Below are 144179 nucleotides of genomic sequence, written 5' to 3' on the forward strand. Positions count from 1 at the left end.
AAGTCAACTCATAGAACCTGGCCTGATTCCATGTTGAATTTTTGGAAAAGAAAAACTTCACTAACTTGTTGTAATCTGAGTACATAAGTGCCTATTTATAATAGAGGAAAGTAGTAGAATCTAATTACAACTAAACTACTATTGCCCCAATTACACCTAAAGTCTAACACTTAAAGATAAGTCCTACCATAATTACACAACTCAACATAAATAGAAGACTACCATAATAAAACACCTTTTAACTAAAACTCTTCTGTGAGACCTTCCTTAATAATTTTGGATTTGTAAGATTTCTTATTGTGAGAGTCATGTTCCATGTATGCTCTTCAAAAAGCCAAGTGTATGCTCAAATGTACGAAACAATTTCCCCAAGAGATTGACCATATTCTACCTCTAGCTAGGCACTCTCTATCTAGATTCAATCGGATTCTTGATGAATCTATCTCAAAACAAAAATTGAAAAGAAAGGCAAAATGTACGCCCTTATCAATTGGAGGGTAACCTTCTCCTTTAAGAGATCCAAGCCTCCAGCCTTTATAGCACAATGAAAGATGTTGGAGATTATCTAATGTGTATGCAATTGAGATGGTATGAGAAAAGAGAAGATTTTCAAGAGTTTGGTTCACTCTTTCTCAAAAATGTACTTTAAGAAGATTTGCAAGGGATAAGAGTAAATGTTTGACGCTATACCAATAAAGGTTCATTAACTTCTCAATAGGAGCTTTGGTGGGGTACTTATAACTTCTCCAAGCCAAACTAGCAACTTTTGCCTATTTGTTAAAGGTTAAGTTTACATTGATCGATTAGTGTAAAGTGGATGATCGATTAATCGAGTCTAATGAATATTTTTCTATTAGTATATGACTTATTGGTCGATGGTATGATCGATCCATATCCTCCCATTGGGTTTAACATTTTAAGTGATCGATCATGATCGATCAATGTACATGGTATGATCGATCAATCAAAATTTTCCCTGGTAGTGCATTGAAAGTATGATCAATCAATGATCTACCTATGATCAATAATGTTTAATCCCTGACTGAAAAATGTTTTGTATGATCGATTAGTTAGCAAGAATTTGTTTTGCCTGGACAGTATTCATCGCTCAGTCCAAACAGGTTGATCGGTCATGCTTTATATTTTTGGCCTATGCACTTCTGGTTGATCAATCACTGACAGATGTTGATCAATTATTTTAGTGTCAGTTCATCTAATAGAATTTTAAAGCATGAGAATAAATAATCCTAAGTGATTTTAATATGTATGAAATGTGTATATGTATTTGTGAAAACATGTTTGAATGCAAAATATGTCATAAAACTTCAAGTTTGTATTGTACCACAAGTTTGGAAGGAGTGGACAATTCTCCTTACATAAACTGAGTTTTTGACATTTCTAAATGATTCCTAAAATTATAGGCTTCAATTTTTCTTCGTCTTCTAATAATGCTTCTTCAAGAGGTCTTGGTTTTTCATGAGGCTTGAGGTCTTTGATAAGCTTGTATCGATTCAATGCTTTAGACATTGTGATTGATGTCTCATGAAGGAAAAATATCTGAAATACTAAATTTACAATTGTCAACTCTATTAGGTTTTGTTATCATCAAAATCAAGAAGGGAATCCACACAACACTGTAGTATTTCACAAAATGTTTGATCATTACAAGTACCAGAGTTGAGCTCAAGGAGTGAACTACACCTTTGGCCAACTAGTGAGAGGGTTATGTTTTGGTAACATCATCACTATGCTTGAGCAACTTTGTTACCTTTGAGTCTTTTCTGAAGAGAAGACAATGTTTTTTTTGTTATCTTTTCTCTTGAAAAAAGGTTAGTTGGTAGAAAGATTCTTTGTCATCACATGAATGCCTAGAGCAACATGAACCATGGAAGAAGCACTCACGGATGCCCCACTCAAGAGAAAGAAGCACTCAAACGCGTGGTGACTAACGTGAAGACATGTGAGTAGGAGACCAAGGGATCGTAGGGCCTCATGTTTGGGCATCATTTTCCATCATATCATACAAGATATAAAATTTAAAAGTTTATTTGGTTAATAAAATTTAAAAAGTATGAATCCAAATAAATTATGAATATGTATTTGATATAAATCATTAAATTAGTATATAACTTCAAATTTAAATTATTACATAATAATACCTCCGTAATAAGTTTGAATAATAATAAATTATTTATTATTTAAATATTTAAATAGGTGAAAGATATTTCAACATATAATGAAAAATATTACTTTTGTATTATCTAATAGATATATAAATTATTTAATAGATCCAATTTTAAGTTTTAACTCAAAAATTCTAATAATAAAACTAACTATAGAATCTTATATTTACTCTAGAATTCCATGAACCAACAACATGGTTTTAGTAAATAACTTTGGAAAATTTACGAATTAGAGATTAAATGATGCTAATTCTACAATTTATAGAACAAAAGATGATGTATTCACAATTTAGTTTTTGGGATGAAAATGCCTCTGTATCCAACCCACCATTTTCGTAACATAGGATAATACCTCCAAATAACATAATCCTTGTTTCGAGCCCATTGTAAGACATCTTTCTTTTAAGGAACAACTTAAAAAATTACCTGTTTATAACAAATTCTAAACACACTAGCATTTCAACCAATATGAAAGCAGTTACCACATTCAACCTACATTTGAGCTCCTAAGGGCATAGAGTATCTCTTTTAGGCTTATTTATATCATTATCTGAGTTCAAAAGAATGAGAACAGAAGTAATATGTACATGATGCATCTCCTTCTCAGGCTGTTAAGGATAGACTCAAAGAGACTCTAATTTGTATACGTTGATATGATACAGAAGAACAGATAAAATGCGTACACAAGAGAACAATGGTATTTAGGCTCAGTGGATCCTTACATCTGTTTGGACTTGCTCTCAGAGTTTAGTTGTCTCCCTAGTAAAATGAGCCCTACAGTCGCAAATGCAGACAAGACGGTGGATGAATAGCATATAGCCAGCAGAGCTCCTCTTAGAGACTGCATCAGCAAGTAGCACATACCAGGTGTCAAACTATTAACTAAAATCACAAATTTGGGACAAACTTGCAACTGAAGCTAAATGCTTCATTACAGTAATCCATATATACCTTGGATACTAGCAATGCATTATCATTTGCATGCTGCAGTGAGCTCTCTGGTAAATTTTCGATGCCTTGACTGAGTTGCCAAGAAAGAATTCTGCGCTCCAAATTCCACAAACAATCAACACATGACCGGCCTTAGTAATCTGAAATACATAGCCGGCATCCATAACTTTAGAAGATATATTACCCAAAAACGATACCAATTGCAGCTCCAATATTTGCTTTTGCAGGTGTCAGTTCAACCTGTAGTTCACCAAACTGCAGTGCCCACCAATGTTAATAAGTCACCAGTGGCTTCTATCATCAAAATGAATGTGTAATATAGAGAGAGAAGTTGTTACCTTCAGAGTTCTTGCTTCCATTTTGGGTTTTTCAGTAGTAGTGATAGCAGGTATTGCAGATAGTACCTTCCCTGTCTTAACCATATTCTTTGCAATCTGTAAGATCATGTAAGCATGTCAATAGGTTTTTCCTTTTTAATATTTCCAGAGATAAAGGAGGTATATAGTGGCTAAAAAAAAAAAAAATTGTTAAACTATGTAAAGCTAGCAGAAGTCAAATAAAGCAGATCAACAGACAGGCCAAATGTTCATGGATTCGGCAGATTATGTCATTTGGTTGAGGATGGTTCTTTATCACACCACTAACTGATATGGAAAGTTACATACGTCCCTGGATCTCCATTCAGCAGGATGTTTGTTGTCAGATAGTGTTAGACCACTAGTTTAGTGTAAAATGATAATTGTGGTGTAAGAAGGATAAGGAAGGTAATTTCTTAATGAAAAGTGTAGTTTTATTATTACAAATTGCTAGAGTTCAAATAAGATGGGGTGTCCCCCATATAGATGGGAAGCTTCCTCCCAAAGGAAGTTCCCTAGTAGGTTGTGTTAGAGTTTGGTTTTCCGATCCCTAACAGGTCGGCCTTTTCGGGAGTATTGGCTAGACTCTTGACATGGTATCAGAGTTGTCCCGCGTTCGAATCCCGGAGTGTAGCGGTCACGGACGTGGGAGCGGGGGAACGGTGGGTGTTAGAGTTTGGCTTTCCGCTCCCTAACAGGTCGGCCTTTTCGGGAGTATTGGCTAGACTCTTGACAAGTTGAAGGATCCTAAAGTAGCAAGGTCAAGTTTGGGAGCTTACTAGTGATCTTCCTCTGCCAATAGGTAGTAGAGCAGTAGAGTTTTGATATAAGGACTGTAATTCCCTAAATAAAGCTTTAATGAAGAGCATAGGGCAACAAGAACCCTCACGTTATTTTTATCTTAGTATTTTGTGCCTACCATTGTTCCTCCAAGAGCTTCCATGCTGCTGAATCTACACTTCTTCTCCTACTTCCTTATCACTCCTCTTCTTAACATGAAGACCCTTCTCCCTTTGGAAGGTGGAGTTATACCATTGGTATTAGAGTCTTAAGATTTGGAAAGAAGATAGTGAGAACAACACATCAACAAACATTGAATGATTCAAAGGTGTTATTTACTTATTTATTTAAAAATCTCCTGTGTTTTGAAGTAAAAAGGGAATTTTTCTTCTTCTTCTTCTACTTCTTCTTCAGTAAAACAGGTCCCATTTGATGAAACTTAACATAGCCATCACAGGAAAAAGAAGACCTTGAGTTTTGTGAAGTTGAGTCCAAGGCCCATCCCAAGATGACTAGCTAACTTAGGAAACCTCTTTCCCAACTAATAAACTCAAGATCTTTGCACTCACTAATCCATGTGGGACTATTCTTTAACACTTCCCCTCACGTGTAGGCCTTCTTTTGTGGCTTTACAAGTGGATAATTTAGGTGTAGGCCTCTTTTATGGCTCTACAAGTAGATAATTTTAGGTGTAGGCCCCTTTTGTGGCTCTACAAGTGGATAGTTTAGGTGTAGGAGTAGGCCCTTTTTTGGCTATACAAGTGGATAGTTTAGGTGTAGGCCTTCTTTTGTGGCTCTACAAGTGGATAGTTTAGGTGTAGGCCCACATATACTCACCTACTTTGATACCATGTAAAGTTGGGTTCAAGGCCCATCCCAAAATAACTAGCCGACTTAGGAAACCTCTTTCCCAGCTAATAAAATCAAGATTTTTATACTTATTGATCCATGTGGGACTATTCATTAACACTCCCCCTCACGTGTAGGCCCTCTTTGTGAGTCTACAAGTGGATAATTTAGGTGTAGGCCATTTTTTGTGGATCTACAAGTGGATAATTTTAGGTGTAGGCCATTTTTTGTGGCTCTACAAGTGGATAATTTTAGGTGTAGGCCCTTTTTATGGCTCTATAAGTAGATAGTTTAGGTGTAAGCCCTCTTTTGTGGCTCTACAAGTGGATAGTTTGGGTATAGGCTCACATATGAGTACCTGCTCTAATACCATGTGAAGTTGGGTCTAAGGCCCATCCCAAAATGACTAGCCAATTTAGGAAACCTCTTTTCCAGCTAATAAACTCAAAATCTTTGTACTCACTGATCCATGTGGGACTATTCGTTAACATAATCTATCAATCTTGAGTCATCTTAAGCTCATGACAATTGGTTAGCTAGAAAACTTGAGTTGATTCAAGCCCATTTGAGCCAGCCACTCTAGTGTTCGTTTAAGCATTCATTTATGGCTTTCCAAATCCGCAAAGAAGCTCACTTCACATGGTTGGATGCTGCCATATCCTGCATGGATGGCTCACAGCTCTTAACTAACAGCATCGAACCAGAACTCGCGAGCTCTGAAACTTTGCTCTCCAACTGTGAGCTGGTCATCTGCAATAGAGACCTAAAAGCCAAACAAGACATGGCCCAATTGTTAGAAAACTTCAATTCCCAACAGTGAAACTCCATCCTTGGAAAAGATCACCTGCCAAAACCCTAACCTCAATGCCCCAACCTCATTAATAGACCAGCCCACCAGTCTCCGGCTTTGCCTAACTTGCCTAATCTTCTCGAAGCACAAAACCGAAGATGATCCAGTTGAATGACCAGTAAAGCTGGGAACTTCTTCAAGTTCCATGGCACCACCACAAATGACGAAAGGGTTCTCTTGTGCAAGCTTTGTGTGTCTGGTTCAGGCCTTCCAAATACATGGACTTTGACGTTGTCTTGCACAAATTTGCACCAAATGGGAAGAAATACAGCTTACCAGTTGAAAATTAGAACAATTTTCTAATAGAATCGATTGGTTGGAGAAGTCCCAATTTGGGGGAATATAGGTGGTCTCAAATTGGAATTCACTGTCAATGTATGCATTTCCGTCCAGTGCCTTAACTGAAGCCATTGCTCTGGCACACATGCAGGAAGGAAACAACAAGCTATATGAGCCAAAGAACCAGCTACAGCCACCAAGGAACCTACCCAACAGACTCCGACCAACTCCAGCGGCTGCATCTTGAAGTGCTTTAACTTGAAGGAGATAAAAGAATGGCGCTCTGAGGGCCTTTGTTCCAACTGTAACAAAAAGTTCACCGCAGGGTACCAGTTTCAATGATTCCACCTTTATCTTTACGATGGTGGGGACCAGAATTTTGATGGGAATGACCCCAACTTAGGATAACGATTTTGAACCTTGAGAACAAGGTTCATCTGTAGAAGGGAAGAATTTTAGAGCATTTATTTAGGCTAAAACAGTAATTATGGGTGTAAGAAGGATAAGGGAGGAAATTTCTTAATGTGGGGATGGTTTTTTCATCAGAAATTGCTTGGGTTCAATAGGAGGGGGCATCCCCCATATAGAGAAACAGTTGGGAAGCTTCCTCCTAAAAGAACTTCCCTAGTAGTTTGAAGGATCCTAAAGTGCACAAGTCAAGTAGGTATGGGAGTCCTCTAGTAGTTTTCTAGTAAATTGAAGGATCCTAAAGTGGGCAAGTTAAGTAGATTTGGGAGTTCCCTAGTAGTGTTTCATTGAAAATAGAAAAGTATAGTCGAGTTTTAATACAAGGAGAATGGTAATCCTAGAACAAAAGCCTCAATGAAGAGAATAAGGCATCAAGAACCCTCACGTTGTTTTTTATGTGTTTTGTGTCTGTCATTGTTTCTCCAAAGCTTCCTTACTTCTGCATCCCACTCCCTGCCAGTGTGAAGACTCTATCCCCTATGAAAGGTGGAGTTGTAACAGATAAATAGTACACAACACATCCAACTTCATGTCTTTCCTTCTTAACAATCATCACCCAAAGAAATTTGACTGTATGTGCTTAACAGTAACCTACTTTATCAAGTCAATTACTGGAGTTCATCCAATGTACAGCTATCATAACTGCAGTTGAAAAGCCAATTATGGTTTTCACAGAGAAACTGACTTTGGAAATGAGTTTCTCTAGCTTACTTTGAGATTTTTAGGAGTTGAACAAAGTGAAAGTTTATGAGCATCATACAGATTGTGCCTTAAATTTATCATAATTTATGAATAGTCACAATAATTCGCATAGTGATTTTTAACAGGAAGCATTTTTAAAAAACTTAAGACAGCAAACTACTCATTTATAGCATGTGCTGCCAAATATATTAGAAGGACTTAGGTCCTTCAGTTCATCAATTATAATTATATATGGAGATCCAAAGACTAAGTAAAGAACAGTGATCTTGAGAATGACTAAAGTAGGTTATGATTTCCAGTTCTCCAGTTTTGATAAACAACTTTACATACCTTGTTGGAAGTTAGAACCAGCAAAGGCAGAACTTTCTTTTTTATTTTTCATACAGTGCATAGAAGTCCCAGAAGGGCAATCTACTGTCTTAGATAAGCACATCAAATCAAGAATTACTAAAGCATTTCTATATATGTACAACAGTACTTTCAGAATTCCAGGAGAAAACTGTTCAACATAAAGCACCACTGGTTGATACCCTTTGCAGCTCCCCTTGGCCATACTGCCCCATTGCCTCAAATCTTCGTCCAGCAGATAGTAAACGTTTTCCAAAAGCTACATCACAATTAGACAGTCAAAACTTCACAAAATTGTAACAAGCATATGCATATATATATATATATATATATATATATATATATATATGTGTGTGTGTGTGTGTGTGTGTGTGTGTGTGTGTAAATTTCTTGCCTGATTTGGCATTGTCAGACAAAGAGCCCTGCAATGAGGGGAGCTTGCTGACTATACTAGTTGAAGTTGAGGTGTCTGCTTGCTCCCATGCTTGAGATAGATTCAAGAGCATCTCACCCAATTCTTGACCACACTGAAGATAAAAATTCAGATAGACGATGATCAATTAATTATGTTCTCATCAATTCACCCTAGTATTGAGACATTTGCAGAAGTTCACAACGAATCTAAGCCAAATATTATGAATGTTAATTTCTTCTCAAAACGAAATAAACCAAATAATATAGTCAATGAGTTCCTTTTCAGTTGTGAGATGTTCGAGTCCTAGGCGGCCTACATTATCTCTCACCAAAAAAACAAAAAAAATCTGTGTTGAGTTTAAAAGAAAAAGCAATGGACAAGATAGACAAGAGAGGAAAATGTCAAAAGAGATGAGAAAGGAGAGGAACCAAAAAAGAGAGCACGTGCATGATGAATGAGAATAATATAAGAGAAGACTATGTCTTTGCTCTCTTACATAATCTTTTTATAGTAGGTTACAAAAATAAACTTTCCTAAAGCTCCCATACACCCATTAATATCTCACTAAATCTACAAATCAATATGCCATAATAAGGCAACTAATCCTAGAGAATAAGGAGAGAATTCTCCTATTCTTGTACACATGCATGATGTGAAGTCCACTTGTCCTCTTCTTCTCTAACTTTGCTTCAACTGTGAGACCTCGTTTGCATGAGACTAACCTTAGATTCCATGAAACTTGTGAGATATAATTTGCATGAGACTCATCTTAGACTCTTTGATGTAACTTCTTCAACACTCCCCCTCAAGATGGAGTTTATAACTTCAGCTTGACACAATTTTATTGTGAAACTTGTCAACTTGAAAAAGAATTTTTGATCTTGTGTGGCATGAAAAAGAAATTTTAATTGACTTGCCTTGATTCATCTTATTCTTGTTCACATTTTACTTGTTATTTTCATCTTCTCATGTTCTTCCCCTTACTTGGGTATTGGTCTCATAAAATTTAATTACCACAACTAGTGAAATCCTTCATGTTGAATTTCTGGAAAAACTTTACCAACTTGATGTAATTTGAGTACATAAGCCTATATTTATAATAGAGGAAACAAGTAGATCCAATTATAATTAAAATACCCTTATCTCAGTTACACCCAAAGTTAAATACTAAAAGATAAGTCCTAAAACAATTGACAAATTGAACATAAATAGAAGACTAACATAACTAAAACACCTTTAACTGAGACACTTCTGTGAGATCACTTTCCATGAGACTCTTCTTAGACTGCACCATATTAATTCTAGCCCTATGAAACTTCTTACTGTGAAAGTCATATAAGAATCTTTCGTACCTGCTATTCAACACTCCCCCTCAAACTAGAATTTATAACTTCAGTTTGCAATGAAAACGATTTTTGGTCTTCAATCTTCATTGTCTAAAATTTTTTCATAGATGTTGAATCTTCATCATCCGTTCTTCCCCTTTCTTGAATATTTTAGTCTTAGTGTCACGCGGTTAGATTTTGGCTACATCCGTCTAGCCAAGCGGAATATCTACCCCGTGTGGCCTAGCTCTTCCCAAGAACTAGTCAGCCTCCTTGTGCCTCGGACCTTCTTCCCAACCTCCCACACTCGATGTTGCAAGACAAAGGGACAATGGAAAGACCAAAGAGATGGAAGAGAAAAGCTCAACTCTATTGAAGGCTAAAACTCTCTATACACTTGGAGAGCAATGAATGCAAAGAATGCTCAAGAATGCTTTACAATGGGAGAGGCCCCTCCTATTTATAAGCCTCCTCCCTGGCCTTGGAAGGCTCTAGAAACTCATAAAATCGTGCCAGCTGTCCCTGGCCTTTAGAAATTTCTAGAGAGGCCCAGAAAACCCTTCAGAACTGGAAATTTCCGCTTCTGGTGCCTTCTGGAGTCTTCCGGACTCTTCTGGCGCCAGGCCGCGCGCGCCCCGCCCGCCCCACCTGGGTCTTGCGCGCGGGCACCTCGCCTTGGGCTCCTGCGCGCGGGCACCAGGCGCCATGCCTCTGTGCGCGGGCGCCCCGCCTGGAGTCTTGCGTGCAGGCGCCTCGCCTGGAGTCTTGTGGGCGCCTCGCCTGGAGTCTTGCGTGAGGGCGCCCTGCCAGGAGTCTGGGGCGTGCGTAACCCCGCTTTGCCTGCCTGGCTTGCGTGCGACTTGCCCAGCCTTGTGTGCGCTGCACCAAGGCATGTGCTAGGCTTGCCGGCGTTACATCCCAAACTTGGATGGCTGCCATACGCGCTTCCTCTGCCGTATGCGCATTGCCTTTCCTTGTGCTGGAGCAGTGTGGTGGGCATGTGGGTATGCCGTCTGAACTCGGCTGGTTGCCCCTTGTCTCACTTAGTCACATAAATATTACCACAACATGTGGAACAAAATACCTCTTTCTTGTATTTTTTCATCTATTTCTCCCCCTCAAACTGGGGATAAAAAGGACATAGAGACCCAACTTGGATAAAACACAATGTGGGAGAAGAAAATCACTTCTAGTCGTACGATAAAAGTCCATATACCAGTCAAAAAGATAATAATCTAAAACACATTCTGCTCAATTTTAAAGGTGGAAAAACTGCCCAACTTTAGGGCTTAACAAAGAGACTACTTGCTTTTTAAGAATAGCTCAAACACACATCACCTCTTCAGTGAAGAATAAAAGATTTGACTAGAGTTGGATGTTGGGCACACTCCTATACTTTTTAGGTAGTGGGTCTAGGCATTGCTCAGAAGTGATGAAAACACAAGAAGATAAATTGAAGAAATACTAGAGAAAAACAACTTAAACAGAAAGGATGTGATTATGCAACACTCATACTTCTAAAGTGATCTTTTTTTTTTTTGAAAACTAGGAGAAACTATAACGGTAGAACTTAATAAATTTGACCAAGTATAACTTTTTTGAGGTGACTACAATTTTTCAGAGTTAACTATGTGGAAGATACACAACCAAGTAAGAAAAACGCAAAACTTGAAAACAACATCGAAGTAGGACATTTTTACACATCATGGAGTGATTAATTTTGACCAAAATCTCTTATTAGATGAGAAATTTAGCCAAAAAATTCAGATTTAGGAGAAAAGTCATGACAATATATGGAGATAATAGGAGAGAAAATAGGGAAAAATGAGAGATTTTTGGCAGAACTTACCTTTGGTACTTCTGATATCAATATCTCCCAAAATATAGCTCAGAATCACAAACGATTTGTTGCTCAAGAAACTAGACTCAAAGATATTTCAATTGATACCTAATTTGGCATAAAAACCTTCGATCTTGAATTTTTTATGACCTCTTGATTTTCTTTGTTCTATAGCTTGACCCTTATCGAGTTCATTGCAAATATTTCCTTAAATATAGGCCAGATTAATATGAAATTTTTTCCTTGTAAAACTAGACTTTGATATTTTTCATTCAAGTATAACATTTCTTTGTAAAATACACTTCTTTTGAGAGAAAAAATCATATAGATTTCAGACTTTGTAATCTAAATACTCTTTCTTCTTTGGCCAGCATGACCATTGATCCTTGCGAAATTGATATCTCTGTCTAAAAAACTCAAATTGAGAATTGGTTTGATAAGGTAAAAAATAGACTTACAAATCTTTCTTTTGAAATATAAATCTCCATTGAAATATAAATCTCCATATAAAGTCTCGTTCTCATTAGCTTAAAACAACTCAAAAAATGAAGTTTTTGTTGTTGCTCGAGTCTGTCTTGCAATCTGACTTTTGCTGCTTCAAATATCTATTTCTCTTTGTAGAAAACTCTAATTGTCAAACTTCTTTTTGTGTTGGAAAGTAGAATCAAAGATCTTTCCGTCAGTATATAATTTGCAATATGAAAAATTCAGTGGAGGTGAAAACGCCATGAACACAACAGGTACTGGGACAAGAAAGAGAAAAAAAAATACAATATGAACCTAAACTTCTAGAGATGATAGATCAGAAAAGGATCACATTATCTCTGTGAGTTGACCAAGTCAACTCACAGAACCCGCTCTAAAACCATGTTGAATTTTTGGGATAAAGAAAAGTTTGACTAACTTGATGTAATTTGAGTACATAACCTTCTATTTATAATAACGAAAACAAGAAGAATCCAATTACAATTAAATTACTCTTAATCTAGTTACACCCATTGTTAAACACCAAAAGATAAGTCCTAGAACAATTGAACAACTGAATATAAATAGAAGACTAACATAACTAAAACACCTTTAATTGAAACTCTTTTGTGAGATCACCTTCCATGAAACTCTTTTTAGAATCCACCATATTAATTCTGGCTCAGTGAAACTTCTTATTATGAGAGTCATATAAGACCCTTCCATACCTGTTCTTCAACACTTCATTATTTGTTACCTCATACTTGTACTTCTTCTACTTCTCCCCTCAAGTTGGGGATCTCTTTGTGCTTTGTCAAGATACCTAGCTTATTCGTTTTTTTAAAAGTATCTCATAATACCATTTAGATAAAAAGCATGAAAGAATTGATTTAAAGCTAGTTTGTTGGCTGCAGTCTTCTTCTTTGCAGGTAGTGGTCTATAGGCATTGGTCCAAAGTGATTTTAAAAAAACAAATTGGAGAAAGTACTTCGAGAAATTAAGGGCATGAATAAAAAGATAACAACTCTCATACTTCAAATGGAAAGAGGCACACAATGCAACTTTTCACACTTCTAAATAAGAATAAAGTGCGTTTAACCAATAGATGGATGCAAAATTACCAAATTTGACTCAAAAGGGAGATAAAATATTGTTTAAGGAATAGTCCCACATGGATTATTGAGCACAAAAATCTTGAGTTTATTAGTTGGGAAAGAGTTTTCCTAAGTTGGCTAGTCATTTTGGGATAAGGCCTTCGACCCAATTTAACATGGTATCAGAGCGGGTTCTCATATATGGGCCTGCACCTAAACTATCTACTTGTAGAACCACAAAAGAGGGCATACACCTAAACTATCCATTTGTACAACCACAAAAGAGGACCTACACCTAAACTGCCTACTCCTAAATTATCCACTTGTATATCCACAAAAGAGGGTATACACGTGAGGGGGAGTGTTAAGGAATAGTCTCACATAGATTAGTGAGTACAAAGATCTTGAGTTTATTAGTTGGGAAAGAGGTTTCCAAAGTTGAGTAGTCATTTTGGGATAGGGCTTTGGACCCAATTTAACATGGTATTGGGTCCAAGGCCCATCCCAAAATGACTAGCCAACTTAGGAAACCTCTTTACCAACTAATAAACTCAAGTTCTTTGTACTCAATAATCTATGTCGAACTATTCCTTAACACTCCCCCTCATGTGTAGACCCTCTTTTGTGGCTCTACAAGTAGATAATTTAGGAGTAGACAGTTTAGGTGTAGGCCCTCTTTTGTGGTTGTACAAGTGGATAGTTTAGGTGTAGACCCTCTTTTGTTGCTCTACAAGTAGATAGTTTAGGTACAGGCCCACATATGAGTACCCGTTCTGATACCATGTTAAATTGGGTCGAAGGCCCTATCCCAAAATGACTAGCCAACTTAGGAAACCTCTTTCCCAACTAATAAATTCAAGATTTTTGTACTCATTAATCCATGTGGGACTATTCCTTAACACTCCCCCTCACGTGTAGACCCTATTCTCGTGGCTCTACAGGTGGATAATTTAGAAGTAGGCAGTTTAGGTGTAGGCCCTCTTTTGTAGCTCTACAAGTGGATAGTTTCGGTGTAGGCCCTCTTTTTGTGGCTCTACAAGTAGATAGTTTAGGTGCAGGCCCACATATGAGTACCTGCTCTAATACCATGTTAAGTTGGGTCCAACGCCCATCCCAAAATGACTAGCCAACTTAGGAAGCCTCTTTACCAACTAATAAACTCAAGATCTTTGTACTCACTAATCTATGTGGGACTATTCCTTAACAAGCATAATTCCTCTATGAACATATATGATTGAGGAAACTCTATAAAAACTCAAATAAGGAATGTTTTGAGATGAAACATAACAATAGAAACTTCTAAAAACAGAATTTTCATGTAACATAATTGCTTTTTAACACAACTTGACCAATTTGGAAAGAAAATTTTCAAGAAAAAAAATCTGGAATAGGGGAGATTTAAGTCAAGTATATTTGGAATTTAGAATGAGGAAACAAGACTTTCTAATCTAGAAACTTCAAACCTTGTCAAAAAAGGAAACTAAACTCATGTAGGGAAAAACTTCTCTTAAGGAAACTCATATGATGTGAGATCAAAGTAAGGAAACTCTTAGGGAAGGAAAGATATTCAAGCTGGCAAAGACATACAGTAGAGTTTGAAAACAAATAAGAAACTTAGTAAAACTAAGATTAGCAACTTAAAAAAGTGAGAAGAAAAAAAATAGCTTAAAGTTCGGATTTTCGCAAGCAATCGACTACCAACATGACCTTTGATTCTTCCGATGTTGATATCTCCTTTAGATACATCAAATTGAGAAATGATGTTGGCTTGGAAAGTATGCTCGTAGAGCATTCTTTTAAGATATAATTCTCTATGTAAATTTTCTTTCTTTATGGCTCAAAATGAATGGGAAAAGGAAGCTTTATGCTGCTCCTTGAATCCTTCTTGCAGCCCAACTTTGCCGCTGCAGATGACGATTTCTCTTTGTAGAGAATACCGATTGATCATTCTGAGATCTTCCTAACAATTTATAATTTGAAATAAGAAAATTGAAGTATGATACTGCAAACTCCAAAGACAAAAAATGATTGTTGGGAAAGAAAAAAGACTATACAGAAAAGGATAAAGAAAAGTTCTCATTTTCTCTTTTTGTTCTTACTTTTTTGTTTTTCTTCTTCCCCTTCTTCTGCATCTTCTTTTGGTTCTCCTTTTCCACGTCAGGGTCGTGCATGTACCATGTTAAGTTCCAAAGACGAAGCATAGAATAAATAGAGAACAGAGGAAACAAGGAAAGAGATGAGAAAAGAGAAGGAGCAAAAAGAGTGAGCATGTGTATTGATGTATGAGGAAAATGAGAGAGTTATGTCATTGCTCTCTTACATGGTCTTTTTATAATAGGTTCTAATGAAATCATGCTAAAAATGAACTTTCCCAAAGTTCCCAATTAAATCCAATAATATCTCACTAAATAAACCATAAGAAGGAAAATAATCCTAGTCCTATTCTTGTACACGCGCATGAAGTGGAGTCCATTTGTCTTTTTCTTTGACTTTGCTTCAATTGTGAGACCTCCTTTGCATGAGACTCACCTTAGATTCCATGAAACTTGTGAGATATGTTTTGCATAGACTTATCTTAGACTCCTAGATATAACTTCTTCAACTGAAGCATAGAATTCTGAAATGAATCTAAAAGATGGTCAAGTAAATTATTCTTTTTGTTGTGGTAACTGTTAGGAATTAGACACCCTAATTCAATACTAACGAGAACAATAATGATCGCAGAAGAAGAAATAATCAAACACGAAAACACAATATTTATACAAGTTCGCCTCAAGGTGAGACTACGTCCTGTCTTCCGCCGCTGCAATAACTCACTATAATGATGAAGTAGTTTACAAGAGAAATAATTTTTCTCTCCTACAACACAGGATCCTCGATGATAACCCTAACAATGGCGCCCCCAAATATAAAGAGAAAACTAGGGCAACCGTAATACAAGTCTAGAATCCCCAAACTACCCTTAATGAAACAACAATCAATATATCGAGGACCTTTCCACGTACCAACTTTGCGTAAGGTGTTAATTAGGCTCCACAACTTAACAGTAACTCTGTCATGAAACCAGCTACATTATCCCTCATAACAAAAACTGAAGGTTGGCAATGTATTGAAGTTCTAATACAATTGAAATTTCTTTTTCTTTTTCACGATTTACAACAAATGTATAGATTGCACATCTAACCAAATCTATCATCAATTATGTCAAAAGTACGGAGAAAAATCCTATCTAAAATCATTGCACAATAGCAATGAGAGAGAGCATGGAAATACCCGATTCCTGAATCTTCTACAGAAGCAAAAAAAGTAAAAAGTAACCGAGATACTAGAGGAAAACTTACGCGGGACCTTCAGAAGTAACTTTAAATAGTTTTGGAAGGCATTCCTAAAGCAATAGATGTCCAGCGAATGTACTTACAGCAACCTAAGACCAGGGTGTTCTACCCGTGTCTTGAAAGTGGAAAACTACTAGTCCACAGGAGACAGAACCAGAGTCCAGAATGACAAATAGTCCAAAATTTAAGCCCTACCAAAGAATACAGAATGTCCTGACCTCTCCCTTTCTATATGGGCTAGGTAGATAGCAAAGATGCCTAAAACCAGCATGAATCTTTTAAATTATCATTACATTAATATTCCTCGATTCCTGTTATAAATGTATCCAATGTGTTAGTAGAATATTCAAAATCAGTTTTTGAAAGATGAATAATTTTACATTACTATTAGTTGTCTCACTCACGATTTCCTGTTTGGTTGATTATTTATCTGATTGTCTTTATTGGTCCATTCTAATTTTTATATTTTCCTACAACAAAGTTTACTTTTTGGTAGGTTCAAAGAAATTTGCTGCAAGCAATACAATACGTCAAATTAAAACATGAAATATTTTTTTTCTCAGCAGTCCACAAGCTGATATGAGTAACAAGTGAACAGAAGGCATGGTGACTTCATTCCGTAATCATGTTCAATAATCTCAACTAATGTACATAATAGATAAACGCTTTTGTAGCTCTGCAATAAATTGACAATGTTTAATCGTAAACCTCCAAGCTCAGACAAGATCAAATAATGCTAGATTAAATAAACAAAGCCAACAAACCTCATCAACCACCGGTCCATTAGCTAGGTCGAAAGCCGCATCGTTCAACTTCACAGCAGTTCAATCAAACACAACCAAAAAAACACCCAATCAGAACAAGAAAATGGTTCGACACAAATCAGGCACTAGAAAGGTAACTATTCTCATACATCGAGCCGAAGATCACGCGGGAGCTGCGTAAAGTAATCTGGAGGAAGACGAAAGCTATCCTGCAAAACACGTCTGCAAAAATGTTATCAAAGAAAATCAGAGACATTAATCAAAGTCTAGTTAATTGTTCGGAATACGTAGGACTTGATTTTTACCGCGAGCTCTTGGAACAGCGGCAATGTTTCGTCACCAACTGATTTGGGGGAATCGGATTCAACAAGCGCTGAAGAAACCATGAGAGATCTGTACCTCATAGACTTCCGAGCAGAGCATTTGAAATCGAGTAAAGAAGGGATGCGGCGGGGACCTTGGGAATAAACCAGAGCAGGGGAAGGAGAGATACAGAGATGAGAGCAGAGGAGAGAAGCCATTTAGCTCAGTCGTGCCGCCGATTGGGGTCGTTCCTTTGTGTTCAGTCACAGGTCCAGAGCCACTAGACTTTGTTAACTCCAACGCAGTTCTAAGAGATACTGGTGCATGAGCAACGTTGACTACGAATCCACCAAGTCGGACAAGATGATACTGGACCCGCCGAATACACCTGGCCGCGCTATGTGTCAATGCTCGCGGTATGTTATCCGAGTGGATAAGCACATTTTCCGTTGGCTAAACGGGCCTGCTTGATCCGATTAGCAGATGCCTGTGTCTCGGATGGAAAGTCGTTTGGAACGAGCGAAACATAAAGAGAAATCACAATAAGAGAGCAACCTCTTTCTCTCATCCGGGGTTTATTTGAACCCTATGGAAAAGAAAATAAAATAAAATTATTATTATTATTATTTTTAAAAATAATTACTAAAAATGAGATCAAATTATCTTTTCCACTAACTATTTTTTGTCTCATCAAAGGTTTATTTGGAACCCCATGGAAAAGAAAATAAAATAAAATTTTAACCATTATTATTCCTAAAAATAATTAGTAAAAGTGAGATAATGATTAAATTCTTTTTTTCACTAACTATTTTTAGGAATAATAATGGTCTTTTTTTTTTCTTTTCCATAGGGTTCCAAACATACCCCAAAGGAATTCAGATTAAAAAAGAAAAAAAAAAAGGCAGAAGACTTTTATACGGAACCTCCACCTCTCTTACGCCTCAACTACAGCTTCTCATCAACAAGGAAGAGAAAGCTCTCTTCCTCTCTAATTGTTGTCATCTCCGTCTCTTGTCCATTTTCACTCTCCCTAAGGATCTTTGATTTGCTATCATTCTGGTGTTTGGTAGCACAAACAAAAAAGAGAAAGACATGGGTTTGTTGAACGGATGCTCATTGAACATTTGTGTCTTTTTTATGGTTTCAAGGTACCACTCTCTCTCTCTCTCTCTCTCTCTCTCTCTCTCTCTCTTGTATTGTTCATTCTAGATCCATATTGAGATAATTTTGATAATAATAAATATTTAAATGATTAATGATAAGTATTTAAAATATTTTATAGTTCAAAAAACTTTCAAAGGAAATTTCTGGTAGCAAACTTAGTAAAGAGAGAAAATAAGAAATAGAAATAGAAAGAAAAAAAAAAGACCAAGTAAAGTCATCAAACTGCACATTCCCAATCCAATGGGATAGAAGAAAGCAAAGCCTACCAAAGGCAAAAAAAGGAAAAAAATAAAAAGAGAAAAGAGAAAAAAAGAGAAAAAAAGAGAAAAAAAGAAGGCATATGAAGAAAGTTTGGGTACCCAAGATGGAATCGATTGGACGACCCATGCAAACATGCTAGATCCCTATTGTTCTCCTCTCTCTCTCTCTCTTATATTGTTCATTTTTAGATCCCTATTGAGATAATTTTAATAATAAAAAATATTTAAATTATTAATGATAAGTATTTAAAATATTTTACAGTTCAAAAAACTTTCAAAGGAAATTTCTAGTAGCATACTTGTTTGACCAACCAACTATCGACTAGACGACTCATACAAAAAGGAAAGTAAGTAGTTTATGCTAGAAAACACATCGTTTAAACAACTTAGCAACATTGTTTCACCAAGTAAGAGAGCTTAGCACAACAAGCAAGAAAAAGTTAGTAAAGAGAGAAAATAAGAATAGAATAGAAAGAAAGAAGAAGAAAAAACACCAAGTAAAGTCATCAGACTGCACATTCCCAATCCAATCGGATAGAAGAAAGCAAAGCCTACCAAAGGCAGAAAAAAGAAAAAAAAAGAGAGAAAAGAAGAGAAGAAAAGAAGGCATATGAAGAAAGTTGTGTACCCAGGATGGAATCGATTGGACGACCCATGCAAACAGGCTAGAAAGAAAGAAGAAATGAGAAAGAAGCTTATCCATTTGAGTTTGACCTCTAGATGTTGCATAGAAAAATCCCAAGAGGAGATGATGAATGTTGATCAACAGACCACTGCTTGACCTAAAGACTGGAGACAAAAAAGTCTCTATTGGAAGTTGAATGCCAAGATGACTAGATGAGCAACACATATAAAGGCATGAAGAAAAGAAACACCGAAGAATGTCGACCAATCGATGCCAAGTTGACCAAACAAGAAGAGTAAAAAAAATTTCTACTTTGAGTCATTGCTCAGATGATCGGATGACCAAGCAAAACACCCAGAAGAGAAGAAAGAAGCATCTAACAAAGGCCATCTAGTTGACCTCAAGTTGTTTGAATTACATGTTCCAAAAAAGTTGCAGAATGATATTGAAGGGTTTGATTCCGTAAAAAAAATGTCTCCAAAATCTATAAGTGAACTAGCCATGTAGTTAACAATTCATAACAAAAATTCTAAGTACTTTCTCAAATTGCAATCGATATATGTTGAGATTTCAAAAAGGACAATATCCCTTTCCATGCTCAAAAGTTCAGAATTTTAACATTGAAAACTTGTATATTTGAGTCAATTTCACTCAAATGTTTTTAAGCTTTCAACTCCTAAGGCAAAAACAACCACTCCTAAGCACTTTGGTACTTTGAAACCAAATTTAGAAATTGGAACCGCAATTTGAAAAGCCACCTATTAAAGAGCTAAGTACTTGCTACTTTGAAATCTTATTTCCTTAGTTTGAATATTGCTTGATTTACTATGCCATTACTTTGAAATCATATTTGCATGATCTAGCAAATACAATTGCAGTGACATTTGTATTAATTTGAAGTTATTTGGGGTATTTAAAATGGTTTAACAAAAGTATTTATTATTAGGAGATTGTTATTGAGAATCCAAGCATTATTAAGCTTATACTTTAAAATTCTTTAAATGATATTGGACAAGAAAATCTAAACTCAAACACTTAGATTCCTAACTAGTGTACTTGTATTATAAAATCAATTTAAACTTGAGTTGCTTTGTGATTTCTCCAATTTTAGATATCAATCCAACTTATATTGAATGTATTTTGAAATCTGATTAATTAAGGACCCTTGAGTTACTATTACATTGTATATGTACTTAGGATTGGTGTGTAGATCTTGTTGTGCTTGAATTGTGAAATTTGCCTTTTGGAAAGGCAAATCTATTTGGGTTGAAAAACAAACAAGTAACCCTTAATGGTTGCACCTTGGCAAGGCAAGACTAGCCTCATCTCAATTTGATTAAGAGTGGCCTATGTGGCTGTAGAAAAGTTGCTATAAAATACTTTGTAGATCCAAGTTCTTGTTTAGTTGGCGTCTTTATTCTTGAGGAAGAGAAACTAAGAAGCTTTCTACTGCTCTTGTGACATAAGTCATTGTGTAGGTCGACAGTGTTGAAAATCCCATTTTTGGGTTTAGGTTTGGTGCACCTAATGAGTTGCAGTTGAAAATCCATGTGTGGGTCTTCACTTATGTAGCCTAGTTAGTGTAGAAAATCTCATTATTGGGTGTAGGTCTGGTGTACCTAGTGAGATGCTACCGAAAATCTCTCAAAAAGTTTAGGTTTGTATAACCTAGTGAGCTCCTGAAAATCTCATTCTTAGGTCTGGTGTGTCTATTGAGATGTTATTGAAAATCTTTGTGTTGTCCAGGCTTGTGTAGTCTAGTTTGCTACTGAAAATTTCATTGTGAGTCTAGGCCATATGTTTAGTATGTTGTTGTATTCCCAAGTGAAGGTTAGCTTTTGTAAGTTGACAAGTCCCTATGTGGGCTACACTGTAATTGACTTTAGAGACAATTTGTTGTAAGTGTCGTTTAAGAACCCAAGCTTAGTATTTTTTTACTCCAGGATAATAGTTCCTTCGAAGTGGATTAACAATATGAAATATGATTATAAACCACTATAAAAAAATTTGAGTGCTTGTGTATTCTTATTTTATTGTGAACTAACTTTGCACATTGCATTGAAATTTTGTGATAAACCCAGGCATAAGAGAAAAACTAAAAAAGAGTAAAAAATTAGGAGCAAGGTGAACAAAACTATTCCCCAGTTTGTACCTCACTAAACCAAAAACATTTGTGTGATCTCAATTTCGTATTCAATTTCATTTCTATAGATACCTATTTTGGTATCTATGCCTTATGAGCAATAGTCGATATTAACTAGGTGTAATTATTTAAAATTTTGAGGCAAAACAAAACTCTAAAGTGGAGGCTTTTGTGTTTACTTGATTATTTTGTGTGCTAATCTAGAGAATTTTGAGTTTTGGTACCCAATATCGACTTTGGTCTCAGAGATGTAATGGGTTGTAGTTCTTGTTGTGGGCATAATCAAAGAGTAAAAGCAATGAGATGGCAAAATTTCTAAATCTCATCTTGGGTATATGATCGTTGTGCACAAAAGCAACTCTCCAATTTGCAGCTTTATTAGTCTTTTTTTTGGCAACTTGAGATTCTGAAGAAAAAAAATTGAAAGAAGAACAACCACACCATGATAACCAAGAGGAGTCCAGTCCTAGTTTAGCAAGTGTGTTTGTTATGAAAAAAAAAAATTAGTAGAAGAAACTACCAACTTCTCTACCTTCTAAAGTCTAAAAGAAAAGTAGAATTCAATATAAACAATGGCTTACTTTCTTCAGTAAAAAAAAAAATTGCCAAAAGAAAAAGATGTGGGGTAGCTTATTGGCACATGCCTTGGCTCCCATACAACTCAAAGTAAAAAAATTGAAGCCCCTTTGTGAATCTTGACACAAATACCTTCCACGTTTGGTCCAACTAAGCTAGGACATGCTACATAATTCAATCAAATGGCCAGGAATGCAATGGCAGCTACACTAAAGAACAAAACTCATAGGTGGGTTTCATTTTACTTGTCCAAAGACACTACACTACTAAATTATGAAGACCTAGAGCAATTACTATAATTATAATGCTATAATCCTTATTAACATATAATTTTTACTTGGTATATTTCTTTAAGTTGTTTATGAGATTTCATGAGTGAAAATAAATATACTTGTCATTCAAGATTTTTATGTTCTAAAATAGAAACCCAACATGAAAATGATTGATGTTGAATAAAATGTGATTCCATATAACAAGTGCAGTACCAATTTAGTGAAGCTTACCTACCTCTAATAACAAATATTCTAGTTATGGTTCCATTGTTTTAGTAGTTTAACATTCTTAAGAAATGTGTTAAGAGCTACAATATTATAATTATGCCCCTTAAACTTAAACTAATTATATAAATGTCATCTTAATGAGACAACTCTTTATTTACTATCATGCCATCACTTTTGAGCCTTCTCCTTGGTATGTGGGCCTTAAGCCCATCTTCCACATCTTTTGGGTGTGCTAGCCTTGGTCTTATGGGTTTGCTCCCATCTTCTATCACACTTGGATGTGTAGGTCTTCTTTGGTTGTGTGAGCTTGGACCCACCTTCTAACAACAAAGAATGAAGACCTTCATGGTATCTATTCCTACATCTTCTACTATTGTTGTTGTCACCACTACATTAAGTAAATGGAGCCTTTACCACTTCCTCCTCTTCATTTTGGATCATTGACTCGGGAGCCTTCGAGCATCTTACAGGTAATAAGGGTTTTTTATATTCTATATCCCTACCAGACAAGTTGTTACCAAATGGAGCTCAAACCAAAGCTCTTGGGAAGGAATCCTCCTCTAATACACCCACACTTTCGCTTACTGGCATCTTATTTGTTCCATAGTTCCCATTAAATTTGTTGTGTGTTAGTCAGTTAACAAAAAGATTTAATTGTTCTATCACCTTCTCACCTTCTTTTTGTGTTTTATAGGATCTAACAAATAAGCAGGTGATTGGTGGAGGCCATGAACATGGGGGACTTCTATTACTTAGACTTGTCTCTAGTGACTATATTTTCCACTTCTTAGATAGAGGTAAATTTATGATACAACAGATTCGGGCATCTATTAGCACAATCACTGAAGCACTTATTTCCTTTTTTTTTTTATATCTTTGTTTGGTCTAAATTGTAGAGTTTGTTAGTTGAGAAAACACCAAAGGACTAAATATTCTCCTCGCGCTGAGCTTAAAGGTGTTGCTGCCTTTTCATTGATTCATTCGGATGTATGGAAACCCTTGAGTGTCTCGAATATTTATCAACTTAAGTATTTCGTGACATTTGTTGCTGATTTTACTCGAGTTACATGGTTGTATTCATTCAAAGATAGGTTTGAAATCTTTTCTATTTTTTTTTATCATTTCATGCCATGGTTTCCACTCATTTGGTAAAAAGATAAAAGTCTTTCATTATGATAATGCCAAAGAATACCTATCAGGGGAATTTCAATCCTTTTGTAAGGATAATGGCATTATCCCCTCAAAAAAAGGTTTAGCAGAAAGAAAAATCGACAACTCCTTGAGGTACCCCATGGCGTACTCTACTCCATGAATGTGCCCTATTTTTTCTGGCCTCATGTGATTTTTACTGCATGTTCCTTATTAATAGGCTACCATCTCCAGTAGTTGGTCATAAGTCCCCATATTCCGTGTTATTTCCAAATGAGGACCCCTTTTCCCTTCCTTTGAAGGTCTTTGGTTGCACATTTTGCATTCATGTCACATCCCGACAAAAGAGTATGTTGGACCTAGAGGCTATTAAGTGTACTTTTTTTGGATAACTCTCGTACCCAAAAAGGATATATTTGTTATAATCCTTCCTTTGGAAGTTAGTTGTATCTAGGGATGTCACATGTTTGGAGGATACATCCTTTTATACTTCCAAGGATGTTTCTTTGGGTCTTTCATCTATTCAGACGGCTCTGAATCCTATTATGCCACTTGATGCAGATCTTTTTATTTAGCATCGTCGATAACACACATGTGAAGTTTATGGATCCCTCCAAGGTAAGTCCATCTTTCCCTCTTGTATTTGATCCACAGTTTGATACTTGGCCCATAACTCTTAGAAAGAAACCCGAGACTTATACTAGGTCCTCTATCTCTCATTCTATATCCAATTTTTTTTCACACCATCGTTTGTCCTCTTCTTTCTGTCAATTTCTTGCAGCTATCTCTTCTATCTTTGTCCCACAGCCGTATCAGGAGGCTCTGAGATATCCAGGATGGAAGGTGGCAATGGAAGAAGAAATGAATACATTATATGAAAACCACACTTGGACCTTGGTTCGACTTCCTCTCAGTAAGAAGCTCATGGGCTATAAATGGGTTTTTACCACCCAACACAATCCAGTCTCAAAGCCTGTCTGATTGCAAAAGGTATACTTAGTAGATTATGAAGGAACTTTCTCCCCAATGGCAAAATTAAATTTGGTAAGAATCTTATTATCACTCGCTGTTAATTCCTCGCGGCCAATTTATTAGTTGGATGTGAAGAATGCTTTTTTGAAAGGTAATATTAAGGAAAAAAATTTATATACATCAACCACTTAGCTTTGTGGTTGAGGAGGAGTGCGTATGCAAATTAAGGAAGTCTTTATATGGCCTAAAATAGTCTCCTCGGGCTTGGTTTGACAAATTCAGTTAAACAATGTTGCGGTTTGGATTCAACTGGTACTTAGTAGATCATTTCGTCTTTGTCAAAAACACCTTCAAGGGAAGTGTATTATTGGCGATTTATGTAGATGATATTGTCTTAATTGGCAGTGTTGTAGACTATATAAAAGAAGTCAAAGACAAGATATGAAAAAAAATCCAAAATAAAAGATTTTGGACTTATAAAATATTTCTTGGGTATTGAGGTATATCAGTCAAAGTATGGGATCATATTATCTCAGATAAAGTATGTTCTTGATCTACTTGAGGACACATAGATTATGGGATGTCGACCAACAGATATACTCCTATGGATGCTAACACAAAGCTCTGTGCAAGCTTAGGTGAAGATGTTAATATAGGAAAATATTAGAGACTTTTGGGAAACTTATTTACCTCACAATGATAAAATTGGATATATCGTATGTAGTAAGTGTGGTTAGTCAGTATATGCATAAACCACAAGTTACCCATTGGCAAGCTCTGGAGTTGCTATTAAGGTATTTAAAAGGAGTTCCGAGGAAAAGACTTTTCTATAAAATTCATGGTCACTTCAACATTGAAGGTTTCGTGGATGCAGATTGGGTTGGATCACCCGATGACAAGAAATCCACTTCTCGGTATTGTACCTTAATTGGAGGTAACCTAATTATATGGAGAAGTAAAAAACAGAATGTTGTTGTGATATCCAGTGTAGAAGCAGAATACATAGCTATGACTCATGCAGACAGTGAGTTTATAAGGATCAAATCATTTCTTACTAAATTGGGGTTTTGTAAAGAAGCCTTTATGGAATTATATTGTAATAACTAGGCAACCATTCATATTGCTTCGAATCCGGTCTTTCACAAGAGAACAAAACATATTGAGGTAGATTGCCATTTTATACGAGAGAAATTTTAAGCCGGTATTTTATCTCTCAGACATGTTTCATCTCAAGGACAAGTGGAAGAAATACTTACAAAACCAGTAGTATCCCAGATTCAGACTACTATATGCGACAAGTTGGTTATCTATTATCATCGTCTTGTGAATAACAGGCATTACCCACTTATCACGTTGGAGAGTCGGTGCCTAGGTTGTGACACTGTGATGGATGAACTTATTACTACATATATGTTACCCCCTTAATTGGCATTTATTACTCCTACCACTTGAGAGTCATTGTCCTATGAAGGGACACAGTGATGGAGGAGTTTTACTACACTTCTGAGCACTACGTATAGACCCACTACCTGCGAATGATAGGAGTGTGCTCTACATCCAACATGGGTTATGACTGGAGTATGGAGCGATGTCATACGACTTGGAGTGATTTTACTCTCACTTATCTTATGTCATTTGGGCCTTATGGAAGAGACCATCAACGTGAAGGGGAGTGTTAGAAGATATGGAGGACTGCCATTTTATACGAGAAGATTTGATACATCATTTGTAGCAACTGGGAGTTCATGATGTTCTCTCACCCCCAGCTTGAGGGAGAGTGTTGGAAGATGGGTACAAGCCCATAAAATATGGATCCATCATGATCACACGAGCTGGTGAGACCCACCATGATCACATGAGGTGGCATCAAAAGTCTTCCACAATAAAAAGTTTAACAGAGCCACAATTATCATGGAAGCGAACCTCACAGAAGAGTTTTAGTTTAAAGGTATTTTAGTTATGTTAATCTTCTATTTATGTTGGGTTATTTAATTATGCTAGGACTTATCTTTAAGTGTTAGAGTTTGGGTGTAATTGGGATAAAGGTAGTTTAATTGTAATTGGACTCTACTACCTTCCTCTACTATAAACAGAGGTTCATGTACTCTAATTATAATAAGTCAATGAAGTATTTCTCTTTTCCATAAAATCAACATCCCTCTTTTTAACATCATAAAAAACTTTTAATGGGGATTATAAGGATGCTCACCCCATAGATATTTCTCCCCTGTCATAATGCAATGTCCCCCACCCCTTTTATGACGTGTACATTGTGGAAAGTATTTGTACTCATCCCATTTTTATTTATACTCCCCCATTTAATAGTGCATAGAAGCAGTCGTAAGCAAAACTTAAATGCATTTTCAGTCAATGTATAACCCTCAAATGAGGGATCATGAGACCGAACATTTATAGACATTTGATGCATCTTTTGGCTAAGAGGATTGCTTCTCAAAGGGTTACCTTTTGTCCTTCTCATTACCTACTATCTATCTCTGGGTGTCTCCTACTTCTCATAATTTATTGCATTTTTTCATTGTTACCAATTCTGATTTCCATTTAGTCACCTTTATTTTTTCTCCCGGACTTCTCGTCATTCATGTTTTGCTATTTTGACACTACAAGCATCATTTCCTACTTTCCTATTCTTTAGGTGGCTTCTCCATCTTTAACTATTTCAATATCATTTCTCCCATTCTCTAGCATAACTTTTCCCAATAATTCACTTTTCCCACCTATATTCTTATGCTCATTTTGAACTCTATTTTTTTTCCTCATGCATCCTTTAAGGTGAATTGATATTGCTCTCACTTATCACATGTATAATCATAGCATTCTTAAAAAACAACAACACATGTAAGGCATAACAACATTGTCATACTAAAATCATTCAAACAAGCAGATAGAGATATGGAATCTTAGATTTCAAAATGAGTTTGAAAACATCCGTTACATTAAATAAAATCTCATGTTAGATTGGTAATTGTTTAAGCATCAAAACAACAATAGTACATAAAATTAAAAAATACTATAAAAAAATATGTGAGGTTGTCACATAGATGCATCTTATAGCTATCAATCCTTCTTCTACACCTATTTTTTGTTGGCATTGCTTCTCCTCCACCTTGAGGAAGTGATTCATTATCTTCATGGGGATGTATGGTCTGTTGGATCCTACATAACCCCCAATCCCTAAGAGATCATATCTTGGTTCCAAGTTTACCTCATTATTCCCTCTATTGAGAAATTGAGTCGTATCTTCATGCATAAATTTGACTCTAATTTTGACCAAATCTGTAGTCTCTTCAAGTCCTTTAATTCTATCATCCATATACTTGTAGATGTCTTTCAGTATGGCTTGATTTTCCTTGGTGATCTTTGTTTCGGATTTCCTTCTTCTCTTGGGAGGTTAAATCATCACATAGCCTAGACCATTTCATTCTTCACATTCACCAAATATGTTTGAGATCAAGGACAAGGTGATAATCAATGCACTTTTTGTTTTGCCCCTTCACCCATTTCAACACCACTACTAATCTAAAAGTGTGTTAGAATCCACCCATAAACTAGATGATTGTCCTTACTAATCCAACATTGATAGATAACATCAATAACATATACTTCCAAATTCACTTGTTCTTTCTTTTTCAAGAAGGACATCAATACTTTATTGTCAAGGTAAGAGTGTCATTGTCTCTTCCATCAATGCTAAATATTTCAATCAAGCCAAGAAATTTAGATAGTGGGCTTAGTTTGCTGGCATCAAACAAAATATCACCACATGGTTCATGATTCACTCCCTTTTCAAACTCTCTTAACTCCTTGTTAAGAGCTAAGGTAGGTAGAAACCACTTTCACTCATTCCTCCTTCTCATATGGTTATTTAGAATTGAGGTATTGAGGCTTATCTGTGTACCAAAAATTGAGTAGATTGTTCTCAATGTTGGGTCTTCAACATTTTCTACCCACATATTTTCATAGAATGTTTTGATTGATTTCTCTTTTAATATTTTGGCGATGAAGGTAAGAATGCTCATTGTTGATGAAATTTTTCTCTCAAAGTTTTGGAACTAAGTTCATCAAGCCACTATAGGGAAACAAACCAGGTTGGACTATTCTCTTCTCAATTTCATTTTGATACATTGTGCAAAATACTCACGAACATGAAATAAGATATAAGTATTAAGTTGTGGAGCCTAATCAATGCCCTACGCTGAGTCGATACGTGGATCGACCTTCGCGGTAAGGTTGTCATGGGGGATGGCAGGGGAACAAGGAGCTTCCCTCTAGGGTGTGTGTGTGTGTGTGTGTGTGTGTGGGGGGGGGGGGGGGGGGGGGGGGGGGGGGGGGTGGGGGGGTGGAGCCCCTTCTCGGTCCATGATATATTAATTATGTTTTATTAAGGATAGTTTGAGAATTTTACTCTTGTATCGCGGTTGCCCTAGTTTCCTCTTTATATTTGGACTGTCACTATTAGGATTTTATCATCACTGAGAAAAATCTTGAGTTGCAGCTTGAGAGAGGTTAGAGAAAAAACACCTATAAGTGTGTGTGATTTCTTTTGTAAACTATTTCATCATCATAGTGGATTATTGCAGTGATAGAAGACAGGACGTAGTCTTACATTGAGGCGAACCTATATAAATCTTGTTGTTTTGTTTCGTACTTGTTTTTTCTTTCTTTTACGATTATTATTATTACTCTAGTTAATTTGGAATTAGGGCATCTAATTCCTATCAAGTGGTATTAGAGCTTTGATTCGTGATTGAGAGCAATGGCTAACGGAGAAGGATCGACACTTGGAATCAACAAGTTCAATGGTATGAATTTTGTGTTCTGGAGGATGCAGATAGAAAATTATCTGTACAGTAAAAAGTTGCATATACCACTTCTGGATATGAAACTAAAAGGTATGAAAGATAATGAGTGGAATCTTCTCGATATATACATGTTGGGAGTAGTCTGGTTAACATTGTCGAAGAATGTTGCTCACAATGCGGCGTATGAGAAAACCACAACAAGGATGATGAAGATTCTGTCTAACATGTATGAGAAGCCTTTCACAAATAATAAGGTGCATCTCATGGGAAAACTCTTTAATTTATAGATGATAGAAAATACATTAGTGGCATCGCATTTGAATATTGAGAAACGGAAGTTGTGTGCAACATCAATTGGACTTCTCTCTGAGGATTGACAAGTTGCTGCTACTGTAGAGGAGATATTGATGATGGATTAGTCTCTAAGTGGGAAATTGTTAAGTTGTGGAGCCTAATCAATGCCCTATGTTGAGTCGGTTCACAGATCGACCTTCGCGGTAAGGACATCATGGGGGTTGGAAGGGGGGCAGGGAGCCTTCCTCTCAGAGGTGTGGGGGCGGAGTTCTCGCCCGATCCATGATATATTAACTACTATTTCATTTAGGGTAGTTTGTAAATTTTACTCTTGGATCGCAGTTACCCTAGTTTCCTTTTTATATTTGGGGAGCTGCTATTAGGGTTTTATCATCACAGAGAAGGATCTTGAGTTGCGGTCTGTGAGAGATTAGAGAAAAAAACACTTATAAGTGTGTGCGATATCTCTTATAAACTATTTCATCTTCATAGTGGATTACTGTACCGGTGGAAGATAGGACGTAGTCTCACCTTGAGGTGAACCTGCATAAATCTTGTTGTTTTATTTTCATGCTTGTTTTTTCCTTCTTCTATGATTATTACTCTCATTAGTTTTCAATTAGCACATCTAATTCCTATCAATAAGAGCTTTTACATATTAGATGCTCTTAGTGAAGATTATACCTTGGAATTAAGTGAGGCGACATCAACCACCAGGTCAGAATTCTCATGACATTTTGACTTCTCTTTCTACAAGTTCTCTTTTCTCTTCTCATCTCTTTGTCTGATTAAGAGTTTCGAGTGCTTGTCCTCAAAGATTCTTTAATTTTCAGACTAAACTCTTCTTTTGGGATTATATGGGAAAGTGAATAGTCATTTCCTAACCTTTTGAATTCCAAATCCCTATATCCCGACATTGTCCGCTCACAAGAATGGTATCTACAAATAATTTTATTGTTTTTGCTCTCAAGAGAAGTCCATTCAATTCATCGTTCGAACAGACATGTCCAATGATCATTTCCAGAACTTACTATTTCTATTTGTTCTGCACATCATTCAATTTGCCATTCAACTAGATGATGCACAAGGCATGTGTATTTTACATGCACCATTCAGACAACCTATGGGTATCTGACTACTCATGCTAATGATATTCTTAACCTTTGAAAATATTTTTTCTATTAATCCTTTTTTCTTTTGGGTTCTCATTGTCATTCCAATGGAGAGTTTTTAACCTTGTTAAATCCAATGGAAGGGCTTTCGTTCCTCTCATTGTCATTGTCATTCCTCTCTAGGGCCTTTATTTATCGATTTGGGCAAAAAACCCTAATATATGATAAAGATCATAAGAACCAAAAAACTCTTAGTAAAATTAAAAATTGTACCACTCAACCACTTAATTACAAGATATGCCATTTGAGTTATCAACAAAGTTATGAGCAAATATGCCAATGATTTTAGTTTATGTTGATCTACAACAACTATAACTATATAACAAACTATTGACTGAGCAAATATGTTCCATGCACAAGCTTAAGACAAAAGCTCGGTGGGTAGGCAGAGTTGTACATAAAAGTGGCACAAGTTGGGTTTGGAGCATGTTTTTGAAAATCTAAACGAATTTTTCCTCTCGTCCTACCCCCAAGGCGACGAGTCAACTCGAGTTAGGGCCTGAGATAGGTTCGATTAGGGTCAACTCCAGTTAGGGCCTGGGGTAGTCGTACTTACAGTCGGTGACGTCTGTTGTTCTTTTATATTTATTTTGTAAACGAAGGGTCCGAAGCTTATGTTTCCAGGTTCCTTCTGGGACACCCATTTGGAAATACAGCAATTCCTCTGTCTCCCTGCTCTTGCTGGTGTTCGTCTGCTTTTCCCTTCCTGTTAATCTTAATTTATCTTTTTAGGGCTTCTGAATCAGAAAGCATTGTTTATCCTCCATCGTAAATAGAGGGAGTCGATGGAAGAAAAAGGAAGTCGTTCCTCGTCCTGATAACCTCTTTCCGTGTGGTACCTGGGCGCCTTGCTGTCGTCTAAGGCGCAGGAAATGTGGTCTGCTGTTGAAACCTGATAAAAACCAGTTCTTCAATATCGGATAACTTTGGTATCACGGACGTCTTGATTTTGGTTGTCGTCCACTGCGAGCTATTTGGAGTTGAGATTGTATTTTTTTTCTTTATTATAATCTCGGCGACCCTTGTGGAAGTTGCCGATCAAATACGGTGGAAGAGATTTTTATCTCTCTCTTTTTTCTTTCTCTTTCCCTCCCTCGACCTGCTTCCTCAGTTTTCTTACAACATCATATGCCCCGTTGCTGCTTTGCATCCAATTGACATGTGCTCACATTATTTAAAAATTGCCCAGAAGCTGTAACTGTTTATTCTGAAATAGCTATTAGAGGTTCCATGGCGTTGGACCCAGTAATTGTTGAGATTAGCTCTGATGAAGAAGGTGATTGGGATGAATACGATGACCAGCATATTGATTGGCTCTCTGAATATCTCGACGATGATACGGAAGTAGTTGATGTATCCGATGATGTAGTAATTTTAGATGAACTCTCAACATCAAAAAAGCAGGGCTCCTTGCCTGTGAAGCCGAAAGAAGCTGTTTCAAGCGGTAAACTAGGTGATGATGATTGTTTGATTTTAGATGGTGACCCTGATGAGATACTTCCCAAGATGAATGCTGCTGAGGATGGATCATTAGATGATTTGTTAATTGTTGGAGAAAAGGGAGAGGTATATGTTTATTCTCTTTTTTGTTTTTGTTTTCTTTTTTACCAGGCTTTTTTTTTTTTTTTTTTTTTTGGCTGATTTCAGAATGTTTGTCATTTTCTGCATCTAATAATCATCATGTTGAGCGTACTCAATTTCCTTTCTTGGAAGAGGTTTCATGCTTTTTAGTTTTCCGGTATATCTTTCTGTGCCTTCTGGAATGGCATCTTCCTGTAAATAAACCGCTTATTTAGAACCTCTTTTTTGCTTTTATCTTTTCAGACTCGTTCCATTAATCAGACTAGTTGACAGATTCTATGTTTGATGTTCCTTCCTGCTTTGATAATGTATTAATGAGCAATATCTCAAAACTCATGATTGTTGTTCTGCTCCTGGTACGGGTAGTTCTGATATTGTTTCTGCTTTTGGATGAGGTGTTCACATTTATGTTTATCTCCTAAAGTTGTTGGCCTATCTGTGCTAATGCTGACAGACAATACATTGTCTTCACTAGAATATTTTCTTAATAGAATATGGTTATTGAAAAAAAGAAAACAGCTCTGCGTGGTGCCTGGAGGATTTTCTACTATCATATAAAACCTTTTCTGCCTCATTATTTGAATCGTCTACCTTGAATTAGTGTTGTCTTAGTGTTCCTCAACTTGTTGCTAATCCCTGTGTCTTATCTGTGATTGCCACCTCCTCACAATGTGTCTCAGCATCTCATTCACTATCCATGTAATCATGGCAAGGTGAGTTTAGCTTTCTTAAGGAGGTGTAAGCCAAAGAAATAAATAGCTGCTTTTGCAATTGCTTCGATCCCAATAATTGATTTTCACTTATTGGGCATAGGGCCTTCTGTATATTGCAAGTTGGACTAGATTTTCTGTTGAGGGGATTCAGAAATTCTGCGTGGACCTTTTGGAAATTATTGACCAATATTGTGCTATGAATGATAATGATAGAAACTGATCTCAAAATTTTTCTTGATATACAGTGCATTTCCTAGGGTTTGATTGATCTTTTTTCATCTTCCATCATCTGTTTCCGTTTTACCAGTTAGATTTTTGGTCATTATTGGTAGTGCCAATATCAGCCGTATGTTAATTCCATCCTTCTAATAATCCAAAATCTAATGGAGCTCACAATATAGATTTTTTTTTCTTTTTCCTGTCTATAATTTTTGCTTTTCTAAATGCAGTAAGGGTAATCTGATTCAATCTTATATATTGGGAGAAAAATCCATTTGTTTTTTCTTAGGAACTAAGTAATTCTGTTTAGTTTAGAGTCATCTATTACTTAATTGAAATTTGACCTTTTGTTATTCGGAACATAAGCTTACCCCATCATAACTGTTTGCAAAAAAAATGACCTTTATCTTCATTTGACCTCCTTCAGTACTAATTAGATGATGGCAATCCTAGCTTGTTATGCGTGTATATGAGAAAGAAGTGTTTAACATGTTTTTTTATGGCTGCTTCAGCAAGAACTAAACAAAAAGAAGTCTCTTATTCCAACTCCTTAAAGCCATAAATATTTTGTTATTGTATCTTGCTGTTGTTATTCCTCTGTCAATAAAAGCTGAAAGCTTTTTTATTGTCTTTGACTGTTTTACAATGGGAGAAAAGGCTAGGTTATATTTATTGGTGTATCTTAAAAAAAAACTGAATAGACTGGGTGACTGATTTTCTCTCTCATTTTCTGACTCATCCTCAGCATCTGGCGAGTATTTATGCCTATTTCCATCAACATCTGTACTGGATGAAATTCAAAGTTAGGAGAAATAACAGTATATAGTAATATTTTGTGACTTCATCAAAGTTGGTTCTCATGCTTGCTAAGCATTGGAGTTGAAATGGGATTAATACAAACAAATTTACTTTTTTGATGGTCAGAAAATGGTATATGCCAGTGGATTGGGCATTTGGCCTAATGGCCGCATGGGAGGCTAAGACTCTACAAAGACGTTATTGGTAGGGTCCTTAGCAAGCCAAGTTTGAATCACTGGCTGATCCTTCTAGATACGAAATATGGTAGATGGGGGCACAACCTTTCAGGTTTGAAAACAAATAGATTCATGAATCTGACTTCAGCAAGATGGTTGAAAATTGGTGGAAGGGAATTGTTGTCTAGGGAGCTCCGAGGTGGAGATTTAGCTTGAAGCTAAACTCTCTGAACGATCATCTCAAGACCTTGTCTAAGAATCCTGCAATGTGACTCTGCTTGCAGGACATCCCTCCTCTCCCAGATCGTTGGCTTGGATGAAGTTGGAGGAAAGTAGAGTCCTCACCTCTTTTGAATTTGGTTTAGATTTTTCCTTCGTAATGAACTCCAAACTCTTCATCATGTTGATCGAGTCCACTGAAACAGAAGGCACGATAAAAATGACTTTTTGAAGGCGATGGCAAAGATAAATTTTTGCATGCCATCACCTCTGTTCACAAGCGTTCTAACCTTGTTACCCCAGTCACCAATAACGGGGAGATAACTGCAGACAGAACCGAGATCAGTAATAGCCTTATCAGTTTCTTTGTGGATCTCTTCACTGAGTACATGGTTGGAAAACCTGAAATCCCCAACTTGCAGTTCAGCAAGATTTCCGAAACTCTCACTGATCTACCAGGGCTTCCCTTTTTGATTATGGAAATTGAGGAGGCGGTCATGCAGATGCGAACGGACAAGGCCTCGGGCCCCTACGGTTACAATGGGGAATTTTATAGGATGAGCTAGGAATTCATCAAGGAAGATGTGGTGGAATTTGTTTGAAGCTTTCATTGCAATGGATTCACTAGCTAGGCTGTCAAAGCTTCCTTGATCTTTTTGGTCCTAAAAAATAGTCTAGTGGAATCTCCCAAAGACTTCAGGTCTATCAGTTCGGTTTCCAGCCGGCACTAGGTTGTCGTCTGATTGCTTGCTAGAAGGCTTAAGGTGCTCTTTCTATGTAATTCACTCCAATCAATGTGCTTTCTTGACTGGCAGAACCATACTTGAATTGGAACCTTCTTGATTCCAACTTGGATAAGTTGGGGTTTGGCTACAAATGGTGAGCTTGGATTAGGAGTTATGTTTCCTCCACTTTGTACTCTCTCCTACTCAAGAGCTCAGTTTGCTGTTATTTCAAGGGCACACGTGGTCTTAAACTAAGTGATCCCCTGTTGCCCCTACTATTCAATGTAATTGGTGAACTCATTGTGATGGTTACTACTGCTGGACGAGACAATTGGCTCCCTCTGATTTCTGTGGATGCAAGAATTGATATACGCATCATACAATAGGTGAATGGCACATTATAATCCTGTGATGGGACTCCAGACAAGGTCTCTCAGCTTATGGCCCTTCTCAGATTATACGAACTTGCTTTTGGCCAAAAAATCAACTGGCAAAAGTCTGAATTCCTTGGTTTCAATATGGAGGACAGGGAAAGACAGCACCTGGCGGATCTCCTTGGCTGCTCACTTGCCAATCTCCCAAAAGTTTTTGGGCCTTCCTCTTATTGCCTCAAGGCCGAACAAGCACCACTGGAGCCCAGTGATTGAGAGACTTGAGAAACATGTATCTATGTGGAAAAGCTAGTTGTTGTCAAAGGTCGAAAGATTAACACTCCAACTCATGCATTTCTGGAGTCCCCACTTTCTATCTCTCCTTCTTGCCCCTACCTAGACAATGTTGCCAGCCAACTTGATAGAATCAAGTGGTGTTTTCTGTGGTGTGGCGGATCCAATGGCTTCAAACACCGCCTAGTTAGTGCTGGGGGTCTAGGCATAAGATTTAAAGGAGACAAACAATGTATTGCTTCTTTAATGGTTCAGGAGATTCTATGACCGTAGAGATGCCTCTTGAAGGGGGATTGTTGTCTGTAAGCGCGGAATTCAATTGAGAGATTGGTGGGTTGACAGTGGAAGGAGATGCCTCTCACCTATCTGTCATGGCCTCTTCTCGTTGATTCAAAAATACAAAAAATAGAATAAGTTTTATGTTGGGAAAGGCATTATTATCAAACTCTGTGAAGGATTGGTGGCTCCGTAATGACCCATTCCAACTCACCGGTCCTAGCACATTCAATTTAACAAACAACCGTATTTGCTGATTGTCGAAGCTCGACCTCTGAGGATATTGGACATGTCTCTAATCTCAGGATGAGAAGGGGGTTGAGGGATGAGAAATCTGATGAGCTTGGGAACCTCCTTGGGCTTCTTGAGGAGTTTTGAATCAGTAGGAATAGGAATGACAGGATCATTTGGGCTTGTTCAGTGAGTGGGGACTTTACGGCCTCCTCTACCTATGCTACCTTGAAGGGATGGGATCGCAGCCGCACCTGCTCGGTGACCATGGGCTTGGAGGCTTTCAGTGCCGTAGAAGATTTAAGTTCTTCATGTGGATTGCCATGCAGAAGCGAATTCTCACCTTTGACAACCTGAATCGTAAGGGAACCACTCTGCCAAGCAGCACCTGCACCCTCTGTGGTTTGGAGCATGAGATAGTCGATCACCTACAGCTCCTTTGCTCCTTCTCTTGGAACCTCTGGATCCAGGCCTGTTTACGAAGCTCCCTCAAGGAAATGGTTGAATGGGGGCTGATATTTGTCTACCTAAATTGGTAAGCTCCTATTTGTCTGCTTCACCCACGTCCCATGGGCCATCTGGAAGGAAAGAAACAACTGCCATTTCAGCAGCAAATGTAGCAGGAGTGAATCCTGATGCCATCTTTGCCAGCATTGATTCTTGGATCAGCACAAGGAAATAATCCAGTCTGAGTTTAGGCACTATCAGAAACAATTGGGGGCTAGTTGCTCGGAGGTCTATCTGAAGACCTCCCCAATTGGTAGAATAGTGTCCCTCCTTCGGCCATCATCAAATTAAATTTTGATGGTAGTGCTATTGGGATCTCCAGACTATCTGGAATTGAAAGAATCTTTCAGAATCACAAAGGTATCTCCCTTGCTTCAAATGCTGGTCCTATTGGTATTTCAGATTCCAACACAGCGGAACTTCTCAGTCTTAGGCAGGTGTTGTCTTTTTAAAAGAGCAACATGGGAGGACTTCTTTGAATTGAAGGGAACTCGAATGTTGTATTCAGCTGGTGTTCCAAAGGCATTGAACTTCCTTGGAGAACCCCCTTGTAGGCCTTTCATGACATTATGGTAATTGTTTCTTCCTTTTCATGTACTTGGTGTAAAATTCTTTGATCAGCTAACCATGTTGCTGACTTGTTAGTTAAGAATGGAGTGCCCCTTCAATCACTCTTTATAATGGGACTTCCCTCTTAATGTTTTATTTCTGCATTTGGCTATGGAATGAAATATCACCTTTCTCAAAAAAAAAAAAAAAAAAAAAAAACTAAACAAAAGAAAAGGAAAGGCAGGGTTCCTCCAAGTAAAATCACATTATAATTAAATTACCTATGTCCCAGTTACACTCAAAGTCTTAACTCCTAAAGATAAGTTCGAGAATAATTTAACAACTGAATATAAATCGAAGACTTAAATAACCAAAACGCTTTTAACTGAAATACTCATGTGAGACTTCCTTCCCATGAGTCTCCTATAAGATTCCACAATATTAATTATTTTTTTGTGAGAGTCATGTAAGACTTCCATACCTACTCTTCAACAATTCCAACTACTCTGGTGACAATACCATTAACCCCGACACTTAATGTTGCAAATGAAGCACTATTTGGTTAAACAAACACCACAAAATGCACAAGACAAACCCAAAGAATAAATACAAAAACCACTCAGACATGACCTATTCCATAGAAGACTTTATTGAACAACTAGCATGATTAAATGGCCAATAGAATGTGTACCATTTAAAAAATAGGGTATTCAACATCCCTTATACTTTCAAGAATGTGCATTAAGCACGAAAGAACACTTTTTAGTTGTGGGTAAACTAAAAAACTTCTAATAAGATAAGGGATCAAGCGGATACTTAGTTAAAGTTATCTTGAAACCATTAATACTGTTGGCAAAGCAATTGACAAAGAGTCGGACATCTGAAAGGTGTTTTTGACATCCTCTTTTGTTTTGGAGATGTTTTGTTGGGGATTCTTGACCCTATGCTTTCTGTCTCTTCACTTCGTGGAAGCTAAGGAGGTTTTTGCACATGTTGAGTGGTAGGCAGATAACACTATAGCGATCCATTGAGGGTGACAAAAAACATTGCCACTCTTAGGAACTATAGAGGTAACTCAAGCTACCCCTCAAGGCAAGTTGAGCTCACATCTGGTATACACAAGCAGCTCTCGGGTAGTTAAGGCGACCTGAAACCACCCCCCCGTTGGCTATCACTATTCATTCTTAGATGTATAGAAAGGAAGCCAACCTAGATGGTGGTCTCATGTTGCACATGGATAGGTTTATTGCATGCACCAACCAGAATGAAGCCGATTTGGATGTCCAAGTGGCAACTCAGATGTTTTTTAGAGTCGATGACAAGATTTGAGATGGGCTGAATAGATTTGGAAGCCGAAAATTAACTATGATCTTGGTGTAATTGGACATATGTGTCAGGTCGAGCTGAAAATAGATGATGATGAAGGAAGATAGTGAGGCTGGAGGCCTTCCAGCCTATATAATTTAAGACCCAAAGCCTGAGCTAGCAAGGTTCGACTTCCTCGAATTCAAGACCAACGAGGACCCAACAATTTTGGCTTATGAGGCAGAGCAATTTTCAAATTTCACCAGATCGTGGAAAGACTAAAAGGTATTGTTGCCCTCTTTTCATTTGGAAAGGGAGGCACTACAATGATTTTAGTAGTACTTGTGTTCAAGGCTGAATTTTCAATTGGGAGGCTTTTGTGCATGGATTTTGTACACTTGGGGCCAACTGAAAGCAAGGATTTTGATGCCCCTTTGTCGAAGCTAAAGCAAATGGATACAATCAAGGTGTAAACGAGCAGAGCTCAAGCGCATACCCAATCATGTTGATAGGCTAGACAAGGTGCATGTGCAGTAGTTGAAACCAAATCTTGAGGACAAGGTGATTCTTATGGGGGAGTTATGGTGATGCAGGTGAGGTGATACAGGTGTAGACATCGTAGGTAGTTACAAGTTTCTAAGGGTACATCCACTTCTTGTGGACTCCTAAAAAAAAAACTGTATTAGCTCTCGACTACATTGACACTAGAGGGAAGCTCTATCATTGAAATTTCTAAGTTATTTATGTCTCTTCTTTGTTTGTTTGGCATCAAAATGTTGTTTTCCTTATGCCACACCACCATCAATCCAGCCAAACTTTAGTTTAAGATAGGGAAATGAAACAACTGACCTTTCATTATTTGGAAAAAAAACTTGGCCTTATCTTTCTTAGTTGCTCTATTATTCCTGTTATTACCCAGATTCAGAATTTGTTTACGGCATCCCCTTATGCTATCTTATCCATTGACAGACACATATGAGGGCCAAGACATTGCTCGCTCTTTTGGAGTCAAACTCTTTGATTAGTGAATTTTGTTTACTGTGGGGAAGTATATGAAAATAACTTTGACTAGCACTATAACTGATGATCATATTTGTTCGAAGGATTTTGTGTGATGAATTTCTCATTTTTATAACATTAGTATCAACTGGGTCAGCAAATTTTTGCTTGAGTTTTAAGCTCTGTCCTCTCCTGCAAGGTTTTAAAGGTATCAACATTTTTTGCTATTTTTACAGGTAGCCTGCAGAGACTTTGCACATCCACGTCATGACTGTGTAAAATTTCCATTCAGCTCCACATCCCATGCAAAGCATTGTGATCTCGTGAGATTCTATTCTTGGATATCTAAAAATGAATTAAAAGGCAAAAGCTGCCTATAGTTTTTTTTATAAATCTTGTGGATATCTAAAAATGAACTTACAAAAATCTTCTTTCAAATGATGCAGTGCCATTGTTACGTATGTGACATACGTGCTCCTTGTGTCTACTGGGGTACAGGTCAACTAAAGACTGACCACTGTCACTCTACTGACAAAGAGGAAAGATGGAAAGCTGACAGGAGGGCTTTAAAGCGTGGAAGAACCCCTGCACCACCTGTAGTGAAGAAACTGGAGGCTCCTCTCTCTATGACTTCATCTAGAGTTGGCACCATTGTGTCACAAGCTCCATCTTCGTCGTCTGGTTCAGTTCATCTTCAAAGTTTCCCAAAAACTAGTTGTGCAACCCAAACCATGTTAAATCACAGACATAGTAGTCCTTTGGGTTATGGCCATGGAGCTAGCCTATTACCTCAGTATCCAACCAGAAGCAGATCAGATCAGGTCCTTAAGAAATATAATATCTACAAAGAAGGTAGTAGAAATGGTGCTTTGGGTCCTCAAGTTGTTAATCAGGGTCAGAGATTTAAAAGAGTGGGAGCACATACTAATAATGCCTTTAAGACAATGGGCATGTATGGTTCATCTAATAATAATACGCCTTCAGTAGTAGGCAATGGCAACGTTAGTAAGTTGCAGGAGTTACTTGCAGGCTTGGATTCAGAAATGGCTACGTTCTCAAAAACACCTCAAACAAACAACAATTGGAATTCTGCCAATTTCTCTGCATATTCCATTTGTCCTCAGCAAGCTCACAGCCCGGATTTTCCTCAGTTGAATGTGAATACAAATGGCAGTGCTTTTGAGAATCTTCCCATTTGGACGAATACAAATTGTTCCAGCTCTGACTACAGGTGGCCTAATGCCACCTCTCAGAACAACATCCAGCATTTAACAGGGAACTCAGCAGTGGTAAATGCATTGGCATCAATGGCACAAGCTGGCTCACCAGTCAATAATCAGCCTCCGCCGAATGTTATGGTAGACTTTGATGCAGCTAGCTGGACATTCTCATTCTTAGATGTACCCTCTCAGGCCGAGTCTGCTACGGGTGTAACACCAACCGGAGATATTGCTGCACCACTGCAGCCGGCGACATTCCCGGACTATGAAGGCTCATGGGGCACTCTAGCATAACTTTAGATGCAGGCTATAAAAATATTATGTTATGTATATGTAATGGTTCTTCGTTTATCTCGTTTTTATGAGACAGGAACAAGCTTTGATGAGCTTATAGAATCCAAGTTAATTGAGGTCAGAGAAGAGGAGTTAGTAATTTTTGCTTTGAATAGAATCGAATACAGGGACGTTTGGTGATCCTCAGTTGTAAAATATTTAAAAAGTGTTTTTGTGGTACAACTCTTGGACCAGTGTTAAGGATTGAATTGATAGGGAAGATTGTGCCCACGATGGAGGAGGAGAAGGCCACGCTTATGAATTAAGCAGGAAAACACTTGGAGAGAATGCAAGAGATAAAGAGGCCAAATTGTGGACTGGGAAAAGAAATAAGAGAGAATTAAAAGTGGTTCCATCATGCAACGTATTGACGGGGAAGACACGACGTAGCCAAGATTGTATGAAGGCAGAGGAAAATGGAAACTTACATTTACACGACTTTCGGAAAAATCCTGGGGATGAAAAGATGAAATTTTCTTTCCGTTGTTTTGCATTTATCTGAATCTCTGTTGCAGAGAACATTAGTTCAAGAAACGACGTGTAGAAGATCATAGATGCCGAATCCAGTAAAACTAGGGTCATAAGAATAATGCATCTCGTAGTCCAGCAAGAAGCATCCAGAGTATCTGAAATGGGCACGTAAGACAGGCATTTCCACAGGGCTTAATGGAGGAAAGTAAGGAGAGATAGAGGTACTGTTTGGTGGGAATAACATACTTGGGTTAGGATCAGGAATAGATTTTGCAAAACCCGAACCTGATCCTAAACACCAACCCAGAAACCCAAATCCGAAAAAAACTTAAACGGGGTCGAAAATCCAATCGCGTTATTGCTCCATTCCCCTTCCTTCAACCCCATCCCTGCTTTGTCCCTGCCTTGCTTTTTACTCAATCAATCCCTGGCTAATCTCTGGCCCATCCCTGCCTTTGCCTCACCCTGTTCATTCGGTTCATAAGATTATATTACTGAATCATTAAAATATATTTCATTGATATACTGTTTAAAGGGACGAGTCAGGTTTAGGAAACCCATCCTTGACCAGAAATGCAATGGGGTTTTTTTTTCCCACTCCATCCCCAACTTGTAAAAGTCATCCCCGGATTTTTAGTTCAAGTAGGTTCAAGTTCCCTGTGAAAGCCCACCCGGTGCCCATCCCTAAACATACAACTTTGGGAACTAAAGAGGTAAGCAGCAATAAATTTAGGGAGAATATACATGCAATACTCGTATATGTACCAAAAACAAAAATTTAACAATCATGTTACTAAAGTCATTTATGATTGACTTTGGATCTAAAGTTTCTGCAATTTATTTCTCAATATATGTTACCAAATAGTTTGCAAGAAAAGGTGAAGCCATCCTCTCAGATTTTTATAGAAAATCTGATTCAAAAACAAATGGGGGAGAGGGGAGGTCAATCTTCCCTCTTATTTCCAGTGGGATTTCTTCTTGGAAAATGGATGGGGGAGATACCTCCACCATCCCTTCTCTGTGACCGCATCCTTCCCTGTATGTGATTGAAAATGAGGATGTGGGAAGGGTCTTCACCATCATCGTTTCCTTATGAGAAGCCAGCCCAATCTTTTTTGTAAGACCCTCTGCAGATGATCTCATTTTAGATTTCGGCTTACTGGGTAGGAGACCTTGTACCAATATACGAATCCTTATTTAGAATACTTTGGCAACTTGGTTTTGAAATAGGAAAAAAAGGAGTATGGCGTTAAATCCATCTAAGCTTAGGTGTATCCAAATTTTAATTTAATCCTCAATAAAGTGGTTTAAAAAGCAATTTTTATTCTATGCATTCATGACTGATCTGAAATTGAGATTTCTTTATATTTAACAATAAAATAAAGAGATGACATTATTTTAAACATTATAAGGCTATATATTCTTGTAAATAATGTGACTTGTTCTATAGAAGAAAATTGTGGGTGAAGTCAATGTTGACTGGACTCAAACTCTAGCCTCCTTTTCTTCTTTAAAATAAAAAATTGAACTTGATCTAATGAGTTTAGTGCAGTCCAATAAATTGAAAAAGACTAGGGAGATGATAATTATCAAAATATGCCAACCAATCTGTTCATAAAAAGGGAAAAACCCCGAAGACCAAAGTCTACCTATGCAACCACAAGTATGCCCCAAAAAGTTTGAAATTTTTTTGAAAAGCTAACAATTGTATCAAACTACCTGTTCTACTATTCAATGCATGGCATTGTGAACAAATAGAAATAGAAAAAGTTACCCTTGTAAAGATTCAGCTCATATTATAAATTTACTTATATTCTACTTATTAAATAAAATGGATGTAGATAAGTATCATTTCATAGACATTATTACACAGATACTAGTAACTGTATTTTCTTTGTTTTAATACCTCTAAATAAGTGTGGGAAAAGAACCCAATGATCATATACTTGATTTTAATTTTTTTTAGTTAATTACACTTATATGTTATTACTATGTTTGCATATTGTTATGATCCTGGGGTTAATTACTTGGCTTTCCGCTACCTAACAAGCCGGTCTTTTGGGTAGTATTGGCTAGGTGTTTAACATTTGGTATCAGAGCAGGCACCACGTTGTGGGTTCGAATCCCGAGGCCAGATTTAAATTATTGATAGTCTCAAAAAGTGAGTCGGGCCAATGTCGCTAGAGTGAGCCGTCGTGGACATCGGCTCATAACGGCGGGAGTATTGTTATGATCCTGGGGTTAAGTACTTGACTTTCCACTACCTAACAGGCCGGTTTTTTGGATAGTATTGGCTAGGTGTTTAAAACATGTTTAATAATTTTCATTATTTCACAACTTTTTAGTCTTACAAAAATTTGACACAAATCTTTTAAACTCTTAGTTAACCCATTTATTACATGTTTAACTGTTTACAAGTGGATAGCTAATAAATAAAGACGTAAAAACCACCTTTTTTCCCTTCAAAACTTAGTAACGAAATGAGAGTCAAGTAGTAGAATAGCCCTTACCTACTCCGAATTCTTACACTGTCATCTTCAACTTTGATTACTTGATAGAGAAACAATTGTCGACCTTCCTTGCTTTTACTCTCTATCTTCTCTGCTACACTAGAGTCTCTCCATTTGTTTAGTTATGGACTTCATACACAAATCAATAAAATTTAGATAATAGTGGATCGGTATCTCAATTGAATCTTAGAGTAGAGGATACCACTCTATGGAGAACACAATCCAATTAGAAGAAACCCGAACATATGAGCAACATATAACAAGGATAGGCATCTTTATGTCCATCCAAGCATGTCATTTAAATCCACCTGCGTATATGCAGCTGAAACAACCCTTCTCACCCCACACCCAAATTCCTGTGTACTGTTCCAAAGTCCATGCATCCATTTTCTAACACGAATACAAGTGACGACTTCCAATCCTCAGGTCAATCTAGAAGCTTAAGTCACTTCTTCAAAGGCTCTCCACATAGACAGCGACTCCAGAAAATCTTAAAGGAGACCTGATTCATAAAACTCCATATCAGTAATCAACAAACATAACATATTATATACTTCATTATTGTCAGCGTGAGAATCATCTCCAGCAAGGAAAACATGCACCCTGTTCATCAACTCAATCCAGCTACATCCAGGCTCTTTCTTCACTCCTCTCTCCTTCATCATTCCCCAAATCCTTTCTGCATCTGTCCTTCTCCCACCACTCAAATAAATCTCAGACAAAATCATATATGCACCAGCATTTTGAGGTTCCATTTCCAATACCCTTTCCCCTGCCACCTCCCCTATTTCGAAGTTCCTGCAATTTCGACAAGCTCCAAGTAGAGCTCCCCAAATACTGGACTTAGGCTCGATCCCATCTTTTCTCATTTGATCGATAAACTTTGCAGCTTCCTCTACCAAACTGTTCTTCCCTAACAAATCAACTATACACGTATAATGCTCATATGTTGGACTTACAAAATACTTATACTTCATGAGATCAAAATAATACAAGCCTTCATTGATCAAACCTGCATGGCTACAAGCTGACAGTACACCAACAAAGGTAACTTCATCTGGCTTAATGTCCGTGAACCTCATTTCTCTGAAAAGTTTGAGAGCTTCTCTACCCTTTCCGTGGTGGGAAAGTCCACATATAATAGAATTCCAAGAGACAATGTCAGGATTGCTTGTATAGGCAAATCCTGTTAATGCTAAATTAATGCTGCCACATCTTGCATACATGGTTATAGTTGCATTGCAAACTGCAATAAAACAATCAAATCCAGCCTTAATAATATGTCCATGAATTTGTTTTCCAAACTCTAAAGATAGTAAGACCGAACAAATATTCAAGAGAGTTGTAAAGGTGGCTTCATCAGGACACAAATATTCTTCAGCCTTCATCTTCATGAAAAGTGCCAGGCCCTCTTCACCATGATCGTTTTCTCCTAGTCCACAAATAGTAGCATTCCACAAAATTTCATCTTTTTCTGGAGTCATATTGAAAATTTTACAAGCAGTGGTAACATCACCTATTTCAAAGTAACCTATGACCATGTTTGTCCATGCAACAATATCTCTAAAAGGGTTTTTCTGAAAGAAGACATGAGCTTCTTTTACGAACCCATTTTTTATTAACCCTAACAACATTGAATTCCACACATGTCCATTCTTTTGAGGCATTTCAATAAAATATTTCCAAGCATCAGCTAATCGCCCATAATCCAACAGTCCATCAACCAACTCAATCCAAGACTCTATATCCTTCACAGGCATCTTTGCAAACAACCCTTCAGAAATTTCAATTCTTTGATTTTTTGTATAACCAGACAATATGGCATTCCATGCTCGTACATCTCTATATGGCATTTCATCAAATATTTTACGAGCTTCAATGATCCTACCCCTGCTCATTAGGCTAGAAATCATGGCCGTCCATGATGCAACATCCTGCACTGGCATATCGGTAAAAAATTTCTCTGCTAATTCATGAAAGCCATAGCTCAAAAGACCAGCCATTATAGTATTCCAAGAAATCACGTTTCTTTCAGGCATTTCATCGAACAACCGAAGGGCTTCTTCTATTAGCGAGTTGTGAGTATATCCCAAGATCATTGAGTTCCAGGAAATAATGTCCCTTACTGGCATTTGGTCAAAGATCCCTTCAGCACCTTTGACGTCTCCTTTTTGCATCAAACCAGCGATCATTGTGTTGTACGAGAAAAGATCGCGGTCGGGCATCCGCTCAAACAAAAGGACAGCTTGATTGAATTTGTTGTTCTGGAAGTATCCACGTATCATCGAATTCCATGAGACTATGTTCCGGTGAGCAGAACCTTCGAACAATTGGTGGGCATCTTCGACGCAGCCATCTCGCATATACTTGGTTATCTGGATGTTGAGAGCCTTGGGGTCCGACAAAGAAATTCCAGCAGGACAGTGCGATAAAAAACGTGGTTTTGAATGAAAGGAATCCCTCCTTCTCTGAAACAGCAAAACTGCCGCGCGTCTGGCGTGAAGAGGAGGATAGTTGGTGTGGGACATACTCCATTAGTGTTCGAGGCAGCTAACCAGGCTAGGATGCGAAACTGGTCATGCCAAGAAGTTCGCTATGTCTATAGCATTCCCTGCTGGTTGCGATGGCTCTGAAAGTGAGTTTTCCAAAATCTCTCCATGCCGCATTCAGAAAGACTCAAATATAGTTCTATTAATATATATTTTAAAATATTAAAAGTTTAGTACGGAGGTGAGATCGCGAAGACAACGATCGAGTAATGGGACACGAAAGGAAAAAATAAGGTAAAAATCTTACTAAGAGATGATAAATTAAAAAAAGGCATACATTATCTATACGGATTCAGTAGAGTCAAATCACAGAACCCGCATCGATATCATGTTGAATTTTTGAAAAAAAATATTTCTTTAACTTGTTTTAATTTGAATACAATTAACCTCTATTTATAATAGAGGAAATAAGAATAATTAGATTAAAAATAAACTATCTTTGTTCCAATTATACGTAAAACCTAACACTTGAAGATAATTCTTAGAATAATTAAATAACTAAATAAAAAATTGAAATAACTAAAATATTTTTTAACTAGAACACTTATGTGAGACATATTCCCTTGAGACTCCTATAAGCTTTTGCCATATTAATTACTACTTTGTAAGACTTTTATCTATGAGAGTCATGTAAGACCCTCCCAAACTTGCTCTTCAACACAAGAAAAAAGTGGTAAATTACGATTCAAAGATTCGTCTCTCCTATTTATAGCTTGAATAATATTCAAAATGATAATCATGTCCCTACAATTCCATAAACCCTCGATCTACTTTCAACAAGAAAAGGTTTTCTTATGAAATAAATAGAATTACATCATCTCTAAAATATAAGTTCTATCATTTGCTCACTAACTTATATCTTTTATTAACTATTTATCATAAAAATCAACAATTGCTTAATTTGGTGCTACTCTATGTGGGTGCTATCACTATAATAGGCTATTGGAACTCAGAGTAAGCTAGAGATACTGAGACTCATAGATTGGTGAGGGGTCATACAATTTTATTGGGAATAGCTTGATTTCATGAAAGACCAAAAAACAATTGATAATAGCAAAGTCAATAATTGAGGTAGAATATCATAGAGTTAGTACGGTTTTGCCAAACTTTTGTACTCCATTCTTGTTGTCAAGGCAAATCTATAATGCCGCAGTAATGACAGTCAATTTGGTATTACTTTATCGCTTAAAGTATATTGAACTCGATTATCATTTCATTTTAGAGAAGGTTGTTTTTAAAATCATTTAGACATTTATGCACATCTATTGAGGATTAGTAAATATTTAACATAGCCGCTTACTACACAGATGTCATCAATTTGTTTGTCTATAACAAAATTTCCACAGTTCAAACCATTTTTAGTTTGAAGGCAATAAGATCGAAGATGTGAGCCACAAATTCATCTTATCTAGCTATGGTTCAATTCGGACGTTACCATGCATGAACCTTAGTAACAAGAAATCTCTTCGTGGAGTTTTAGGGTCTGCTTGGAACATATAGAAAATAAAATAAAATTTTGATTATTATTATTTAAAAACTACTCAGTAACAATAAGATAATGATCATATTCACTTTTTCATTAACTATTAACTATTTTTAAGAATAATATTGATCAAATTCTTTTCCGACGGTTGAGATTTAGTAAGATGAGTGAGGGCAACTCTCCTACGGTAGTCGTGGATGAGAAGTACCAAATAATTTTCCGACGTGGAAAATCTAATCTTATCTTCGTTGATCTTTTCTGCTCTCATTGGATTACAGACAGCCACGTCACTCTGATAACATGGGCCAATCCTCGCCTGTACATATAGGAGTGATAAACCAACCACCAAAGCTTCGATTTCATCTGCCGTCCAAACTCCTGCCACAATGGCAGCAGCCACGGCCACCGGATCTTGTTTCTCGGCCACCACCAGCACCCGTTGCTTCCCGTCCAAGCTCGGACCTTGTGATACTGTTCTTCATCTTACATGTCTCCCGAAATTGCCACTGTCAACTACTATAGCTTATTCACTCCCTATAGACCTTCGATCGATCAGTGTCACTTCTCACAAGTGGCGCTTGCCGCGTATCGCCGCTGCTGTGGCGCAAGAGGAGGTGGAAGCCACCGAGACAGAATCTATTGAAGAAGAGAAAAAGGAAGTGAGTGAAGGAGAAGTGGAGGGTGCTCCTACCGTACATACGAAGCTTTATTTTGGTAATTTGCCGTACAATGTCGATAGTGCTCAACTAGCTGCAATTATTCAAGATTATGGTAGCCCAGAAATGGTGGAGGTAAAATCTATCTGTTTATTTCTTTTTGCCATTCCCGTTGATATAATTCTTTCTGAAGAAAATTTTATAAATTGGTTCTGGATGAGGAAAGGGTAGATAGTTTAATCGGATTACTGGGCTATCAATTTGCAGCAGCATCATAAACTAATGACCAGATTCGATTTCTGTCACAGAACGAGAAACCATTTTGTGAATATAGAATAATTCTTTCTTCTTTTGTGAATATCAATTTTTTTCCTACTAGATGTCTGGAATGTGTTGCTGTAGAAAGTGAAAAAAGTTGAATAAGAATTTTTGCAGAAGTCAAGTTCCACCGAGTTGAGAACTCCGATGACTGGATTTAGAGTCCACCATGGAAACAAGAATGGCAAAATAAGACTGTCGTTTATAATCAAAACTTACACTTAACTCAGGTACTCTACGACAGAGACACCGGGAAGAGCAGAGGATTTGCCTTCGTTACTATGAGCAGCATGGAAGACTGTAATGCAGTCATTGAGAATCTCAATGGAAGTGTAAGTACTTTCTCCATTACTGAAAAGTTACCAGTTTGGACTTTCGACTAGAATTCATTTTGTTACAGGAATGTGGGGGTCGAACCCTGAGGGTAAACTTTTCAGACAAACCTAAGCCCAAAGTACCTCTGTACCCTGAAACCGAGTTCAAGATATTCGTGGGCAATCTCTCCTGGTCTGTCACCTCGGACAGTCTCACCGAAGTCTTCCGAGAGTATGGAAATGTGGTCGGAGCTCGGGTTTTATATGATGGAGAGACCGGGAGATCTCGTGGGTATGGTTTTGTTTGCTACTCCATCCAAGAAGAAATGGATGCTGCTCTTCAATATCTCAATGGAGTGGTAAAACTCTATCCTCGTTTCTTGCAGAAACTCACAGATGCAGACATGATGTTTGTTATTTTGTTTCTAGGAACTAGAGGGACGGTCAATGCGAGTAAGCCCAGCACTTGGAAAAAAATCCTGAATCAAGAAGCTAATATGAAATCTTCTCCTTGACCGCATCAGCAACAGCAAATGGGTAGATCTGCTTGTTGGCTTCGATCGATGGGAAAGATGCTTGTGATTTCATTCTTCTTTCACGCGTCTGCCCAGATGTCTTTTGACATCCTCATTGCATGGCCCTGGGTGGTTTGAAAAGATGCTTTAGAAGAGGATTTTTAACTGAATCTTACTTTATTGTATCTATTATCTTGACTAGTAATGCAAATATGGAATTTCATATATCCTAGACAAACCCATTAAAGAGCAGTCTAAGAGGCAGGGAGGAGATGAACTTGGGACCTATTATGACTTATGTGCATTGTTGCTGTAATTTACAACTACAAGTCTAATATTTTAAGATCTACAACTCAGTCTTCAATTCTACAATTAATTCTATATTGGAATATCTCATCTCTATTCCCTGAATTTGGAACGATATTTACTTGTATCTCTTAATCTCCTTCTACTTCAAAGTCCTCTACCAGAGTGGATGTGCCAAACTTAAGAAAAATCTGTTTTTCGTTGTCACTAGGGACATGGTGCAATTAAATAAGGAAGCCATGATTTCCACTTTTATACAAATCGAAGGAGAAACCACATCTCCCACTTGTTGTACTCAAATTAAACTAACTATTTCAAATTAAAAGTGGATTTATTGTCATCAAGTGATCCTGCCCAATATGTATGTGAAAATCCTTCAATGTTGAAGTGACCATGATTTTTATAAATAAGTCATTTCCCTGGAGCTCCTTTTAAATACCTAAGGTTCCTCTCCAGAGCTTGCCAATGGGTAAGTTGTAGTTTATGCATATATTAATTAACCACACTTAGTGGATATGATATTTCTGGTTTGGCTAGTGTGAGGTAGATAAGTTTTTTCATAAGTTTATGATATTTACCTCTATCAATATTTTCACCAGAGTTAGCACATAACTTTGTGTTAGCATCCATTGGAGTATCTGTTGGTCGACATCCCATCATCCCTATGTCCTCAAGTAGATAATGAACATATCTCCTCTGAGATAAGATGATCTCATATTTTGATTGAAATACCTCAATACCCAATAAATATTTCAAAAGTCCAAGAGTTTTTTTTTTTGAATTTCGTGTATATCTTCTTTCTTACTTCTTTTATACTATTTGCATCATTACTAGTTGAGACAATATTGCCTACATAAATCACTAATAATACTCTTCCATTTAAGGTATCCTTGACAAAGATAGAACAATCTACTAAGCACTTGTTGAATCCAAACCGCAATATTGCTTGGATAACTTTGTCAAACCAAGCATGGGGAGAATTTTTAAAGCCATATAAAGATTTATTCAATTTGCATACCGACTGCCCTTCAACCATAAAGCTAGGTGGTTGATGTACAAGATTTCTTCCTTAATATCACCATTTAAAAAGACATTCTTCATATCTGATTGATATACCAACCAAGAGGAATTTTCAACGAATGATAATAAGATTCTTACTAAAATTAACTTGTATTGATTTTTAGGACTGCATGGATTAACTCATAGAGAAATGAAGAGAAAAAATGTTGGGGAGAAAACAAGATGAAGAATAAGGTTATGGACATGTGTCCTAAACCTCACCCTAAAGCTCTATTTATAGATGAATAACACTACTTTACAATTATGCCTTTGAAACTTAAACTAATTACATCAGTGTCATCTTTATGAGATGACTCTTTATTTACCATCATACCACCTCTCTTAGACATGTGGGTCTTCTTTGGTTGTGTGGGTTTGCGCCCAACTTGTTGCAAATGGTGGATAAGATATTCCCATATAAAATAGTAGTTCATTATATCTTCCAACACTTCCCCTCAAGCTGGTGATCTCTTTGTTCTTTACCAAGAGTCCCAATTGGCATAATATAAGAGTGGGAGAAGAAAAATCACTCCTAGTCGTATGACAAAGCTCGATACTCCAGTCAAATGGTCATAGTCTGAAATACTCTTCGCTCAATTTCAAAGGCTAAAAAGTAGCCCAATTGTGGGGCACAAAATCTATTCACGCTCTAAAGGTAGCTAAAAATCTCTTGGGTAAATAATAGACTTGACTCACATTGGATGTTGGGCACACTCTTATCCTTTATAGGTAGTGGTTCTATAGGCATTACTCAAAAGTGAATTTAACAAATAATAAGAGGGTAATGGGGAATCACTGAAAGATAATATGTTGGGGCCACAATGTGCTTTATTTTTTTCATCAAAATAACCCATGTTGACAGTAGTCAACAACCGAGAAGTCCTTCAATAATAGTGTCTCAGTTAGAGATACATAATAGTAACAACGAAAAATGGTCTTGGGGCCCAAATAACACGTACCAAATAATGAAAGTCCTTAATAAGGACATGAAATAATCCGCAAAGAGTTCATCAGAAAGTTGTACACTAAATAAGAAGTTGAACTAAGTAATAAGCTGCCAAAAAATCATGATAATACTCCAGCTAGAGATTAGGCACCGAGTCAAGCCGAGTTAGGTACAAGATCAATATAATCGAGTCGCGGGAGGAATCAGTAGAAAACTCGGGACCCATACCGTATATAGAGTCAAAGAGCAAGTGGATCGAGTCTGAGTTGGCTCGGTAGAACCATGGTAGATTAAACCATACCTGGCAATAACAGAACATCTCGTCTCTCCAGCGAGCATAAACAAAAACACAACAGAGTCGTCTTCTCTGGTGATGGTCATGACGAGCCAAAGAAGGAAAACGCCAACGAAGCGACCACTAGAGGAATTTCCAAAATACATCAATGAAGATTACGACACACCAAAGATTATGCAGTTAGGATAGACGGAAGACTCCTCTTTGCAGATATTTTATCTAGCTACTAGCAAAGGATCAACTATTCCAGTCTCAACACAAAAGATTAATCCCGAGAACTTTCTGATAATAAATCAATCGAATATAGAACATGTTGACTGGAAATCTTTTAGCTCTCAGGAGAACCAGTAGAGAGACAACAACTTTGGAAAAACTACAATGCAATGCAAAGCTAGCTAACAAGAACTTTTCGAAGATAGTAGAAAATCCCGAAGAAGCAGAAACAAAAACTTATCTTCCGAAAAATTACCATGAATAATTCTCAGAGAATCAGAAACAAAAACTTATCTTCCGAAAACTTACCATGAATAATTCTCAGAGAGGCAACAAAGGAATTTTTTTAAAATAGAGAGGCAGTGACTTTAGCTAACTCAATGGGAAACAGAGAGAGTCGACTAGTCTTTGTCTGGTGGTCAGTGCGACTTCCTCGTCGACGATTCAAAGATGCCAAAAATAAGTAGAGACAAAAATAAATAGCAAAGGAAAGGCCATTAACGTCAGACATTGAAACACCGAAGAAGTAATTGATTAATCAATGCATGGGACTCGACTACCACTAGCACAATCAAAGATAATTATGGCCTCTTGGCAAAGATCTCCGAACCTCTTCAACTCTTTAAGCAGCTTCAACGAGACATCGTCGTCTATACCCAAACCACCAAAGCAGCCATCATAACCGAGCATTCTTGCCCCATCGATGTTATGCCAACCCTTGGAGAAATCCATGTCCCTGAAGAACTCATTTGAGGTCTGAACCAGCAGGGTTGCTTGTGCGAAGCTTGACTCGTAGTTGGTGAGCGCTCGTTTCACAGTCTTGTTCACAACGATGTTTTGCAGCTGTGAAGATAGGTCTTTTTCTGTTGTTGGTGAAGGCGATTGCTTAGCTAAGAAGAATGCTAATGAGTTTGAAGACGTTGGCCTACATACTGCAAGGATCAGCTTTTAGGCATTCCATGCAAAAATCGAAATGTTTGGTTTCTCCAAGCCTTTTGAATTGCTGGCATAGTCGGAGGGGAGATCTTCGTCTCTGTAAACAATAAAATATGTATTGGACTAGGAAGAGAACAAAACTATAGCTATTAACAATAAGATGACTAAATGTCTCTGAAGAAGAAAAAAATGAGTTCATAGTAGAAGAGAGAGAAGGAAGAGAAGAAGCAAAAACTGGTTAAAAAAACTCCTAGCTATGAGTTCTGAAAATCAATGTTCCAATACCATGTTGATTTTCAGGACTCCTTGGATTAGTTTATAGAGAAAAGGTGAGAAGGCATGTTGGGGAGAAAACAAGAGGAAAAATGAGGTTATGGACTTATGTCCCTCCCCATGAAGCTCTATATATAGATGAATAAAATTATAATATTATAATGATGCCCCTAAAACTTAAACTAATTACATCAGACATATTTATGAGATGACTCTTTATTTACCATCATGCCACCTCTCTTGGATATGTGGGCCTTCTTTGGTCTTATGGGCTTAAGCCCATCTTCCACCTCTCTTGGACGTGTGGGCTTTCCTTTGTTGTGTGGGCTTGAGTCCATCTTCTAATTACTTGGCCACCGGGGAGAAAGTTTTCTTATAATCAACTCTATAATATTATAATCAACTCTATAATATTGAGTATACCCCTTTGCAACTAGACGGGCCTTGAGATGAGCCACAAAACAATTTAGATTGTGCTTAATAGTAAAAACCCATTTACAACCCATAGGTTTCTTTCCGGGAGGAAGTGGAACCAAGGCCTAAGTTTGATTTTCATATATGGCATTCCTTTCTTCTTCCATTTTCGCCTTACATTCTTGATATCTCAGAGCCTCTTGATATGACTATGAGACATATACAAAAGAGATAAATGCAAGAAATTGATAGAAATAAGAGGATAAATGATGGTGAGAAACAAAATTTGATATAAGATCAGCATAGAGGGCCTAGTCTAAATCCTAGGTTATTTCGAAGAGCTATAAGACGAGTATCAAATAGTGACCAAATACAAGAGGGGAAGATAAAATTACCTCAGAAAGATCCGTAAATTCCACAGGTGTGGTATCGGTCGATGCTTCAAGGGGCTGAAAGAGATCCGCATAAAGGAGCACAACAAGTTTTAGAGACACTAGAACATATGAAAGACCCAAAGGAACATCTTTTGAGGAATAAAAGGATGTATCTTAAAAAAATATTATGTCCTTGGAGATTGTTGAAAGACATCTTAAAGGGGATGAAGGTAAATACCTTTCCCACGTCAATGAGATGGCAAAGGGCAAAGAGATGAGTGCCCTCTACGAGAATCAAACTTGGCAACTTGTTCCACTTCCCTCTAATAAACAGCTGGTGGGCTGCAAGTGGATTTTTACTGTGAAGCATAACCCAGATGGTTCTTTGGCCGACCTTACAACCCAACTTGTGGCCAAAGGCTACAGCCAGTGTTACGATGTTGACAATGAGGAAACATTCTCACCTGTTGCCAAGCTTAACCCGATATGCCTTTTAATTTGTCTTATTGCTAACTCTAGGTGGTCTATTTTTCAACTAGATGTGAAAAACACCTTTCACCATGGTGATATTAAGGAGGAAATCTATATAAAGCAACCATCTGGATATGTGGTTGAGGGGGAATTGGTATGCCGCTTACAAAAAATCTTTATATGGCTTGAAGCAATCTCCACGAGCTTGGTTTGATAAGTTTAGTTAAGTTATGCTCTGATTTGGGTTCATGAGGTACTCTACGGATGACTATGTATTTGTCAAACACATTAATAAAGGTGTGGTGCTACTTATTGTGTATATAGATGATATTATTTTGACAGGTAGTGATACTGACAACATTAATCAAGTTAAACTCAAGATATGCAGTGAATTCAAGATGAAATACTTGAGACTCCTAAAATACTTCTTTGGTATTGAAGTCATTTAGTCCAGGTATGACATTATTCTATCACAAAGGAAATATGTACTTGACTTGCTCAGAGACACAAGAATGATAGGATGTCGTCCTGCGACACCCCCACGGACACAAATACAAAATTACGTGTTAGATATGGAGAAGATATTGATGTGGGCAAATATCAAAGATTACTTGGGAAGTTGATTTATCTTATTGTGACTAGACTAAGATATTTCTTTTGCGGATAGTGTGGTCAGTCAATACATGCATAGACCCCAAATTTCTCATTGGTAGTCATTGGAGAGGATTCTTAGATATTTGAAAAAGTCTCAAGATTAAAACCTTTGTTGACGCATATTGGGCTGGATCTCCAGTTGATACAAAAATCCACCTCAGGGTATTATACTTTAGTTGGAGGCAACTGGTGACATGGAAAAGTAAAAAACAAAATGCAGTTGCAAAGATCCAGTGTCGAAACAGAATATAGAGCTATGACAAATGCGGTAAGTGAGCTCCTATGGATTAAATCACTCCTAACAAAGTTGGGATTCAACAAAGGCAGCCCAATGGAACTCCACTATGATAATCAAGTTGCAATCCATATTGCCTCTAACTCGGTCTTTCATGAGAGAACTAAGAATATTGAAGTGGACTATCACTTTGTTAGAGAAAAGCTACAAGTAGGTATTATATGTCTCAAGCATGTTTCGTCTTTTAAACAACTTGCTAATATACTTACAAAGTCAGTCAACTCAAAAGTTCTTTCCATTGTATGCACCAAGTTGGGAATATATGATGCCTTTTCACCACCAACTTGAGGGGGAGTGTTAGAACATATGGTCAAGCTTCAGTGTCATTGATGTAATAACTATGATATTTGTCTCTTATTCACACCTATTAAGATGAAGGATATACTTATAATTATTGTATCATTAACAACTATATATAAAGCTTAAGGGGGAGTATTAAACATCCAAACACAACCCTAATCATTCCTTTTTCTTTCTCAACGTGAGCACTCTTTCTCCTCTAGCCGTCAGCCTTCTTCCTTCTCACTTTCTCTTCTCTCTTTCTTCTTCTTCTTTCTCCTCTCTTCCATTACCTTTAACTTGAAGGTCTTAATGGAGTCTTGAAAACAACATATTGAGGCTTGACGTTATTGTTAGCTTCCACTTGAAGTATTTTATAAGGCATCCTCAAATCACTTTATAGTTTTTTTTATCAAAAGAGATTTTATTATAAAATCAATTTGTTTGGGAATTTAATTGAGTTGTCATCATAAACTAAGGGTACATAGGAGGGTCGTGTCTTTATCTGTGTTGGTGATTTAAAATTAGCCTGTTTGCGAGGCATTATATGTGTACTAAATTTTGAGCTAAGAAACCTTTGCATGTGTTAGGTCAAGTATTGCGTGGGTTGGACTTTTCTTCAACTTGATTCATGAGAAAGTTGTTGAAGTTGTTGTTAAGGAGTTGGAAATTCCATAGAGAGTTTCAACTTCCAAGTTTAGTAGGCAACTAATGAGTCCAATATTGGGTTTAAGTTGATGTGACTAGTTAGTAGCTAATATGTCCTTTATGGGTTTAGATGGATCAATATAGTTGGTTGATGAGCACAAGAGCTCTAGGTTGTTGTGCTTAATTGATTGTTGTAATCCTGAGTTTGGTTTTAGACTTAAAATATTTATTTACTACTACAAAATCCCTATGTGGGACTAGGTTAACCTAGTGTGCTGTAAGTTCTTGTGTAAGCAAGTCATGCTGAAAAATCCCTTTGTGGGTCTAAACTTGTATAACATGGTTTGTAATTAAAAAAATCTCTGTGGGTCTAGGCATATAAAATCTAGATTACTTTTGAATATCGGGTCTAGTCTTATATATCCTAATTAGCTATTGAAAAATCTATTTGTGGGTCAAAGTTGGAGAGCCTAGTTAGTTGTTATAAATATATGTGATATTATGCATTTTAAATTGGTTGTTGTGGTCAATTGAGTGACATAAGTCCCTATGAGGATATTATTTGTAGTTAATACTTTTATCTTTTGTAGATATTATTAGACAATCCAAACATAATGGATTAACTTTGAGGTGCAAACAACTAAAAACCGAATTAGTAATTCCTAGTGAGAATTGTGAACCATTATAAATCTTCTTTGTGTTCCTTGAGCAATTTATTAATCGTACATAATCTTTGACTTTCAAATCAAAATTGCATAGTGAATTCTCTACAAAAAGGTGAACACACATATGATACACCACCTCATGATACATCCGATACATCACCCAACGCATCTGATACATATCCGATATATGGGTATTCGATAGTATCGTAGCCCAACACGCCCAGCCCAGCTTGGACCTATGGGATAAGTTTCAATTCGGCCCTCGTGGCACTGGTCCAGTTGCACGGGAGTAATCGACGGTTCGCATCAACAGAACATTTGTCTCCCTACAGGGGCCCCATTTGGACTTCTGCGTCTCACAAGTCACACCACCGTACTCACACCCGCGCCAGAAAGATAAACAAACCTAAAGGGGCCTAAAATGCTTCCCAGCACAAGTTTGGATGCCCTACTCGCTCTTCACTCTGCGTTTAGTCTCGTCTGAAGTACGCGAAGCTCCTTTGTGCTTCCCTTCGTTCTCCACAACGCCGCTTCGCAGAGTTTTGTAGCAGCGTGTAAGTTGGATTTTATTATTCTTTTGTTTCTAATTAATTTTCAAATCATTCTTACGCTGTTTATTCTTGGTTGCTCTCTTGCTCAATCTTAATCTAATAGTACATGAAAGTAGTTTACATCGCATTATTCTAGAGGTTGCGTTACAAATTTTGTTTTTATCGTATTCGAGCCACCTTTATATCATTGAGCCTTTCCTGTCTAACATAATTTTAGAGAGTGATTCTTAAGGTTTTTCTAGTTTTGGTTTCCTTTTTATGCATGGTTTATTAGATGAAAATACGTTTTCTTTCATTTACTTTCAATACGTTAACGTGTTATTTAGGAACAGGATTTTGCTGAAATGAATTAGGTTTTTTTGGGAGTAACATATCAAGGCTTTTAATGTACTTCACATCCGAATACTACGTCTGTCTAAGTGCACTAGAATTTTTACTGAATTAGTTGTAACAGGAACTAGATGAACTGATCATGAATCATGCAAACGCTAAGCTAGTTATATGACGTAATGGAACGACTACACTACACTGCAGGGAAACAAACAGGTTATAATTCATCCGCATAGCAGTATTTAGTAAAAATACCAATTTTCCCTCTAAATATTTAATGGGTTCAGCTGTCGGTCATTTTTATCATGTTAGAAATTGAAATATGTGTTACTAATATGGAAGTTTCTGAGAGGAAGAGAGAAGCAGGAAGTGGGCTTCTTTTGACAGTTTGTTCATAGAAAATGTTATTGATCAGATTATAGTCTCCTTGTCTCCTCAAGCTATAAAACTGTATGGCAATAATTGAAATAGAAGAAGTGGGGATTTGACTGAAATAAAAATTTCAGAATGGCCTTTTGCACTATGTTGAGAAAAATGTTATTTTTCATGATAAATGCAAGTGATTTAAGGGTAACTATCATGGATGTTATCCCATTCTCTCTCTCTCTCTCTCTGTCTCGCTCTCTTTGAAATTTTTTTTTGTGGGTAAATGCTTGCAATTTAAGGGTAACTATCACGGGTTTTATCTCATTCTATATCTCTTGCTCTCTCTCTCACACGCTTGCGACACACACACACACACACACACACTCACACTCACTCTTTGTTTCTCATCTTGGAAAAATCCACTGACTGTATACAACTGTAAGTACCATGTTCCTTCACACCCAAAACAGTTTGTTCTTTTTTCAGCATTTTTAAGTAACTTTATAAACTATTATTCTTGTTCAGTCAATATTCTGGTTGCTCAGTCATTTGGTTTCCCTTGTTGTTATACACTACTTCAAGAGTTATGACATCCTAAAGCAATTGTCTTTCTAAATTGCAGTTCTTCTGAAACCTATATTCTTTTCATTTTTACAATGGGAGATAGTGAGACTGCTGTAGCTCATACATCAACCACGTCTGAGTATCCATCAAGGGATTGTGCTTCTGCTGAATACCCTGTAGCTAATTCTGCTACTGTCCCGAGTGGTGTCCCAGATCCAACTTCTTCAGTTCATACAAACACTGGGGCTTATGCTTTTCCTGAGGGTTCCAGCTTAGGTGATGGACTTGCCTACAGCACAGATGCAAACATGCAAGAAGCTCAAGATGCTGCAAAGATAACCAGTGCTAGCAATGTTGCCATAAAGGAGAATTCAGTAGTTGAGTCCACTCGCACTGTTGGTTATGGTGCTGCTGCCAGTAATGGTGCAACTGAGAATGGAAGTATTTCAGCAGGAACCATTACAGAGCATCAGGCTGAAGATGGTACTGTACTTCTCTCTTTACAATATTTGACCCATTAAGAGCAGTAAAGTATTTAAATCTATCTTAATGTTTGCTATCAAATTAAAATTATTTCTAGTTCCCGGTGTATATATTTGTATACATATGTGACACGGCTGATCCAATACAAAAAGCCATTTGGTGTGAAACATGCAAAACGGCTGAGATAGCCATTGATCGGACGGCTGAGATAGCCGTTTTGCACCAGATGGCTTTTCGTATTGGATCGGCCCTCTCTCTCTCTCTCTCTCTCTCTCTCTATATATATATATATATATATATATATATATTAAGAATTGGAGTTAACTTCTTTTATGAAATTTTGAGTGTTTGTTGATTATGTTCTATGGGTGTAGGATTTGAATTGAAAACTGTGTAGATGTTAACTGATGTGAGCCTTGAATGGTAATTTTTAGCCTCTTCTACTGAAGAAGACAGACTGTGGAGCATTGTGAGAGCAAATTCTTTGGACTTTAATGCTTGGACTCTGCTTATCAGTGAGACAGAAAAGGTGGCAGAGGTACTTCTATCTATTAAAACATTCTGAGCTTTTGTAGTTTTTCTTGCATTTTGTATTTTTTTTCTTTAGAGCATCAAGCAATATAGGATACTGACTAGCTTCCTAGTTTCTGGGAATTTTTCCATGCTTCTTACCTGCATAAATCCATGGTGCATTGCCATGCATTGCTATCTATCTGAACATACATGTGTAATTATATAGTGCAGGATCACTTTTTCTTGGGTCTATTATATCATAGTGTCCTTTGGATGTTCTCTGGAATGCAGTCAATTAGTGATTAGCAGTACTTCCATCACAATTGTGTGCAGTGTTACTTCTGTATGTTGTTTGGCATAATTCACCGCTTTTCTTTAATGCTTTATCAGCTCCTTTGATACTTTTATTGTTCAACTCTCATGTCTGCTTTAAGTGGTGATTTTGAAAGATGTTGGATAAGACTGTTGAACTTGAATTACATTATGAGGTGTCTGATGTGTTTAGATAATTTTATCATCTCATATTTTAAAATATTCTCTCTCTAAGCATGGCACTCCAAGTTTTTGTAGCTGCTTGCGGTGTATCTGGAGCCAACCTTCTGTTTTTTTATTTGTTTCAGGACTTCATATTGAAAATACGTAAAGTGTATGATGCATTTCTAGCAGAGTTCCCCTTGTGTTATGGTTACTGGAAGAAGTATGCTGATCATGAGGCACGTCTGGGCTCTGTTGATAAAATCATGGAGGTCTATGAACGTGCAGTGCAAGCTGTGACCTATTCTGTGGACATTTGGCTGCATTACTGCGTGTTTGCAATATCAACATATGAAGACCCAGAGACCATACGAAGGTAGTGTAGAATGTTGATGGTGTTGTTGTTTGGTGTGATTGTGTTTATTGTTTGTTAAAATTGTGCAATATTATATGATGACAAATAAGCTCATGTATCTTTTGTGCTTTCTAACCTTATTTTGGTATGCGTGCAACAGTGGTTTCCTCGCATGTTTTGGCGGATAAGGTTTGCTGGGAAATGCACCTTAGAAATAGTGTCTAATATGCAAAGCCCATTATTTTGAGGTTGCTAGGTTCAGTAGTTATTTCTGTTTCTTTTTTATTTTAGGACTTCACCTTGTTGATATGTCCAATCCCTTGTCTAGTACTCCTGTAGTTCTGTACAAACTACTGCTATCTTTAACTTTGTCACACTCTTGAGGCTATCATTGGTGCAACAATATACAAAATGCTGCTCGGAAGAACTCTCTCCTTCAGTTAATGGTTAAGATGGCCTCTCTATGCTGTCTTTCTCATTTATCACGGACATAAAAGTATGATTTTTTCAGGAAAGGTAAATGAAGTGTACCTGTGGCTAACTTTAGTGTGATGAGCTGGTCAGTGTGATATAATTTGACTAATACCAACTACTTTCGTTTTTTATGGTAGACACCAGAATGGAATCTGTCTTTTTCTTCTGATGCTGTGATCATCAAGTGACTTATTTGTGCATTGCAGGCTTTTTGAGCGAGGGTTGGCATATGTTGGAACAGATTACTTGTCTGCTCCTCTCTGGGACAAATATATCGAGTACGAGTATTCTCAGCAGGAGTGGAGTCGTATAGCTACTATCTACACTAGAATACTGGAGAATCCTATCCAGCAGCTGGATCGTTACTACAACAGGTATTAATTTTTCTGTGGGGTCAAAACATGCTATCTTAAATTTCTGTTCTTTTTGCTTGAATTTGCTTTTTTAATCTATTTTGTTGATCTTTATGATAGCTTCAAGGAACTGGTGGCACATCGACCTTTATCAGAAATCCAAACTGCGGAAGAAGCTGCTGCTACAATTGCATCTTTAGGTGCAAAGGAGACTCATGAAACTCAAGGAGTTGAAGGCGAGATTCATCACGATGAACAGTCATCTCCTAAACCTGTAAGTGTCGGCTTAACAGATGCAGAGGAGTTGGAGAAGTATGTCGCTGTTAGGGAAGAGCTGTATAAAAAAGCTAAAGAGTTCGATTCTAAGATTGTCGATTTTGAAACAGCTATTCGAAGGCCATACTTCCATGTAAGGCCTCTTGATGAACAACAACTTGAGAATTGGCATAACTATCTCGATTTTATTGAAAGTGGAGATGATTTCAACAAGGTATGCTTTCTGTTTTAATCTAATGCCTGTTGATATTATTGGCAAATGTTTTTGAGCATTCAATGGGTTTGTAGTTTTCTTTTATCTCTAGGTAGCTATATAGGGTTTTCCAGTGTTTGAGATTTCTATGAACTTACAGTTGAGTCACGTTTGCGATGCATTATTATGCTTTATTGATGCTGGAACAAGCAACAGTTTTAAAACAGGAAATTGAACTATGGCTAGAAGAGCATTTGGGTTCATCATTTGGTTTCTGGGAGGCTAAGTATTTTCAATCCCTCATTTGTCAGTGGATGTTCATGTTTTGTTACAGCAAATATGATTCTTTTAAAATTCCACTCTCAACATGCAGGTATTTATCTACTTAGTCACTATCTTTATCAGGCAAGGAGGGCCTCTCTTGTCGTAATTAGGGGCCTTCATGATCGGCCTTTCTTAAGTACTTGTGCATACCCCTTTGTTGCTAGATTTGTTTTTGTGCCTGTGAAGCATGGGGGAATCGTATTTACATTCAGTGGAAAAAACTTTTCAGGTTGTCAAGTTATATGAAAGATGCCTAATTGCTTGTGCAAATTATCCTGACTACTGGATAAGGTACGTGCTGTGTATGGAGGCTAGTGGAAGTATGGAGCTTGCTTTTAATGCGCTTGCACGTGCTACCCAACTGTTTGTAAAAGTAAGGATTTAGGCCTCCTTGTTGTAAGTTTTTGGACAATTTCACCTTGTTCTTCATACAAGTTTTACCTTTCTAAAAAAAGCAAAAGGATCCTCTGTAAATGATAACTAAGGGACTACAATATGATTTATGTAGTTGAACATTTTCGAAAAGGAAATATCTTGTGAAAGAGCATTCTGGATGAGTCTTCTCACTCTCTCTCTCATATGCTGTTTTATTTTGGGTGTCTTCTACTTGGACAGAGGCAACCAGAGATTCATATATTTGCTGCTAGATTCAAAGAACAAAACGGAGATGTTACTGGGGCTCGTTCTGAATACCAGCTCGTGCATTCCGAACTTTCACCTGGTCTTATTGAGGCTATAATTAAGCATGCAAACATGGAATTTCGATTGGTAAGATGACCACTAGATCGCTTCTGATATTTCTCTTGAGAAGTATCATATCTATGTTTTGAACCACTCTCTACTGTTTCTCAGGGAAATAAAGAAGCTGCTTTTTCCATATACGAGGAGGCAATTAAAATCGAACGGGGAAAAGAGCAGTCCCAGATCTTGCCCATGCTCCTTTTGCAGTATTCACGGTTTCTCTATTTGGTATTTTCTGTAGCCAATCTGTGTTTGCTTTAAAATCTTGGGCCATTCTAGGAAGCTGAAGCTATTTAGTTGGATAAGAAACTTGACTAGATTTATAGACTATGCAATTATGTTAAGTTTAAGGCTCCTTATCGATAATAATCTGCTTCATGTTTTCCTGCTGAATGCGCCAAAAGAAGAGAGATGCATGCGTTGCATGTGCTCTAAGGTTGAGTTAATTGGTTTACCATTTCGCATTTTGAAATCTTTGCTGGGCTTTTTATTTTTATTTTTTTGGGTATGGCATTGCTTGACATAATGCAAACATATTTATGACATATTTTTCCACCTTTAGGTTTCTAGGAATACAGAGAAAGCCAGGGAGGTTTTAGATGGTGCTTTTGAGCATGTGCCACTTTCAAAGCCACTTCTAGAGGTTTGTTTTCATTGTCGATTAGCTTTATTTATTTTTTTTCCTTTTATTATCTCATTTTTTTTCTTCTTCTGGTGCAGGCTGTAATACATCTGGAATCGATTAACTTATCACCTAAGCGAATAGAATATTTGGACTCACTTGTAGAGAAATTTATAACTCCAAGTGCTGATAACCCTACCTCACCAAGTGCAATAGATAGAGAGGAGGTGTCTTGCATATTTTTAGAGGTGGGTTGCTTCCACTTTATCGTATTTCAACCCTGGAACTTTTGTAGTATAATGTTTCACAGATTGTAGACGTATTTATCGTGCCCACTTCATGCAGTTTTTAGATCTCTTTGGAAACATGCAAACAATCAAGATGGCTGATAATCGTCATGCAAGGCTGTTTGTACGTCAAAGGCTCACATTAGAGTCCAGAAAAAGGAATGCAGATGATCTGTTAGCTTCAGAAAAGGCTAAATTGGCAAAAACATATGCTAGTGTTCCTTCCCAAGCTCAGTCTCTGATGGGTGCTTATCCTAATGCCCAGAACCAGTGGACTGCAGGGTATGGTCCGCAGACCCAGGCCTGGTCTCAGGCTACTCCTCAAATGCAAGGGCAACAATGGCCTGCTGGTTATCCCCCACAGGTAGGATATTTATTTGCTGAGCATTCTTTTCTCTTTGTTTGGTGTTGGTAGTGTAGTGGTATTGGTTGAGTGAATATGTAGAAGTCTGTTCCAATATGTCATTTATTAGGTAAGCATAGCTATAAATCACCCAAGATTTGGAGGAAACCTAATAATTAATCTATTGATGAGAAATAAAAGTGAGATTAAGAACTTTAGTAGATATGCACAGTTGCTTTCTGTTTTTCCTGTCCTTGCTGACCATTCTTTTCTTTTTGTTAGTTGTTGGTAGTGTAGTGATTATTGGTTGTGCTGATTTGTAGAAGTCTGTTCTGATACATCATTTATTAGATACACATAGCTATAAATCACCTAAGATTTTGAGGAAAACTAATAATTAATCTGTAGATGAGAAACAAAAGTGAGATTAAGAACTTTTTATTGTATAATAGATATGCACAGTCGCTTTTTTTTTCTTCCTTGCACGGATCGTTTTGATTACTAGGTTGTGCTTGTATCATTCTGATGCTGATTTCTTTGGTTCTTCAGGCTGGATATACTGGTTATGCCAATTACACTGGTTATACCCACCCCCAGGTTCCTACATCAGCCCCACCAGCTGCTGCTTATGGTGCTTACCCTTCAACATATCCATCCCAGGTACTATTTTTTCCCATGTGAATTTTGTTCCTTAAGCTGACTTAAGTGTTTATGGAAGTCTATTGAAGAGCTGGACCTGGAAGTTGCTTGATAAATGATTTTTTTTTTTTGAAGTTGTTTATTGACACTTCCTGATTCGAAATTTCAGCAGACTTTCCAATGACACATTCGTTCTAGATACACTATATTGTTAGGTTCTTGAAACCTTATCCTTATGGTGTCTCTGGAAGGATAGCTATTAGATTGATAAAATGTAACAAGCCACCTATAGATTGCTCACACAATTTGTTCCTTGCAACCTTTCATTAGTGAATTGGATCTGCTTCCAATTCTTGTTGCTTTTACAATAATGGATAACAGAAAAGAAGGGTTTTGGATAATGATTTCTAGATCCTGCTGCAAACCATGCATATAATTCTTACACAAATGATGGTGGTTGACTTTTTATGTGGGTCAAGCATTTCTCAATAAATAAAAGACGTGGATATGATCCATCTGTACGTAGTCCTATAATGTGAACTGAATCTATGATGGAAACGAGCGCCCACTTCAGATGATCCATTAGTGGTCTTGAGATTTTTTCCTTTTTTTATACCAATTTATTTTTGGATTTGCTTCTCTGCCTCCTAGTCGTGCAAGGGCATTCAGTGAAAAGAAATGCCCCTCTGATTATTTCTTAATATATTTTGATGAGATAGAAGGTCTATGTAAAAGCCTGAATGTGGGCAGCACACCCCTATAAGTGCAAAACAGCATTGTTGACATGTTAGTAAGGGAAGGGTTTCCTGCGACACCTTGTTACATTGCATTTGTTAAGGAATAGTCCTACATTGATTAGCGAGTATAAAGATCTTGAGTTTATTAGTTGGGAAAGAGGTTTCTTAAGTTGGCTAGTCATTTTGGGATGGGCCTTGGACTCAACTTCACATGTGATCAGAATTGGTACTCATATGTGAGCCTACACCTAAATTATCCACTTGTAGAGCCACAATAGAGGGTATACATGCGAGGGGGAGTGTTAAGGAATAGTCCTATATGGATTAGTAAATACAAAAATCTCGTAGTTGGGGAAAATGCTTCTTAAGTTGGCTAGTCATTTCGGGATATGGGCCTTGAACCCAACTTCACAGCTTTCTCATTGATCTCCCCGATTTTTCTCGCTTTTTCGGTTTTCTCACCATTCTTTTTATGCTCTGTTTGTTTCTTTTAGTATTTCTTGTTTTCTTGGGAGTTCTCTCAATGGAAACATCTTTCTCATTGTTATAAAAAAATACTGTGCTTTACAGAAAGATAACTTTCATATGTCACTGTGTAAGTTGATATGTTTGTTTGTTTTCTTGTATTGAAATTATCAGCAAGCTTTTCCACAGCAAACTTATGTACAAGGCACTGCACCAAATGCTGCGGTTACTCAGCAACAAACAGCAGCACCTCAAGCATATTATGGCAGTTATTACTAAGATAGCAAAGATGATTGGTTCAAATTTGTAAACTAGTTTCATAGCCTTCTTTCCCTCTTTGATGTATTTTTTTCTTTCTTCTGTTTACTTGTAGGCACAGAGTTCTAGAGCTAGAGCTGCACTGATTAGTTTCTGTAAAGCAGCAAATGAGGCTTTCTTTAGAATGAAAAGAGGTGGCGTTGTATGTAGTGTTTAGAACATCTAAAGACCAATCCCAATTGGTATTTCCGTATGGACGCATCAATGTGGAAGCAGATGGTTAATAGAAACAGCTGATCTAGCTTTGATTAGATTAGGGCCATGGTAGACGAACTGTGTAGTTTCTGCCATCACAGTAAGGTTAAAGATAAATATGAAGTGTTTTGTTCCCATTTAACTGTATGTTCAATTTTGTACGACATTCGGCAGTGAGAGCCAAACGGCAAATTTCGATTTTGCAAGCTCATCTTCACACGAATTATGCTGATGGAGTTGATAATTCGTTTAATGTCACCATTGTTTTCTCTAGGGTAGCATTGTGCTAAGCTGGCTAGCAAATGGTTGTGCTTGGCAGTGATAGTTCGGTTAATTGATTTTTAATGTCAAGCTTGAATTGACCTCGTTGCTAGAATGAGTTGAGCCTAAGCTTGGTCTAGATCGGTTCGATGGCTTACAAGTTGCTTCAAAATTATATTTCTTAATTAAAATGACATATCTAACATGAGCCTAGTTCCGCGCTTGGTCAGTTCTTCACTCTTAAATGATGCAAAGCTTTCTGCGTTAAGTATGTTGTTGTTCCCTCTTTTCTTGTTTCCTCGTTCTCTTTTTTATTCTTGGTTGGTGGGTGAGGAATAGTGTCTAAGTCTATTCCTCTTTGTCTAGCACCCATTTTTATGGATCTTGGAAGGGGCAATGTGAATCCTCTTAGGAGAGGGACATCCCAAGGTACATGATTGTGAGCTGTGTCACATAACAATGAATGATCTCTGGCATTTGTTCAAGGAGAGTTTTAAGGAGTAATGCCTAGTTAATGGAGGCCTCACAAAAATTCAGAGTGTCGTTAACAAACTAGAAGATGAGAAAGTTAGAGTTTCAATATTGGAAGACGATTTGAAGAGCTTCTCCAACAAACTTGAAGGGCATTAGTGAAACGAGGTCCCTCTTGTTAGATGCTTTGGAACTCTTGAAGTAGCTATATGTGTTAATCTTACAAGGAATTAGTGGGAAGGTAAATAAGTTTATCAAATTTTCTGGATAATTTTAATTTCTATTTCTAATAAAATATTCTAAATAAGCAAGTGCAACAACAATTAAGCAACCATAGTAGCAGGAGATTTTTTAGGGGTTAACAAACCTTATTTTGGATTGAGAAAAAAGTATTAAATTGAGTGATTAATATGGATTTTTCTGAGTATGAAATCAGATTAGAATCCAGTGTTGAGAATAGAGATGAGACCGTTTTGAGCAAGAGGAGGTAAAAAGAAGCAGAGTTTTGAGAGGGAGCAAATCACCCCTTCATTTCATGCCCTTTTTATTTTATTTCAAAGTTAGGTTTACAAATATTTTATAATACCCAAAATACCCCTCTTAAACTAAGTGACTAATTACACATGTATTTAACTCCTCCCCAACTTACCATTTCACAAGTTGTATGTTCCATTGCTTAACATTCTGCTTCAAAACTAAACCTTGCCACTACTATCTGCTTCTTGCATTTCTAGGATATTAAATTGGCTCCAATGGAAGTGCAACAGCCACTGGTAGACCTTATATCAAATTTAGAACCTGCATAATCAACATTTTAAAAACACCAAATATTAAGATAACCATGCTTCTTATATAAAATTCTTCTCCTAAGTGCACCTTTAAGATACTTCAATATTTCATAAATAGCTTCTAAAAGAACTTTTATTAGGTGCCCCATAAATTGACTTATTAGGCCGACAAAAAAGGCAATATCCAACCTTGTGACAGAAGCACAAATTGGTTCTCCAACAAAATTTCTCTACTGAATTTTATCCTTCAAATTTGAACTAGTGTGATCATGCAAATTACGATCAACTTCAATCAGAACTTCTATAGGCTTGTCACCTAACATTCCTATCTCACTTAGCAAGTCAATTATATTTTTCTTTTGAGATACAAAAATTCCTATAGTACTCTTAGCCACATCAATGCCTAAGAAATACCTCAGGTCTCCCATATCTGTTGTTTGAAAATGCTATTTAATATATTCTTTCACAACAATTATCTCTTGAATACCACTCCCAGTTATAACGATGTTGTCAACATACACAATAAGAATAATAGTACCACACCATGTATGCACTATAAGCACTGAATTATCTAACGAAGCCAAAAAGATGCCAAGATAGAACTAAACTTGTCAAAACATGCTCTAAAACTTTGTTTAAGTGCATATAATGCTTTCGTAAGCTTACACATCTTACTTTCCTCTCCTTGAGCAATAAACCAGAAAGTCCCTCTACATAAACTTCATCATGTAAATCACCATATAAAGAAACATTCTTCACATGTAGCTAAAAATATGGCAATCCAGATTAGCAACAACAAATAATAAAATGTTAATTGAGCATAAACGAGCAACAAGAGAAAAAGTTTCGAAGTGATCAACTTCATATGTCAGTGTGTAGCCTTTGGTGACTTTTGAAGCCTTATATCTATCCAAAGTTCCATTTATATTTGGTAGTAAAAATCTATCTACAACGAACAATATCAACCCACAAGGTGATTCACTTAACTCCCATGTTCCTTGAGAGGTAAGATCACCCATCTCATCTTGCATGACAATCTATCATTGAGGAACTGCTAAAGCCTCAACATAAGTATGGGGAATTGAAATAGAAGATAATTTAAGAGAAAATGTGTAGAATGAATGAGACAAATGATTATAAGTGACATACTTAAAAAGAGGATGCCGAGGACAAGAACATACAACTTTCCTAACAACAATAGGAAGATCTAGGGAAAAAGTGGGAAGTGGGGCATGATTTCTAGCCAGGGTAGAAATTGGAGGGGAACCTAAGGAAGTTGTTTCCAGTTGGACCTCTCACCGTGAGGAAGGTCTACAAATTGATCTTCTGGTGGCTCCGTAGGAGATGGAAACATTATGATGTTGGCCCAAGTGGCTCGTCAAAAGGGGGGGAAAACCTAAGAAAGTTGTTGCCAGTTGGACCTCTCACCGTGAGGAAGGTCTTCAAATTGATCTTTTGGTGACTCCATAGGAGATGGAAACATTACGATGTTGGCCCAGGTGGCTTCTAAGGAGGGGGTGAATTGAGAATTACATGTTAAAAATTTACTTGAGGTATGGAAATGAAAATCATACAAACATGCAATTTCAAATGTAAAACATTCACACACTACAAAGATAACACAACATGTTTATTTTATCAATGTTCCCTAATGGTATTCACTGTCCTAGAACCCATGCTTAGAAAATTCTATTAATTTAGCTCTATTAGCTAAAATTTACATCAAAGAGATTCCAACTCTCTTTAATCCACATGTAACTCAAATACATGCTTTTACAAATAATCTCTCCAAGAGTTTGGCTAGATTCTAGGCCTAGCTACACAATTTCTATCTAGATTTTAGTAGGTTCTAGATTAACCTTTCTCAAAAGAAAATTCTCATGCTTTAAAAGTTAACTTAGGTGAATTGGCACTGGAATTATTGATCAACCTTTGTCGATGATCGATCATCCAGAAATGCACAAGCCAAACTTAAAAAGCATGATCGATCAACCTAAGTAGATTGATTGATCATCCAAAACATGGCCATATCACGCTATAAAGCATGATCGATTATCCCATTTGGATTGATCGATCAATATTATCCAGGCAAGTAAACATTACATTGAATTATCGATCATCCCACATGATTGATCAATTTGACAGAATCTTGCCAGTCAGGGACATAAAACATGATCAATCATTGAAAATACATTGATCGATCAAACTTGCATTTGCAATGCCAGAGGGAGCTCTAACTGATCAATCGTCTTCTAGTAAAGATCAATAAACTTAACTTTTCAGGATCAACGATAACTCATTGATCGATCAGTCCATCAATCAATCAGTCACATCTTGACGAAAAAAGAGTCACTAAGATCGATTGATTGATCAATCACTTTACATTGATTGATCATTCACTTTACACCGATTGATCAATCAACGTACTATGTTTTGAAAATTGGCAAAAAACTACTAGTTTCATTTAGGAAATTTATAAATACTGAGGACAAGAGAGAAGAAAGGAAAAAGAGAGAACTCGTGCAAAGAAGGAGAAAGAGAGAAAAGGGAGATAGCCTTTAGGCTAAGAGATCTTTGATGAATTTGGAGAAGGGGAGAGAGACTTGATGCTCTACCCCAAGCCAAGGGCCTCTATTTATAGTTTTGAGAGGAATTTACAATGCCTATAATGCCCTTAGGGCTACAAACTTTACATAAGAACATACCTAATTAGACATGTTCGCATTGATTAATTACACCCTTGTGCCATCTTCATGAGATGATACCTTATTTACAATCATGTCGCCCCTCTTGGACATGTGGGCCTTCTCCATACGCGTGTGAGCTTGGGCCCATCTTCTAACAAAAGACAAGACGACTATAACAGATGAAGACTATAAATTCTTGAAAAGACTGAAGACTATGATGGTATCTTCTCCTGCATCTTCTTCCACTGTTGATGCCACTATGATGGTATCTTCCTCCTCTTCATCTTGAATCATTGACTCTGGAGCCTCTAAACATCTGACATGTAATAAAAGTCTATTATATTCTATGTCTCCCTATTTATTAGAAAAGTTTATTACCATAGCCGACGGATCCTAAACCAAAGTTCTTGGGAAAGGATCCTCCTCTGGTACACCTTGGCTTTTGCATGTTGATGTCTTATTTGTTCCCCAGTTTCCCCTAAAATTATTGTCTATTAGCTAGCTCACAAAATGTTTCAATTGCTTCATCACCTTTTCACCTTCTTATGTTTTTAAAGATCTAACAACAAAGCAGGTAATTGGTGGAGGCCATGAATAGGGGGGCCTTTGTTACTTGGACTTGTCTCCAGTGACTATAATTTCCACTTCTTAGACAGAGGCAAGATTTTGGCACAACCGATTTCGACATTAGTCAGCAGCATCACTTCAACAATTATTTCCTTTTTTGAAAACATTGTCTGGTTTAAACTGTGAAGTATGTTAGTTGAGTAAACACCATAGAGCAACATATTCTCCCCAAGTTGAAATTAAGGATGTTGCTCCCTTTTCCTTAATTCTCTCTGATGTATGGGGACCATTGAGTCTCTCAAATACTTCACAAGTTAAGTATTTTATCACATTTGTGGACGATTTTACTTGAGTCACATGGCTGTTTCTTGTTAAAGAAAGTTCTGAGATTTTTTCCGCCTTTAAGTCCTTTCATGCCACGGTAAAAACTCAATTTGGTAAAAACATACAAGTTTTCCGTTTCAATAATACCAAAAAGTACCTCTTATGTGAATTTCAATCCTTTTGTCAAGATCGGGGCAATATCTATCAAACATCATGTGCTTACACCCCTAAAAAAAATGGTGTCGCCGAAAGGAAAAATAAACATTTCCTAGAGGTAGCATGTGACCTGCTCTATTCTATGAATGTGCCCTATTTTTACTGGCCTCACACCATTTTTAATGCATGCTTCCTTATTAATCGGTTGCTTTCCTCAGTGCTTAAACATAAATCCCCTTATTCATTGTTATTTCATGATGAAGATCCCATCTCCCTTCCCTTAAAAGTTTTTGGATGCACATGTTTTGTCCATGTCACATCTCCCTAGAAGAGTAAGCTTGATCTTAAGTCTCTTAAGTGTATCTTCTTGGGTTATTGTCTTACCCAAAAAGGTTATGTCTGCTATAATCCTTCTCTCCGGAAGGTACTAATCTCTAAGGATGTTATTTTTTTAGGACACATATTTTTATTCTTCCAAAGATGCTCCTCCAAGTCTTTTATTGGTTCAAACAACTCTGAGACCTATTGTGCCACTTGATAAAGATCTCCTTCAACCCATTAAAGTAGCGGCCGATGTCACACCTGTAGAGTTTACGAATCCCTCCGAGGTAAGCCCATCTTCACATATCATATTTTGTCCACAATTTGATACTAGACCCATAACTTTACAACAGGAGCCTAGGACTTGCACTAGGCCCTTCACTTCTCATCCTATATCAAATTTTGTTTCACACCATTGGTTGTCTTCTTGTTATTGTCAATTTCATGCATCAATCTCCTCTATATCTATCCCACGGTCATATCAGGAGGCTCTAAGATATCCAGGATGGAAGACAACAATGGAAGAGGAAATGAATGCTTTATATGAGAATTACATGGTCCTTGGTTTCGCTTCTTTTCGAGAAGAAACCCGTGGGCTCTAAATGAGATTTTTTACCATCAAGCACAATCTCGGCACAATCTCGATGGTTCTGTAGCTCATCTTAAAGCCAGTCTCGTTGCCAATGGCTACACTCGGTGTTATGGAGTTGATTATGAGGTAAACATTCTCCCTAGTAGCCAAGTTAAATTCAGTATGAATCTTATTATCACTTGCTACAAATTCTTCTTGCGGGTATATCAAATCAATGTAAAAAAGGCCTTTTAAATGGTGATATTAAGGAGGAGATCTATGTGCATCAACCACTTGGTTTTGTGGTTGAGGGGAAATTGGTATGCAGATTGAAGAAATAATTTTATGGCCTAACATTATCTACTCGCGTTTGGTTCGACAAATTTAGCCAAACAATGTTGCGGTTTAGGTTCTATAGATGTTCTATTGATCATTCCGTATTGTGTATTACTAGCTATTTATGTAGATGATATTGTCTTGATTGACAGTGATGCGAAAGGAGTATGTTAAAAGATGGGTTCAAACCCACACGTCCAAGGAAAAAAGTGTTAGAAGATGGGCTCGAGCCCACACATCCAAGGAAAGAAAGCCCACATATCTTAGAGTGGTATATGGGTAAATAAGAAGACTTCTCATAAAGATGGCATGAAGTTGTAAATACTTGTCCTTTTTATGTCTCTTCTTTTATAATGTTGTTGCCCTAAGGGCATTGTAAAAGCTATAAATAGAGGCATTGGCAAAGAGGTAGAGCATTCAAGCTCTCTCCTTCTTCTCCTTCGTCAAAGCTCTCTCCCTTGGTGGTTGATCTCTTCTCTCTCTCTCTCTCTCTCTCTTCTTCTTCTTCTTAGTTTGGTTGAAGTTCTTATCATGGGATCCCCTTAGATAAAGTAAACAAAAAAAAATTATTATGAAGATATGGCCTTGAAGTTACTCATGAAGGAAGGAGTCTAGCCATGAAGAGATGAGTCATTTTTGGTTATTATTTACACATTTTCTTTGTTATATGTTGAGCCTTTGATCTCCGGATTACATCCAGACAAGATAACCTTCATATGAGAAGTTGTAAAGGTTAATTTCTTGTGTTAAGAAGATGTTATAATCTTGGTTTTCTTGTAGCTAAAAAACAAGTTTGATCAAGATCGGTTGTTACAAGTTGTTTTGTCAAGATTGATGATTTGAGAAGAGGATGCTTATGTGATGGAAATGATTTGAGTTTTAGTTACTTACATATGACTTGGCTCGATTTCCTAACACACGTTGCTGCAAGTCATCTTACACTTGGTGCTGCTCATGTGGTCTGTTTATTTAGCTGGTGAATCAACATATAGTTAAATTCTAGCATGATGAAAATTAATCTGCATGCCTCTACTATTCTGTTGCCTTCTCTGCTCTGTTGAATTCCAACACTTGGTTATTTGGAAGTTGGATTGTCCCTATGTGTTAAGATTTATAAGAGACTTTATTTTCTACAAAGGATCTCAAAGAAAACAAATTGTGGTTCTTAAGTGTTTAGCCACGATTTGGGAATTTTGGGTTAATGCATAAGTTTTCACTCTATCCTCTCGAGAATTTTTTGCTTTAAGTATATAAGAGGATTTGATTCATTTTTGGATGGTGACCCACTTGACATAGGGACATTTTTTTTTGATGATTTAGTGCCTAATCTTGTGGATAAGATTCTATATCCTAATTTGCAAGTGACTGATTTGGTACACGGATCCTTCAAGTTTGAATTTGTGGATTTTTTTAGATGATCTTCCCCTATTTGGTCTATTTGGGACATTCAAATTGACTTATTTGGCAGCCTATGCATGATTTTAAAGTGACTTCCCAGTTTGGTTTTACTCACTCTTAAATTTGGAACTTCTATAATTGATCTTGAGTGTGGTTTAAGCATTTGTTTGCATCAAGATGGATGCTGAAAATACAAGTAGTAAGAGTGACATACTCAGAATTATCCCTTAAGGGGCCTATCAAATTATCTTAGTTGGTCTCAATCACTACGAAGGGTTCTTATTACTCGCGACCTGCTCGGTCACTTAAACAAACCTTCTCCACCGATTGCTGAAGAAGATCTATCCTACCCCAAGTGGGTTAAGACTGATAATTTGGTTATTAGTTGGCTTATTAATTGTATGGAAGAGAATGTAGCCAACAATGTTGTCCACTTGGAATCAGCAAAAGGTATTTGGGACACATATGCTAAGTTATATTCTAGCATGACCTCTTTACAAAATTGTTTGATGTCTTACAAAACATGCTAAATACTAAGCAAGGGGACAATATTTATGAGTTTTTGGCTCGGTTTCGGGGTCTCCTTCAAGACTGGAAGATCACTCAACCATACTCCATCGATATTTCAGTTCAAGAAAGGTAAATGGAAGCTTTAGCGGCAACAATCTATCTAACAAATATCAAACCATACCCTGAAGTTGCTAAGACTAAACTTCTTAGCTCCTCCACACTTGCATCCTTGGATGAAATAAGTGCCACATTACTGTGAATCCTTGATCCTTCTCTTAATTTGCATAATGATGCTCCATTGGCCATGTACTCCAGTAATAAAGGTACATCATCCTCCAACTGAGGACGCGACAAAATATTTAGAGGAGACCAAACAAGAGGTGGTAGAACCGGTCCTACCCACTCTCGCTCAAAGCCTCTCATATCCACCAATTTTGTGGGTCAAAACCTCCTTGTGGAAATTTTTTGGAAGCTGCATGGCAAACCAAAACAAACCACAACTACCCCGCCTCCGTTAAAATTGATAAATGGGAAGACAAGGCTGAATCACAAAAGGGGAAGATGACTCTCACTCCTGAAGACTGACACATTTCAGAAAATGAAGTCACTTATGGAGTCTTCCCTTACACCTTTACCTACGACTGCTACCACTATTGCTTCAGGTATGCTTTCTTCCTCTTCCTCCTCTTCATCTTGGATAATAGACTCTAGGGCCTCCGAACATCTCTCAGGTAACAAACATATGCTCAATTCTTTACTCCATGTATTCCCAATAAATTTGTTACTATTGCTAATGTTACCCAAACCAAAACACTTGGCAAGAGATCATCTTCTATTACATCCTCTATCCCACTTCAAGATGTCCTATTTGTTCCTCAATTCCCTTTAAACTTACTCTCTGTAAGTCAATTCACAAAACATCTAACTTGCTTTGTCGCCTTCTTACCAACTTCTTGTGTATTTTAGGATATAACTACGAAGAAGGTGATTGGTGGCGGCCATGAGAAAGATGGCTTGTATTAATTCGACCTGCCTCTGTTAGCTGCACTTTCATTCTCTCCATCCGAGGCACAACCGGCTTTGCCATTCGTCTACAGCTTCTTTTCACCATTTATTTCCTTCTTTAAAGTCTTTATCTACTTTCAATTGTGAGGTTTGTCAATTAAGTAAATACCAACGGAGTACATGTTTTCCTTGGCCTAAAACTACAAGTGTTGCTCCTTTTTCTCTACTACATTTAGATGTATGGGGACCTTTGTGTGTCTCTAATATTTCTCTTGTTAAATACTTTGTTACTTTTGTTGATGATTTTACCCGAGTTACTTGGTTATATGTTTTTAAATAACGATTTGAAATAATTACTATCTTTAAGGCCTTTCATGCTATGGTATTAAATCCGTTTGACAAGAAAATTCAAATACTTGAGTCTGATAATGCTAAAGAATACTTATCTAGTGAGTTTCAATCCTTCTGTGAAGGTAATGGCCTTATCCATCAAACATCTTGTGCCTACACACCTCAACAGAATGGTGTGGCTGAAAAAAGAACCGTCATCTCCTTGAGGTTGCTTGGGGGATCCTCTACTCCTTGAAGGTACCTTACTTTTATTGGCCTCATGCCATAGTTACAGTGCCTATTTTCTTATCAAAAGGTTACCTTCATCTATACTTGGTCATAAGACTCCATATTCTGTATTTATTTCCTAATGAAGACCGATTTTCTCTTCCTGTAAAGGTTTTTGGATGTGCATGTTTTATCCATATCACATCTCCTCAGAGAAGTAAATTGGCTCCTCATTCTATGAAGTGAATTTTTTTGGGTTACTCTCGCAGCCAAAATGGTTATGTCTGTTACAATCCTACCCTTCGGAGGTTACTTGTGTCTCGGGATGTTACCATTTTTTAGGACACCTCATTCTATTCCTTGAATGATACTTCTCCAGGTTTGTCATTCCCTCCTATCACTTCTTGTCTATTTGTGCCCTTTAATGCCGATGTCACTCCGTCCTCTGAAGCACCGGCCGACACCTCACATGTGGACTTTTCGGATCCTGTCGAGGTAAGTCCTTTCCCTATTCCATTTGGTCCACAGTTTGATACTCGACCCATTGCTCTAAGAAAAGAACGTCGTGCCTGTGCTACTTCTCATCCTATATCCAACTTTATGTCTCACCATCGTTTGTCTTCCGCATGTTCCCAGTTCCTTGCATCTCTTTCTTCCACCTCTATTCTGTAGTCCTATCTGGAGGCCCTGTAACATCCAGGATGAAAGGCGGCTGTGGATGAGGAAATGCAAGTCTTATATGAAAATCAAACATGATACTTAACACCTCTTCTGACAAGTAAGAAACCACTGGGTTGTAAATGGGTGTTTTCCGTCAAACATAATCCACATGGGTCTATTGCTACCTTTAAAGTCCGCCTTGTCGCTAAAGGGTACACTCAATGTTATGGAGTGGATTATGAGGAGACCTTCTCTCCTGTTGCCAAGTTAAATTTGGTATGTATCCTATTATCGGTTGCCTCTAACTCTTCATGGTTCGTCTATCAACTCGATGTAAAAAAGGCTTTCTTAAATGGTGATATACACGAGGAAATTTCTATGATTCAACCACCTGGTTATGTGGTTGAGGGGGAGTCTATATGCCGCTTAAAGAAGTCCTTATATGAGCTTAAATAGTCTCATTAGGCTTGATTTGATAAATTTAGCTAATCACTACTACGATTTAAATTTCGTCGGTGTTCAGTAGATCATTCAGTATTTTTTAAAGATACCTCATAAGGAAATATACTATTGATTGTGTATGTTGATGATATTGTCTTAACCGGCAATGATGTGCATAACATACAAAGAGTAAAAAATATGATATGTCATGAATTTAAAACTAAAAATCTAGGACTTCTAAATTATCCAGTCTAGGTATGGTATAATATTATCTCAGAGGAAGTATATCTTGGACCTCCTCGAAGAAATAGGAATGATGTGGTGTCACCCAGCTGACACACCTATGGATGCGTATGTAATTTTATGTGCAAGTTCTGGAGAAGATATTGATATTGGCAAATATCAAAGACTTATGGGCAAACTTATCTACCTCACAATAACCAAACCAGTCATATTATATGTTGTAAGTGTGGTGAGTCAGTACATGCATAAACCACAACTTACCCATTGGCATACCTTGGAGAAGATATTATGATATTTAAAAGGAACCCCAAGAAGAGGATTGTTTTATAAGAAAAATGGCCACTTCAACATAGACGGTTTCTCAGACGTGGATTGGGCTGAATCACCTGATGATAGAAAGTCCACTTCTCGATATTGCACTCTTGTTGGGGGGAACCTGGTTACATGGAAAAACAAGAAGGAAAATGTGGTTGCAAGATCTAGTGCAGAAGCAGAATATAGGGCTATGGCTCACACAGTCAGTGAACTCCTATGGATTAGGTCCCTTCTTACTGAATTAGGATTTTATATAGGAGGTTTTATGGGTATATATTATGATAACCAAGTAGTCATTCATATTACTTCGAATCCGATCTTCTATGAAAGGACCAAACACATTGAGGTGGACAACCACTTTATACGGGAGAAATTTCAAGCGGGTATAATCTCCCTCAAACATGTTTCATCACAAGAGCAAGTAACGGATATTCTTACTTAACCTGTTATGTCTAAGATCCTATCCTTTACATGTGGCAAGCTGGGTATCTATGATGTTTTTTCTCCTCTAGCTTGAGGGGGAGTGTTAGAAGATGGGCTCAAGGCCACACGTCTAAGGAAAGAAAGTGTTAGAAGATGGGCTCAAGGCCACACATCCAAGGAAAGAAAGTGTTAGAAGATGGGCCCAAGCCCACACATCTAAGAAGTGGCATATGGGTAAATAAGAAGACTTCTCATAAAGAAGGCATGAAGTTGTAAATACTTGTGTTTTTTATGTCTTTTCTTTTATAATGTTGTAGCCCTAATGACATTGTAAAAGCTATAAATAGAGGCCTTGGCTACGAGGTAGGTAGAACATTCAAGCTCTTTCCTCCTTTTTCCCAAAGTTCATCCAAGCTCTCTCCCTTGGTAGGCACTCTCCCGCTTCTCCTTTGTCCAAGCTTTCTCTCTTGGTGGTTAATCTCTTCTCTCTCTCTTCTCCTTCTTCTTCTTAGTTTGGTTGAAGTTCTTATCACGAGATCCTAAATTCTACAGAGCACAAGAAGTCAAAGTGAATATATGCAAGGAATTTAAAAGAAAAGACCTTGGACTTCTGAAATAATTTTTGGGTATCGAGGTCTTCCAATCAAAACATGGAATTATCTTATCTTAGAGGAAGTATGTTCTTGATTTGCTAGAAGACTTATGGATGATGGGATGTCGACCGACAAATACTCCTATGGATGCTAACACCAAGTTGCATGCAAGCTCCTATGATGATATGGATATGGGAAAATATTAGAGACTTATTGGGAAACTCATTTATCTTAAAGTAACCAGACCAATTTTAGCATATGTCATAAGTGTTATTAGTCAGTACATGCATAAACCACAAGTTATTCACTGGCAAGCTCTAGAAAGAATCTTCCGATATTTAAAAGGAGCTTTCGAACAGGGACTCCTATATAAATGTCACGGTCACCTCAACATTGAAGGATTTGCTGGCGCAGATTGGACTGGATAACTTGATAACATGAAGTCCACTTCTTGGTATTGCACCTTAGTTGGAGGGAACTTGGTTGCATGGAGTAAAAAGCAGAATGTGGTTGCTAGATCCAGTACTAAAGTAGAATACATGGCTGTTGGAAGATGGGCCCAAACCCAAACGATCAAGGAAGGCCCACACATCTAAGTGTGTTAGAAGATGGGCTCAAGGCTCATTAACCAAGGAGAAGGCCCATAGGCCCACATAGTGATGGCATGATAGTAAATAAAGAGGCATCTCAAAGAGATGGCATTGATGTAATTAGGTTAAGTTTTAGGGGCATAATTATAATATTATAGTTTCAAGGGAAGGGTTAGGACAAAAATCCATAACCTCTTATCCCAATGAATCCCAATCTCCTTTTCTCCACGAGATAAATTCATGGTGTCCTGAAAATCAACTAGGGCTATGACATATATTGTTAGTGAGCGTCTATGGATCAAATCTCCCCTTACTGAATTAGGGTTCTACAAAAAGACTCGTACGGAACTCTATTGTGACAATCAATCAACCATCCACATTACTTCAAATCCAATCTTCCATGAGAGAACAAAACAAATTAAGGTAGATTACCATTTCATAAGAGAAAATTTTCAAGCTGGGTTAACACTTTGTCAACACGTGAGGGAAAGAAAAGAGAAGGCAGAATAAGGTTATGGACTTGTCCTAACACTCCCCCTTAAGCTTTATTTATAGAGGCCAAAAGTACCAATATTATAAGTTTACACTTCACCCTAGTATAAGTGAATAAGAGACAAAAATCATAATATAATTACATCAATGACACCCTAACTTATTCATATCTTCCAACAAGAGTCAACACTTATAAGTATAAAACATAAATTGCAAGAAAAGAAAAGCTGACACCCTTATTTTGGTGAAGAGACAACCTTTTCCTTTGAATTCTCCAAGCCTCCAACTTTGAATCATTGATTGAAATTTTTTTGGAGCTTCTATAAATGAATGCAAAGGGTGAACTTTGAGAGAAGTTGAAGAATTTGAAAATAAGATGCACTTCTTCTCTTAAAATGGAGGCTGAGAGAGATTGAAAGTAAGAATGCTTTGATCAATGTAGTTTTGCCAATAAATGCACATTAACTTGTTAAAGACACATTTGGTGGGGGTATTTATAAGTCCTCCAAGTTAAACTAGCTATTATTTAGCCGTTAAAAAAGTTGACATGACGTTGATCAATCAATTGTGTGTCACGACTATATTTTTTCAAATAGTGATTTATTGATCGATGGATTGATTGATCAATTTTGTATTGTTGGGTCTGACAAATTAAGTTGATCGATTAGCATTATGTTCACTGGTTGTGCAATGCATGTATGATTGATCAATGACAAGTCTATGATCGATCTTGCATTATGTTCTTTATTGGTAAATTTCTATATGATTGATCAATCTCATTGTATGATTGATCATACGTCATAATTTTCAATGCCTAGACATGATTAATCATCAATCTTCAGGAGATGATGGATCATACTTTATAGCATATTTTGGCCAAGTTCTAATTGATTGATCAATTACTCAGATTGATCGATCATGCTTTATATTTTAGGCCATTGCACATTATGGTTGATTGATCATTTGTAGACAATGATCGAACATGCCAAAGTCAGGTTACTATTTGTGGCTTCAAAGCATGATTAATTTTAGTCCTAAGTGATTCTAACATGTTTTGAAAGATAGATATGCATTAGTAAAACATTCTATGAATTCAACTCGTCCTTTAGCTCAAAAAATTTCAATTTGTACCTAAAGTTTAAAGAATTGGGACTGCTATCTTACATCAATAGGGTTATTGAGACTTCATAGATTACTTGACTCTAATTATTATATCTTCATTCCTTCTTTTGTGAGTGCATCTTCAAGATGACTTGACACACTTATGAAACTTGAGGTCTTGAGATAATTATGTCGGTTCTTTTGCATAGACCTTGATTTTTATGTCTCTTGAAGGAAATATATTTAAAATATTAAATTTAAAATTATTAGATTAATTAAAATTTGTTATCATCAAATGAAATTCAATAGTAACTGTTAAATTGGGTCCAAGGTCCATCCCAGAATGATAAGCCACTTAGGAAACCTCTTCTAATAAGTAATAAACGCATGATCTTTGTACTCATTAATGTATGTGGGACTATCCTTAACACTCCCCATCACGTGTTGGCATGTGGATAATTTGGGTGGAGGCCATCATGTGGTGACACGTGAATAATTTGGGTGGATGTCCATATATGAGAACCTTACTTTGATATTATGTTAAATTGGATCGAAGACCCTATCCCAAAATAACTAGCCACTTAGGAAACCTCTTCTGCTAACTGATAAACGCAAGATCCTTGTACTCACTAATATATGTGGGATTATCCTTAACACTCCCCCTCATGTATAGGCACGTGGATAATTTGGGTGGAAGTCATCACGTGGTAGCACATGGATAATTTGGGTGAATGTCATATGAAAACCTTGCCCTGATACCATATTAAATTGGGTCCAAGGCCCACCCCAAAATGACTAGCCACTTAGAAAACCTCTTATATCAGCAAGATCTTTGTACTCATTAATGTATGTGGACTATCCTTAGCACTTACATTTAGGATTGGCTTCGAACCGAGCCGGCTCCTGAGCGGCTCGAGTTCGGCTTGGTTCGATTCGTTATCTATCGAGCTCGAGTCGAGCTCGTGCACCGAAATTGGCTTGTTTACCTTAACGAACCGAGCTCGACCAAAGCCAAGTTCGGTTCGTCGGCTCGCGAGCTGGCTCGAGGTGAGTCGGATTGGTATCGGAATTGGGAGCGGGGGAGCGGGATCGAGAGCGGGGGGGGGGATTTTTTCCTCCCCTCGTCATCGCCGAGCCCCTCCCGTCGGCTATTGTCGCCGCCTCTACAGCCATCGCAGTTGTTCGCCGGCCGTCTCTACTGCCGTCGCAGCTGCTCGCCGGCCGCCTCTGTGGTCGTCCGTTCGATTTCTTCCTCTCCTCATCGTCGCATCTGTTTCCATCGTTGTTGCTTCCATCACTGCCACTTTCGACGCAGCCGCCTTCGTCGCAGCCGTCATCCCCGACGACATGTCCTCCCCGACGTCGTAACCCCCTTCCCTCCGCGTCGTCTCGACAAAAAACCAGAACCTAAGTTCAAGGGAGAAATTAGGGGAAAAATAATCTCCCCCCTCCCTCGCGCGAAGATGATATCGCACGTGCGAGATCAAAAAGTGAAAAAAAAAAGAAAAAATCTTTCCTCTTGAAAAAAATTTAAAATTTTTTTTATAGAAATAAGTTTCAAATTATTAGTGTCTCATGTTTTTTAAACATTTTTCTAATTGAATTTTTTTATTAAAAATCATATAATTTTCTAAGTAAGATTTTCGTACCAAGATGGGGTAGAAAACTGTATAAAATGTTTTTGAATTAGTATTTAACAATTGATGCTGTAATACTTTTAGCATGAAGCAATTTTCTTTGCAATTTTGTGTTAGATATTTTATTTAATTAAAAATTTATCGATAAGTATAATAATATATTAGATTGATTATTAATTTTTATTTATTTCCCTATAAGAGACAATAAAAGGTCCATTTAACTTTCCTAAGAAAATTTTAAAATATTTCTTGTAATTTTCTAATAAGTCACTAATAGTAATAAGATTTTATTTAAAGGTTTTTTTGGGAATATGTATCATAGGAAAAATATTTTTAGTTTTTTTTAGAATATAAATTTTCATCTAGGGGCACTAAGGAGGCCATAATAAATTATGGCTAGATTAAAAAAATTACAAAACAAGCTAGACAACAATTGGAGTAAAAAAGATTAATATTGGTGCATTTTAATCCATTATTGAAATTCAATCCTGAACCTCCCCTATCATTATATTTTTTAAAAATATATGCATAATTTTATATATAATTTATTCAAAGCCACCCCTACGTGTGAGATCATAAACAAGGGGAAAAAAACTCTTTGTCCCTTCCTAATGACTCTTAAAGAAATTGAAAATATATTTTAGTAGAAATACGTTTCTAGAGACTATTAGTGGTTTTTTCAATAAATGTTGCAAAGACATTTTTGGTAGAAATACAAGGACCATTAGTGGCTCATGTTTTATCAAAATATTTTTCTAATTATAAATTCTTTTTAAAAAATCATATAATTTTCTAAGGAAGGTTTTCTTGCCAAGATGGGCTAGAAAACCATATAGAAAAATTTTGAATAAGTATTTGACAGTTGACGATATAATACTTTGAGCATGAGGCAATTTTCATATCAATTTTGTGTTTGACATTTTTTTTGATTAAAAATTTATCGATAAGTATAATAATATATTATATTAATTATTAATTTTTATTTATTTCCTTAGAAAAGTTAAAAAGACGTCCATTTAACTTTCCTAAGAAAAATTTAAAATATTTTTTGTAATTTTCTAGTAAGTCTCAAATAGTAATAGGATTTTATTTAAATGATTTATAGTTTTTATTTGGGTGATTGTAAATTGATAGTGATATTTCATTTAATTTTGTTGTGTTTGATTATTGTATGAAGTTCATTTATAATGTTATGTAGTATATGGAGTGTTTAAACTATTTTATGGAGTGTTTACACTATTTTATGGAGTGTATAAACAATTTCACGGAGTGTTTATGGAATATATAGATAATTTTATGGATTGTTTATGGAGTGTTTATGCAGGTATTATGTATATTGATTATGCCCAATTTTAAGTAGAGGTCATGCCGAATTTTATATAAGTATTATATGTATAGATTATGCTCAATTTTAAGAAGAGGTTACGCCCAATCTTATACACGTATTATATATATAGGTTATGCCCAATTTTATGTAGAGGTCCCAATTTTATGTAAATGTATGCATAATTTTATATATATTTTATTCGATATATATTTTTTGAAAAGTTTGAAATGTATGTTGAGGCTCGAACTCGACTCAAACTCATTGGGCTCGAGCTCAATAACAATTTTAGGCTCGATGCCACTCCCGACTTACATTAAAATATCTTTTTGATATTTGAGAAAAAACATGCTTTTAAAACAGGACGTGGGAGCTTCAATTGGACTCATATACGGTTAGTAATCATTAAAGCCTTTTGGAGAGTTGATATGCTGCCACTTTGAGTTTTTGCTTCTTTTGGATTAGTTTTATTCTGTTGTTTAAAATATAATTTCATCTGGCATACTCTGCGTCGATCAGTCCCCCTCGATTTTCTTTGCATTTGGAAACACACAGGACGGAGGAAAACGTAGGCGGCAAGTTGAGGGTCGCCTGCCTGCCTCTGCAAATGGCAGAAAACTTGGTTGAGGGGAAGCGTTACTTCCCTCCCCTTCCTCTCGGAGAATAACGAGAGAGAAGGGGGCTCCCCCTTCCCATTTTTATGCACGGTGAGAAGGAGAGGCTCCATGAGTTTTCTCTCCATTCGTTAATTCTATTTTCAGAAGTACAAGAAATATTGGGGTTTCTAATTCTCAATGAAAAGCCATTCTTCTTACAGTAAATAAGGAACTACTGTGCAGCAGGAACTGAACATAAAAAGATTCCCAATTCACTCCAATTACAAACACACAAAGACTGGAAAGAAGTATAGTCACGACTACCTGTATGTGCTTACAACCCGAAGCAAAACCATATTTTGATTAACAAGAACAAATTTAAGATGAGAAGCACAACGGTATCATGAATAAAATGATACTAGTAAAGACGTAAGGTTAAGCAACTATCACAGCGAAAAGTATAAGAGGTTAAGAGCTACGATTCTTGAGCTTCGGGGCCAAGAATTTGATTCACCACAGAAGAAGCCACCAAAACACCCAGTATTTCCGTCCCGGCGACCGCCACTGCTTGCGCTACTCCCCCAAAACTGACACTCGTTTCGATTTCTTTCTCTGCCGCCTCAATCTCTTTTTCCGCACTTTCAATTTCTTTCTTCGCCGTTTGGATGCCCTTCTCGGCCGCCACGAGTCCTTCTTCCACCGCCATTTCTCCTTCCCTTAAAATTTCCTCCGTCTCCTTCTCTGCCTTTCTCAGCTTCTTTCTGATCCCAAATAATGGAATATCTTCGGCCAATGCCGGAGTTTTTGTTGCGACGGAGACCGCAGTCCACCCTGTGAGTAGGAGTAAGCATTGTCGCCGGCCATGAAGGTCACCAGGTTGGATATGCGAAGGCGTCGTTGCACGCTTGGTGACGTGAACTGCGCAGAAAATTCGGCGGCCGCCTCGCGCTCGTAGAGAAGGAAGATTGAGCAGGGGATTCCAACTTGCAGAGGCCATGGGTGGATAAGAGTGGTGTCAGTCCGTCGAACAAATTGCTGGTGGGTGCTTTTTAATCATTAATTATATGGCAGCAACATGGCCGACTTGTCCTTTTGCATTCGGACAACTATTTTTTTCTTTTAATTTTTATTTTTAAAACTCAACGTAATAGTAAAATTAACATTAATCATAAATAAATTAAATTAAATTAACATATGGATAAATAAAAATATAAAAAATAATATTTTAACTCATTTGGTTTAAATTTATGATTTAGTTAAAAATTAGGTGCTCTTACTTCATTCCATAAGTACAAACTTACCTAACAATGCAACAACTAATAGATGATTATTGTATAAAGAAATGGCATGACACAAGACAACATGGGTAGGGGTCGCTTCGAACCAAGTCGGCTTGAGCTCGGCTCAGTTCGATTTGGTATCCCTGGATTTTGAGCCGAGTTCGAGATTTGGGATCAGATCGTTTAAATTAACGAGCCGAGCTCGATCGAATCCAGGTTCAACTCGACGGCTTGTTAACAGGCCGAGTTGGAATCGGGAGCTGGGGAGCGAGGGCGGGAGCGAGAGCGAGGGGGAGGAGGGATTCTTCCTCCCCTCGTCACCGCTGAGCACCTCCCGTCCGTTGTTGTCGCTGTCGACAGCTACTCGCCGATCGCCTTTGTAGTTGTCCATTCGATTTCTTCCTCCCCTTGTCTTTGCCTCCGTTTCCATCGTCACCGCTTCTGTCACTGCCGATTCCGTCGCATCTATCATCCCTGACAATAGGTCTTTGCTGGCGTCGTAACCCCCTACCCTCCGCGTTGTCTCAGCGAAGAACCAGAACCCCTGAGTTCAGGGGAGAAATAATTCCCCCCCCTCCGCGTTGTCTCGGCGAAAAACCAGAACCCTTGAGTTCAGGGGAGAAATAATTTCCCCCCCACCGCGTTGTCTCGGCGAAAAACCAGAACCCCTGAGTTTAGGGGAGAAATAATTCCCCCCCCCCCCCCCCCCCCCCCCCCCAACCCACTAAATTCTCATTCTTTATGGTTCTTGAAGAAATTGAAAATACATTTTAGTATAAATAAGTTTCTAGGGACTATTAGTGTCTCATGTTTTTTGTAAACATTTTTCTAATTGAAAATTCTTATTAAAAAATCATATAATTTTCTAAGTAAGATTCTCCTACCAAGATGGGCTAAAAAATCGTATAGAAATTTTTGAATAAGTATTTGACAGTTGATGTTGTAATACTTTTAAAATGAGGCAATTTTCATTGTAATTTTGTATTTGACATTTTATTTGATTAAAAATTTATCAATAAGTATAGTAATATATTAGATTGATTATTAATTTTTATTTATTTCCCTAGAAGAGGCAATAAGCGGTCCATTTAACTTTCCTAAGAAAATTTTAAAATATTTCTTGTAACTTTATAATAAGTTACTAATAGTAATAGGATTTTATTTAAAATTTTTTTTTTTTGGAAATATGTATCATAGGAAAAACATTTCTAGTTTTTCCTAGAATATAAATTTTCAACTAGAGACACTAAGGAGGCCATAGTAAATTTATAGCAAGATTCAAAAATTACAAAACAAGCTATACAACATTTGAAGTAAAAAAGATTAATATTGGTACGTTTTAACCCATTATTGAAATTCAATCTTTAACCTCCCCTATCATTCTTTTTTTAAAATGTATGTATATTTTATATATAATTTATTTGACATATATTTTATATAGAATATTAAATGTAGGTTAAGCTCGAATTAGGCTAGAGCTCGAGCTCGAACTCAGTTAAATTTATTAGGCTCAAGTTCAATTACAATTTTAGGTTCGAGGCCAGGGTCAGCCCGAGCTCGAATTCGAAATATTTAAATCAAGCTCGACTTGAACAAGGTTCAGACTCAGTTGGATTCGATGCCACCCTTATGCCCAATTTTAAGAAGAGGTCATTCCCAATTTTATGTAAAATGTATGCATAATTTTATATACAATTTATTTGACATGTATTTTTTGAAAAATTTTAAATGTATGTTAGAGCAAGAACTCGAGACATGTATTTTTTAAAAAGTTTTAAATGAATGTTGAAGCTCAAACTCGGCTCGAACTCGGTTAAAATTATTAAGCTCGAGCTTGATAAAAATTTTAGGCTCGAGCTCGAGTTCAAAATATTTAAATCAAGCTCGGCTCGAACATAGGCAAGTTGGGGCTCTGCTCGATGCCGCCCCTAAACATAGGGGTTGTTTGTGAGATATTTCAAGTGAAGGAAGTATTAAATACAACCCAAAAATTAACAAATTGAGCAAGATAAAATTATTTTAAAGTGAAATAATGTTCAATGAAGATTTTAAAATAAACAGCCTAACGTTCTTAACTCATGTGAAGGCTAACTCAATGATGAAGTTAAATCTGAAACTTGGGTAGAATATGATTTGTTGCATGTATTCAAATGATTTGAAAGTAAAATGCATGAGTTCAACAACAAAATACCAAGTAGAGGCTCATATTTTTTAAACTACAAGCTTGATGTACTTAGTTATTTTAAAAAAAAAAAATTGAAGGATTGCCTTTTTTTCCCTACCCAAATCCATAGTCTAATATAATTTGGAAGTTTTGGACTTTTTGGGATAGTTTCATGGTCCTTGTAGCATGCTACACCACACATTGAAAATGGACATAAAAATAACTCTACGATGTTATGAAATAGGACTATGGAGCTCAAGATTTCTCTAATCACTTAGATTTTAATGATAAAAGACATTGGCATTTTATTATTTTATTCTTGAGTAGTTCATGAACAGAAAAATAGGTTCATTATGAGATTGAACTTGTAAAAGAAGTTAACTCCATAACATAGGAGTTGAGTAGATATGCAAGAAGAGACCAACCAAAATTTGAATCTCAGTAATTGGCATCTCCAGATGCAATAAGAGTCGAGGGAAACTTCAAAATGCAATAGCAAGAATTTAAAAAGTTGTTATAGTTAACACTTGAAAAGGAAAGGAGTCAAACATAAAATATGGAGCGGAGCACATAAGCGTGCAATTTAGCCTAAAGAAGACTCTTGCTGAGAGATTAGAATTTGATCCCATAATGAAGGAGTCTACCTCATACAATATGAGGTGAGAATCAAGGAATCAAACCCGAGATACAATAGGTTTTGAATTAATTAAGGAGTCGACCACATAAGAAAAATTAGTGTATAGGAGTCGACTACATCAAGTGGATTGGACCTAGATTAAAGATGTTGGACAAGGAGGACTAGATCCTTGAAAAAGAGAGTTAACCCCTATAAGAGAGAAAATATATTGAATTCCTGTTGAATAGAGGATTCAATCCTCAAAAGAGTCATTGGAGAACAAAGGATTCAACCTTCGGTTAAAGATAAGAAAATTCAAGATCTTCCAGACTCTAAATTATGTGAGTAGCATACTAACTTGTTCAACAGATTAACTAGGTTTTTGTAAATATTTTTCATAATATTTTGAATGATTTTTCACTAAAGTTTGAAAAGTATTACAATATGCCTAAAATTTCAAAACAAGTAGTTCTTTGAACTTGGATTTTCTCCTATAAAGATCCAACTCCTATCTAGCCAAAACAACTAAGTTGACTACACAAAATTCTAAGTTTTTAAAGATCTTTCAAGCCTCTCTCAAGGTTCTTTGATTTTTTAAATCCGAGGAGGCGAATTTTCAAGGTTTTAGTCTCAAGTGCTAAGTATTTTTGTATTTACTTTCATATATATATATATATATATATATATATAAATACTTTTCAAGAGACAATAAGTTTTGATTACATTCATTGATTCTACTATTATTTTCTCAAAACTTCTTTTCATTCATCTTTATTTCTTTTCACTTTATATTATATTCTAGAGTTGGTGGTATATGCTGGCCCAGGTGGCTTCTCAAAAGGATGGGGGGGGGGGGGGGGCGCTGAATTGAGACATTCAAATTAAAAACAACTTGTGTGTGTGATTAAATGGATATGCATAAAAGAAATTTAAAGCAAGGAATAACATCAACACAACATAGGGACATAGATTTTTTGTAATCGATGTTCCCCTAGTTGTATTCACCGCCCAAGAACCCTTGCTTGGGAAAATTCCACTATTACACTCTTATAGCTGGAAAATTACGAAATGGATTCCGACTCTCTTTGGCCACATGTAGCTCAAGATCTTGTTGCTAGATTCAAACTCTAGCTAGGCCTTTCTATCTTAGATTAATAGGTTCTAGTTGAACCTTGGAAAAATTACACCCTTACTTGGAGCAACATTTTTCCTTGAGAGATTCAAGCTGCCTCCTCCTTTGTACTATGATGTATGCAAGAATGATTGAAAGAGATTGAAGGTTTTTCAAAAGTAAGGCTCTCTCTCTTTCTCTCTAAATCACTTTTGGTAGGAATTTGCAAGATAAAGGTTTGTAGATTGAAGATATGCCAATAAATGCCCATTCACTCCTTTACTCATGGTTTGGTGGGGGTATTTATAGCTTTCCCAACTCAAAATAGTCGTTATTTGACCTTTTATAAAAATCAGACCGTGATCGATGATTGATCGATCAATCGATCATAATAACTACTATTATGTTAGACAATGACTTATTGATCAATGGACTGATCGATCAATATATTACCGTTGGTCTAGAAAAGTTAAGTTGACCGATCAATGACAGTGGCTGATCAATCAATCGAGATTCCCCTTTGGTTGTACATTACAAGTATGATCGATCAATGTATTTTCATTTGATCAATCACGCTTGAAGTCCCTTACTGTCAAGGATTCATCAATCTAGAGGGATGATCAATCATTCCATAAAAAAAATGCTTGCCTAGACAACTATGACCGATCAATCTCTAAGAGATGATCAATCATATAGTATAGCATGAAATGGCCACGTCCTGGACGATCTATCAATCGACTTTGGTCGATCGATCATGCTTTATATGTTTGGCCTACACAGTTCTAGATGATTGATTATTATCATTGATTGATCGATCATTCCAACGCTAGTTTTAAAATGTAGATTTTATAAAGCATGAAAATTTCCCTTTAAGTGCTTTAGCATTTTTCTAAACGATGTCTATGATGATTCTAAACATGTTTTTATGCAATTTAGATCCTAAAGCTTTGGTTTTCACAAGTACTTAAGGAATAGGAGTTTGGAATACTCTCTTAAAAAAATTGACTGAGTTTAGATGTTTGTTTATGATGTTTGAACTCGAGTCTTCCCATTGTCTTTTTCCTTTTGGGTGGTTCTTACATGAATATTCTTCAATTGTACTTGAGGTCTTCATTTTGGCTTTGATGCTTTAGACCTTGAGATGCTCTTGAAGGTGAAGTATCTAAAATACTTTAAATTTGCAAGTTATTAGTTCAATTAAATGTTGTTATCATCAAAACCAATGTGAGAGTCAACCTATGGTCAACAATCTCCCCCTTTTTTATGATGATAAAACCTAACATGTAAAAACTAAAAATGACACTTCCCTAAGGGTAGGAGTTAAGAAAATATACAATTTTATCATAAGTTTCCCTTTAATTTGTCCATATTTTGTTTCAATCATCTTAGGCGCAGTTTTGTGGGTGTCTAGGTCTTTTTGATTCAAGTTCCCTATTTTTATCTTCCCCCCCTTTTTGTCGTACTTAAAAAAGAGTAAAATTAAACACATAGAATAAAACAAAAAGTAGCTCTGAAGCCATATCATAAAGATCTTCAAATGATTACAAAGTAGTGTGTACAAGTACAAAAGGCAATACATACAAGTAAGTCATCAAAAGCATGTACATTGGGAGTCAAAAAAATAGATGGGTGGATCCTAAGGTCAACTAAGTTGGAGACAAAAGTTGACTAAGGATGGTATCGAGTAGCTGCTCGATCCTCTACTATCGTGCCTTCACCTTGTCTAGAGTGGACATAACTGCTATCTGAGTAGCCCGAATATCATCTACGGTGTCTTCTTGAGCAAAGACCCATCTATGGATGATGAAACGCCTTCTTCCTTTCTTCTCCTCTTCAAGAACTCAAATTGATCCGCCGGAGGCTTCAAATTAATGAAGAGCATATATGGAAGAGTCTTACATGACTCTCACAATAAGAAGTCTCACAGAACCAAAATAATATGGTGGAGTCTCATAGAAGGAGGTCTCACAAAAGAGTTTCACATAAAGGTGTTTTAGTTATGTTAGTCTTCTATTTGTGTGTAGTTGTTTAATTATTTTAGGACTTATCTTTTTGTGTTTAACTTTGGTTTAATTGGGATAAGGGTAGTTAAATTTGTAATTGGATTCTACTTGTTTCCTCTGTTACAAATAGAAGCTCATATACTCAACTTGCATCACGTTAGTGAGCTTTTTCCCTTTTGAAAAAAATCAATATGGTATTAGAGTGGGTTCTGTGAGTTGATTGGTGAACCCACAGAGATAATGTGACCCTTTGTTTTATCTATCATCTCAAATAGTTTAGGTTCATATTCTATTTTTTTTCTTTCTATTATGTCCCAGTACCAGTTGTTTTTTTGTCATTTTCACCTCCATAGTGAGCTTTTCATAGTGAAAACTATAAATTAACGAAAAATATTTGAGTATACTTTCCAAGGCAAATGGTATTTTGATAATCAGAGTTTCCTACAAAGAGAAATTGATATTTGAATCAGCAAACGTCAGGCAACAAGAGAGGTTCGAGCAACAACAAAAAACTTCAACTTTTGATCCATTTTATGCCATCAGAAAAGAGAATTTGTATGGATATGAGAAGTCGATGTTTAGAAATTTTTTATTATTATGTTCCATCTCAAAACTTTCTTATTGGAGATTTTTTTTTGAGTTTCCTCATTTATCATGTTCATAGAGAAATTATTGTTTTACCTCTCTCTTGAGTAAAACCTGGTCACTTTTTATCAATATCTTTGTCTAAAAGTGCCTCCTTCTTAATTGGAAGTATGAAGAGTTGTAGTGTGCGCCTCTTTCCTCTTGAAGTATGAGATGTGCTATTTTTTTATTCGTACCCTTCATTCCTAAAAGTACTTTCTTCAATTTATTTTTGTTAAAATCACTCCAAAGCAATGCCTATAGACTCACTACCTTAAAAATATAAAAGTGTGTCCAACATCCAACTTGAGTCAAGTCTTTTTATTCTTCATCCAAGAGGTGTTTTTTGTTTGAGCTACGCTTAGAAAGTGACTTGTCACTTTGTTGTGCCCTAAAGTTTGGCTATTTTTCTACCATTGAAATTGAGTGGAGTGTGTTTCAATCTATGTCCATTTTAATTTGTGAGGAGTGAATTTTCTTATCTCACCATTATACTGTGCAAGTTGGGTCTCTTGACCAAGAGGTCCCCAACTTGAGGGGGAGAAGTAGAAGAAGAAGTGCAAGACATAGGTAACACAACAATAAAGAATTCCAGGTGTTGTGGTAATCAAGTTTTATGTGGCTAGAATTTCCAAGAAAGGGAGAGACAAAATGAGAACAAGACGAAGATTACAAGAACAAGATGAGACAAAAAAAGACAATTGAAATTTCTTTTTCAAGCACATAAATTTCTTGGTCAAGATTATTTGTAAGTCAAGTTACAAACTGTTGGAAGATGGGCTCCTGCCCACACGATCAAGGAAGACCCACATATCTAAGAGTATTATAAGATGGGTCACACGACCAAGGAAGGCTCACAAGATGGGCCCAAGCACATAAGAAGTAGGACCCACATGATTACCACGAGCTGACATCCTTATCACATAAGTTGGAAGATCAAGAAGGACTCACAAATGCATCTTTTTCTTATGGTCACGTCCTAGAAGAGTTTTAGTTTGAGTTAATGAAGTCAATGAAGTATTTATCTTTTCCATAAATTCAACATGGTATCATAGCAGGTTTTGTGAGTTGACTTGGTCAACCTATAGAGATAATGAGATCATTTTCTCTAAACCCTAAACCCTAAGTGTAGGTTCGTAGTTATTTTTTTCAGTCCCTACACCCGTAGTTTGCTTTGACTTTTTCACCTATATACTGAGATTTTCATATTGAAAATTATATATTGAAAAAAATATATTTGAGTCTACTTTCCAAATAAAAATGATTTTTTCAAATAGGAGTTATCTACAAAGAGATATTGATATTTGAATGAGTGAAGGTCAGATTGCAAAAAGGTTTGATCAACAGCAGCAAGCTTCATCTTCCAACGTATTTTATCCTATAAAAAACTAGACTTTATATGGATAAATATATTTCAAAAGAAATATATGTAAGTCTATTCTTTTACCTATTCAAATAATTTTTTTTATCTGAGTTATCTACAAAGATAAATCGATATTTGAATCATCAAAGGTCAGATTGTAAAAGAGGTTCGAGTAGCATCAGAAAGTTTCAAATTACGAGGTATTTTATGCTATCAAGAAAGAGACTTTATTTTAAGAATTATATATCAAAAGAAATATATTTAAGTCTATTTTCTTACCTATTCAACCAATTCTCAGTATGATTTTTTTATAAGAAGATATTGATCTTGGAAGACTCAATGGTTATTCTAGAAAAAAGGAGAAATAATACTTAGTTAGGCCAGATGACAGAGACCGAAATCTATCAGTTTATTTATCTTCTGATAATTATATTTTATGAAGAGAAGTTATACTTGGATGAAATTTATTTAAATATAGTTTTGTATGGAGAAAATTTTATGTCAATCTGATCTATAGTTAAATATATATTTACATTGGAAGAATCAAAGGTCATGCTAGTATTCTGTTGTATTGAAAAATCCGAATTTATGCCCATTTTTTTGCTTCACTTTTTGAGTTGATATATCAGAAAAATATCTCACTTCTCCCAGGTTTTAGGGCTTATTTATACATCTCTATTATTTGGGCTTATTTCTACATCTATGATATTTGGTTCAAGCTGGGATCACTGCCATTACTTCCCAGCTTGAGGGGGAGAAGTACAAGAAGTACAGGAAAGAGGTATTTTATTTCATATATTGTGGATAATTTTATGTGACCAACATATTCAAGAAAGGGGGAGTACAAAAGATGAAGCTTATGCATCTAAGAAAAAATATTTATATCAGATTATGATTATTTCATGGGTCCTACAAAGTTAATTATTTTGGTTCGTGTTATATGTGTTGGAAGATGGTTGTGTTACATTACAGTTGCTGTAATTATGTCTCTTTGGATGAGACATTATTATTGAAGAAGAGGTAGCCTCAGTACCTTTTCTCATACCATAATTTATTTGACTCTCAAAAATATCACGGTTGGGACACCATGAGAGTCGGTGCCCGGATTGGGACACCATGATAAATTTAACTCTAAAAAATATCACGGTTGGGATACCATGAGAGTCAATGTCCTGATTGAGACACCATTATAAATAAACCAACTTCAAGGGAAGTGTTAAGTGATGCCCACGTGTGTAGGGGTAGCGTGGCTAGTAAATAAGGAGAACTTTCATACAAATGGCAATGCAAGCTGGTGTATGTCTTCTTATGTCATTTTCCTTTTTCAACATGTAGCCAAAGGTGTTGATTTTTAGGACTCTATGGATTTAGTTCATGGAGAAAAAGCGAGGGACACCCATTGGGAGACAACATGAGAGATAAGAGGTTATGAACTTGTGTCCTAACCCTCTCCCTAAAGCTCAATTTATAGATTAATAAACCTATAATATTAAAATAATACCCCTAGAACTTAAACTAATTACACCAATACCATCTCTATGAGATGACTCTTTATTTACCATCCTGCCATCACTTGTGGGCCTTGAGTTCATCTTCCACCTCTCTTGGATGTGTGGGTCTTCCTTGGTCTTGTGGGCTTGAGCCCATATTCCACATTCTTGGACTTGTGGGTCTTCCTTAGTCGTGCAGGTTTGGGCCCATCTTCCAACACTCTCCCTCAAGTTGGGGGTGAGAGAACATCATGAACTCCCAATTTGTTGCAAATGGTGTATAGGATTTTCCATATAAAATGGCAGTCCACCATATCTTCGAACACTCTCCCTCAAACTGGTGGTCTCTTCCAAGAGGCCCAATTGGCATAATATAAGTGAGAGTAAAATCACTCCTAACCGTAAGACATCACTCCATACTCCAATCAAATAACTCATGTTGAATGTTGGGCATACTCCTATCTTCTGTAGGTAGTGGGTCTATAAGCATTGCTAAAAAATGTAATAAAATTCCTCCATCACTGTGTCCCTCTACAGGACACCGACTCTCAAATGGTAGGAGTAATAAATGCCAGTTAAGGGGGATAATGGGTAATCACCCGGAAGATAAGATTCTGTGGCCACCATGTGCTTTATTCTTCATCAGAATAACCAATGCTGATAACAATCAACAATTGAGAAGTCCTTCGATTATAATGTCTCAGCCAAAGAGACAACGATAGCAACAACTGGCATGGGTTTGGGCCCAATAACACATACCAAATAATGGAAATCCAAGGACCCATAAATAATCTGATGCGAGTTCATCCGAAGGTTGGGCACCAAATAATATGCTAACCAAGGAATAAGTTACCAATACTTTAAAATAATAATCCAGCCAGAGAAAAGGGAGTCAACCCGAGTTAGATATTAAACCAATATATCTGAGTCGCAAAAGAAATAAGTATAGAACTTAGAACCTGGACACGTATAACAGAGGCAAAAAAATAAGTGGGCCGAGTCGGGTTGATCGGACCGAATTAACCTGGACCGAGTGAGTTGGCTCGAGTTAACCCAAGTGGGTAGCTAGTTCACTGGGTTAACTCGGCCAGGACTGGGTCTCTATCAGAGTAGGCGCAACTCGGATTTAATCCCCTGCTTCCCAACTTAGGAAAAATAATTCAACAGGTGATCTTCTTCCTTGCATAGTAGAGATGCTGGTGTGGTTGTTGTCGAAGCGATGTCCACAAATGGCAATGTAGAGGAAGGAATCCAACGAGTCGATAGCTGGATAATAGCAACTTTCAGTTTACAGTAATCAATGGAAAATAATATTTCGAAGATAGAAACCAGAGATAGCGACGAACAATAGTAGAGATAGCGATGAACATTAAAAATCCAGAAGGTCAATCTGTAAGCCTAAACATGAATTTCTAACGACATGAAATTCATCATACAAATTTAAACGAAAGCATAGATTATACCTCCTTATTTATGAATTCATAATCCCAGTGGGTAATTTATGAATAACTTGATATTTTATCCTAACTAATAAACTCAAATATAATAAAAATTCTTGTGGGATAAAATTTATTATATCAAGTAAAATTAGTTACAATTAATGTCTAATATTCTTTATGTGATATTAATCATAATATATAATTTTTATTAAGTTAAAGATGTTGTGGCTACTCTTTAATTAATAAAAATTATATGGATCACTAGACATTAAATCTTGTAAATGTATGAGAATAGCATGAATTGCATAATGTTAACTTATACTAACATGTTATCATTATGCACAAAATATTCACATAAGATATGCATAAATTAAAACTATAATATTATGCATAACTTTAATTTCATGCATTTAAATATATGCCAAAAAATGAATAAAAACTGTAGCAGGAAATAAATCAACATATTCCAATATACATAACAGCTGACAGCCAGTGGCCTAATGGTCACTAGCGCAAATGATTTTGCCAGCGCGCAGGTTCGAATCTCGCTGGCGCAAAATCAAATATAAGTACCAAGTCGGCTCGGTTCTGGAATGGCTAGCCAACTCAACTCGTCCGAGTTGACCCGTGCCCTTTTTTTTTTTCACCGAGTCATAACGACCTGAGTCGCGGTTGCCGAGTTAGAACAACAAGTTGCAGAAGACTCATCCTGAGCCAACTCGATGGTATTTACAAAAATACCTTATGAATTTAATTTCATATCTGCGCGCTGGGGGTCGTCTTCAACCTCCAGCCGTCCGCAGAGACAAAGGTTTGTTGGCGTTCAGTCGGCGTTCCTTAAAGTCGTCGACGCCGGCAAACCTGTCAAAAATATCGTCGACGCCGGATCCAACGTGTTACGGCGATGCCAGAGAGCCACGAACTGTCGCTGCAGTGAGCTCACAGGGAGCGTACAACGATAGGCTCCATCGGCGTTCTGTAAGTTGTCGATGCCAACAAACCGTGTGGAATGGTCGCCAACACCGGCGTCATGCTCTGACGCTGGTTGTCGCCGATGCCAGAGCCCACGCTCTTTCATGCAGAGACCACATAATTTGTTTTTAAAAACAGAAACTAAAAATAGAGCTTTTAAACTTAAGCTCAAATGGAACCGATACGAAGGATCAAAGGTCTGCTCTGATACCAACTGTAAGCCTAAACATGAATTTCTAACGACATGAAATTCATCATATACATTTAAATGGAAGCATAGATCATACCTCCTTCCATACGCTTCAGATTCCTTCTCTCTGTTCTCTGTTCGGCGCTTCCGATCTATGAACACTCTCGGCGATGGCTCAAACTGAAGGGGCTTGAGTTACGAGACGAGGGACCAAACTGAATCCAAAAAACATAACTGTGCCAACCTCTCAAGATATTAATGACATCGTGTTAGCGAGGGAGTTGCAACTGGTAGCAGTTTGAGACCATACTGAATGAGAAACTGTTTCTCATGATAAAACGGTTAACATTCTCCCACTTGGTCCAAACTTCTAATATAATCTTAAACCCATCGATAATCTGAATTTAAGTAATAAATACATGAATCATGGAGATAGGTCTTCTAATGACGAGTATTATCTTTCATGTATTACTATGTATTTATTTCTTATACTTTATGAATAAACCCTATGTTTACTCTTGGTCCAACACAGATGAATTTTCTCAAAATTAAAGTGCACATAAATATGAGAAAAAAACATCACATTAATTAAGAATTTCACTGAAATAACAATGTTCATACAATGAAAAATTTACATAATGGAACCAAGTCCCATATTCACAACATGATCCTTGAATTTAAACGGTGGCATGCCCTTAGTCAAAGGATTTGCTATCATTAATTCAGTGCTTACGTGATTAATGACCACTTTCTTTTCTTTAACACGTTCTCTTATGACCAAATACTTTATGTCGATGTGTTTACTTCGACTTCCACTTTTGTTGTTCTTGGCCATAAAAACAGCAGTTGAATTATCACAATATATTTTTAATGGCCTAGAGATAGAATCCATAATTCTAAGCCCAGAAATGAAACTCTTAAGCCATACACCATGTGAAGTAACCTCAAAAAAGGAAACTAATTCGGCTTCCATAGTCGACGTGGCGATCAAAGTCTGTTTGGCACTCCTCCATGATATTGCTCCACTGGCCATCAAGAAAATGTATACTGATGTTGATTTGCGAGAATCAATACAACCAACAAAGTCAGATCTGAGTAACCAATGACTTCTAGATTGTCCGTTCGTCTATCCATCAGCATGTAGTCTTTGGTTCCTTGAAGGTACCTCATTACTTTCTTTGCAGCTCTCCAGTGGTCTAACCCGGGATTACTCTGATATCGCCCAAACATTCCAACAGCAAATGCAATATCAGGTCTTGTGCAGACTTGAACATACATTAGGCTTCCGATACCAGAAGCATATAGAATGTCCTTCATTTGTTCCCTTTCAAGGTCGTTCTTCGGGCGTTGGTTCAAATTGAACCTATCACCCTTCACAATGGGAGCTACACTTGGTGAACAAACCTTCATTTGAAATCTCTCTAACACTGCATTAATACAGGTTTCCTAAAATAGACCTAAGATACTTAAAATCTGTCTCTATGAATCTTAATGCCAATGACATAAGATGCCTCACCCATATCTTTAATATCGAAATTGGTTGCTAGAAAAATGTCATCCACATATAAAACAAGAAAACAGATTTTACTCCCACTGACCTTCTGGTATATACATTGATCCATAATGTTTTCTACAAACCTGAATGAAGAAATTACATGATAGAATTTCAAATACCATTGTCGGGATGCTTGTTTTAATCCATATATTAATTTTTTTAGCTTGCAAACCAATTGGTCACCATCACTAGAGGGGAATCCTATAGGTTGTTTCATGTAAACTTCCTCTTCTAGATCTCCATTGAGAAATGCCGTTTTCACATCCATTTTTTGCAACTCTAAGTCAAAATGGGCTACTAATGCCAAAATTATGCGCAAGGAATCTTTCTTAGATACAAGAGAAAAAATTTCCTTGTAATCGATTCCTTCTTTCTGAGTGAATCCCTTAGCAACGAGTCTTGCCTTGTATCGTTCAATGTTGCTTAATGAGTCTTTCTTTGTTTTAAAGACCCATTTACATCCAATGGCTTTAAATCCACTAGGCAACTCAACAAGATATCAGACTCCGTTACTCTTCATAAAATTCATCTCTTCCTTCATGGCATTGTACCATAATTCTTACTCTTTGCAACTCATGGCTTCTGAAAAATACATGGGATCATTTGCGGTTCCAATGTCAGATTCTTGCATATGCACAATATAATCATCAGGAATTGCTGATCTCTTGAGTCTAGTAGATCTTCTTAATGTTAAACCATCATTTTTCTTAGAAGTATGTGGTTAAACTAGTTGTTCAAAAGTGCTTGGCAACTCTTGAAGTACCTCATCTACTGGAATGTCGTCAGCATTTTGTGGAACTTCAATGATTGGTTGTTCAACACCAGTTTGTACTTGAGGGGTGCTATGAACAATAACCAATCTATCACTTGAGGTGGAAGTTGAGATTCTGAATGATCCTTCTCAAAAACTATGTTCCGAGTTGGATTCTTCCCACTGATCAATTCATTTTCAAGAAATTTTGCATTTCCTGATTCCACAATCCTAGTGTTGTAAGATGGACAGTAAAATCTATAACCTTTAGACCTTTCAGCATATCCAATGAAATACCCACTAATGGTCCTTGGGTCCAACTTCTTCTCACTTTAGACGGGCATCCCCAAACGCACATATGTCTCAAACTCGGTTTCCAACCTTTCCATAATTCAAATGACATTTTTGGAACAACCTTGGTTGGAACTCGGTTTAATATATACACTGCCATCTTAAGTGCTTCAGGCCACAAGGATCTAGGAAGATTGGAGTTGCTAAGCATACTCTACACCATGCCTAATAATGTTCGGTTTCTTCTTTCTGTTACACTATTTTGGTCCGGAGAACCAAGCATGGTATATTGGCAACAATCCCATGTTCTTGAAGAAACTTTGCAAATGGCCCAGGTGCTTGTCCATTCTCTGTGTATCTACCATAGTATTCTCCACCTCTGTCTGATCTCACGATCTTAATTTGCTTACCGCATTGTGTCTCTACTTCAGCCTTAAAGATCTTAAAGGCATATAATGCTTCATTCTTGTTATAAAACATGTAGAGATACATGTATCGTGAGGAATCATCTATAAAAGAGATGAAGTATTTCTAACCATGTGAGTCCATGTCTGGACTACATATATCAGTATGTATGATCTCTAATATGGTTGAACTCCTATTGGCACCTTTCTTTGACTTGTTAGTTTGTTTTCCCTTAATGCAATCTACACAAGTCTCAAAATCAGTAAAATCCAAAGTATTAAGTACCTATTCATTCACTAATCTTTTAATTTTTTCTATGGAGATATGACCTAATCTCTGGTGCCATAATGTAGAGGAATCCTCATTAATAACATCTCTTTTATTACCAGTGTGAACATGCATTGAACCGTAAGTGGCATTGTTTTGTAAATTAATGCTATAAAGACCATTAGACAATGTACCATTCCCAACGCAATCAGACTTATAATATAAACTGAAAGATGAGTCTGGAAAGTTAAAAGAATATTCATAAGGTACAAGCCTTGAAACTGAAATCAAGTTTTTGGAGAAACTTGGAACATAAAAGGTCTTTTCTAATTTTAAAACAAACCCACTACTTAAATTTAAATAGCAAGTTCCTATAGCTTCCACATGTGAGCTCATCTGGTCTCCTGAGAAAATGTGATGCTCACTTCCCATTGGTTTCCTTAGGTTTTTCAAACCTTGCAAGGAATTCGATATGTGGATTGTTGATCCAGAATCAATCCACCAAGTGTAATGATTGACATTAACCATATTAGATTCATAACAAACAAATGGGTTGGTGTACCTTTGTCAGCAAGCCATTTCTGAAACTTGGCGCATTCCTTCTTCATGCGTCCCTTCTTTTTACAGAAGAAACACTTGAATCTTTCTTAATACCAACTTGGGGGGTATTTTACCCTTCCCTTTTTGTTTGGCTTGATACTTGCCATTTCCATGTGTTGCCAGCATGACACTTTCTTCTTGTTCCATCACCAATCTCCCTTCCTCTTGAACACACATGGTCAAAAATTCATTAACTGACCATTTATCTTTATGTGTGTTGTACGAGATTTTGAAGGGTCCATATTGGTGCAGAAGGAAATTCAGGATGTAATGCACCACGAAAGATTCTGACATATCAACCTCGAGATTTTTTAATTGAGCTGCAATATCCCTCATTTGCATGATGTGCTCGCGCACACCTCTCATACTGGTGTGCTTTAGGGATGAAAACTTCATGATTAGGGTACTTGCTAATGCCTTATCTGAAGTGACAAATTGTTCATCAATGGCTTTCAACAAGTCTTTGACATTTTCATACTGCTCAACAGAATCACAAATACCTGCAATAATTTTAGTCTTAATGAACATTACACTGAGGCGATTAGATCGCTCTCATCGTTCATAAAGTGTAATTTCAGCTGTAGTGCTGGTATCAGTAATTACTGGTGGTTTGTCTTTCCTAATAGCATAATCTATGTCCATCCACCCTAAGTGAAGAAGTATTCTCTCTTTCCAGACCTTATAGTTATCTCCCTTAAGACCAGGGATATCACAAGGAATATCAGAGAAATTTGCAAGTTGTACAACTGCATAAAATTATAAATTACATGCTTATGTTAAAACTAAGGCCTGAATAAAATATCATACTTTACCAATGTAAATCATGCTTAAAAATTAAATCAATTCACATAAAAAACTTTGCCCGTGGGCTAAATGTTTTTTAATTCAAGCAGATTCAATATTCTTTATGAGTAAACTTTATGATAAAACTATCAAATTATTTATGAATTCTTAATTCCTATGGGTAAATTATGAATAATTTGATATTTTTTCCTAATTAATATACTCAAATATAATAAAAATTTATGTGGGATAAAATTTATTATATCAAGTATAATTAAGTACAATTAATATTTACTGTTTCTTTATGATAAAACTATCAAATTATTTATGAATTCATAATCCTTGTGGGTAAATTATGAATAACTTGATATTTTATCCTAACTAATAAACTCAAATATAATAAAAATTCCTGTGGGATAAAATTTATTATATCAAGTCAAATTAGCTACAATTAATGTCTAATATTCTTTATGTGATCCTAATCATAATATATAATTTTTATTAAGTTAAAGATGTTGTGGCTACTCTTTAATTAATAAAAATTATATGGATCACTAGACATTAAATCTCATAAATGTATGAGAATAGCATGAATTGCATAATGTTAACTTACACTAACATGTTATCATTATGCACAAAGTATTCTCATAAGATATGCAAAATTAAAAACTATAATATTATGCATAACTTTAATTTCATGCATTTAAATATATGCCAAAAAATGCATAAAAACTGTAGCAGGAAATAAATCCACAAATTCTAATACACATAACAGCTGACGGCCAGTGGCCTAATGGTCACTAGCACAGATGATTTTTCAAGTGCGGGTTCAAATCCCACTGGTGCAAAATCAAATATAAGTATAGAGTCGGCTCAGTCCTGGAACGACAAGCCAACTCAACTCGTCCGAGTTGACCCATGCCCTTTTTTTTTTTTTCATCGTGTCATGCCAACCTGAGTTGCGGTTGCCGAGTTGGAACGGCGAGTCACAGAAGACTCATCCCGAGCCAACTCGACGGTATTTACAAAAATACCTTATGAATTTAATTTCATATCTGCGCGCTGGAGGTCTTCTTCAACCTCCAGTCGTCCGTAGAGATAAAGGTTTGTCGGCGTTCCTTAAAGTCATCGACGCCAGCAAACCTATCGGAAATATCGTCGACGCCGGATCCGACGTGTTATGGCGATGCCAAAGAGTCACGAACTGTCACTGCGGTGAGCTCACAGAGAGTGTACAACGACAAGCTCTGTTGGCGTTCTGTAAGTTGTTGATGCCAACAAACTGTGCGGAATGGCCTCCAGCGCCGACATCATGCTCCGACGCTGGTTGTCGTCGATGCCAGAGCCCACACTCTCTCATGCAGAGACCACATAATTTTTTTAAAAAAACAGAGACCGAAAATAGAGCTTTTACACTTAAGCTCAAATGGAACCGATACGAAGGATTAAAAGTTTGGTTTGATACCAACTGTAAGCCTAAACATGAATTTCTAACGACATGAAATTCATCATATAAATTTAAACGGAAGCGTAGATCATGCCTCCTTCCATACGCTTCAGATTCCTTCTCTTTGTTCTCTATTTGGCGCTTCTGATCTATGAACACTCTCGGCGATAGCCAAACTGAAGGGGCTTGAGTGACGAGACGGGGGACCAAACTGAATCCAAAAACCATAATTGTGCCAACCTCCCATCAGGTATTAATGACATCGTGTTACCAAGGGAGGTTCAACTGGTAGTAGTTTGAGACCATACTTAATGAGAAACCGATTCTCATGATAAAATGGCGAATACAATCACAATCCACTAATCAAGCTCTAACCGAGCTAATAGAGTAATTTACAGAGTAGAGCAATACGAATTTAAGAATAAAGTCATCTGGCAAAGGAAAGGCCAGTGAAGAGATTCTATCTTCGGAAGTTACGGAAACAACAAAAGTTATAACGAGGACCAGCGAGGAGATCTATAAGCAAAGATTCGATGTACCAGGGATCACAGACCAGAATTGTTTTAGATGCTGGCTTCCGAATAGAGTGGATCCGATACAACACCAGCGAAGAAACTAACCAGATTTTGCCAGATTAAGCTCACTTCTAGATACGACTTATTATCAACTTGTCAACAACTTTTGGCAAAGAGCAATGGACAACAAGAATTAGTCGACCAAATAGAACTTTTAGAAATAGAAGATCGGCAATGAATCAATCAGCAGAGCAAATAGAGCAACTCGGAATTTCATGAGATCACAAGATCAACTCGAATTGACGATGCTCTGAGTTGGCTAATTACACCTCCGAGTTTGCAACAGTAAGCTCGGGAGAAAAGAGATGACTTCCTTCCAACATGAGAGAAAAAATTGATCCAGAGATGGCATTGTAGCCATGATTTCGACAGTAACGATTAAATACATCAGTAGTCAAAATGCAGTCAATGATGTTTCCGAGATGCGGAACATTATTAACATAAGGTAGGGCGCTTGTAATCAGGATATTTTTGCGTCCCGGTATAGGGACTCGGAATTTCAGCGTCGCCTATGACTTCCTCTCTTCTGTTACTGCTTCTTCTTATCCTGACTAATATGACCCACAACAAGAAGTTGCAAAATGTGTAAATACTTAAGAACAGAGACTGAATATCGGTTAGAAAGCAGAGGGCATAAAGTAGGAAAGACAAAACTTTCCCTAAACCCTAAACCCACGGGTATGTTGTTGTTTTCCTCAGTCAACTCGGATATGGGAACAAGAACAAACAACAACGTAATACTAGAAAATAGGAGAAAATGACCAACAAAATCAAAAAATGAATTGCAGCAACAATAAAAAAGATCATCAAAGGAATCCTGAAAACCATACTACGAGTCCTAAAAATCAATGCTCTGATACCATGTTGATTTTTAGAACTCTATGGATTAGAACTACATGGATTTAGCTCATGGAGAAAAAGATAGGGACATTGGGAGAAAATAGAAGAGAAAAGAGGTTATGGACTTGTGTCCTATAGCTCAATTTATAGATTAATAATATTATATTATTATAATAATACCCCTAAAATTTAAACTAATTACACCAATGCCATCTCTATGAGATGACTCTTTATTTACCATCCTAGCATCACTTGTGGACCTATGGGCCTTCTCCTTGGTTTGTGGGCCTTGAGCCCGTCTTCCACTTCTCTTGGATGTGTGGGCCTTCCTTAGTCTTGTGGGCTTGGGCCCATCTTCCAACAAAAGGGTATTGTAGTTATTGTAAACACATTCTCACAAATATAAATGTAGCATCAAGGCATGGAGTAGAGCATTCAAACCTCTTCCTCTTGGCTCAAATTCATCCTTATCCCTCTCTCTCTTATCCTCTTCTTTCTCTCCCAATGTTTCTTCTCTCCTCTCTCCCAAGAGCTAGAGTTATCCTCTTCTCCCATTCCCTTGAGATCTATTGTTTTTATGTGTTGCCCTTAGAAATCAACACATTGTTTGGTTTAAACTTTGAAGTATGTTAGTTGAGCAAACACCAGAGGACAACATATTCTCCTCGAGCTGAAATTAAAGGTTTTGCTCCCTTTTCCTTAATGCACTCTGATGTATGGGGACTATTGAGTGTCTCAAATATTTCATAAGTTAAGTTTTTGTTCACATTTGTGGATGATTTTACTTGAGTCACATGGTTGTTTTTGTTTAAAGAAAGGTCTAATATTTTTCCCATCTTTAAGCCCTTTCATGCCAAGGTAAAAACTTATAAGTTTTTTGTTCCAATAAATCCAAAGAGTGCCTGTCTAGTGAATTTCAATCCTTTTTTCAGGATCAAGGAATTATCCGTCAGATATCATGTGCCCGAAAGGAAAAACAAACATCACCTAGAGGTAGCCCCTGGCCTGCTTTATTCTATGAATTACTGGCCTCATGCCATTCTTACTACTTGCTTCCTTATTAATCGGTTGCTTTCCTCAGTGCTTAAACATAAATCCCCTATTCATTGTTATTTCCTGATGAAGATCTCGTCTCCCTTCCCTTGAAAGTGTTTGGATGCACATATTTTATTCATCACATCCCCTAGAAGAGAAAGATTGATCCTAAGTCTCTTAAGTGTATCTTCTTGGGTTACTCTTGTACCCAAAAAGTTTATGTCTACCATAATCCTTCTCTTTAGAAGGTACTTATTTCCAGGGATGTTACTTTGTTTATGACACATCTTTTTATTCTTCCAAAGATGCTTATCCTGGTCTTTCATCGGTTCAAACAACTCTGAGACTTGTTGTGCCACTTATTTGGATCTCCTTCAACCCCCTAAATCAGCGGTCGATACCACACCTATGGATTTTATGGATCCCTCAGAGATAAGCTTATCTTCACCTATCATATTTGCTCCACAATTTGATACTAGGCCCATAACTATACAAAAGGAGCCTAGGACTTGCACTAGGCCCTCCACTTCTCATCCTATATCAAATTTTTTTTCTCACCATTGGTTGTCCTTTTCTTGTAGTCAATTTATTGAATCCATCTCCTCTTTATCTATTCCACGGTCATATCTAGAAGCTCTGAGACTTCCAGGATGGCAGGCAACAATGGAAGAGGAAATGAATGCTTCATATGAGAATCAAAATGAACTTTGGTTCCACTTCCTTCCAAGCAAAATCCCAATGGTTTTGTGGCTTGTCTTAAAGCCCGTCTCATTGCCAAAGGCTACACTTAGTGCTATGGAGTTGATTATGAGGAAACCTTCTCCCTAGGGGCCAAGTTAAATTGGTACGAATCCTATTATCACTTGCTACAAATTCTTCTTGGCTGGTATATCAACTTGATGTAAAAAATGCCTTTTAAAATGGTGATATTAAGGAAGAGATCTATATGCATCAACCACTTGGTTTTGTGGTTGAAGGGTAGTTGGTCTGTAGATTGAAGAAATCATTACATGGCTTAAAACAGTCTCCTCGGGCATGGTTCGACAAATTGAGTCTAGTAATGTTCCAGTTTGAGGTTCCATATATGCTCTATTGATCATTCTATATCTGTCAAGAACACCTTTAAGGGAAGTTTATTACTGGCAGTTTATGTAGATGATATGGTTGTAACTGGTAGTGATGCGAAAGGAATACAAGAAGTCAAAGCGAATATATGCAAGGAATACAAAACAAAAGACCTTGGACTTCTAATTTTTTTTGGTACTGAGGTGTTCCAATCAAAACATCGGATTTGATATGCTAGAGGACACATGGATAATGGGATGCCAACCGACTGATCCTCCTGTGGATGCTAACACCAAGTTGTGTGTAAGCTCCAATGAAGATGTGGAAGTAGGAAAATATCATAGGCTTGTTGGGAAACTCATTTATCTTACAATAACTAGATCAAATTTAACATATGCCATAAGTGTGGTTAGTAAGTACATCCACAAACCACAATTTATTCACTGGCAAGCTCTGGAAATAATCCTCCGATATTTAAAAGGAACTCCTGACAAGGGACTTCAATAAAAATATCACGATCACCTCAACATTGAAGGATTTACGGATGCAGATTAGGTTGGGTTACTTGATGACAAGAAGTCCACTTCTGGTTATTTCACCTTAGTTAGAGGAAACTTGGTTACATGGAGGAGTAAAAAGTAGAATGTCGTTGCTAGATCTAGTGTTGAATAAGAATTCAGGGTTATTGCCTATGCAGTAAGTGAGCTTCTATAGATCAAATCTCTCCTCACTGAATTAGGGTTCCACAAAAAGAGTCATATGGAACTCCATTGCGACAATTAGGCAACCATCCATATTACTTCAAATCAAATCTTCCACGAGAGAACAAAACACATTGAGGTAGATTGCCATGTTTGGCATTATATCTCTCAAACATGTTTCATCTCAAGGACAAGCGGGAGATATACAAAGCAGGTCATATCCAAGATACACACCACTATATGCAACAATTTAGGTATCTACAACGTTTTCTCTCCCTTAGGTTGAATGGGAGTGTTGGAAGATATCTCAAAGGGGGATTAAGGTAAATACTTTTCCCACGTCAAAGAGATGGCAATGGGTGTAAATTAGTGTTCTTCTCATAAGGATGACACAAAAGTATAATTAGAGAAGATGATGTATGTCTACTTATGTCTTTTCCTTTTAAGAGCTTGTAGCCCTAAGGACAATGTAATCATTGTATACTTCCTTTATCAACTATAAATAATGACTCAAGACAAGGGGTAGATCATTAAGTCTCTCCCTCTACTCTCTCAAATTCGTCCTTTTTTCTCTCTCTCTCTCTCTCCTTAGTCATCCCTCTCTCACCTTTCTCCTCTCTTCCTCCTTCCTCTTATTCTTTCTCTCCTCTCTCCCCCTCTTGGTCGAGTACCTTATCATGGGATCCTAAATCTAACAAAGCCTTAGACCTTGAGATATATTTACTCTTGAAGGTGAAGTATCTGAAATACATAGATTTTTTAAGTTGTTAGATCAATTAAACTTTGTTATCATCAAAAGCAATATGGGAGTCAACTTACGGTCAACAGTTATACGGCTTAGGTTTAAGAGATGTGAGAGTGGTCACTCTATGTTCACAAGATTCATGAAAGGTGTGATTTTGATGGTTGTATATGTTGATGATATTATTATCTAATTGTATATGTTGATGATATTATTATCTGATTGTATATGTTGATGATATTATTATTTGGTTGTATATATTGATGATATTATTATCACAGGGAGTGACACAGAAGGAATCCAATAGATAAAAAGGAACTTAAATCGAGAGTTCCAAACCAAGAACCTAGGATTACTCATCTATTTCCTCGGTATCAAAGTTTTAGAGTCAATCCTTGGTATAATCCTTTCTCAAAGAAAATATGTACTAGATCTATTCAAAGAAACTAGAATGCTAGGGTGTAAGTTAGTTGATACACTAATGGAACCCAATGTGAAATTAAGTGTCGAATCTAATAACACAATTGATAACATTTAATTGGGAAAGTGATTTGTCTCACAATCACAAGACCAAATATATCATATTTTGTCAGCGTGGATAAAATCTTGTTCACTAGAGTGATAGAATTTGATCATAGTTCAAATTTATGTGGATGATATTATTTTGGTTCAACTAACACCTCATAATGTGATGAATTTAAGTAAGGTTATTATAAATGAATTTGAAATGAGTGTAATGGTGAATCTCTTTCTTTTTTGGACTTCAAGTACTTCGAACTGAAGATATAATTTTCATAAATTAATCCAAGCATACAAAAGGACTCCTTAAGAAGTTTACTGGAAAAAATTGAAACCTATTAGCACAATCCATTCTTGACGTAAGCATGCTGATCTAAATTATGACCTTCTATTTTTTCATTCTATAGCTTGACGGTCCTTACATATAGATCAGCTTGACATGAAATTTTCTCCTTTTGAAACTTGATTTTGATACCTTTCATTCAAGTATAATATTTCTTCATAAAATATGCTTCTTTTGAGAGAAAGAATCTGATAGATTTCAAACTCTATAATCTGGCCGAACTAAGTACTCTTCCTGTCTTTGCCTAGCATGACCATTGACTCTTTCAATATTAATATCTCCCTCTAAAATTGGTTTAATAGGTAAGAAAATATACTTATAGATCTATCTCTTGACATATAATTCTATATATAAAGTCTCATTCTTGATGGCATAAAATGCCTCAAAAGTTGAAGATTTCTATTGTTGCTCGAACCTCTTTTGCAATCTGACTTTGCTGCTTTAAATATCGATTTCTCTTTGTATAAAATACTGATTGCCAAATTTCTTTTTGTGTTAGAATATAGACTCAAAGATCTTTTCGTCAATATATAATTTACAATATGAAAAGTTCAGTATGGAGGCACCAACACCAAAAAAGTTATGGGTATTGGGATAGGAAAGAAAGAAAGAAAAAAATAAAATACGAACCTAAACTACTAGAGATGATAAATCATAAAAGAATTATATTATCTCTGTGGATCGACTGAGTTAACTCACAAAACCCACTCTGGTACTATGTTGAATTTCTGGAAAAGAGAAATAGTTTACTAGTTGTAATTTGAGTACAATGAGCCTCTATTTATAATAGAGTAAACAAATAAAATCCAATTGCAATTAAACCACCCTAATCTCAATTACTCCCAAAGTTAAATACTAAAAGATAAGTCTAAAAATAATTGAATAACTGAACATAAATAGAAGATTAATATAACTAAAACACCTTTAACTGAAACTACACCATATTAATTTTGACTCTGTGAGACTTCTTACTATGAAAGTCATGTAAGATTCTTTCGCTCTTCAACACATCTTGAGGACAAGTTATGTTAGACCTATGAGGCTTTGAGCCAAACACGAGAGGAGCTAAGGAATGTCCATTGTCAAACTTAAGAATCTCAACATAGCAATGAAGAACGTTTAGAGCATCTACAAGATGAGTATGAGGAAAATATGAAGCTATGTAAAATTCATTCTAGGACGGATGCGTCATTCTTTCAGCAAATGCAACAAGAGAGACGTTTCTTTGGATTTGCCCCTAGATAACGCATAATTTTTTGTATGAGTTATATTATATATATATGCTCATTTTTATAATTTAATTGGTTAATTTATTTTTTTGTTAATATTTTTATGTTATATTATACATGGGAATGTATAAAAGTAATAAATTAATATATTTAAATAATAGTATCACTAGCCAAAATTATAAATTCACAACTATAAGATATGAATAAAAAACCTATTAAATAACTTATACCAATGAAAATATTAAATTCACTACGAGAAATTATATAAAATAAGTTGAATAACTTCTACCAATGAATTTAAAATTTTGTTACCGAAACATTGTATCTCTACTAGTGAATTTTGAAATTTGTTATTGGAGTTTAAAAACTCTACTACTGAAGAAATTTGAAATTTATTGATAGAGTTCAAACTCTCTACCAATGAATTTTAAAATTAACTGATAGAGGTACAAAACTTTAGTAGCGAATTTTGAAATTCATTGGTTCAGTTTTTTAAATTTACTAATGAATTTTAAAATCCGTTCAGGGAACCTATACTAGTAGAAATACAAAAAAGGAACTCTTCCAATGATTTTTTCACTAGAAGTGGATGCGCCAATGAAGCCAACAAAAATAATCGCTTTCGAAAGTCATTTTTCTTCGTAGTGAACACTATTCTTGTATAGAAAATACTAAATAAAAAATTTAGACAAAATCTATAATAATGTGTTGTAACAATCTATCCATATTAACAGAATTAAAGTTTAATATAAAATTAGTAAAATTTATATATCATTTTAAAAAAATACTCTACGTAGTAGATTACACAAATTGAATTAGGAGGGGGGATGTGACAAGTATTCATGTCCAGTATTTAGTACTTACATGATTGTATTGGATCCAAAATCATCAAGGAAGTGAAAAGGAAGGCTGGAAGCAGTGTAGGAAATTCAGTGCGACAGCGAAAGGGTAGGGAATACGCCTGTAGTCAATGCAGTCGGCCCCTCGAAATGGAAAAGATCTCCTTGGATTCCTTTTTAGTTAAATGCTCCCGCCGTGGACATCCATATTAACGCAACAAAACATTTTAGCAGCCAAGAGTTCGTCTCCCCGCCGTAAATGCGAAAAGTTCCGTTGCATCACTCGCGCTTCAATCTATCCAAATTTCCTTTCGCACTGACGAATGACGAGTGACGACTCCTCATAGAAAACCAGGAGGCATCCACTGCAAGAGCTGCTTAGCTTGCTCCTTAAGCGGCGCCACGCGTTTCGACTGCCGGCGCAGGTTAGACATGTGGTATACACTATAAATACTCTTCTTTCACATGTCGTTTCTGGTGTGACCGTCTGAGACTCTCCTCGTATAAGAGCGCCGAAAAATCAGTGGAGAAGAGTGAAGGGAGGTTGATCTTTTAAAATCTAAGGTTTTCTTTCGTGATTTTCCGAATTTTAGCGTTCCTGTTGTCTGTTATCCTCCTTTCAAGTTTGATTTTTTTATTACTGTAGCAGTTTAAGCTCTTATTTTTTTATTTTTTTTTTGGCCACGGATGTGAACTTGATGGGAGGTATCTCTGGAGATGTTGTCGGAACCCTAATATGTCTGCGGCTTTTTTTTTTTTTTTAATTATTTCAGGCATTGCAGATCTAGGGTTTTGGAGTGGGAGCTTTGAACTTGAGGATTTTGAGTTGTCTCTCCTTGCATGCGTTTTTGAAGCGATGATGGCGTCTCCATTTGTCGGTCCCGTCAGTGCTATCCAGGTTATTTGATAAAAAAATTCTCTTTATATCTCAATGTGATTCATCGTAGATCACTCACGCCTTCTACTTATTTCGTCTTCCTTTTATAGGTGGGATCCTGCTTCGTTGAACAGTACTATTATATTCTTGAACGCAATCCTAAGTTGGTTTACCAGTTCTATACTGATGCAAGCACCATGCTTCGTATTGATGGAGACAGGAACGAGGTGGCTTCGGCAATGCTGGTACTCTTCTATCTCTATTCACGCGAAATTCGTTCTTGTCTGGGTTTTATTTCCAGCCTCTGCTTTTTCCTTTGTCATTCGCTTCTTTGCTATATCTGAAAATTACACGAATTAACTTTTCTGAACTTGTTCGCGTACTAAGTTGGAAGTCGTTTGAAAACTTTCCTACTTGGGTTCACGAAATTTCTTGGCAGCTTCTGTGCGATGGGTAACACCAAAAAATACTGATTACCATTCTCAAGCCACTGTCGGATTCGGAAACCGTGTGGCACAGAAAAACCGATGACTTGGAGTAGTCGAGACAATTGGCAATGCATGCCTGTAAATGGAAATCGTATCTGTCCACGAATGTTATTGTATTCATTCCTTTTTTCTTTTTTTTTCTTTTTTTGGAAAGGAAATGAAAGTAAGTTCTGAAGCTAATTCAGAATCAAAGAGAAGACTGAAATTATCAATGCTGTCATTATTATCTTTTTTGTATGAGAAGAGTTTAGAAATATGGCTTTTCTTCCCTGATATTAGATCTTGTGGTAAAATATCTATATTCACAGGTTAACATCAGTTTGTTCGCTTAAGTTCGCTCTTAAAGCATCTTTTATCAGGAACATTCATTTGAACTCAAGAACTCAATATTAAGCAGTTTTGGCAGTAGTATTACGTGCATTACTTGTTACCACCTATGTTCGCTTTGTTTAATCCTCTCAAACATTTTTTTTAGTATTGACTTCAACTTGATGCAATATGTGCATACCTACTGGTGAAGATTGACTAAATTTTTTATTTTTGCAGCAAATCCATTCTCTTGTCATGTCTCTGAATTTCAGTGGAATAGAGATTAAAACAACACATTCTCTGGATTCTTGGAGTGGCGGTGTTCTGGTGACTGTTACTGGCTATGTGCAAATCACTAGTTTTAGTGGAAGGAGGAAGTTTGTGGAAACCTTTTTTCTAGCTCCTCAAGAGAAAGGGTATTTTGTGCTCAATGATGTTTTCCACCTCCTTGATGAGGAGCAAATTCCTCCACATCCGATGTCCATGTTAACCAGCAGCACTTTTGAGTCTCCGCTTATTGCATCAAATCCTCTTTCAGAGCGAGGTACCCATGACTTTGGCCAAACTTCTCTGATCAATGACAGATTTCAAATAAGAAAGTAGGATGGGCTAAGTGATGCTATTTTGAAGGTCGAACAAGAATTGCTACAATGTTGTTTCCTCATAAAAGACTATCTTCTCTTTTCTTCTCTATATGTTGTTTCAATTCTGTTAACCTAGTAATGTAAAGGTTCTTGTATAATTAGTTTGGTCTACGTAGTACTACTAAATACTTAAGCAAGCTAAATCAACTGATGGTGGTAGGAACAAATGTGGAGGTATAATTTATTTTCACTTTGAAAAGTAAGTTAGCAACTTAAAAAATGAAGAAACGCAACTGAAGCTTTGGTTACTGAATGATTAGTCTCCTAATATTCTTCTCTGCTTATATAGTTGGTGCCTGTAGTTACTTGTTATAGGTACCAACTATAGATTGATTTCCAAATTGGTTCGTTTGAAGTGCTTTTAACTTTAGACTGGTCTCTATCATTTGCTTCCAGATTACATTCTTGGAGGAGAACTTAAAGCAAGAGAGTATATTGTTTCTCCACATGTGGAAGAAAATAATATGGTTGAAAACTATAGCAAGCCCGAGTCCCAGCAAGTTTTGGAAGCTGATAACAGAGTAGCTGAAGAAACGGATGCGGAAGATTCCAGTGCTTCATATCCAGTTGCAGGAAACAACACACGGGATGTGGCCTCTGTAGCTGCCCAGGAGCCAGTTGGGGAAGTCCCAAAGCAAACGTATGCTTCTATTGTATGTACCATAGTCCCATTTTTCTAAGTTTTTAGCCCAAATTCTGATTCCTCATCTGAACATATCCTTTATTTTATTCTTTCCTTTTTCTTTTGCAATTCATGTTTCATTTGGAAGGCCTTTTTCTTTTCTCATTTATTTTCAGTTTATGAATAGTATATTGTATTTTGTGTTTGAAGTTGCGAATTTTCAAAAACCAACAAGTTGCTCCAGTTGCTACTCAGGCTTCATCAAACAAGAGTGTCCCTGTGAGTTCAGAGTGGCATTCAGCACAGTCTCACCAGCAGTCCCTTCCAGAGCCAGCAATTGCACATGATAAGCATGGTGTAGAAACAGTGGAGGAAACTGCAACACCTGAAGAAGAAGGTTCATTTATTTTAGATTCATTCAAAAGAAAAATCTGTTATAAGTTTGCCAAATTGGAAGCATAGCGCTAAATTTTCTGGTTAATTCTCTGTGCTTGTTTTTAGTTTCTTGGTACAAGCAAGGTGAAGGAGAGTTATCTTTGGTTGAGATTTGGTTTTAGATTTTATTTAATTATTAAAAAAATGTCTCCATATCTAGTGATAGTGCTCATGCTAATATTTCCCTGTGAAGTGGACCTAGGTGTGAATTAGCAAATGATGAAGTAGAATGGATGAGAAGGATCCATGCAGATGATGCAAACAATTGCAACTATGGATCCTGTGAGATGATGGCAAATGATCCTGTAGCATGTTAGCATGGGATAGTTGGTGGTTTTCTGGAAATGATGTATTGACTTCTTCGACTCAAAAGATGAGCAACACTGAATATGAACTATGAAGACATAATTTGGTCATCACTTCTATTAGGACGCAAATTAGGGTATGTGGGGGTAGTAAGGTAAGTATGAGAGGCTTTTGATATTTATAGTTTTTTGTTTTTTTGTTTGAGAGGGGCGTGGTGTGATTCGAACTCGCGACCTGATGCACCTGATGTAAAGAGAATAACACTAGACCAAACAGCCTTAGGTCAAAAAGAGGTGCATTGATATTTATAGTTAGTACAGATATTTTTATAATTATTATATGTGAGGAGTGAGAGTAATGTTCATAAATTTACGTAATTATAAATAAAAATCAAATGCCTCCCTAGGGGACACTAGAGAATTAATCAAATTTGTGTTTCCTGGGTGCTTGTTATTTTCTCCAACATCTATTCAATTTTTCTCAATATTTTTCACAAATATATTTGAAAATATCAAATTTTGTATCATGTTTCAAAATGATGTACACCATGGTTAGTTTAATGATCTGAGATTTTCCCTCCCCAACTGTTGTAACAGCTCTTCTTTTGATTCAGTACTGAATTCTTCAGTCAATATGTTGACTTTTTCAGGGGAAGGTAGGTCCGTTTACGTGCGGAACCTGCCCTCTACAGTTTCTGCATCAGATATTGAGCTGGAATTCAACAGCTTTGGTAGAATCAGGCCTGAAGGTGTTGTTGTCAGGAATCGCAAGGTCAGCCTCTCTTACAGTAGGTTCTTGCTTTCTATTTGGCGAGTTGAAATCTTCTCAATTTTGTTATATTAATGCTTCTCAGGATCTTGGTATCTGTTATGCCTTTGTTGAATTCGAAGATGTCCTTGGAGTGCAGAGTGCTGTCAACGTACGTTTTTGTTTGAATATCTGATTTGACAAACTTCTTATTGTCGGCTGTTACTTATGGGAAGATTATCAACATAGGATGAGTTTTAAGTACCTTAACCTATTGGGTATCCTTTTATGCGATTTTTTATTTAACTTAGGCATCCCCTATTCAATTTGCTGGGCGACAAGTGCATATCGAGGAGAGAAGAGCTAACACAAATGCGCCACGAGGAGGAAGTATGTATCTAATTCTTTGTGCTTTAGTATTCTGACTAATGTTGTTGTTTGTAAAACTTGTTTTTTTTTTTTTTTTGCTTTATTACCTTGTATAACACACTGAAATTTGCCTTGTCTTTCGTCTTGAGGTATTTTCTCATGAATGTCTTATTTTACACAGGAAGGGGACGGGGAAGAGGCCGCTTTCAGTCTGAAGCTCCAAGGGGTCGTATCAGTGGTCGGAATTTTGGGAGGGGAAGCTGGCAAGACGGTGAAAGGGATTATAACAACAGGTTGAGAGTGGATGTAAGGGGGCCACGACAAGATCGAGGGATATTGGGGAACCATATTTCCAAGACCAGTTCCCATCACTCTGAGGATGCGGCTTAACTTATTTCTGCAAGGAGAAAACTAGAGTTCAGGTTGATTACTTCCCCATTTAGGACAATTTTTAGGAAATATATACAATATTTTTGTGGAGCCTTATAATTTGATTTATTTAGATTGCTTCAAAGGCAATTACCGCTGTTTAGGCATCTTTGGTGTCTTCCATATATTCCTTGGCAGACATGTTTTAGTACTTAAAAGATCTGGTTAAGTATTGGTTTTTGGATTGGTTTACAAGAGTGAAAGAAAGTTTTAACATACACTCATCGTCTTTTTTCCATATTTTGTTGTTGCAATAACCCGATGTCATCTTTGCTATTTTTAAGCATTATTTTGAAAAGATAACCTTGCTTATGTTTTTGGTGTGTGGGAAAAAGTCTCAATAAGTGTTGAGAAAAGTAATTTAATTATAAGATTAAATAATTCGTTGGATTGAGTTTGGTTCTATTTTAAAATGATTAGTCACGTAGGAGGTTAATTGTTTAACCTGACAAACATATAGACTCAAGTTGAGAAATCAGATCATGAACAACAACATAGTTAATTAAATATGTATGCCTCTTGAAATTTTATATGCATAAGAGAGTAATATTTCTATATTTTTTGAATTATATGCTAAGTTGTTTAGTTGGGAAGAGGTGAAATCACCTTGACTAATCATTATAGTAAGATGTAGAGCATTTTGCAGGAAATTAACAATTTTCATCCCCTCACCACAAATGGAAAAGACCTTAAAAAACAACATGGACAAATTTATGTAGCAAAGTTCTTGGATGGTTTGAGGCTAGAATTTGATATAGTTTAAACTCATATGTTTGCCTTAGATGACATTTTGTTACTTTTCAAAGCATTCAATAGGGTAATGCTTGCGGAGACAACAATGACATAAAAAGATATCAAAGAAGCTAAAGGGGTTGATGCAGTTGCTCTTAGTACTTAAGGACAATCAAACTTTGTAAGAGGTCGTGTTGGATATGGTAACGTACATAGGCCATAGTATTTCTGGTAGAGGTCAAGGCCGTGATGGTTCTATGTTATGGTCCCTAGCCATAAATCTAGTAACTCGGCGAGGTAATTGTGAATCCAACACTGCATTAGGGTTCTTGGTCTCGGTAATGAAGAAAATAACCTCCTTTCTTTACCGTTCTTGGTCTCGGTAATGAAGAAAATAACCTCCTGTCCTTACTGTTCTTGGTAGGATTGAAAAATAGTTCTTTTTTTCTTAGTCTTCTTGGTTGAAAGAATACTTCTCTTGCTGTTCTCTGCCAGGAATGGCTCAACCCTTTTTGCTGCTCATGTCTAAGAGGGAAGGGACCCTCTTGAAAGGTTGTTGCTGCCCACGTAGGAGAGATTAGGACTTCCTAACCCTCCCTTATTCGGTTAGAGGCTAAAGCTGCCTCTTTTAGATTTGCTGCTCGATTAGGGACTCAAGACTTCCTTTTTCTTGCTCAGGTTGAAGGAGAATTATTCCTTCTTGTTGCTGTAAACAGGGAAGAGGTTAAAGCCCCTCCTTGAACTCAGAAAACAGTAACTCATGTCCCTCTCCCTTATCTTGGATAATCTCAATGCAAACTAGAATTCAAAGAGAGAAGAAATAAAACTCAAATCTAGAGAACCATACCTGGAGCTCATCAAGGGGACCTCCCAACCCTAGAGCTCGTCAAGGAGAACTCCAAACCTTGTTTAATCTAATTCAATACTTGCCTTTTCTCTATTTCTCTACCCTCTAGGGTTTGATGTCATAAGTGTTTTATGACTAAAAATGACAATTATGCCCCTGCATCCTTGCTCATTATATAATTAATGAAAAAAATATAATTAAAATAATATAAAATATAAAATTTAAAAGTAATAAACTTAGTGAGTCATTGCCACCTCATTTGGGTGACTCGGTATGCTATTGAGCCCTCAACATCTGCCCTCCCATGGAGAAAGAGTTTGTCCTCAAGCGCGTAAGATGGGTAGACCTATTGGAAATTGGCTAGCTGCTCCCATGTCGCATCTTCTTTTTCAGTGTCCTTCCACTGTACAAGAATCTCCCAATGGTCATTAATCTGACGGGACCGCAATACTGTAGTTGGAGTAAGAATAACCTATCCATTGCCCACCGGAGGAAGAGACGGAATTGCTGATGGCGGTGGACCCTTAAAGGGTTTAAGTAATGAAACATGGAACACATCATGAAGTTTAGCCGTTGCGGGAAGTTGCAATTGATAGGCTACTGGCCCGAAGCACCGAATAATAGTGAAATGCCGAAAGTATTTTGGGGAGAGTTGATGACGTTGTTGGCCCACTAGGGAGTGTTGATGGTACGGATGGAGTCGTAACTAGACATAATCACCTTCCTTGTATTCGATATCCCAGTGTCTCTTGTCGTAGAAGTCCTTCATATGAACCTGTGCTTTGAGGAGGCGATCCAAAATATTCTGTAGCACCTGGTCCCGTTCCATAAGTGCTTGATCGATAGAGTCCACGCGGGTGGAGCCCCGAGTATACGATAGAAGCCGAGGTCGATCTCTGCCATAGAAAACGCTGAAGGGAGTAGATTGTAAAGCAGTGTGGAAGGAGTTGTTGTAACAATATTCCGCCCACAATATCCATTGCACCTAGGTTTTAGGATGGTCGCCCACAAGACATCGGAGATACATTTCCACAGTGCGGTTAACGACCTCTGTCTATTTGAGGATGATATGATGATGAGAACTTCAACTTGGTGCCGCAGAGACAAAACAGTTCACACCAAAAAGTGCTAGTAAAAACCACATCCCGATCACTGACAATCGATTCTGGAATACCATGTTAACGAATATTGTGCTCGAGAAATATCTGTGCTACTCTGGATGTTGTATATGGGTGAGCCATGGGTATGAAGTGGGCATGAATATGTTGTGGTTTGTCCACGTGACTGCCCTGTAATAATACTTGCTGTCTAGCCAATGCAAAACTCATAGTTAAAGCAGTAAAATCCCATAAAATAAGACCAAGTGTTTGCAACCATTTAATACCCAAAACCATATCGAACCCAGCTAGAGTTATGACAAAAAGTTCAGAATGAAAGAAAGTCGTACCGATTGAGAACTTAACTTTTTTGCTGATGTCGTAGCTAGGAACTTTTTCTCCATTGGCAACCAAAACAGTTGTTATCGAGTGTGGAAGTATTTGTATTTGAAGGTGTTGAGCAGCTGTCCAACTTAAAAAATTATGTGTACTTCCCGAATCCACAAGGTTGACAAGGTCTTGGTCCATCACTCGAGTGCGGACTTGCATATTTTTGGCGAATTTCTGTCCTATAATGGCATGCATAGATATTTCTGGTGGACCCTCCTTGATAGTATCTATCTATAGTGGTTCTGTGATACCATCTGTGAATTCATCGACCTCTAACCAGAACAACCGTTTACACTGATGTCATGCCCTGTATGTTTCATCACAATTGTAACATAAGTTCTTTGCTCTACGCTCAGCCATCTCTCCACTAGTTAATTTCCGAATAAACTGGGCGGGTGGGTTACTGGGCCATGTATATGCTGTAAGATTAATATTGGGATAATTTCCGACTCATTGCCCTGCCTAAGGAGCTAGTTGAGTATTAATGTTGCGCCTCCCTTACTAGTTAGTGGAAGGTTCCGTTCCCCTTGCCAAGCTTGCCAAGCGAGCCAGATTCATTGCTCGAGCTAAGTCAGCAGGTGCATGTAGCTCCACCTCTAACTGTAATGACTCATTAAGGCCCGTTGTAAATAAATTGACCTACTGGTCTACTCAAACCATCTAGCTAGCTCTTGCCAATTTTTCTTGGAGCCGTTTTTTATAGAGCTCCACTAGACCAGTTTGTCATAACAACACCAAATCCCCCAAAGGATTGCAGTGGGCAGGAGGACCAAATCGTATAGTGCATAATTCTGTAAACTCTTCCCAATCCTGCACTAATTTATCTGACTCAACTTGATGAAACCAAAGTTGTGCTTCCCCAAGAAAGTGGAAAGCAGCCAGTCCTACCATATCTCTTGTTGCTGTTCTTTGATGGATAAATTTTTTTTCGCACCTATGTAACCAAATCAAAGGGTCTTCTGACCCATTAAAAGTAGGAAAATCAAGTTTTGTATACCTTGGTACGGTGCCTCTTCCCTGGTTGAAGTTTCCAATCTAGCCAAGAAAACTAGTGCGCCCAGCAAACTGATCTCCCCCTCTGTTGTGCGAATTGTCCTCTCCTCTTTGCTTTGGAATTGAGTTCCTTCCAATCGTCGTATTTCCCATCATTCAAAAAAGTCTCTCAATATGAATATTCATATCGGGAATTTCTACTATCTGCTCCATGATTACAACAATTTTTCTGTCAGTCTCTTCTTGTGCTGGCTGACCTCTAAGCACAAATTCCTTTAACTCATTAAGGTTGTTCTCCACTGTGTTACCTTGCTCTGATACCAAGTTGTTATAGTCCTTAGCCATGGATCTAGTAACTCGGCGAGGTAATTATGAATCCAGCACTGTATTAGGGTTCTTGGTCTCAGTAATGAAGAAATTAACCTCCTTTCCTTACCTATTCTCGGTAGGATTGAAAAAGAGTTTCCTTTTCTTAGTCTTCTTGGTTAAAAGAATACTTCTCTTGCTGTTCTCGGCCAGGAAAGGCTCAACCCTTTTTGCTACTCAAGTCTAAGAGGGTAGGGACCCTCTAGAAAGGTTGTTGCTGCCCACATAGGAGAGATTAGGACTTCCTAACCCTCCCTTACTCGGTTAGAGGCTAAAGCTGCCTCTTTTAGATGTGTTACTCGATTAGGGACTCAAGACTTCCCTTTTCTTGCTCGGGTTGAAGGAGAATTATTCCTTCTTGTTGCTGTAAACGTGGAAGAGGCTAAAACCCCTCCTTGAACTCGGAAAACAGTAACTCAAGTCCCTCTCCCTTATCTTGGATAATCTCAATGCAAACCAGAAATCAAAGAGAGAAGAAATAAAACTCAAATCAAGAGAACCATACCTGGAGCTCATCAAGGAGACCTCCCAACCCTAGAGCTCATCAAGGAGAACTCCAAACCCTGTTTAACCTAATTCAATACTAGCCTTTTTTCTATTTCTCTACCCTCTAAATAGGGTTTGACGTCATAAGTGTTTTAGGGCTAAAATTGACAATTTTGCCACTACGTCCTTACTCAGTACATAAGTAATGAAAAAATATACTTAAAGCAATATAAAATATGAAATTTAAAAGTAATAAACTCAGTGAGTCATTACTGCCTCCTTTGGGTGACTCGGTGTGCTATTGAGCCCTCAACATTCTAGTAGAGGTTAAAGTTGTGGTGATGATAAAGTTGAAAGGAGGGTCCATTATGGACACACCGACCAGGTTTCAAATAAGTATTGGGGCAAGTTTGGTAAACTAAAATGGGCTAACATTTAACTCTATTATTCATAATGGCAATGAGACCTCTTCTAGTCAAATAGTTGGTATTGTCCCTTGATGAGCTCCAATAATTAGCATGAAGACTTGCTTAGTTGACATTAGTATCTTCTTCCTTTGCATATACAGCTCAACCTACATTTCCTACAACAGTTCTTGCCAGTTCAAGTACATCAGCCTTATATGTAAATCCTGTTTCTTTTTGGGTTATTGACTCAGGAACATCATCAAATATGTCAGGTATGTCATCTCTCTTCACAAATCATTGTCCATCTTCTTTTAAACTAGTCACTCTTGTTGATGGGTCTATATATCCTGTCCATGAAGTAGGAAAAATTCAGCTTATGTCCTCCTTGTCATTACAAGTATTATTTGTTCCAAAGTTTCCTATTAATTTTCAATAAGTTAGTCAACTCAAAAAATCTATGAATTTCTCAGTAATGTTTTATCCTACTCATTGCATTTCAGGATCTCAAGAGGATGATTATTGGTTTAGGGCATAAGAGAGATGGACTTTATCACCTAGAAAGCTCACCATAAAGGATTCCTTCCACATTTCATGTTGTCATCTCATCATTCTAGTGACATATGTGGCTAGGACATCCTTCTCCACCAAAAATAATTTAATTATTTTTAGAATTATCATCTTTTTTTCTTTTTCTTTGAGTGTGAGTCATGTCAACTCTTATCAGACTTCCTTTGAGTAGAAAAAAAGTAGTGGTTTGTTTGAAATAGTACACTAAGGTATAGGCGCTATGTTTAGTTTCCATTGTTTTTAGTTATAAGAATTTTGTATCATTTAATGATGATTTCATTCATTCTACTTGGGTGTATCTATACTAGAGACGTCTGGAGTGCACAATGTATTTCAGATTTTTATAAAGAAATGAATTGATTCCTTCAATGAGACTCATGGGATAATAATCAATCTGCATATGTTTATTCCATAAAAAAATGGAGTAACAGAGAAAAAAATATCATCTTTTGGTACTTGTTTGTTTTAAGTTATTTCATATGTATCTCCCAAAATTTTATTGGGATGATGCAATGCTTACTGTATCTTTTTCATCAGTAGAATGTCTTCTTCATCATATTTAAAGAACAAATTTGTCTTGAAATACTAAATCCTAAAGTAGCGTAATTATCTCTCTATACTCATACATTTGGATTTATGTTTTGTACATTTGTTTGGTTTCTCTATTGATAAATTGTTTCCTCAAGTTGTTAAATGTGTGTTTCTTTGTTACTCCCATACAAAGAAGTAATATAAACATTATAGTCCCCCAAAAAATCATCTAATATCGGTTGATGCTGCATTTTTGTCTCGGCTAGACAAGGAGTTTGCACCATTTATTGTTGATGTAAGTATTGTCCTTATTCTTGTGGAGGATGTTCATAGCCACACGCCTAACAATCCTTAATGGCTTTTTAGAAATGGAAGTTGGTTAAGACATGAACAAAAGTGTTCTCTCCCATATGTGCAAGTATCCTCATATTTTGGATCATAAGGTAAGTGATTTACATTTTCCCATTCCTATCAGAAAAGGATTCTACAAGTCAACTAGACATCCTTTTTCTAATTTTCTCTTGTGATTCTCTTTTTTGTCACCTCAAAAAGTTTGCACTTGGGTCGAGGCTCAATGTGTGTTTACCAGGTCATTTGTGTTGTGTGAGGTCTATAAGGTGAGAGCCAGTTGTTTGTGTTGTGGATATATTGCAAGCCTATTATCTGTAAGTTTAGACATGGGGGGAACTCTCTTAAGTGGCTAATCATTTATGAGGCTTATTATTTTATTTTATAATTAAATTAATTTTTTAACACTTTTATGTGAAACTTTTTCTCACTCAACAATTATATTTATTGATATTAGATTTGTAGAGTTGGCCTAGTTATACATCGATTCTCGAGTTTTTGAGGGACTAAATGTGATTTAGTTTCTAATTTTGCGTCAAAGAACCGACTAGGACGAGCTTAAGAGAACTAGCAAAGAACTAGTATTAGCTTATAATCATACATTAATGGCCTTCAAAGAAAAGCCATCTATTGGTAATAAGTAGCTAGTGTGCAGTCAAATTACCCCCAAGTAAAACATGTAAAAGATGAAGTTAAATTGATAATAAGGGTCTTTAGAGTTGTTGTAAAATTGGAATTCGATTCTTGATAAATGGCACTTTTAGAGTTAATATTCTTTAGCATGTTAAAATAAAATTTAGAAGCCCCCATTTTTGGTATCTGTAGAATTTCAATTTAATTTTTCAATAATAGAAGTGAATTATGAAACGAAATGAAAATGAGAAAAATTAAGAAATAAGTAAAAGGAACCATTTATTTCATTTTGACTTGGAGGATTCCACAATAAGGTGCTCAATACTAACTATTCATGAAACTTTGCCATATAAGAAAAGATACATGAAAATATCAAGTGTAACAAAGTAGTAAAAAATTGAAAATGAATGTAATCAAGCGAAATTTGAAATTTGAGGGAATTAAATTGAATTTGGTGAAGCTAATAAAAATACTCAGGTTTTGAATGGTGCCCAAGTTTTTAATAAAAACAAATTAGTTCTAAATAATGCCAAGTTATGATGGAACTTGTTTTTTTTTTCTTCTTCAAAAACTTAGGTATTCACAGTATTCATTTTAGCTCCGCCAAATGGAATCTTGCCTTCATTAAAATTATTTTGAGCAATTGTATGTTTTTCAAAATACCCAAATTCTAAATGGATACCAAAGTCCATAATCATAATACTCATGTTCTGACAAAACTTAGGTATATATTAGATTCATTTTAACATCACTCGGTTCATTTTAGCCATGTGATTTGCTCATAGATGTTTTCTTTTGTGATAATTAATGATTTTTTTTTTTTTGCAGTGTTGCACAATTCTTTAAGTTTCAACGGATCTCAACCGTCTCCAACCCTATCCAAGCTTCCATGGAGGAAGAGTTGTCCTCTTTTAGAAATGATAACAAAGGTACCATCATAGGACGATCCTCTTCATTTGTTTAATATAAAAAAAATATTATTTTAAAATTAAATTAAAATTAGATGAGTTTACAACTTCCAAAGACGGAAGTGGCTCAGACAATAAACATGAACTTGAATTACTTTTGGAAACATCCATTCATAGTCTAAATAAGTATATAAAAATACAACGCTCAACTACATGAGATTTCAAGGTTCAAAGAAGAACTAATTGTCTTGAAGGAGGCAAATGAAAGGTACATAGAAATGCCTCAAGACAAAGTGAATTGATAGACAAGCTATCATGTGAGAGACTTGCTTTTGAGAAGAAAAAAAGCTTAAGACTTAGAACAACAAGTCAAACTTTTATCTCTCAAATCCACACAAAAAAGGAAAGTTGGGAAGAACAATACAAAACAAAATAAGTTTTCTCCCATTCCTCACATTAGATGCCACTATTACAATGAATTGGGTCACTATGCCCACATTTGCAAAGTAAAGAATGAAAACGATATCAAATAAATTTGGGTGCCCAAATCAACTGAAAAGATTATGGTAACCCAAAAGAACTTGGTCAAACAAATTTGGAAGCTCAAATCATCTAACACCTCAAATGCCATCCCAATGGGAACCAACCTCAAATGGATATCAAAGGGTTAAATCTATCATAGTGTAGGCATGTCTCCGAGCCAAGGCACTAAAAAATGTTTAGATTTTGGATAGCAGTTGATCAAGGCACATGATTAGTGACAAGGAGTTCATTGAACACAATCCCAAGGATGGAGGTCATGTAACTTTTGGAGATAATAGCAAAAGTACCATAAAAGGAGTTGGTTATATTGGTACCTCAACCTTTTTCATATTCGACGTATACTATGTAGAATGATTGATGCATGATTTACTTAGCATTAGTCAATTATGTGATGAAAGAAACAAAGTTTCATTTGAAAAAGAAAAACTTAGTAAAAAAAGAAAATGCTGAATTTGTTCTAGAGAGACATAGAAATTAGAATCTCTACATTGCTAAAATAGTCAATATACCCTCAACTAGTGACATTTGTTTGGGTAAGAAAATTGATGAATCTTAGTTATGACATAAAAGACTAGGACATATAGGAATAAATTCATTGAACAAATTAGTGAAAATTCAAAAGAGCAAGGCTATAGCATTGTCAAAATTAGGAGTGACCATGGAGGATAATTTGAAAATTGACACTTCGAGGATTATTTCACAAAACATGGTATATACCATACATTTTTAGCTCCTCGAACTCCTCAACCAAATGATGTTGTTGAGAGAAGAAATCGAGCCTTAATTGAAATGGTTAGAGTTGGGCTTCATGCATACAACACACCACGTAGGTTTTGGGCCGAAGCTATAAACATTGGATGTTATATCATCAAGTCAACATAAGATCATTTCTCAAAAAAACTCCATATGAATTATATATGGGCACCTTTTCCAATATTACTTATTTTATAACCTTTGGATGCAAAATATTCTTATTGAAAGAACCAAAGGAAAAATTAGGGAAATTTGACTCTAGAGTTAAAATAGGAGTTTTCTTGGGTTACTCTACTCATAGCAAAACATATAGAGTCCATAACAAAACATCTATAAGAGTAGATGAATCGATTCATGTTGAGTTTGATGAATTTGATTTGCCAAATCTAACTCCAACTCCAATTTCTGATGACAAAGATGGAAATCCTTTTGATTCATCCCCAAGATCTCAACCTTAGGACTTGTAGAGAACCCAAATAACCAAGAAGAACCTACTAGAAATTAGACGCCCTAATTCTAAACTAATGAAAGCAATAATAATAATTACCTAGGAAGGAAAAAAAGCAAGCACGAAGAACACACAAGATTTATACAGGTTCGCTTCAAGGTGAGACTACGTCCTGTCTTCCACCGCTATAGTAATCCACTATAAAGATGAAATAATTTACAAGAAATATTGCACACACTTACAGGTGTTTTCTCTAACCTCTCTCGTACTGCAACTCAAGATGCTCCTCAAATGATCAAACCCTAATAGCGGCACCCCAAATATAAAGAGAAAATTAGGGCAACCGTGATACAAGAGTAAAATTCTCAAACTATCCTTAATAAAATAGCAGTTAATATATCGTAGACCGGGCAGGGGCTCCTCCCCCACACCCCCAGGAGGGGAGCTCCTGCCCCCCTTCCAAACCGTACAACAACCTTACCGCGAAGGCCGATCTGCATATCGACTCAGCGTAGGGTGTTGATTAGGCTCCACAACTTAACAGAACCACCTATGGAACTAAAGAACTATAAGTTCATGGCTGATCATCCTCTAGAACAAATTATTGGTGGCCCCAAGGCAAAATTGCAACTAGAAGAATAACTCATGAAACTATGGCAAATAGTGCCTTCGTTTCTCAAATAGAGCCCATAAACTTTGCCGAGGCCGAAAAACTTTTCGACGTTTTCATGTATATGATTTATCAGATAATATGCTTAAGTTTGATAATCACAAAATTTCATCTTTTGTGCTTTTAAGTCATGTTTCATCAAAATTCGTGTGTATATAGCTCTCAACAAAATTGGGAGGTAGAAAAGAAGAATAGATGTATTTTAGATGTAGTTTGATCTTTGCTTTTCTAGATGAAGGTTCCCAAGTGTTATTAGGGAGATGTAGTTTTAATTGCATGTTACTTAATAAATCTTCAAAATCATAATCATATTCATGTGGTAAAACCGTAATATAGGCTGGCTCTATTTGTTTTGTTCATGTGTTTGGTATTGTCATTGATAAGTTACATTTGAACGGTCAAGTACATCTTCTTAGGTTACTTTCAACGATAAAAATGATACAAATGCAATGATTCTGAAAAGAATAAAATTTTTACATTTCCACTTATGATACCTTTTTCTTAGCAAACACTGTATCTCTCATTGGTTGATGAGTCCAATTCTTTTCTTAAACCTCTGTGATACAATTCCTTTACCTATTCTAGTGAGAGATGACTTTATAGATTATCCAATTTAGCAACTAGAAAATCCTCTACATGTATACCAACAGCAACATAAGCGAATTCTTACACAACTACAAGCACCCTCTCCTTAACCATCACCATCATCAACTCTGCCTACTAGTTTATTGAAAAGCAATCTTAATTTGTCCATTGCCCTTAGATAAGGAGTTAGAGCATGAACACATCATCCCTTATCTAGGTGTATGTCTTTGCACTTCTTTCTCTAAGGTATACATAGTATGTCTCTTCCATTCCTAAGTCTTTGCAAGAAGTCTTGCATTGTCCCAAGTGAAAAATAGCTATAAGTGAATAGATACATTTCTTACAACTCGGCCACACTTGGACCCTTTGGAACCTACCATAAAATGCTACAATTTTAGACTATAGATAGGTTTACACTATCAAATATAATCCAGATGGTTTTAGAGAGTAACACTCAATTAGCCCAAGGGTGATACACAGACATTGGCGTTGACTTTTTAATGGTTTCTCATATGTAGCAGTACTAAGTTTAGTGTAAATCTTGATTTTGGGTATTGCAAAGATATAAAGGATAATCATTGTTCTACCTAGATATAAATAATGTATTTATGTATAAAAATAAAAAAGAAAAAGTTTACATGAAACAACCTCATAAGTATAGTTGTCTATAAAAAGATAGGAAAGTTATATAACTTAAACATGATAGTTTATAGATTGATATCGAGTCCAAGGGCATGATCAACCAAGTGGTTATATTTTTTAAGTTTCTCAAAGAGTCATCAGACCATTCTATGTTTGTGGTTAAGCAGGACAATGGAGTATGCAATTGATATTGTCATCTTAGGGAGTGATTTGAAAAGAATTGAACAAGTGAAAACTCACTTGGTTGGGCATTTTTAAATCAAAGATTTGAAAGAAAAAAAAAAGACATCGTAGATTGGTTATATGCTATTGGTGACTTACGAACCATACCAATGGAAAATCATGTGGAAGTTAATTGAAATCTACATGATGAACAAAATGTTGCGGGGAATATTAAAACATGATATATGAAACTTGTTGGCAAACTTATCTCTATGATTGTTGCAAGGCCGAACATCTCCTCTACACCTGTTTCATGAGCTAGTTTATGGAAACACCTCGAAAGCTATATTTCGAAGACAATGCATTGATATGAAGGTATTTGAAGTGAGCACCGAGAAAGGGACTAGAGACATCATGGGTCTCTCTAATGCAGATTTGCTAATGATGATTATGCAGAATCCAAGTTAGACAAGAAATCAAAAATAAGATATTGCAATTTTGATGGTGTAAATTTAGTGAATTGGAAAAGCAAATAGACTATGGTGGCAAGGTCCCACTACATGTGAATTAATTTGGTTAAAATCCATGGGAGTTAAATTCAATCTTGATAGTAAAAATCCAATAAACAATGGGTTGGGATAATCTAATGACAATATTCATTGTTAAAACTAAGCATATTTCTGGTGGATGCTTTAACTCGAGATGCCATTACAAATGACAAGATTGTCACACCGTATATAAGATCAATAGAAAATCTTAAAAACTTCATTACAAAAAGGAGAATACTACTCTTTGTATAACATGTTGGGAGTGCTCCTATTTGTGTCTTCTTCAAGAAAAATTAGAATACAGAAGGGTATTTTGTTCGTTTTACCAGTAAAGCAATTTTATTTTCAATTATGGTTTGTTTTATGCGTTTTATTGCTTGTAATCGAGAGGGACAATTCATCTTTTTTTCCATGTAATTCATTTGTTTCTTACATAGAGACTAGGGGCTGACTTTTGATCCAAATCAAACCAGAGGCAGCCTCTTTCTCCACCAAGTCTTATCCACTTCTCTCGACTTTCTCATTTTTCCTGACTGTTTTACTCAATTTAACACCCTAAAAACTAACACAAACATCAGAATTTTGATCAAACTGAAAAATTTTCATTTCCACTTTTTTCCTATAGTCCTATACGCACAAATACACTCCTAAGATGCAGTTATACAAGGAACATGGTCGTTGTTGCCTTCCAACTTTTTGCCCAAGTTGCTATTTAAAATGATTTGCAGCCAAAAGTCAGCTGACAACATAAGCTGAAGAACATCAATATCACATAAGCTGCGGCTGCAAAGTTAAGGTTATTTCAGCATTTTAAGCATTTAGAAACTGAAATCAGACGAAGGCACCAAAACCAGGCGAAAATGCCCCCTTCGTCGGACTAGTGACAAGAGTGTCCTCTCTCCCAGGACAACATATTGGAGGATTTACCAAGGTTAATCTTTGTCCATCGTTTGGAATACTGAATTCGCATGCCTAACTTCACTATGATCATGCTTCCAAGTGTAGTGCATGGTATTGCAGTCCCAGCGATAATAGTTACAAAATCTTTTAAGAATGACACAATCAACAGATAATACGGATGACAAACATGTAGTAGCCAGGATAGCTGTAATGTCACAATGTCACAAGAAACCCAAAAAACAAAACCATATACGTGAAGAAAAGAGGTAGCTCATATAAATTTTTGGCTCCTTCACAATAGCAATATTCATTCTGAAAAACTAAAAATGTTGCAGTCTTGCAAAAATAACCTGCTTATAAAACATTCTAGTACGAAAGAACAGTAACAATGCAAAGACAAACCCAAGCAGGCTAACGGATGCCATAATAAGAAAAGACAACATGAAGCAGTGTTTACCAGTGCATGTTGATTCCCCAGCGGATGCAGCCTCCAAGTCATATATGTATCCCACAACCCTAACAGAAAGAAGATAAGACCCGATTGGACTAGCAATAGCAATAGTGTTGAATATTGTACCCATGTGTTTTAGACCAAATATCTCAGAAGTGATGGTGGGCATTAGTGACCACTGTGACCCATAACACACCCCAACTAATACAGAACCTGCATAAAGAGCACCAGGCAGTCCAGAAGCGATTACAGCATGACCCACACCCATGGTTGCTAATGCTACAGCCATGAACAGAGGTCTTGGATATCCTTTTAAATGAAGGAAGTAGTCAGACACATAACCTGCTCCAAACCGACCAAGAAAATTCCAGATACTCCACAAGGAAACTAAAGTGCTTGTTTCTATGCTTGTGTACCCAAGAGATCCTCCTATTTGGCTAATATTATTGACAGTAGCAAGTCCAGAACCCATAGCACATGCCATGGCTAGAAAAAGCACCCAGAAATCAATTGTGCTCATAGCTTGAAGAAGATTCAAGTTTTCTCCTCTTCCAATCTTTCTATTATCATGAGAAGATGACTCTTGACGATCATCAGTTGAACTTTTGAAGTACGCAATGTCTTCATGTTTGGGGTGCATCTTCTCATCTGCCAATATCTCAGACCTTCTTTGGACCAAAGGGTCCATCAGATCAGGGTCTTCAACCAAATGGGTTATTTCTGGATGCCTAGAGGAGTCCTTTAGCTGGGCCTTCAATGCAACACTTAGTGGAGACATTAACAACACAATGAGTACCAAAAATGTGATTATTCGGGTTATCAATCCAAATGATTGGATATTTTCCAAGATAATTAAAACCATAAGATAAAATGCAATAATTAATGAGATAAGGGAGAACTGGTTCAGGTATTTCTTCTCCTGTACTTCATGTGTATCATAAACATTCACGAAACACATGAGGGTGAAGGGAGCGAGTGTTGGCAATAAAGCCAGCATCAGAAGAAAAGAGCTTGGCTTGCCCTCATATATTGTTCTGTATACTTGAATGAGTATAGCTCCACTTAGTCCAAGGAAACCCTAAAATCAAGCAGGAAATATGCACTTATAGCTCCAGTTGCCAATTGAGAATAATGAAGATACAGTTTACAAGCAAGTAATAATCAACAGACAACTGTTTAATTTGAAATTCACATGACAATCTTTTACGTGCTGAGTGCAAGAAACATGCTTTAAAGAAGTCGAAGAAAATATGAATATAAGTTTCCAAGTCATAAGTTTGATAACTACTGAGTTTACCACAGTTCTAAAGTAAAGATAGTTACTACAGGTGTTGACCACCACTCACAACAAGTTACCACAGATCATTTAAAAATTATGGTTCCCAGTGCAAATAGTTTCATGATTACTTGCAACATATACATGCCCATTATGTTTCAGTAATATCACATTATTAGGTAAGACTAAACCACATTTTTCCCCAAAATTTGCATCAATTCTAATGTCTACAATGATAGACAAACTTATGATCGAAGTTTGAGAATCCTGGAGCCCATCCAAAAGAGTTCAGCAAGCATGTAGTTGCAAGATTTGATAAAATATCCAAACATTGATAGCACATAGTAAGATAAATCTGAACAAACGTAAATAGAACATAGTTTCATATTTGGACATGACAGTAAAGCGAAGGAGACAGTTGAATGAATTGCTCTATACAGGGCACGAGATAAGGTCTTTGGCTTTCAACAAATCTCGATTGAAGATGTTTTACCTTCTTCTTAGAAGCGAACAATCAGAACTAAGCAAACAACTGAAATTGAGAATTGATGGCTAATTTTACTGAAAAAATGGAAGTCTAAATCACATAAGTGAGAGGGTCTTTTCATAAAACCCAAATCGACCTCAATCTAGAAAGAAAATTTCAACGCCCTTTCCCATACTGATAGGGGACGTCATGAAGTGAGACAGTAATGAAAGAACAAAATAGGATCTCCACAGGTAAAATCCCATAAAATCAAACACTTCAGTAGTTCAATAGTCGGAAAATGAACGAAGCACTCATGCTTTAGCAGCTTCCTAGAATAATTTCTCCTACAAAGTAAAACCCCTTCCAGAGTCTAAGCAAGAAGTAGAGGATAACGAGGATTAAGTCCCAAAGGTAAAATCTTGATAGTTGAAACCGACTTACCTTCATGATCCCAACGACAGTTCCTCTATGGTGAGGAAAATTCTCTACAGCAGAAACAACATTAGCCGTATTAAAAAAGGTTTGGGCGTGGGCAGCTAACAACATGTATAGGCACATAAGCGGGACGGGCGGACGGGGAACAGCACCGACGATGGAAAGCCACATGAGAAAATAGCCCAGGAAGCACTGAATGGCTCCAGCCGCGAGAACCACCCATGGACCTCCACGAAAGCAAGACGTAGAAGACGAAGAGGAAGGGGAATGGGAGACGAACACCGCGGAATAGAGAAGGCCAGAGAGGAGACCAAAGTTGGCCCCGATATCTTTGAAAACGGCGACGGAATCAAGAGTGGACTGATCATACTTCTGGGAGGATTTGAGGACGGGAGAGTAGATACCGAAGGCGTAGGAGGAGCCACTGGTGCATTGGATCCAGATGCTGGCGACAGTGGCAAGCCATTTGCCAGGGCCAAACCCCAGCCTCCGCCGCTGGAGGGAATTGCTCTCCATCAAGGGTGAAAGGAAATAGTAGCGTAGCTTAACCGAGTAGCCTGGAAAGAGAGTGAGTACGTTGGACAAATTTTCAAGGATACTCAGCTTAGAATCGGATAATATCCCGTACAAGTAACAAAGAACTCTAAACATTCGGAGGAAAGCAAAAACTTCGATTGACCCATTGAATACTATACCTTGAAAGGTGAATTCACTTTCACTCATTCGAGAGAAAAAATAAGTAAAAGTGAAATCCCTCCGTGAGACGAATAAATTCACTTTTACTCGCAGTTTGACTCCTGTTACACTCTTCCTGCGCTCCTCTACCTGTGCTCGCTGTCCTCTCTCCTCTACCTGTGCTCGCTGTCCGCATATTGCTTATACCCATAAAATTTTCACCCTAGATTGATCAGTCAGTGTCATCATATGTTTGTTCCGGATAGTGGCAAGGCCACAACTAAGACAAGAAAAGTTGTTGAAGTTGCAAAGGAAGAGTCTTTAGATCCTATGCTAGATAGTGATTATAGTGATGATTTTGAGGATAACGGGGACTATCAAAGAAGTACTCACAGGGAGTGTGTAACATAATCTACAAGAGCATTATATTTTTTAGATATATTTGTAGAAAAATTATTTTAATAAAAATAAATATTTTAGGTTGTATTTGACATGTACGTAAGCTTTTTTATATTAAATATTTGAATTAGTTATACTTGTGTTATTTTATTTTTATTATTATGCTATTTAGGTAGCACATTGGACAATGATTCCATTATATTTGATTACTAGTTTAAGAGTGAGAATTTAAACACAACAAAAATAATAATTTAATTAAATATTTTGATATTATAAAAGTAAATATTTATATAATTTTAATTTTAATTTTAATTTTTAATTATTATTAATTCATTACAAGTTAAAATTTATCTTATTTTGTTAATAAAAAAAGTTTAGTAAAAATATCTTATAAGTGTTAATAGACTAATTTTAAATAATAAAATATATTTTTATATTAATTAATAATAGTTAATATTATATTTAATTACTAGTTTAGGAGTGAGAATTTAGATATTGCAAAATAACAATTGATTGACTATTTTAATATTATAAAATTCAGAATTTGTTTATTCATTTTATTCTTATATATTTAATTAATTACAACATCTTAATTTAATTTTTAATTCTTTATTAATTTATCACAAGTTAAAATCAATTTTTTTAGTTTATTAATAAAAATTTAAATAAAAGTTTAAATGATTAAATATATAAAAATATTTTATTACTAAATTTTTTTTTGCACTTTACCTCCGCACTTTCCATTGTACTTACTAACACACACTTTCCACAGCACTACCCCCCACCCCTTGTGCCATCCTTATGAGAAGAATACTTAATAACCCTTTGTGCCACCTCCTTGACGTAGGCAATGTTATTACCTTAATGCCACTTGAGGTGTCTTCCAACACCCCTTTAAATTGGTGGGGAGAAAACATCATAGATACCCAACTTATTGCATATAGTGGTTAAAATATTGAATATAACTAGTTTTCTACCATATTGCTAGTAAAAAACATAAACTTTCCAAGGATAGATCTTAAGATACTTTCCAAATTTTGCTAAGAAAAAAAAAACAACTTTCCAATAATAGAACTTGAGCAACAACTATCCAAAAATAGAATTCTGAGATCAACTTCTGTTCTGATTTCCATAACTCAAGCATCTTCTTTTCATGCAACGAAGAATAGCAAAAACTTGTGGAGTTACTTCAACCAGTCACTTGTCATTCCATATCATAGCTTCTTATTACAACAAATCGAATTATTGGTTCTCCAAGCACAACACTCTCAATCCAATCACGAAATTTCTGAAGAAAAAAAAAAGGGTTACAAAAACCACTATAGAAATACTAATATTGGTCTTCTTCAAACCAAACTACTAGCTAGTATTCTCATGAACCGAGCTATGCAGACATGGATTAGAGTAATTTAAAATTTTTCATCATAAATCTAATGAAAGAAAAAACATGATCTTTGAAGTAAAAATGTCTCACAATGCATCTAAACATTTAGGAAGAGGAAAAACAAGAAAAACATGAAGTGTACTTAATTGTTGTCCCAAACCATTCTAACACAAAACCAATAGGAGGATAATCCATCATTAATCAGAGCACTTGATCGTCGAGTCCTGAAAAAACAGCTTTGATACTATGTTGTTTTCAGAACTCCATAATGTTAAGGTCTTCAATGTTGAGGTGATGAAGGAGAGAAGGAGGATGCAAAAGAGGAAGGAGGAGAAGAGAGGAGGATTAGGTGACAACTGAGAAAGAAGTAGAGAGAAAGAGAATGAGCATGTTGAGGAGAGAAGAGAGGAGGGTTGTCAACTTGTGTCCTAATCATCCCCCTTAAGTTTTATTTATAGATGTTGTTGGAAGATAAGCCTAAGCCTACATAACCAAGGAAATACCACATATCCAAGTGTGTTGGAGGATGGGCCCAAGCCCACATAACCAAGGAAAGACCACATATCTAAGTGTGTTGGAGGATGGGCCCAAGCCCATAAGGTATGGACCCACCATGATCACACGAGCTAGTGGGACCCACCATGATTACGTGAGGTGGCATGACGAATCTTACACAATAAGAAGTCTTATAGAGCCAAAATTATTATGGAAGCATGTATCTCCATTATTGGTTTATAGAGCAAAAAAAAAAAAAAAACTTCCAAAACTTCCGAAGATCGAATAAGGCTCCCATGTTAATATCTGAAGCTCGGCAATTACATCGGTGATGGAAATGGCAGCAATAGTAATAGTAATGAGTAGGTCTCTAGCAGATAAGAAAAAAAAATTCCGACGGTGGCCGACGTCAATGTGGTGACGGAGGCCGACACAGGGCGTTGCTCTTTGCATGTGGCTAGAGGTGGAAGATGACCTCCATGGATTAGACTAAGTTGTTGGACTCAATATTCCTATGAAAAAAAATTGTTCAGAGTGGGATTTGAACCCACCCCCTCAAATTTTTGGAAAATGACCTCCAACCCATCTCACTTTAGGTGTTATTGTTGGATACATTTAATAGATATTAGAATAACTAGAAAATCAGTATATTAGTTTTTTTGCCATTTCTCATTTAATTCATATGAATTAAATAAGTTTACATATATATATATATATATACGAATATATAAATACATATTTAAGATATTTTTATCTTACAAAAATTTTATTTAGGATTTTATGCATATTTTTTGTTGACCTAAATTTAAGGAATTAATAATTGGCATAAATTTTAGTCAATTATTTTGGTGTCATATTTTTTTTATATTTGAATAATTGAGTAATAGCCACAACATTCTTAATTATGAAAATTTCTAGTAACATTAAGTTTAGTCACATAAAGTTAATGACATAAAAATGTGATTAATCATGAAGATATAATAATTTAAATGTTATATTTAAGTGATCAATCGGGACGGGATAAAAATACTTCAAAAAAAAAATCTAGTTGACTTAGGCCTAGAAAATTCTTTTACAAACATATTTTGATCTCATCATAAAGTGATATAAATCGCTTATGTGTTATAATCTAAACCCAGATTAAAAATTATAATGACATATTGATTTATTTATTTGAATTTATTTACATGGGTATATATTTGATATTGGCCTTCATTGAATGTTTTAGTGAGCTTGTTGTTTATTTTGCACATGTTCAAACTTTATTTTTTTTTCAAAATTTTGATTCTTCCTAGATTATTCCTCTCATTGGAGACAATTATAATGATTGGAAGGTGAAAATTCTCCTCTCACGGGTGTATGGACATTTATTTGGCACTTTGAATTGATAAACCTCCAAGGCCCACAAAATCCAGTACCCAAATTGAGACATGTATTTTATACAAAATTTTAAATGTAGGTTGGAACTCAAACTCGGTTAAAATTATTGAGCTCGAGCTCGAGTTCGAATTCAAAATATTTAAATCAAGTCTAGCTCAAACATAAGCAAGTTCGAGTTCGGCTCGATTAAATGCCATCCCTAACCTCACTGATGAAAAATTCATAGATATGACAAGAAAGATGTCAATCAATAAGTCAAAGGTTGGAAAATTTTGCTTCACCAAATGGTGGCGTTAATGGGTTCAAAAGGAGATGAATGGAAAGGAGACCCCTCAAACTATCAACTCCAGGGAAGAGATGAACCCGAAACCATAAGCTGAGTTGTTTGAGTTTTGCCAAGAGGAAAAAGACCACTGAAGATGCTTCCTCTACGGACCAACCATTCTTGCCATGCAAGAGCAGTTGAAGACCGGCCAAATCGAGATCAAATTGTTTCCTTAGTAGCCCTTTGTGCTCACTTTTTGACACCCTTTATGCATTTACATTTGCTTACTATACTTGTTTTTTTATTTGATCATTTGTAATTACTATATTTTGCACATCATACATGAAATGACCCTTGGGCCACCTTTCTTACTCACATTTACAATTTTGTATCTTTTTGTGTATGACAAAAAGGGGGAGGAAAAAAAAAGATCAAGACACTAAAAATAAAAAATCAAACCTTAAAATGAGAAATTACATATGCATAGATTAAGGAGAAGTCATTTCCCAAACTTGTACGTTTTACTTAGCTCCAACCTTTAGGGATGTTGTATTTTTAATTTTTTCAACGTTAGGTTCAGTTATCATAAAAAAAGGGGGGATTTTGTTGACCGAATGTCAACTTTATTCTTGATTTTGATTGTAACAAAACTTGATTGAACTAACAGTTACAAATCTAACATTTCAGTATATTTTCTTCAAGAAACACCAAATTCAAGGTCTAAAACATTGAATTGCAAGCTCCATGGAATATAAAAAACTCAGGATACATATTAAAATAACTTCAGGATCATTAATTCTCAAGCTTTAATATTCATATAATAAACTGGCACTAGAATGATCGATCAATATGTGCTAATGATCAATAAACCAAAGTACACAAGCCAAAAGTATAAAACATGATTGATCAATCAAGATTCATTAATCGATCATCCAGAACATGACCAATTTGTGTTATAAACATGATCGATTAACCCATTTGGACTAATCAATCACTACTGTCCAGGCAAATAAAATTCATGTTGATTGATTGATCAACCTCAATGATTAATCAATCATACAAAACTTTACCAGTCAAGGACATAAAGTATGATCGATCATAGCAAAGTCATTGATCGATCATACTTGTTATGCATTGCTTGTGGGAATTTTGATTAATCGATTATACCATTTAAATTGATCGATCAAATTAAAATATCATACCCAACAGGAAGATATTGATTGATCATACAATCGATCAATAAGCCACATGTTAATTGATCGATCAATCCGTGATTGATCATACCTATTTGCATTTATTCTTAATCCTTTGAAAATCTTCCCCATGTACAATTTTGAGAAAGAGAGTCAAAACCTTGAAAAATTCTACACTTCTCATTCTATCTCCTTGAATAGACTACCATCAAACTCCTACATTTTACATTGTGCTACAAAGGCTGAAAGTTTGGAACTCTTATGGCTGAGAACCAGAATCACTTTCATGTAATTTATGAAATTTGTAAAATTTTCCAATCACGGAATCTTAGCCATTTTTACTTTGCATATTTACTTGGATTTATTTTTCCATACTTACCCCCCTTTAGAAGCCACATAGACGAAAATAATATACCAAAAATCTAATAAAAATTTGGGCAAAGAAAATGTCAAAATGACACCCATCTCACAGTGATCATTGTCAAATGAATAGATTCCATATAGTCACATAATGCATGTATAAATCATAGTAAAAAATATTTTGAGTAAGAACACAACAAAAAATACTAAAATAATGAAACTTGCAATTTGAAATAATCATTCTTTGAGCATGCTGGAACTCCCATGGAGGTAATTACATAACCAAATCGTGTAAAATAAGTGTTCTTCAAATGTTTGTTTGCTTCCTACCTCGGTTGTACATATTTTCACTATAGTAAGATTTTTATTCCTGAAAGATGCAATGTGTCACCCGGAATGGTTGCATCCCCATTCAAAGGTCTTCAACTAGATCAAGGGTCGTCCAGTATCGCACTACAACGAACAGAAAGAAGTAATCATTACTGCCACAATGTATCTCCAATTCCAAAAACTCCTTGAATTAAAAAGATGCTATCTTACTAACAGTAAAAACATACTCTTACCATTTACATGTTAAAAGCTCGCCGGCAATGAGAACTCTATTTCAAGCAGTTGCAAATGCCATGTTTCCACCATAGGAGTTTTCTAACAAACTTTGTGATTGATCATCTTCGTCCTGTTCTTCTTCGTCCTCCTCTGTCTCCCACAGGAAATTAGCATAGGCTGCAAGAACTTGGCTGTAAAACAAAAGTGTCCAGTTCAGAGTTCACATAAGATTAAACAGTACAGAAGTGACTTCGAAACTAAATTCCCCAGTTCCTGGAACATTTTCTTTTCCATTCTTTTGAAGACTCCAATATAGAATCATCTAAGACAGGAATGAACCAACTTAAACAACTAGCAAAACCGTGCACTGACTTGATGAAAAAATTTCCGGGGCTCTCCTCAGCAGTGAGTAATTACTACTGGGTCTAAAGGGCTAACTCAATTATCGAGATGTATGAAGACCGAAGCATCTACAATGGCTAAACATCACCCTAGTGGTGCGCGCTAATAGCTGAAGAGAAATGGCTCTTAGTCGGACGCCCAAGAGAACAAAGGCATACCTATTATCAGGGGCTGCTTGAACCGCCTGTTCGAAGTAACGTCCGGCCCTTTTACCATCATGGTGGAATTGCCAGATCAATTTAGCGTACTGTGATAGGATTTCACCGTCTCCTGGTTCTACAAGTATGGCCCTGGAGTAGTACTCCTCAGCTCCTCTGAAGTCATTGGCCTGTGAAGGACATAGATAGTACATCAGTAATTGTAGAACTTGTAGAGAACAGAGTTAATGTCAAAAAATGTTGGAACCTGCTCACAGCTTCTTCTTTTTTTTCTTTTCAAACTAGTTTGCCATCTTAGAAGTAAGAAGGGGAAGTTGGAAACAGAGCGATCATTAGAGAAAGAAAACATTTTATATCTAATGAAATTACAATTACTCGAACACATTCTTACCTCGACCAATTCTAAGATAGTCATATCATAAGAATATTCAAAAACTCGGCGGATTGTTACAGCTGAAAAGTTTTACTTAGAAAAGGGCTTGACCATGGCAATCCGAATACCACGGAAAATGGATGGAGGCTAATTATTCAACCAAAGAGCCCACTCCCGTGAAAAATTCATAATTTTTGGTACACAATGTTCTCGATGGTTGCATTCAATGATCAATTAACAACTATTTGGGCCACCAAAGCAACAGGAAAAAAAACACACACACTCTAACCCTGGAAATTTGGCCTGTTTCCGACGGCTCTTACTGAAATAAATAAAACTTGGAAACTATGAGAATTTTTCGCAATAAACTTAGTAAATCAAACTCAACATTTCTAAATATCAAACGAAAAATATAATGCGATGAGAAACAACACAAAAACCTCCAAGACCGACACCTCCTAAACTAATAAAAGTTTTTGCTGTTCGCTATGGACAACGGAAAGAAGAGAGATGTTGAACCTTTTTTTTTTGAGAATTCTACAGAAAAAACTCTTTGTGAGTAGCGTCTAGAAAAGCTATTACCATATGCAAAAAGTGAGCGTAATTCCTCAGGACGAGTGCACTGGAAGGATTTTCTTCCACCATTCTCTTATAATAATGCTCGGCATCAAACCCATCTGCTCCCCCATTGGATCCCTTAGGTGAAAAATTACTTCCGTCACCACCGCCACCAACACCACTACTATTTCCATTGAAAGTCAATCCTGAATCATCAAACCCAGGTCCTCTAGCAAGAAACAAAGTAGAAGATCCAATCCCTCCAAAAGTCAAAATATCTTCGGTCCCTTCTACTCGTACTTCCTGAACAAAACTGAGTGCATTGTTATTGGCAAAACTGAAATCTCCTCCCTTTGACGAGACATTCTCTCCAATAGTGACCGACCTTTGCAACCCATCCCCGCAGTGAAGTTCTTCGTCTTCCCCACATTCGACTTCCTCCTCATCTTCATATCGCGACCTATACACAGAAAAGGAAGGTATCGTTTCCAGTACCGCATGGTGCCGTTTTGAAGATTTCACCAGGTTCGAATTATTTAAATCATCGAGTTCCAAGGCGGTCAGAGCTTCCAGGTTCCCATCCGATTGGGCCCGTCGGAAACCTTTAGAACTGGCATTAGGTTCTCGGTCAGTCTCCGAAAACCCAACTTTGGAGTGAGACGTTGGCGATGAATTGCATAAGAAAGGATGGGAGCTTTGATGACTAGCATGAAAGGAGAGTTTCTTATGATTGTCCAAGGATGGAGGAGGCCTGTTACGGTCGAAGTTGTTGGGACTTTCCGAGGAGAGTATGGATCCAAGAATAGGGGTCGAAGAGCTCCTCAGCAACATCTTTTTTTCCGGCTGTAGTTCAACAATCGCGATCAAGTCCGAAGAAACCTCTTTTTATGGCTCTGCGGGGAAAGAGGAAAAGTAGTCAGATAGAATTTTAATGGTTGAAAATAAAACTAAAGACCGATTAAAATTCCTTTCCGTGAACAGTCGGTGGCTCGACCAACCCAACCGGGCTAAGTGCAGACTGAGTTAACAAACTCAGAACGAGTCAACGAGTTCGCTGCCTCACGAACGTCGATGGGTAGGTAACCAACTAGTTCCGAGGGGGCGAGAATCCGAGAATCTCACGCTCGTCACGTGTTTACGGACCCACTTACTAAATAAGGCTAACTATGCACGTGACCACTTTCCGTATTCAGTAAGGCTTAGCTCCAGCCAGATCCGGTTTTATC

General features: G+C 36.7%; 9 protein-coding genes across 14 annotated transcripts in view; 4 read left to right on the forward strand and 5 right to left on the reverse strand.

The window, feature by feature from the left end:
- Positions 1–2646: 2646 nt before the first annotated feature.
- Positions 2647–17645, reverse strand: LOC137960143 (uncharacterized). 2 transcript variants are annotated; one of them, XM_068807649.1, is made up of 9 exons: positions 17310–17645; positions 17154–17213; positions 17005–17052; positions 8161–8293; positions 7949–8025; positions 3473–3568; positions 3319–3389; positions 3135–3225; positions 2647–3024 (listed from the first exon to the last, which is right to left on the reverse strand). In XM_068807649.1, exons 1-9 carry the CDS (start codon positions 17523–17525, stop codon positions 2902–2904), a joined length of 915 nt encoding a protein of 304 aa, XP_068663750.1. In that variant the 5' UTR covers positions 17526–17645; the 3' UTR covers positions 2647–2901. The 2 variants fall into 2 exon arrangements, with proteins under 2 accessions (XP_068663750.1, XP_068663759.1); XM_068807658.1 differs by having other exon boundaries at positions 2939–3024; positions 3332–3389.
- Positions 17646–31618: 13973 nt separating this feature from the next.
- Positions 31619–41734, forward strand: LOC137960157 (RPM1 interacting protein 13-like). Its single transcript, XM_068807669.1, has 3 exons — positions 31619–32548; positions 40182–40268; positions 40392–41734. The coding sequence occupies exons 1-3, from the start codon at positions 32213–32215 to the stop codon at positions 41457–41459; spliced, it is 1491 nt and encodes a 496-aa protein (XP_068663770.1). The 5' UTR covers positions 31619–32212; the 3' UTR covers positions 41460–41734.
- Positions 41735–42368: 634 nt separating this feature from the next.
- LOC137960166 (pentatricopeptide repeat-containing protein At4g02750-like) lies at positions 42369–47083 on the reverse strand. The gene is made up of 2 exons (XM_068807681.1): positions 44480–47083; positions 42369–42434 (listed from the first exon to the last, which is right to left on the reverse strand). The coding sequence occupies exon 1, from the start codon at positions 47005–47007 to the stop codon at positions 44971–44973; it is 2037 nt and encodes a 678-aa protein (XP_068663782.1). The 5' UTR covers positions 47008–47083; the 3' UTR covers positions 42369–42434; positions 44480–44970.
- A 1799-nt stretch (positions 47084–48882) lies between these two features.
- LOC137960175 (28 kDa ribonucleoprotein, chloroplastic) lies at positions 48883–50670 on the forward strand. Its single transcript, XM_068807693.1, has 4 exons — positions 48883–49302; positions 49716–49817; positions 49886–50158; positions 50229–50670. The coding sequence occupies exons 1-4, from the start codon at positions 48898–48900 to the stop codon at positions 50280–50282; spliced, it is 834 nt and encodes a 277-aa protein (XP_068663794.1). The 5' UTR covers positions 48883–48897; the 3' UTR covers positions 50283–50670.
- A 7879-nt stretch (positions 50671–58549) lies between these two features.
- LOC137950752 (pre-mRNA-processing factor 39-1) lies at positions 58550–67737 on the forward strand. The gene is made up of 15 exons (XM_068797362.1): positions 58550–58696; positions 60012–60436; positions 60871–60974; positions 61570–61799; positions 62459–62626; positions 62726–63095; positions 63628–63771; positions 64014–64166; positions 64251–64367; positions 64702–64782; positions 64860–65009; positions 65107–65412; positions 65941–66051; positions 67407–67500; positions 67606–67737. Exons 2-15 carry the CDS (start codon positions 60046–60048, stop codon positions 67617–67619), a joined length of 2433 nt encoding a protein of 810 aa, XP_068653463.1. The 5' UTR covers positions 58550–58696; positions 60012–60045; the 3' UTR covers positions 67620–67737.
- Positions 67738–86588: 18851 nt separating this feature from the next.
- Positions 86589–87110, reverse strand: LOC137948676 (uncharacterized). The gene has a single exon (XM_068794799.1). It carries the CDS (start codon positions 87108–87110, stop codon positions 86589–86591), a length of 522 nt encoding a protein of 173 aa, XP_068650900.1.
- Positions 87111–113598: 26488 nt separating this feature from the next.
- On the forward strand, positions 113599–118796 carry LOC137960184 (nuclear transport factor 2-like). Of its 5 annotated transcripts, none has more exons than XM_068807723.1 (10): positions 113599–113789; positions 114126–114250; positions 114340–114474; positions 115264–115570; positions 116067–116323; positions 116503–116689; positions 117683–117804; positions 117887–117952; positions 118092–118170; positions 118331–118796. In XM_068807723.1, exons 2-10 carry the CDS (start codon positions 114209–114211, stop codon positions 118537–118539), a joined length of 1404 nt encoding a protein of 467 aa, XP_068663824.1. In that variant the 5' UTR covers positions 113599–113789; positions 114126–114208; the 3' UTR covers positions 118540–118796. The 5 variants fall into 5 exon arrangements, with proteins under 5 accessions (XP_068663824.1, XP_068663817.1, XP_068663807.1 ...); XM_068807716.1 differs by having other exon boundaries at positions 113599–113777; XM_068807706.1 differs by lacking the exon at positions 113599–113789 and adding an exon at positions 113821–113916.
- Positions 118797–132263: 13467 nt separating this feature from the next.
- Positions 132264–135503, reverse strand: LOC137960206 (protein NUCLEAR FUSION DEFECTIVE 4). The gene is made up of 3 exons (XM_068807753.1): positions 135461–135503; positions 134772–135322; positions 132264–133663 (listed from the first exon to the last, which is right to left on the reverse strand). Exons 1-3 carry the CDS (start codon positions 135486–135488, stop codon positions 132455–132457), a joined length of 1788 nt encoding a protein of 595 aa, XP_068663854.1. The 5' UTR covers positions 135489–135503; the 3' UTR covers positions 132264–132454.
- Positions 135504–141011: 5508 nt separating this feature from the next.
- The window catches only part of LOC137950762 (uncharacterized), a 3670-nt gene continuing 502 nt past the window's right edge, over positions 141012–144179 (reverse strand). The window contains exons 2-5 of the mRNA XM_068797376.1: positions 142978–143846; positions 142023–142192; positions 141480–141653; positions 141012–141369 (exon numbers count right to left, since the gene is read on the reverse strand). Of these exons, the coding sequence (XP_068653477.1) occupies positions 141521–141653; positions 142023–142192; positions 142978–143784 (1110 nt within the window). The 5' untranslated portion in view covers positions 143785–143846 and the 3' untranslated portion in view covers positions 141012–141369; positions 141480–141520. The remainder of the gene's footprint in view (positions 141370–141479; positions 141654–142022; positions 142193–142977; positions 143847–144179) is intronic.

The sequence above is a fragment of the Aristolochia californica genome, unplaced genomic scaffold, assembly GCF_029961685.1.
Source record: "Aristolochia californica isolate CCGP_79_NKW_82.1479 unplaced genomic scaffold, dmAriCali1.0.hap1 SCAF_1, whole genome shotgun sequence".
In the NCBI taxonomy this organism is placed as follows: domain Eukaryota; kingdom Viridiplantae; phylum Streptophyta; class Magnoliopsida; order Piperales; family Aristolochiaceae; genus Aristolochia; species Aristolochia californica.

Bases quoted from the DNA above. Each gene is read 5' to 3' on its own strand.
- LOC137960143 (XM_068807649.1), bottom strand. From the start codon at position 17,525: ATGGCTTCTCTCCTCTGCTCTCATCTCTGTATCTCTCCTTCCCCTGCT. The intron at 17,214-17,309 runs GTAAAAATCAAG...CGTGTTTTGCAG, and splicing joins CGCTGTTCCAAGAGCTCGCG to GATAGCTTTCGTCTTCCTCC. The intron at 3,025-3,134 runs GTATATATGGAT...TTGCTGATGCAG, and splicing joins ATGCATTGCTAGTATCCAAG to TCTCTAAGAGGAGCTCTGCT.
- LOC137960157 (XM_068807669.1), top strand. From the start codon at position 32,213: ATGGCGTTGGACCCAGTAATTGTTGAGATTAGCTCTGATGAAGAAGGT. The intron at 32,549-40,181 runs GTATATGTTTAT...CTATTTTTACAG, and splicing joins TTGTTGGAGAAAAGGGAGAG to GTAGCCTGCAGAGACTTTGC. The intron at 40,269-40,391 runs GTGAGATTCTAT...CAAATGATGCAG, and splicing joins ATGCAAAGCATTGTGATCTC to TGCCATTGTTACGTATGTGA.
- LOC137960166 (XM_068807681.1), bottom strand. From the start codon at position 47,007: ATGTCCCACACCAACTATCCTCCTCTTCACGCCAGACGCGCGGCAGTT.
- LOC137960175 (XM_068807693.1), top strand. From the start codon at position 48,898: ATGGCAGCAGCCACGGCCACCGGATCTTGTTTCTCGGCCACCACCAGC. The intron at 49,303-49,715 runs GTAAAATCTATC...CACTTAACTCAG, and splicing joins GTAGCCCAGAAATGGTGGAG to GTACTCTACGACAGAGACAC. The intron at 50,159-50,228 runs GTAAAACTCTAT...TTTTGTTTCTAG, and splicing joins TTCAATATCTCAATGGAGTG to GAACTAGAGGGACGGTCAAT.
- LOC137950752 (XM_068797362.1), top strand. From the start codon at position 60,046: ATGGGAGATAGTGAGACTGCTGTAGCTCATACATCAACCACGTCTGAG. The intron at 65,010-65,106 runs GTGGGTTGCTTC...CACTTCATGCAG, and splicing joins TGTCTTGCATATTTTTAGAG to TTTTTAGATCTCTTTGGAAA. The intron at 65,413-65,940 runs GTAGGATATTTA...TTGGTTCTTCAG, and splicing joins CTGCTGGTTATCCCCCACAG to GCTGGATATACTGGTTATGC.
- LOC137948676 (XM_068794799.1), bottom strand. From the start codon at position 87,110: ATGGCCTCTGCAAGTTGGAATCCCCTGCTCAATCTTCCTTCTCTACGA.
- LOC137960184 (XM_068807723.1), top strand. From the start codon at position 114,209: ATGATGGCGTCTCCATTTGTCGGTCCCGTCAGTGCTATCCAG. The intron at 117,805-117,886 runs GTCAGCCTCTCT...AATGCTTCTCAG, and splicing joins TTGTTGTCAGGAATCGCAAG to GATCTTGGTATCTGTTATGC. The intron at 117,953-118,091 runs GTACGTTTTTGT...TATTTAACTTAG, and splicing joins GAGTGCAGAGTGCTGTCAAC to GCATCCCCTATTCAATTTGC.
- LOC137960206 (XM_068807753.1), bottom strand. From the start codon at position 135,488: ATGAGTGAAAGTGAATTCACCTTTCAAG. The intron at 135,323-135,460 runs GTATAGTATTCA...CTCTCTTTCCAG, and splicing joins AAGTGAATTCACCTTTCAAG to GCTACTCGGTTAAGCTACGC. The intron at 133,664-134,771 runs GTAAGTCGGTTT...GCTTGATTTTAG, and splicing joins CTGTCGTTGGGATCATGAAG to GGTTTCCTTGGACTAAGTGG.